This window comes from Osmerus mordax, chromosome 18 (genome assembly GCF_038355195.1).
Source record: "Osmerus mordax isolate fOsmMor3 chromosome 18, fOsmMor3.pri, whole genome shotgun sequence".
NCBI lineage: Eukaryota > Metazoa > Chordata > Actinopteri > Osmeriformes > Osmeridae > Osmerus > Osmerus mordax.
The window spans coordinates 7,453,046-7,578,966 of NC_090067.1; the positions used below are offsets into that span (position 1 = coordinate 7,453,046).

At 47.2% G+C, this 125,921-nt stretch overlaps 7 protein-coding genes across 16 annotated transcripts; 5 read left to right on the forward strand and 2 right to left on the reverse strand.

Moving 5' to 3' along the window:
- Positions 1-16,172: 16,172 nt before the first annotated feature.
- pou2f2a (POU class 2 homeobox 2a) lies at positions 16,173-47,907 on the forward strand. Its single transcript, XM_067255888.1, has 16 exons — positions 16,173-16,272; positions 38,560-38,625; positions 38,992-39,026; positions 39,297-39,347; positions 40,185-40,304; positions 40,712-40,954; positions 41,277-41,382; positions 41,512-41,603; positions 41,954-42,139; positions 42,223-42,364; positions 42,474-42,622; positions 42,894-43,085; positions 43,516-43,564; positions 43,724-43,871; positions 44,368-44,441; positions 45,094-47,907. The coding sequence occupies exons 1-16, from the start codon at positions 16,173-16,175 to the stop codon at positions 45,411-45,413; spliced, it is 2,073 nt and encodes a 690-aa protein (XP_067111989.1). The 3' UTR covers positions 45,414-47,907.
- An 8,721-nt stretch (positions 47,908-56,628) lies between these two features.
- erf (Ets2 repressor factor) lies at positions 56,629-72,057 on the forward strand. The gene is made up of 5 exons (XM_067256542.1): positions 56,629-57,241; positions 63,583-63,817; positions 65,155-65,267; positions 67,240-68,144; positions 68,376-72,057. The coding sequence occupies exons 1-5, from the start codon at positions 57,220-57,222 to the stop codon at positions 68,916-68,918; spliced, it is 1,818 nt and encodes a 605-aa protein (XP_067112643.1). The 5' UTR covers positions 56,629-57,219; the 3' UTR covers positions 68,919-72,057.
- A 3,298-nt stretch (positions 72,058-75,355) lies between these two features.
- On the forward strand, positions 75,356-93,139 carry cica (capicua transcriptional repressor a). Of its 8 annotated transcripts, none has more exons than XM_067256534.1 (20): positions 75,356-75,502; positions 78,257-82,024; positions 83,271-83,402; positions 83,552-83,705; positions 83,995-84,091; positions 84,241-84,423; positions 84,576-84,708; positions 84,838-85,016; positions 85,221-85,359; positions 85,531-85,598; positions 85,779-86,658; positions 87,093-87,232; positions 87,377-87,534; positions 87,762-88,297; positions 88,519-88,754; positions 88,882-89,042; positions 89,283-89,434; positions 89,524-89,661; positions 89,810-89,935; positions 90,155-93,139. In XM_067256534.1, the coding sequence occupies exons 2-20, from the start codon at positions 78,415-78,417 to the stop codon at positions 90,427-90,429; spliced, it is 7,497 nt and encodes a 2,498-aa protein (XP_067112635.1). In that variant the 5' UTR covers positions 75,356-75,502; positions 78,257-78,414; the 3' UTR covers positions 90,430-93,139. The 8 variants fall into 8 exon arrangements, with proteins under 8 accessions (XP_067112635.1, XP_067112636.1, XP_067112639.1 ...); XM_067256535.1 differs by having other exon boundaries at positions 88,522-88,754; XM_067256538.1 differs by having other exon boundaries at positions 85,779-86,220.
- Positions 93,140-93,687: 548 nt separating this feature from the next.
- Positions 93,688-101,000, forward strand: gsk3aa (glycogen synthase kinase 3 alpha a). The gene is made up of 10 exons (XM_067255952.1): positions 93,688-94,014; positions 95,689-95,876; positions 95,951-96,034; positions 96,133-96,243; positions 96,374-96,504; positions 96,748-96,952; positions 97,061-97,156; positions 97,395-97,581; positions 97,704-97,781; positions 98,638-101,000. The coding sequence occupies exons 1-10, from the start codon at positions 93,840-93,842 to the stop codon at positions 98,700-98,702; spliced, it is 1,320 nt and encodes a 439-aa protein (XP_067112053.1). The 5' UTR covers positions 93,688-93,839; the 3' UTR covers positions 98,703-101,000.
- Positions 101,001-105,086: 4,086 nt separating this feature from the next.
- LOC136961972 (ladderlectin-like) lies at positions 105,087-106,799 on the reverse strand. Its single transcript, XM_067255502.1, has 7 exons — positions 106,764-106,799; positions 106,579-106,654; positions 106,413-106,460; positions 106,054-106,256; positions 105,735-105,869; positions 105,520-105,631; positions 105,087-105,436 (listed from the first exon to the last, which is right to left on the reverse strand). The coding sequence occupies exons 2-7, from the start codon at positions 106,637-106,639 to the stop codon at positions 105,375-105,377; spliced, it is 621 nt and encodes a 206-aa protein (XP_067111603.1). The 5' UTR covers positions 106,640-106,654; positions 106,764-106,799; the 3' UTR covers positions 105,087-105,374.
- A 3,722-nt stretch (positions 106,800-110,521) lies between these two features.
- On the reverse strand, positions 110,522-112,169 carry LOC136961971 (natterin-3-like). Of its 2 annotated transcripts, none has more exons than XM_067255501.1 (3): positions 111,977-112,050; positions 111,811-111,858; positions 110,522-111,683 (listed from the first exon to the last, which is right to left on the reverse strand). In XM_067255501.1, exons 1-3 carry the CDS (start codon positions 112,035-112,037, stop codon positions 110,578-110,580), a joined length of 1,215 nt encoding a protein of 404 aa, XP_067111602.1. In that variant the 5' UTR covers positions 112,038-112,050; the 3' UTR covers positions 110,522-110,577. The 2 variants fall into 2 exon arrangements, 1 of the variants encoding a protein (XP_067111602.1); XR_010878881.1 differs by lacking the exon at positions 110,522-111,683 and adding an exon at positions 112,152-112,169 and having other exon boundaries at positions 111,796-111,858; positions 111,977-112,052.
- Positions 112,170-115,734: 3,565 nt separating this feature from the next.
- LOC136962000 (ladderlectin-like) lies at positions 115,735-119,671 on the forward strand. Of its 2 annotated transcripts, none has more exons than XM_067255549.1 (7): positions 115,735-115,787; positions 115,897-115,972; positions 116,091-116,138; positions 116,295-116,497; positions 116,682-116,816; positions 119,266-119,380; positions 119,445-119,671. In XM_067255549.1, the coding sequence occupies exons 2-7, from the start codon at positions 115,912-115,914 to the stop codon at positions 119,513-119,515; spliced, it is 633 nt and encodes a 210-aa protein (XP_067111650.1). In that variant the 5' UTR covers positions 115,735-115,787; positions 115,897-115,911; the 3' UTR covers positions 119,516-119,671. The 2 variants fall into 2 exon arrangements, with proteins under 2 accessions (XP_067111650.1, XP_067111649.1); XM_067255548.1 differs by lacking the exons at positions 119,266-119,380; positions 119,445-119,671 and adding exons at positions 116,920-117,031; positions 117,115-117,460 and having other exon boundaries at positions 115,739-115,787.
- The last annotated feature ends 6,250 nt before the right edge of the window (positions 119,672-125,921 follow it).

Sequence of the window (125,921 nt, forward strand, 5' to 3'; positions counted from 1 at the left end):
CCCCTCCTCTCCCCCTCCTCCCCCTCCTCCCCCCTCCCTCCCCCTCCTCCCCCTCTCCCCTTTTCTCTCAATCCTACATCCAGTCATCCATTCCGTCATCACATCCGAGAAAACACTTTTGCATACTCTTTCCCCTCCCCCCCCCTATTCTTCCCTGCCAAACTGCCACGAGGACGAGAGGGACCAATGACAGAGGAGAGGAGAAGACGGACTGTCAGCCAGATATCCGCCAAGCTCCTCCCATTCCCTGTCATCTTTTTTTACCCAAAGACTACAGCTTAATCTGCCAATACTGTGGTGACAATGTCCACGATACTGTTATACTCACTTCATGCCTGTGCTGTTACACAGCTGTGTAACTAAGAAAAATGCCGGAATCTACCAACAACAAGTACCAACTCCTCCTCCTCCTCAACCAACCGAGAGGCAGCTGAGGCTTCAATCTGTTGGCGAACAACATGGCGTCGTTTGTCACTGGTTATGCTCCTCCCCCTTGCTGTCCCCTGCTTCTCTCTCTCTTTCAGTCTCTTTCTTTCTCTCTCTCTCTCTCTCTCTCTCTCTCTCTCTCTCTCTCTCTGTGCTTCTCTCTATCCCTGTCTTCTAGAGCCCAGAGTCCATACTTTCACCATCCAGCTACAATGCTCACTCACTCTCCCTACTGTGGGAGATGAAATGTCACGTCCCAACCTCCTGCTTGTGCCCCTCTCCCCACAGATTAAACTGCCAGTGTTGTTGTTGTTTTATAATAGAAGACTGAGTGTTTTTTTAAACAATTGTTCGAAAAAAAATAAGTTTTTTTTTTGGTTTTATGTTAGGAGTGGGTCTGCGAGCGGCTTGTTTTAATTTGGACATGACTTAAGCCCACCACGCTTCCCTCTCTCACTCTCTCTCCCTCCCTCCTTTCCCCTGCTCTTCGCACCACCCTGCCCTCCAGCCTCTTTTCTCCCCTGTCTGTCCCTGTCTGTCTGTCTGTCTGTTTGTGAGCACCGTGCAACCCACCTTGTAGAACCCCCACCCTCCCTTTCTGCCTTCCTTGCCATTCTCCCCCCCCCCCCCCTCCTTCCCTCCATCCTTCCATTCCTCCCACGCAACCGCTCCCCTGTTGGAAAAAAATACAATCTTTCTGTGTCCTAGGAAAAAGAGATTTCTCTACAATTTCAATATATAAATAAGTGGAATGCAAAAATAGGTATGAAGGCACTGTATATCTGACTGTACCCTAACATGCGACAGCAGAAGCAGACAAAAACACACAAATGAAATAAAAAATAAGGATCTCTCTTTTTTCAGTCTGGCCTCTGGATTTTGTCTTTGTGTGTGTATCGCATGAGTGTCGGAACAGAATGAATGAACCGGGAGTAGCTTTCTGGAATAACATGAGCTGTTCTACTTTAGGTGAAGGGAGGAGGGGTGAGAGGAAAGATGGAAGGAGTAAGGAGGAAGTGCAGAGGGGTGGGAGGAGGGAATAGGGAGAAAAGAAGACAGGGTGAGGGTGACTGCTGTCAAGTGTGTGCAGGAAACACAGGATAGAATGACTTGGGCACCCCAGCCTATATCACAGCATGGACTGGATTGAACTGGACTAGACTGGATTAGACTACACTGGACTGGACTGGACTAGTGATTCACATCTTATTCAAACAAGGATTAATAATAGAGGAACCATCGATCATAAAAGCTCATATATCAGTGAGAGTACTAATATTAATGTTAACTTGAAACTGTTCTGTCCACTGTCCTGCTTCAGGCTAGTGGATGAGATGGATGTCTGCATTTGTAAGTGGGGCTTTGAGTGTGTGTGTGGGGGGGGGTTCGGGGGGTGAGAACTGGTGGCCATATTTTTCATGAATACTATTACAAGGCTGAGGGAGCCAACGAATGCTTGCCCATTTGGTGCATGAACACACACACACACACACACACACACACACACACACACACACACACACACACACACACACACATGCATACACCCTGTCCTGGGGATATAGGTCACCCTGTTTGTAGTCCAGGCAGTGTTGTTCCAGAGGCTCCTTATCGTCCGTCCACTAGCAGAAGCCCTCCCTGTCATGAAGCTCCACAACCCTGCCTAGCTCCAGCAGTCACTGGACACTAGCCTGCTAGACACGAGCCTTCTAGACACTAGCCTGCCACATCTGGGCTTCTGCTGGGCCTCTCAAAAGCTGCACACACGTTTGATTGGTGTTTTCTTCTCTAAAGCAAGGCCCACCTTGAAAGTGAAATAGGACTGAGAAACACACACCAAGCCACATGCCTTAGAGCAGCTCCTGTCTGTTGTAGCACAAATGTGGTCTCTCATTATCATGCGTGCACACTCACACACACACACACACACACACACACCAAAAAACAACACACATAAAGCACTCACACCCAATCCAACCTTCACACACACACACACACACACACACACACACACACACACACACACACACACACACACACACACACACATATGCACACACAGCCTCTCTTTGTCAGTTTCCCCCTCCTCCCCTCTCCCCCTCTCTCCACCCAGTAATCTCCCAGCAGTGTGGCCCCCCTCTCTTGCGCTCCACTGTTCTGTGTGATAGAATATCGATCGCTTGCTTCCACACCCCATTCAGAGGGGAGAGGGGAGGCTATGGTCAGACATGCTCCAAGGTCGTTTCCCTGGCAACGGAAGGATGGGTCAGAGGGTTGCCATGGCGCCTAGGTTGCGGGGGTCAGGTGGTGGGGGAGGGGTCAGTGGGTCTGACGAGTGTGTTTGGGTGTCGCTTAATGGATAAGGGGGGCAGGGGGGGGGGGGGGGGCGTGATAGGACAAGCAATATTGGGAGTGTAAATAATGAATGTGTTGAGTGTGTCTGTGTTGCAATATGTGTGTGTGTGTCAACACACACACAAGCACACAGAAAGAGAGAGAGAGAGAAACCGACAGACAGATCGGTAGATAATGCACTCAAATGCACTGTACTCATACACTACTGTAATATCTGCCCAAAATACTTCTTCACACAATCTATTGCTTCTGTCTCTCAACAAAACGTTTAATACGTTATGCATTAAGGCAGATCTATGTGTAATAATCTCTTGACGTGCCCTGTTAGTGATACAAATACTGGTGCAGCTAAGACTGAACCACTGACAATGATTTTCACACTCAAGGTTGGGAAAGCTCATGTATGCAATTTTTCAAGATTTGTTGTCGCAAACCCAATATGTTACCACTAGATGGCGCACGTTCCCTTGGCCCGCAACAGCTTGCAGACACTGCTCCCGGCACAGCAGAGAGAAGAGTGACCGATGTTTTGGAGAAGCAGAACTGTGCAGACATTTTCAATTAACATCGCGGGGTTTGCGATGTTAGATTGATTAAACATATTTAGTATTTTTTATTTGTGTTTTATCATTGTTGAGGATATTGGTTAAGGGTATTTGAAGGAGATTGAGGAAATCAGCTGCAGAATAGCACACATTAGCTGATGTCCACCATGATGCACCTGCTGTCCCAAAAACCTTTGATCTCACTTGGTCCGCATTCACACACGCACACACACACACATAGGCACACACACACGTTTCCCCTTTTCTGCTGCAGCTTCAACTCAGTCGTCATGGAAACAGCGAAGATGCCGAGTAGCAGAGAAGGAGGGCTAGGAGAGGGAGAAGAAGGGTGAGATGGAGGAGAGGTGTAGAACATTTATCTGAAGGGCATGTACAGATTAAAGGTGAATGTTTTTGAGGCCTGTTGGATACATGACTGTTCCCTTTTTAACCCAAAATGCACAGGCTCACTGTGGCTACTGCAAAATTAAACGGCACACACACCTGCACTTTATCCATAGTTGCTCTCTCTCTCTCTCTCTCTCTCTCTCTCTCTCTCTCTCTCTCTCTCTCTCTTTGTCCCTCTTCCTGTCTGTTGCTCTCTCTCTCTCTTTCTCTCTCTCTCTCCCACCTGCCCCCTCTCTTGTTCCATATTGCTTCCCTCTCTCTCACCTGCCCTATTCCTGTCTCCCTATTTGCTGCCCGGACTCTGCCTCCATTGCTCTGCCTCTCTTTCTTTGCCCCTGTGTATAATCCAGATGGAGCTCTTTCATTCAGGGGGCCTCCTGCACGTGCTTCAGACAGAGAGCCTTGGAGCTCTTAATTCACGAGACAGCCATACCCTCCTTTCAAAAGAGGCCCTGACAATTCTCCCTCGCTCTTTCTTTCCATCTCTCTCTCTCTGGCGCATGCACACTCTTTTCCTTCTCATTCTCATTCACTTCACTCTCTTTATTCCCCCCTCTGTCCCTTTCTCTACGCCCTCTACTTATCACTGATTCTTCATCCTGACTTTGCAGAGGAAGTCAGCGAGCCATGTCCTCCCTCAACAGCTAAATTGAGGTGTACTCGTCCAAACTTAAAGTTACAGTTTAATTATTTCTGCTGCTACATTGTTTCAGCGATCTTCCACCAGTGAGTCAGCACACCGAACTGTCTTTACAGTCAGCATGCCATTCGAACCTCTTCTGGAAGTATTTCATTTTTTTTTTAAGTCTTAAAAATACAGGACCAAGAATACAGCCAATTATAGGTTTGGGTTGAGTGTTAAACTAGTCTAAATTGAGCCTAAATTATTGATAGCGGCTAAATATATATTTTTAATGGTAGGGCCTAATAACAGAATAGCCTAACCAAAACCGATCTAAAGGCCGATCAAATGATGACTAAATTTGTTTGGACAAGGCCACAGGTTCTGAGGTTCTGGCTAACGAGAAAGCAAGTGACATCCTTCGGTCTGTAATAGCCTATAAACATAGGCCTATTCGAAAATATTCTAGTAGGCGTCATCGACTATAGGTCTAAACCTTAAATCCCATTGTTGGCCGATGTTATTCTGCCCGCGGAAATTGGATTATTTAGAGCGATTGAGACGTAATTGTTATTGAACGTGGAATATTTATCCCGCGGACACCCCGACGACTTGGGTTGACGTGAAAATAATAAGCCTCCACGAGCGGCCTGTGTTTCAACGGATAGCGAGGCCGATATGCTGTAGTGGGAAAATCAATGAACACACTGAGTTAATTATGAAAAATCAATTAAGAGGTGGGAATTGTCCGTTTAAAATACTTCACTGACATTTAGAAATAGACAGGGAGGAGGGAGAGACGGTGACGACCACTGGAATGTCCTGAACTGCTGGTTCTGTGGTCAGTCTTCTCCACCTTCATACCTTTGCATCCTGGAGGTCTGGATGTTGTTTTGGGGTCTTTCTTTTAACATACGCTACTTACATTCGCTGTTGAGGAACTTAGTATTGTTTGTTTTTCTGCCTGTCTGACACACACACTCGCACACACACACACACGAAACCTGAAGGTTTAACCCAGTGTCAACTAGATCCTATACCCAGAAGTTTACAGAAGCTTTACGGATGTAATAGGCTATAGCCGACGTTCTGACTACACATTATTCATGTCAGTGCAACCCTGACCGATGGCATGCCATTGGTCAGGGTCGGTGAACTTTCACCCAAGTTTAGATTTTGGGTAGCCTTGCCCACATTGTTTGGGTAAACACACACACACACACACTGCACTTTGTTACCTCTGTGCATATTTTTGGTTGAGATACATTTAGGATTTGACCTCAACGTTTGTTTTTATAATTTTAATGGTAGCTACTCTATCACAACTTCTTCTATCGTGGGTAAATTGCTGAAGAAATTACCGACGTGAAGAAAGCTTTCGTTTTAACAGCGGGTTAAGGAACTGAATAATACAAAATTGTTTAGCATTAATTGGCTTCGACTAGCTTCTGCAAGTTAGAAAACTACCTGGAAGCATTCTGGAAACAAACATAGGTTAATGCATGCAAACTAGTCTACACTATAGGCTACATTAATACAATGTATTTAAAATCATGCACGTTTTTACTACAAAATAGTAATACAAAAATGTTTTTTGACAGTTTGTATATTTTATTAGTCATTCAGATTTTAGGCCAACAAGGAAAGCTAGCTAAACATAAGCTACATTAAGGAATAGGCTACTGGATCTATTCTGGTTATTCAGGCATTATTTAAGTAGGCTATACCGAACCTTATCCATGTGCTTAGATCAGTGTTTTGATCAATCCATGACCTTCGTTTGGCTGTGAATGAACTTGACTTGCACTTGACACAAGTGGCTCACAGCGCGTCTAAGTTCACCTTAAAACAGGTTGAAACGGCAAGAATTATATTCACCAAAGCTAACCTATATTTCAATTTTTGAAATATAGAATGTAAAAGAGTAACGTATATCATCGAAATAAATATTTTGGGAAGCATGTGTTTGAGATAGGCTATACCTGCTCGTATGGAAGGGTATTGGCTTTCACAGCTGAAATATTTGCATGTTAGTTATTTGCATTTCGAAATGTATTATTATTTTCACTTAATTATTCATAGTTTCGATATATTGTTGTAAAAGTTCTGAGCATTTTAGACGGTAATAAAATACAAATCATAGGCTATCTAATGCAAATAGATTTAAATATGTTAAATAAAACACGGTTTTCAAAAGCCGTAGAAATTAACAATGAACTACAACAATCTCAATAGCAGTGTTAAAAACGAAATTAAAAAATTTAATGAATTACATGCAGCAATAATGGTATTTTACTACCTTGAAGTCAGTTGAATATGGAATGATTTTCATTTCAGATCAATGTCGACTTGGGATCCCTTCAAAATGTTAGCTATTGTTTAAATTGTTTCAAGCCATCAGGCGTTTTTCCTGTGGCCAACAGTAACCAATATCGTCTTCCTGAAATAACTAAATACAACAACGGTAAAATAATCCTACAATAATGAACTCGCACCATTATATTCAAACTTCTAAGAGTCAGAACAACAAACAAACAAAAACAACGTTGACCAAACATCATAGTCTACAAAACAATCCTATTGTCTATGGATAGGCTATTGTGTCAAACGCTGTCATAGTTATTGTTACGGAAAAGGGCCTGATTTTATGAGTTTTGCCTGTTTTATCAATGTGTAGGAGAGCGTCTGTCACACGCAGCCTCCGGACCTAAAGCCCATTAAGGAGAGCACGTGTCAAAGGGCAGGTGGTCACTCGCGACTGACAGACCGCAACTGCGCATTGCATCCGCTCCTCTTTGTGCTCCAACAGTGAAGAATTGGAGAAGCATTTTAGGTCCGTAACCTTTGTTGAGAAAAGGGGTCATCTGCTTTTTCTGTGAATAACAAACTAGGAATTTTTTTTCAATTACAAAATGTTTGTGAAAATAGCTGATTCGAAACAAATAATAATTAAAAAGCAAGCACAATAATTGTATTTTTTTGTGCTTTCTGCATAAACGTTTTACTGGAAGCTGACATCAGACTTTTATACTATTTTAGACGTTTGTCTGCCTTCAATATTTCAAATCACTTGCAAAAGCCTGTACATTTAGTCTTCTGTTATTTCTTTCCCTGCCAGGAAAAGGTTGATATTTATTTTGTTAGTAGTGAGATGTAATGAGTGCGTGTGTATTTTAACCACAGTAGGCTAATAACACAAAACCATGTTGCTTGAGTCAACCTCTCTTTTCTGTCTATGGACTTCATATCGGCTAATCAATAGTCCTATAGATTTCACTAATGATCATCATTGAATTGTCGTAACCTGATGAAGAGGAAGGTCAGAGAAACGTTAACCTGATCGATTGATTTTTCAATGTTTTAGCAGCAAATGTTGTCAGACTTGACACACTGCTATGTCAATATTAGAACGTAATCATTGATGTGAATTTGTTCAATTTTGTATCAGAGTAACAGACATAGAGGGTGCCATGGCAACAATAATGATTCTCTATGTCTTATCGTCAAGGAAACGTCTGTAACATGATCATGTGTTGCTAGGGGAAAATTTGATTTGATTTTTCTACATTGATTACCAGATTTGCAAATCTGAGAATTAATCATGCCAACACATACATACACACATACACACACAAACACACACAAACACACACACACACACTGGCTGTTCATTGTCCAGGTGGTTAGGATGCAAGGCGAGCTGGCGATCAAGCCCAGGGGTCAGAGTTCAACTTCATCCCAGACGGATGACCTCTCATCTGACTGATGCTGATCCCTGTGGTCAAGCTGCTGGTGGGGGTTGGAGGAGCAATCGGGGGGTGGGTTATGGGGGTGGAGCGGTCCATCTATATCTCCTCGGACTGCCCTTCTTCACCGATCTTGCACCCCTCCTTCAGTTGTCTGCATCCTCTCTCTGTCTATGTCTCTCTCTGTCTCTCTCTGTCTCTCTCTGTCTCTCTCTGCCTCTCTCTCTCTCTGTCTCTCTCTGTCTCTCTGTCTGTCTTTTTCTCTTTTTCTGTCCATCTCTCTGTCTCCATCACCCTTTTTTCTCTGTGTGGTGAATTAACATCTGACCTTAACTAGTGACCCTTGATCTGTAAACCCTTGACCCCAGCCATGACACATACAGACACACACACGCGTGCACACACACTCACTGCAACTGACAAACCCCTGTTGCCTTATCTCTTTACATTTTTATATTTGTGACACAAACATAACATAAACATTAATCGCACACACACACACACACACACACACACACACTGCACAGTTTCTGTGTTCTGCTACAGCTGGTGGCTAGAGGTGTGAGGTGAAGATGAGTGACCATCATCAATGGGGGGCGACAGAGAGCAGCCGCCCCCTCTCCACTCTGCACAGGTTCAGGTTCAAAGAGAAACATGTGTGTGTGTGTGTGTGTGTGTCAGGTTTGTTCAGGACAAGGATGAAAGGGTGGGAAATACGCCTCGCCAAGCACTTGTGTCTTGACCCCTCCTTCATGCTTCCCCCCAACCCCCATCCCCAAAACCCCCATCTCCTCTGGCCCCCCCTCTAATCCCTGGATACTCTGCTGCATATGTTCCCTAATCCCAGGCTGGGGGGGCTCCTGCTCTTCTCTTTGTGGCTGTAATGCTGTAACCTCCCCTGATTCCTCCCTCACTCTCTCCTGGCTCGCTCTCTTATCACCGGACAACACTCCCTGCATGCCCTCTACTGTCTCTACACACACAAACACACACACACACACACATACACACATACACACACACAAAGACAAACACACCGCTGCTTCTCTGTCTCTCTCCTACCTCTGCCTCTCTTTCTCTTCTTCTCAGACTCTGCTTTTCTTTGTGTTCTTATTATTTCTCATGTCCTCATAATACCTCTCTCTCTCTCTCTTTCTCTCTCTCACCTTCACTAGCACCTCTCCCTCCTATCCTTCTTTTTCTCTTTCTTTCTTTCTCTCTCTCTCTCTCCACTCTCTTGCACACCTTTCCCCCGTTTTTTCACACTTTCTCACTCTCGCTGTCACACTCGTTCTGTCTGGCAGTGTCATTCTCCTTGTGTTTTTTTTACTGTTCTCAGTCCCACTGGCTCATACATGCACACAAACTCGTCGACGAACACAGACAGAAACAAAAACACATGCACATACACACACTTTTTTAAGGTTTGTCCTTTGCCCAACAGAAGTACTTCAAGGTGTTTCAAACTCCCAAATCACTTGTTCATTTGAAATTCCCCATATTACTGTACTCCTTTCATGTCTCCTGATCCAGAACATGTTAGATGCCGTGGTTTTTCTCGTCTAACTAATCACACTTGTCATTTGAAGTAGCTGTGCACACTGCATGCTGTGTGTTGTGGAGGTCTGTGTGTGTTCTGCAGCCAGACACACACTGTGATCAACTGCTCATTGAAGGATGCCCGCTTACTGATCACCGTATTTTGAGTCTACTAGCTACTTCCAGCATTTAACTGAGATATCTAGGAAATGTGTTGTACACAATATAGACAAACTATATATTTAACTGATTTTAAATTGACATTTAAAGCAAAATGTGGATATTTTTTTTTTATCTCATCAAAAAGCCAATGTTACAATTATTTAACATATAGACAAACATTCCACGTGAATATAAAAGATATGTAAATATATTAAATGGATTGTAAGCTTATTTATAAATACATGCAGCATTTATAGACTGCATATTTTATATGTGTAAATGTAGATATATGTAGATATACTGTATGTAGAGATCTAGAATCCCTGGGGCGGGATGTTGATGGTATAATTGCTCTGTATTTGTTTACTGTAAGGTTGGTTGTTATGGTTTTGAGTGGGTTGGTCTGACTATACGCAGAAAAACGCAGGGAGCTATGTGTGTGTGTGTGTGTGTGTATGTGTGGGTATGAAAGTATGTGTGTGGTAGAGTAAGTGTGTGTGCATGTGTCTTGGTGTTTGGGCACGTGTATGTGGGTGCAAGTGTCATATCGATAGGTTAATAGCCCCAGTGCCAGATTCACTAACTCCCTGATTAGTTGTCAGTCCACTAATCCACACACAAGTGCCCAGTTATAGGCCTCCTCTATTGATTTTTCGTACCGCAAGCCATGCCAGGAGAAACTAGGGGTCGGTAAGAGGGAGGGGGTGGGGTTGGGGGGGCAGGTATTGATCGACCCCAAATCAACCCTGCATGTTCCCTGCACTCGTGTCCAGTCTTGTGCTCTGTGATTGGAGGGCCTCCCTGTGAATCAGCGCTGGATTGGTCGTAGCCATGCTTTGATTATGTCATCATTTAGGTATCTGAGCAATAAGTCAAAGCCTGATATAGAGGTCTGGGAAGGGCCAGTTTGACTGACAGGTAGAAGAACGTGAATGAGAGACTTTGCGAGTGACTGTCGGATGGTGCCTCCTGACTATTGGCCACCTGACCCCAGAGTCCCTGATTGGTCAGAGGGGCAGTGATCTCACCTCGGAGCGTCCACCATTTCATCCTCCATGTTACCCTGTTACTCAGGAAATAAGGACATGTTCCTTTGGTTAGGAATCATGCATGTGGTGAAATGTATTGACAAATCCTGTCTATATGCTGTCCCTCATGGATGGCTCTTTATCGCTTTCTTTTCATTATGCTCTCTCTCTCTTTCTCTTTGTTTCCTCCACTCTTTAATCAGTATGTCCTTCCTTTTCCTCTCTATTCTCTTCCTCTGATCATCATTCCACACAGATCAGGCCCATCTTCTTTCTTCTCCTTGCTCCCCGTCTCTCTCGCCTCTGTGCAAGCAAGAAAAAGAGAGAAAGAGGTTGTTAAACATTATTCTTCCCTCTTAATTGTTTTGACTTGTGCCATTGGCATCCCGATTAGGGGCCATTGATTTCCCAGTGCTAAGTGCATTGATTTCTACATTTCCTATTGATCGCTGGTCTAAATCTACCCACACAGTCTATGTGCATCGGGCCACTGAGTGAGAGAAAGAGAGAGAGAGATAGAGAGAGAGAGACGGAGAGAGAGAGAGAGAGACGGAGAGAGAGGGAGAAGAGGGAGAGAGGGAGAAAGGGAGAAGAGGGAAGACCAAGAGTTGAACAGGTGTACAAGAGACAAACAAAAGACACTGAAGCTATTAATTCAACAGAAATATATTTTGAAGTATGTGTTTATACAAGGTAAAGGCTTCATATGAGAGACATTTTGCAGTGTGTGTCTGTGTGTAGGGGTGGGTGGTTGTGTGTTTGAGTGAATAAAAGCCCTTGAAAGACTTGATTGCCTCTCAGTCAAGCTTTGTGTGATTTGAAGGTTTTTTTCAAATTTGTGTGTAATTTAGTCATTTAGCAGACGTATGTGTGTGTTTCATTAGAGATAGTATTCTATGACCTTCAGCCATTTGCAATTATCATTTCATATGATTAACACACACTCATGGTAGCTCATGCTCCGCATTTATAATTACAGATTGTAAAGGATGTGTGGATATATGTGTGTGACATTGCTTACAGGACAAGCCTGCTTGAAATGGAACAAATAGCTCCACTCTATGTCACAGCATTACAGTAAAGGGAGTAGGGATGCGTTGTTTGGGCTAAGCTGCCCCCCCCCCAACCATCTAAGACCAGGGTCCAGGCCCAGCCTCCAGCATGCCCCCACCCCTCTCAACTCACAAAACCCCTTCATCAGGTTCCCAAGCCTTTAAGGGTAAAAAGGATGGAGAACATGTATGAAATGTATGTCTGTGTTTGATTTGATTCATGTCAAAGCTCAGTTCAAATACAGATGTGGTGTGTGTGTGTGTGTGCATGTGTGTGTGTGTGTGTCGATATAGGCTACTGAAGTCTGTTGGTGAGAATATGTATCAAATAAAGCCTGACTGGGGATAAGAATATGTGTGAAATTAACAGTGCGACACAGCCCGTATTTGTATTCTCCCCCTGCAATGGATAAGCTGGTAACTGGTAAGTAATAGGCACAACATGCTTACGGTTGTGATCACGTTAGTGTACGGTATTGGCAGATTATGTTTTACGGCTTCTCCGTCTGGCCTCTGCAGCGGTGCGATGGTAACGGTAGAAACGTGGGGGTTTATTGGCAGGCTGATGCGGGGATATTGACAACATGTCATCATTGATCACTTAGTCAAGCTGCAAAAGAGAGTAGAGACAGAGAGAAGAGCACGAGATGAAATGTTCAAAGGACTGATGATAATAAAATGACAGGAACGCAAGATTGATTATTTGTTCTATATAAAGTGAAATGTCGGCGTGTCTGCAGGTGCGTGTGAGACAAAGAGATACACACGTGTGAAAGAAATACAGATGAAAAGGAAAACGGTACTTGAGTCTTTACTTTGTGTGTCTGATAGAGAGATCGCGTGTGTGTGTATGTTCGCGCGTGTGTGTCTCTGAATCGGTAGTAAACAGTGTTGAGGCAGGCAGCAGAGAGAGAATGAGGTGGCGATATAATTGTAAGCTGGTATTGATTGGGGCGCCTTGTTATTGATGAGGGAGAATTTAATTCAACCAACTCGTTTGTCAACATGACATTGCCATTTAACAATGAACTCTCTGTCTCTCTCACTCACACACATACACACACGGGAACACACAGGCATGTACGCACACACATGCACACAAAGGCACAAAAAGCGCACAGTTGCTTACTGCAAACGTGTGTCTCAATTTGTGTGAAACACTTCTTTCTCTGAAATAAAATCCTTAGGCCTATTGTTGTTTCAAACTCTTGTAGTAATGAGCCCTGATACAAAAAGAGATATATAGCTACACTAATTTAATTCACTTGTAAGCTAATTACAAGATGCACAGGTATTGCTAAAAACAGGTATTTTTCTCTCCCCTTGGTGATATAGGATAAGATCAAGGGAATTTCAGTGAGTTATAACCGCCGCGGCTTTACTGCTCTAAACGAAGGAGAGGGAGAGAGAGAGAGCGAGAGAGCTGCGGGCGCTATAGCCTAGGCCTATCCACGAGGGTTTCACCTCGACTTTTGTTCCTCTGATGTTGACCGACTGTCTGTGAACCTGATGCGCACGCGTGCCAAAAACGTGTGAGTGTATGTGTGTGTCCTCTTGGGGCCTCATTGATGTATATTTTCCGTGTGTGTGTGATAAGTGGCTATAGGCTAATGTGTCATTTTTGCACGCACACCTTTTATGGAGCTTGTAGATTATGATCATGGGTAAGAAGACCGTTACAATGTCAGTGACGAATCCGTTCTTTAAAAAAAGAATACTAAGCCGGTACTGATGGGCCCTTACGCCATCTTCCTTTTTCCTACTGCACTTTCCTTCTATACCCCTCTCTTCCATATAGACGCGCAAAACACACTATATTCTACAAGAAATAATTGCTTTTGTCTGGAAGGAGTTTGAAATCAGGGGGTGCTCAGCGCGTGGCCTATCTGGCAAGGGGGGTTCGTGAAGGACAACGTCGCTTCATTTCTCTCTCTCTCTCTTCTCTCTCTCTCTCTCTCTCTCTCTCTCTCTCTCTCTCTCTCTCTCTCTCTCTCTCTCTCTCTCTCTCTCTCTCTCCCGCCCTCTCATACTCTCCTGTCCTCTCTCGCTCGTTGGACATGCGGATGTCATCTGTCAAACGGAGAGAGGGGCAGAGAGTGGTAAAGGGGACAATGAAGACACAGCACTGTTGTGGTGCCTATTCAAAGAGAAAACACCAACCACAGAAATAGAACAATAATGCTCGATTATTAGAGAGCAAGGTTAATAACGATATGTTTAACAATACTGGTGATGTTTTATCCATATGAGATGATTTATATTTTATGCCTCCTTCTGTCAGCGTCTTGGATATTAACATCGGCAATGCCCGGGGCATTGTATATAGGCCCATAATTGATCGATAACTCATTAACGGCCGTCCCAACTAGGAGTGTAAGGAACCAGGGGCAGAAAAAGAAAGAATGTGAGAGAGATAGAGAAAGAGAGAGAGGGAGAGAAAGAGAGGGAGAGAGAGAGATCAGGCTCGGCGCTTTCGATTTTCCCGTATTGACTGCGATGTTTAGCGTATAGATTTTTCTATTTAAAAAATCTATGTCGGCAATAATCTTGAGTGTAAGTGCGTGGCACAGATTGTGGCTTTCTAACTGACAGAATAGCAGGGAAGGATGAGCGGGATATAGACGGGGGAGGTGGGGAGGTAGGATATGTGGGAATGGAAGGTCTGACAATGCGCACAATGTAGGCAAACTGAAGACACTAAGGCGCTGCCCATCTTACCAAAACAAACACTTGAATACAATTAGCCTAATTCGTTTTTAAGCACACGACCCCCGCGACTCACCCGTGCCAAGGGGTTGACTCCAATTTAGTAGCACCCCTACCTTTACTCTATACACGTGATTCACAACCAAAAAAAAAAACTTCCCTGTGTAGATGTGTATACCTATGTATGAGGCAGAAAGGTGCAAAAACATCTACCTGCTGAAAACACATAAAATGCGTCTGTGAACACACTAGCCTGCGTGTCTACTGCGTAAACCTATCGATTAGGAGGACACCACAATTATTGGTGTCATTATATTGAAGCATAATCAGAAGATCAATAGGGAAGATAGTTAATCTTATATGGGATTAGTAATGGAAAAGAAGAGAGCCGAACCTAGCAGGGGAGAAGGAAGCGGGGGGTGGAAAAGAGAGAGGGGGAGAGAGAAAGGGGGTGGGGGAGTGGAGCGACGGTCGCTCTCGCCTCAATGTTGCGAGCAACGCTGTCAGAGCGTTTTCAGGCTGGAGGGAGTCGGACCGAACGAGCTACCGGGGTTCCCAAATAACGGGAACATAAAGACAGACACACAGGCGGATGGCGGGACAGAGCCAAAGAAAAGATACCGCATAACGGGTACCGTGTTCCTTCTTTTCGTTCAGCTGTTTGTTTTGAATGAAGCAGGCTCTATTTATTTATTTATCTATCTATCTATTGATTGCGTTTTAATTACCGGCCTATGACATATAACTGGGGGGGGGGGGGGGAGCAAAAGCCAGACAGGGGACCTTTCATAGTCTTACATATTATTTGATTATTTAAATGTATGAAATAATTGAGTTTATTTCATCATACACAAATGCTGCTTTGTGTGCGTTAGTTCATCAGCTGACCAGTAATAAGACAGCTAATAACCAAATACAAGAACCAAAAAGAGAACTTCAGAACAGTTGTTCCGTTTTTCTGTGTTGAAGATAAACATAAAAACAGCAGACAACAAAGAAAAAAAATACTTTTTGAGCAAGAGAATAAAAGAGGAAGATATTTATGTTTAAGACAAACCAAAGCAAACTCGTAAGAGGCAGAGGAGGCCACTGTGAAGCCTGCCTGCACACCTGTCTTCAATCAACATACAAAAACAAAACAATTAACAATAACGATCATAAGATACCGCATGTACAGTTATTGCTAGATGCCTATGCCAAACTTTGACACATAGCAGATACCAGCGTTAGAGTCAGGGTGCTAACGACCGATGAGCAGGAGTTAGGCTGTTCTGTTAGGAGCTGCCGACGAAGTAGCCTACCCGTCTATCCGTCTGTGTGTTGTCTAGAAAAAAAATTTATCTTTGAGAAACACGATCAAGGGACGTCCACAGCGGTTTGAAACTGAGGCACAAACCAAAAACGTGAATGTAGCGACAAGCTAGAACTACCAACCATTACTTAAAGTCTCAAACCAAATATTATTCTATACCAAACGTTTCACGCCGTCTACCTGGAAAGCATACGAAGAAAAACAACGACGAAGGAGAGGACAAGCTTTTAGAGAAGAAGCTGAAAGATAAACTCCCAGCCGACTGCGGATCATGTTTGTTCCCTTGCCGGTGCCGTTCGTCTTTCAGAGAACTGCTTCCGACTTCAACGCCTGGCGTCTCAAGTCCCCGCTGGCTCTACGCTCCAGCTCTGGTAAGATCTAGTGCCTCTCTCTGTTGTTCTGTATGATTCCACAAACTCCTTTATATTTCACACGAATGGCAAAATCAACAGGAAGAGCTAAACACCTTGACACAGCATGTCCCACATAGACATCATTTTCATCAACCCCACAATTGGCTATTTCGCATGAAATGTTACAGAAACTGAAAAAATCTCCCTGAAAATAAGTTCGGTAGAACCAAACAAACAGAAACGCAGCATAACTGCATTAAATAGAAATATGTAAAATTAATCAACATTAAGAAATGTACTTCATTTGCATCCTTAAAAAATAAGTCAGTAGCGGCCCCCCTTTCTCCCGTCCTCCCCATCTGTCTCCTGGTCCCTGCTCCATCTGCCTCTGTCTGCCCACCCGGCTCCGCCGCTCCGTTCCACTGACGGTTACGGGAATATTCATGGTAATTTATTGATCCTACCGAGATCGATCCCGAGTCCGCGGGAAAAGAATGATAAACTTTTGGGACAGACATAGCTCCAACCAAGAATGACTGGAGAATATTTTTAGGCACAGGCCACTTCCATTCTAGTTTGTAATCGGTGATGCTGCACCACAAAGCCAGTAGCCTAGTAAAAAGTGATAGGGCAGCAAACTTTACATTTCATGTCAATTTGTTTTTATTTCAACAACTTGTGGAGCGCAAGATTTGAAGTCAGGGCTTACGACTCTTTGTCACTTTTTTGGTGGCTGTTAACCAGCAACGACAGAGAGGGGGGCGGGAAGGTGCTGCTTCTCCCCTCTCGCCTCCACCGAAGCGGAAACTTGAGATGACAGATGGGATGAATATATGCAGTTCTCCCGGCCCCCGATAATGCAGCCTATCTCCTTAACTACATGTCACCAGGAGAAAAACGGTTGAAATTTTTAATGACTGTTGCTGGTAGGGCTTGACATGCCACGTATGTCTAAGAAGTTGGCTGTGGGCCACAGCAAGTAGACTACAGGGAAGAAACGGGACAGAGGACCACCTTCCAACCAGACAAACAATTATTTAAGACGGTTAATGGTGTGAAAAGTATAGAGTAGAGTAAGTCTACCATTTTATATTTATATGACCTAATGATCACTGTTGCTGAATGAACTCGTAGGTTATTTTGATGTATGTTGTGAGTTCTCAAACTGAAATGATGGATAGACAGACCAGTGAGGTACTTTCATCCTGACTGTACTCGACATTCATGATCCGTAGTCAACACACATCTGAAATATAAACAGCCAATTGAAAAGGCTGAAATCCCCTCCCCCTCTCCTCTAGTCCTTCTCTCCCCTTTCATCCCTTCATCTCCCTGGAGAAAACGGGTAAAAAAACAACAACATAAGAGATAGCCGGTCAGTAAAGAGGAATGTGAGCCCCCCGTCTCTCCCCTCTCCCCCATCCTGCCCCATGATCTTCATGGTTTCTATTGGATTTGCCTGCTGGTTTGTTTTGGCCTGTAAGCCAGTTTGACTAAGTCTGTTACCCATCATGCCTCTCTCTTCTCTGGGGACCAGGTGATGAAGAAGCAAGGGATTCTGGGGGTTCAATCTCACAATGTTCAGGGAGAGAGAGAGAGAGAGAGAGTAGGGTAGGGTAGCAGGATAGAAAGTCAGCAAGAGCTACAGAGAGGGGGAGGGGCAGAGGGGGTGAGGGTGGGAAGGAGTGAGAGAGAGTGAGGGGAAAAAAAGGTACAAACCGCATACGTTTGCAAAGACACGCTGACAAGTGGATCTGAGCTGGAAGAGATTACGGTGTTTGTTACTGACCCTCCCAGCACAGCACAGAGATTTCCACACACACACACACACACGCACACACACACACACACACACACACACACACACACGCACACACACACACACACACACACACACACACACACCCACACACACACACACACACACACACACACAGTCGACATATCTGTTAGTTGGCCCAAAGATTTTGTGCGTGTTCTGTCTGTAGAGGAACAGTACTGATTGACAGTAGTACGGTAGCACTAATTTCAGGATCAGTTTATTTTCCATTGTATATTCTATGTCAGTACTAGGCTCCTGTAGAGTATCAAACAGCAGAGTATTTTCTCCTTTGGTTCTGTACTGGTCACAGTGGTTCAATGCTTTTCAGCCAGTCCTTGCAGTTTGTCTACTCGACGACCATGTCTATGTTTCCTCCATGCTGCTAGTGAGCTACCTCCAGCACCTCCAGTTCTCCTCTGTTTTCTGTCCGACTGGAGGCTGCCGTCCTGGGCTTAGCCCTGGAGTGAGAAGGGGCTGGAGGCTCATAGACATCGTTTAATTGGGTTGTGTGTGTTTTTGTGACAGAGCTGTGGAGAGGGCGGACAGGTGGTTTACTCAATAATTGCGCGTTGAGGTCAGCTATAGATCGGGGTGTGTGTGTTTTATCTCCAACGGTGTGAATTCACAGGTATATATTGTGTGAGTGGTTTTAACCTTGCGCTGTTATTGATTAGGCAGCATTGACTACTCTCCGCCCGTGTGTGCAGTGTGTGTGTGTGCAGTGTGTGTGTGTATGGATGTAAGGGAGAGCGGCCAGTCTCTGTGCTAACCTGATTGCGAATGACAAAATGTCCAACAGGGTTTGTTAGGGACATAATGTGGAATCAATAGACACAACAGAGATGTCAATACAACATGCTTTATTGCATTAAGCTACCTCTCTCCATCCCAGCCCCTACCACCAACACACTCTGTCTATCTGTCTCCATCTCCCTCTCTCTCCTTTTCACACACACACACACACACACACACACACACACACATTGATAATAGAACCATTGCTGACCGCTGATGCTGCCTGCTGTGATGATGTGAAACATAAATGGACCCCATGTTAAAATCAAAATATGGACACACACACATGTACATGCACACACAAACACACATATTGGCCTTCCTGCCTGCCCCCCTTGGCTCACACTGGCTATGTTACCATGGAGACATTCATAGGCCATTAAACACATATAGTAATAAAGGCAACAAGGTAAACACCCCCTCTACCTTTCCTTCTGTCTCTTTCTCCCTGACCGCTCTCTCTCTCTCTTCTCCCCTCTCCCTCACTGTGTTTCGCTCATTCTCCCATTCTCTCTCTCTCCCTTGTACCCCTCTCTTTAGACAAACCTTGCCTTTGTAGTTTTGATGATCACAAAGGCCATTAGAATCTAAATGGACCATATTCAGCCCATAGTGCTTATTGGACGGGCCTGACTGCGTCTATCTCTGTGGAATCTTGGATCTATTACCGTTGTTTGTGTGTTGGAGTGTGTGTCCATGTGTGTGTGTGTGTGTGTGTGTGTGAGAACATTTGCAATTACACTTCATGAGTATGTGTGTGCCAGCGTCCAATATACCCAGGCCACAGCTGATGGCTTTAGACACAGCAGGTCTCCCCCATCTCTCAGTGCTGCATGAACAGTGTTTGTTTGGTCTTGGCGACAGCCGGTCAGGGCTCTGCTTCAGCCTCTCCCTGCACACCCCTCACTCTGGCCTGGGTCCCCGCAGCCCGACACAAGCCCCCGGCACCAGGCCTGGTTCTACCCCATCACACCACGGGCTCCTCAACCATGCTGATGAGTATCTTGTCTGGGGTCAGGGTCCCACCTCTTGATTAAACCAAATGATTGTAGGTCACACTGTACAGAAACATGGTTTCACGTAGCACCAGTGTCTACACAATATGTATGTGTGTGTGTGTGCTTTCTCTAGACTGTTAACCTTTTGTGCAACCAGTAAGCATTTCGCAATGAGTGAATGTGAGTGTCTATGTTTTTGATTTGGCCTTTGTATGTGTGGGACAATGTGTGTGTGTTTGTCCCTGTTAATATAATCCTGCATTTGCCACAACACAACAACGAGCGTTCCACATAGTACTTAGTTTCCCCGGGTGTGTGTACTTGGCAAGTGTAGTCGAGCATCCACTAAAGCACACTGTACATTTGGATAATAAAACGGAGTGATATAAAAGCCTGTTTGATTGAATTCCTTCCCTCCTGCTCCACACAGTCCCAGTTTGGGCTGATATTTGCCCCCCCCCCCCCTCTCCCCCCAATTTAATTTAGCAGACAGGAGTTATGATAATGAACGGTCCGGAGAGTGGGGTTGCGATGGGGGTGGGGGGTCCTTATTTTGCCCAGGGGACACTCTGTCCTTCGTCCCAGCATCCTTTGTGGGAAAGCACAGGGGTGAAAGCCATGGGTTTAATATCATGCACACGCAAAATGTATGTATGCGTAGACGGACTCGAACGTGACAACAATGGTGCAGGGAGGTGGTGGTGGTGGGGGGGGGTCCATGGGGTTCGGGGGGGCTTTTAATAAAAGTGAGTGCTCTGGCGCTTCAATCTCTTCTCCCCTGGCTTTCAAGTCCCCCCACCCAGCACTCACTCCTCCACCCTCACCCCCAACTCACCCTCTACTCACCCCCACAATAGCCCCCCTATATACCCCTCCTTCCTGAAACACATGCATGCACTTACACACAATCACACATTTGCACTCAGATGGGCTGTATAAACACATATGCACACAGCAACGCACGCACACACACACACACACACACGCACACAGACACACACACACACACACACACACACACACACACACACACACACACACACACACACACACACACACACACACACACACACACACACACACACACAGGAAGGCGGTCAAATCTGTTTGTGTCCCTGCTGCCTCTGTTGTGACTAGAGCAAGAGACTGAGAAGCAGTGAGGCTCCACACTGCTGTGCACACAGACTGGCCATGCTGGGTTTAAACACATGACCATCCACACACACACACTCTCTCACACACACACCGCCTCAATAGCAAGGTTAGCAGTCCCAATCTTTCCAACACGTACACACACATTTACCCTAACAGATACGAGAGCAGAAAAAAACCTCCCTTTCTTATCCCGTGTCTGTCTGTCCTCTTTCATCCTCCCTTCTCTTGCTTTGGGAGAGTAGTGCTCCGTCCTGAAATGAAATTAATCTGTTGTACTACACCCCTCCCTCCTCACCCACTCCTTACCCTTCTCTCTCCCCCCCCACTCCTCCTTCCCTCCCTCCTTTCCTCAGCTCAATCTCATTCTCTCCTAGCACTATAGGGAGGGTTGAATTTGTCACTTTAACCTCTCAGTAAGGGATATGAATCTGTTAGGCTACCTCCTCCTCTCTCTCAGTAGCACAGCGCGCCTTAATCCTTACACACACACATTCACATACACACCGACACACACGCATGCACCCACACACACATAGAAATACTCTCTAAAGAAACACACACATACAAATCCTGTCTCTCATGTACACACATACACACTCTCACACCCACACTAACTCACACATGCACACGTGATTGATATCCTGACGAACCGTCCTCTACCGCTTTCTCCATGGGGCTTCAATCAAACACATTGATATGATCTGGTCTTCTTTGACTGTGCAGCTCTCCTTTAAAACCTTCATCTCTCAGTAATCCTCTGGTGAGAACACAAGCATTTAGTCTCTCCCTCTTCTTCTCTATTTTGTTCTCTCTCTCTCTCTCTCTCTCTCTCTCTCTCTCTCTCTCTCTCTCTCTCTCTCTCTCTCTCTCTCTCTCTCTCTCTCTCTCTCTCTCTCTCTCAGTCTCCCTGTCTCAGTGCCTCTATTCCTTTCTCTTTTCATCTTCACATGCTGCATACTGTATTTTGTCTGTGGCCTAGGTTAGGCCAGGATCTTAATAGGGACTCTGCTGAGGGAGAGGAGAGTGTCTCCTAGGCAGCGGCTAATGGCGCCCTTCAGGGACTAGCTGAGTCGTACACCAAGTTGCTATGGAGAGGCGAAGTAGGACAGGTGAAACATGGTCTTCCATCCTTCCCTTCTTCCCCTCCTCTCCCCCTTCCTCCTATGTATGAATATGGTAAATGTGGAGCTGCCCTGTAAAATTATTCTCTGTTGGAAGAAAGGGTCTCCTAAAGCTCGAGGGGATCTCTGAGATTCAACATTTAGGGGAGAAGAGGAGCTCCTCTCCTCCCCTCACTCCTCCTTTCCCTCCTCTCCTCCTCTTCTACCCTCACTCCTCCTTTCCCTCCTCTCTTCCTCTTCTACCCTCACTCCTCCTTTCCCTCCTCTCCTCCCCTCCTACCCTCGCTCCTCCTTTCCCTCCTCTCCTCCTCTTCTACCCTCACTCCTCCTTTCCCTCCTCTCCTCCCCTCCTACCCTCGCTCCTCCTTTCCCTCCTCTCCTCCTCTTCTACCCTCACTCCTCCTTTCCCTCCTCTCCTCCCCTCCTACCCTCGCTCCTCCTTTCCCTCCTCTCCTGCTCTTCTACCCTCACTCCTCCTTTCCCTCCTCTCCTCCCCTCCTACCCTCGCTCCTCCTTTCCCTCCTCTCCTCCTCTTCTACCCTCACTCCTCCTTTCCCTCCTCTCCTCACCTCCTCCCCTCACTCCTCCTTTCCCTCATCTCCTCCTCTTCTACCCTCACCCCTCCTTTCCCTCCTCTCCTCCTCTCCTACCCTCACTCCTCCTTTCCCTCCTCTCCTCCCCTCCTAACCTCGCTCCTCCTTTCCCTCATCTCCTCCCCTCCTCCCCTCGCTCCTCCTTTCCCTCCTCTCCTCTCGTTCAGCCCCAGGCTGTAAGTGATCTGTGATGAACCTGACCCGGTTTATGATCTGGCCTTGTAATGGCCCACAACTGTGGCCAGTTCTTATGGCTTCCTTACACTGTTTTTCTAATTAGACCAGACATCGGTTCATTTACACACAAAGTCTACGAATATTTTATTTATTGGTTTGGGTGAGGTGTTGTACAAAATATTGCAGGCCGAAAAAGCAGATGTTATTTATTTTGAGTGTCCACTGGATTTACAATGTAAAGTGGTGGCCATTTCAGAGTGTTAAAAATGCACTAAAGTTAGCATATGAATTTAGCTGTGTTGAAATATTAATGCAAATGTGCTCAAATGTGCTCACTGATGTGAACTAAGGTGTGTGTATTTAGATGGAATGGGCTAAGTGTTTTTGGGTGTGTTTATGCGCTCTTAGTATGTGTGCTAAGTATGTTTACAGTGTACGCTCATGTTTAGAAAACAAAGCTACATCCAAATGTGTGTGTATGTGTGTGTGCTCATTCTCCCTTCCCCCCTCCCACTTTGCCTTTGTCCCTCCACCAGGCGGTGTGTGTGTATAGAGGGGTAGAGGGGTGAGGGGTGTTGACCTATGACCTCACCCCCTCCGCTGTCTCCCCCCTTGTGCCCCACCCTATTCATATGCAAGCGACCCGTCAACCCCTATTCTTCAGACTCATCTGGCCACGGCTGGCCACTGCCTCCTTCAGTCTCAAGTTCAAGGCTGGTTTGGTGTTGGGCTAACAGGCTGGTTTCTGGCCTGGGTCCTAGCTTATATGGGATAAATCAAGGATTTCTTACCTGTTTCTGTTAATCACAATCTGTACAGCAATAATTTGCCTTATTATTTCTCAATGTATCCACATTTATTATTCATTGCTGTATATGTGTTCCTGCTGTAACTTATTTTGTGCTCTAATGACATGTCATGCATTCATTATAATTTCTTCCACACTTACCAGCAGGTTACTAGTAACTGATCTGAAGGACTGAATTAAAATATTTTAGAAGCAACAGTTAGACATTACCAGAACACTCAGGATATATACAGTACATCTTGTATTTACAGGATAAAAACAGGAGGTATACTATAGGTTTTCTTAAAGAGCGTATGCATTTGTCTGGTCAGCTGCTGATTGTGATAATTGATTGATGATTGCAGGCTTGGTAGCTTAGTAGTCTACACCTGGTGCAGTATATCCAACAGGATATGAGGTGAGGTGTTTCCTAAGCCAGGTTCCCTTACAACATGACTTGTTTCAAAGAACAATAGTCTAATGGTCGTAGTATGACTTTGCTCGTTTTGCAAATGGCCTGTAATGAACAGTGAACAGACTAAAATAACTATTTTTTGAGATTTGTTTTTCGTTATCAATGTTGTGTTCTTTTAGAGAAGCATTGTCAAGGGAACTCCAAATGCAGTATGTATCTGCAGTCGTACAGAATATGAATACATGATGGATAGGCTATAGTATAAACCCACCCCCACCTACCTCCATGTAAATAATGGATTAGTTTGTGTGTCCTTTGAGATTTGACATACTGAAGGATGCTCTCATTGCTTTCTAAATATTATACACGCTTCCATGTATGTGCATACACAAATCCTTCCTTACCACTTAAGTCACACACACACACACACACACATACACGTACTCTCTCTTTTAGAATTTCTGCATTCCTTTCAACATACACAAAAAAAAAAAAAAAAAAAAAATGGAATAACAGACATAGTCATTTGTAAAATCCCAAGGATAATGTCTGAATGCATCACTGCAGGGAACATTCCGACCTCGGGACTCCTCAGTAGATGAGAAAGGGTTCTCATGATTCCACAGCACAATAGCAGATCTTGGGCTGCCAGGTTTGGAAAAAGCGGCACCAACTGTAGAATAATTGTGCTAACCTCTGGATAAGGGTTGTGCCAGGACCTTTTCCTAGAAGAGATCGTTTGTGTGTTTGTATGTGTCCAGTCTATAGATACAGTAAACCAAACACTGCTGTGTGTGTGTGTGTGTGTGCATGTTTAAGTGGAGGAAGACCCCCCACACCTCGGCGCTCTCTCAGGAAGGGTGCAGAGGTGTTGATTTGTGTGTGAGGCACACAGAAACAGTCGAAAGCGTACAAGGTTATATTTCAGCAAGAGATTGAGAAGTGACACTGCTCTCCGCAAGCGCTGAATAGAAGCTAGACGAAAAGCGCTACCTTTCAGAGCGCTGACAACTTCCTCTCCCAGATGACGGGTCCAGGTAAACCAGCCCTCTCACACAGAGAACACTTAAGCTTGCGCAATTGGCTCCCATTCATCCAATGATGGCAATCACCTTTTCACTTGAATTCACTGGTATTTGCTTTTGCGAGACATAGCTAACCATCATACTGGAATTCCTGCCCACTGAGTAAGTACCCTGGGTTAAACTATGCTTCAGATACATTTTGTAAAAAGATACCCTGTCTAAAAACGGTCAATGGTAAACACAACTATTATTTTTTCTTTTTTTTCTTCATCGCTCTCTTTCCAACTAACTATGCTTACTCCATGTACGTGAGGTTATTTATGCCCTCTTAGTGAGCGTAAACATAGTGGTAAATGAAACGTTTAGGGTACATCATCACACCCACTTTCCACTTCTCTTCCCATATACTCTCTCTTTCTTTCTGTTGCAATAAATGCTAGTTAAGAGGGGGGCTGACCAGGCTTGGAAATGACCCAACCCCAAACCATCAACCCCTGCTCCCCCCTTTATTCTCCCCGCAGCAAAGAATGAGAGAAGGGATGGGTCAGAAAGGAGAGAAAGGGAGAGGGAGAGGGGGGAGGTGGGACAGACAGAAGCATTAAAATTCATGGCCTTTTTTATTTTCTGTGCTGAAAATCAATAGTGTCTAGTATGGATGAGGTGAGCAGTGGACAACAGTGGTGGGGAGATGGAGAGGGAGGGAGAGAGAGGTGAGGATGGGGGAGGGTAAGGAAGGATGAGGAGGGGTGGTGGGGGGTGTAGATATTACCAGTGACATAGCCACTGCAGGCAAAGGTAAAAATAGGTTGGGAGAGGGGAACATGGGGGGCGGGGGGAGAAGGGAGAGGTTCATTAGGTCTGACCACCAGTGTTGTTGCTCTCTTATGGGGGGGTTCATTGTCCAGCAGTATTGAGAGGCGCCAATTGAGAATACAATCTATATAGACTTGAAACACCAAACACACACCCATACACACACACACACACACATTGCACACCTTATCTTGCACTCCTCCCAGAGATATATGGAGGGTGAGAAAGCAAGGGAAAAAAAGAGAGAAGTGAGAGAATTATACATGTGCATACCTCTACGTCAGTAGAGGTAGATCCCTTCACACAGAGATCTCCTCTCCCCTCCTCTTCCTCTCCTCTCCTCTCCTCTCTCCCTTCCTCTTCCTCTTCCTCTTTCTCTCCTCTCTCCCATCTACAGGTCGTGATGAGGATGGTCTGGGTGGTTACTATGGGAATAGGTGTGTGAGGAGGGCTGGTTTGGAGGCGTAAAGCATCATAAATAATGGAGCTTCAGGTCTGCATTGAAATGCAAAGCCTCCACCTCTGGCATCTGGGTAATATTGGCTTTTTGAAATGTATTTTTCAAGGAGCACCCTCCCGCCCCCCCCCCCCCCCCCCCCACACACACACACATCAAACCTTGTGTGTGAGTTTAAGGCTAGCAGACATTTGCATTTTAAATTTTCTCAACAAGCCAACCTATGTAAACATACATTACAGAATCCAATTCTCCCAACGCCACAGAAATATAGATGCATTTCTTTCTCAGGTTCCTATCTCACAAGATTTAGGGGAAAAACTGAATTATTGGCATTTCTGCCTATGTGTGTGTCTATGTGTTTTCTAGCAGTGTCATGCCAGCATCAGTTAAAGAGACAGACAGATATTACCAAGAATGTGGATGAACATTTTTACCGGGTATGACTGTGAAAAGAGAGAGGGAGAGAAAAGAGAAAGAGAGATATTCCCAGTATATCAATATTGTACATGAGGGACAAACACATGCAGCCAGGAGAGGAATGGAGCTGTGTGAATAGGAAGAGACAGATAGTTGATGTGTGTATTTATGTGTGTGGGGGAAAGAGAGAGAAAGGGTGTGTGTGTACATTTTTGGCAGTTGTCCAGAGCATCAATAAAGTCAACGTGAGTTTGAGAACCAGGCAGAGCCATTTAAGGTCCATTTGTCTGTGACCCTCTACACGACCTGCCACAACATCCTGGACAATTAGACATCCTCGAGCACTACCTAGAGAGAGAGAGACAAAGAAAGAGTAAGAGAGAGGGAGATGAAGAGGGAGGGAGAGGGAGGTAAAGAGGGAGAGGTGGGGACAGGGATAACAATTCATGTTATGCTCAAAAAGTTTGAAACAAAAGAACGTCAGTGCAGTATGTCTAAAATTACACAAGTATTTCATTTCTATACTATCAAGGAAACCATTAAATCCTACGGAGGACATAATTATCTCAATCATCTTGTTTCTTTCTCTCTCTCTCTCTCTCTCTCTCTCTCTCTCTCTCTCTCTCTCTCTCTCTCTCTCTCTCTCTTTCTCTCTCTCTCTCTACTACCTACCTACTTTCATCCCTCATCCCCATCTCTAACTTCCTCTTTCCATCTCTCCATCCCTATCTCCCTCCATCCCTCCATCCCCCCATCCTTACCTAACTTTCTATCCCTATCCACTGGTCTCTCTATATTTGCTCAATCTTCCTTCCTTCCCTCCCTCCCTGTAACCACCTGCAGTGGTAGATACTGTAGATACAGTAGATATCTCTACCGTATCAACTTCCACTGCTCAAGCTCGGCCTAACTTTTCTCCCCTGCACCTATATCTCTGTCTCTCTCTTTCTCTCTCTGTCTCTATCTCTCTTTCTCCCTCTCCCTCTTCTACTCTATCTTTCTCCTTTCTCTCTGTACCTCTCTCTCTCTCTCTCTCTCTCTCTCTCTCTCTATTGATCTAGTCATAGTTTTCCGTCTTCGCTGTGCTGGCTGGCTGGCTTTAATCAATACAGATAATTGTCCGCTTTCTCCCGATGCCAAACAGGCTGTGTTTTTTCTCAATGAATCCAGGTCTTTCCCTTCCGCACCCCTCCCCCCACCTCACCCGGGAATCCCCCCATTAATGACAGGAGATAACCTGCTTTCCTTACCGATTTTTCTCCCCCCCTCCCTTCCTCGCTCCCCTACTCCCTCGCTCATTGATCGCCGTGAGATATCGCCCCATGTGCCCCCTTCACCAACGTAAACATCACCCACACGTGGCGTCTGTGAGTACAAACCCACATACAGTATGTAGAAACTAAACACGCAAATGCCCACACACATAACTCCCATACGGAGACATAGAAACTCTCATAAAACCGTACACACACAAACACATAACCATGAGGAGAGAACACACTCACATACACACACACACTTATAGGCATGGATAAGCACGTAAAGACAGACACACACACCAAGCTCCAGCATGCAAACACACAGGCTATACAGACACAGTATATGCTGCACCTGGGCCTTGGTGCTTTCTTAATCAAGCAACCACATCAAACAAGGTCATGGGTAAGATGGACAGAATAATAGGTTAGACATACGCACATTATGTGTTTGCACAAACAGATGTGCAAGTCCATGAAGGCACGTAGTATACACTTGACATGTTGTAAACACGAACATCCCGGGCATACTGTTCCTTGTTCAAGGCCAGTACATTGGAGCTTGACTGTGTATGGAATCCTTTACACCTGCAAATGTTTTGTGACTATTCAAATAACCATGTGACTATTCACATACCCCCCCCCCCCCCCTCCCCGCCCCACCACCTCATCCCTTTCCTGCAGCTAGCCCCGGGTCTTTGGAAAGACATCGACTTGTCGGCCATTTTGTATCTACTCCTGTGGGTGTCTCGTGAAGGGACCTGGTCAGTGGTGTGAAATGGTCGCCAGGCCAGGCTTAGGCTGGGGGGGGAGGGGGGGTTGCGGGGGGGGGGGGTTGCTGGGGGGGTTCATTCTGGACCCTTCGCATTAGCTGGCTTGCTACAAAACTGATCTCCGGTGTCGCTGTAGATGACCGTTACACTGTGGGAGGGCGAGCAAGCACCAACATGTCGTAGACCTGCAGACAAAGGCCTACATACTCACACACATACACACTCCCCTTCCTGGTGTATATTTTCATCAGGCTCATTTTCCCATGGTGTCCCCCCCCCCCCCCCCCCCCCCCCCCCCCCCCCGTTGTTTCTGAGCAAGTGCAAACACGCTCTCCATCCCTCTGTCTGTGCAGCAGCCCTCCTCTGGCTACGGTGTCATTATCACCTGCCCTCCCTCCTGGAGGGGGTGTCTATACACACACACACACACACTTATCTCACACACACACACTTATCTCACACACACACACTTAACTCACACACGCATACACTCACACGCAGACACAAAAACATTCATATTACACTTGTTGGTAGTGTGGCTGTCATAGTTATGCGTCGATGACCTTTCTGTGTCTCTTTAATATGTACTCTGTAGTAACAGTGTATGAGCACTGTGTGTGTGTGTGCGTTTGATAGACAAAGATGAAAGAACCTAATTTCAGGTTATTACTGTAATAGCGGCTCCTCTGTGTTAATATCATACACTTCTTATTTACAAGCTTTTCATTTTACACCAGACAGACATGGCTCCATATTATATGAAATAGCACAAATCAAGATGATTTAACTGCTTTTACATAAAGATAGAGGGATCATACAGAAGGTTGCAATTTTAAAATAAGGGTCTAACAGTTTGAAAAGGATCCCTGTCTATCATTAGATATTGTTTAAAAAAGGATATTGGTACATTATTTAAATATTTGAGGATTTGTTATCTTGTTTTGAATGTTTCTATTTAAAAGATGGAAGCTGTGTTTCTGTATATTGACTGAACTGTACACAGTGTTCTTCAGCCACGTGAAGAAAGACTTCACTCTGCAGTTCAGTTTGTTCATTTCTTTTTTTAACTGATGGACACACACACAGGTGCGTTTTTTTGTCCTTTCTGAAATTGTCATACTTGACGACCATATGACGTGACTAGGCAACGCCACAACTCGTGCTTGTATGTGTGTGTTTTAGGGTTTGTTGGTGGGGGGGGCTATGTGTGTCATTTGGTGAGTGAACATAAGTGGCTGGGAGGCGGTCAGAGAAATCTGCCGGATGGAGAGAGTGTAAAAATAGAGAGATAAGAGCCACTTTGGAGCGAGGGAGGGTGGGGTGGGGTGGGGTTGGGTGGGGGGGCGGCTGCAGAGGAAGTATGGCCCTGAGCCTCTCTGTCCTCCCTTTCCCCCTCCTACCTCTCCATCCCTTCACCCTTTGTTTCCCATCCCTCTATCCTTGTGCCGATTTGTTCAACTCACCTCCAAAAATACAGTTGGTTAATGAGAGAGACAGTGGCAAGATCTGGTCTGAGCAGGGACACCAGCACTTTCTATCACACAAGCACAAACACACACACACACACACACCCACACACACACAGGCTCTGTGTGCACTAGGCAGAGGACGCAGCACCTGCCTCAGGGGACTATGGGTGAGGGACCTGGCTGAAAGGGTGACGAGGACAGGGGGGACATAGTTACCCCCTCTCCTCAGGGCGATCACACCAGCGCCCTTAACCTTACATTTAGAATGTGTGTGTGTGTGTGTGTGTGTGTCCCCTTGCCACGCACACACACACACCGGCCTTTACCTTGGTGGAACAGAAAATGGTCACACTCTAGATTCGAAGCTTTTTACTGCATCTCCGATCAGTCGCTAGAGCCACCCTAACTCGATGTGTTGGTTAGTGTGTGTGTGTATGACTGTTTCCTCCATGGCCATAGGTTATATCTCATACAACAACAAAAAAATCGACGTTTCATCATGTGTATTTCCTTCCTTCGTCATTTGAGTTGGTCTGGGGTGATGGAGAGTGGTCGAGCGGTCCCATTTGGAGGGAGAGAGAGGGTGGGGGAAGAGAGAGGTAGAAAAACAAAGTACATAGAAGGAAAGTGACTTATGTTCATGTTTTTATTCACACTTTAATCTTTTCTTTGATGTGTGTGTGCGTGTGTGTTTGTCCGTTCAGAGTGTAGTTAGGTAAATAAAAAGCTCTGCTCTCTACCTCTTAACCTCTCTAAAGGGAGCCTAGAATCTGATTCCCTCGTCGAGGCAGGCCCGAAGAGCGGGAGAGAGGGGCGAGGGGAAGAAAGGAAAGATTGCAAGAGAGGAGGGAGGGAGGGGTGTAAGGAGTGTGTGTGTGTGGGGGTGGTGGTGGTGGGGGGGCTTCAGAGCAGAGGCAGCGGTGGACGTTGAGAAAGGGCTTCCAGTGTGCGTGGGTCTCTGCACCCCCTCAGAGGGGCCCCGATCGATACAAACTCAGAGCAATAAAGCTTTCTCCCTGTCATCTCCCCGGAATACAAAACAGAAAAGGGAGGGGAGAGAGGGAGGGAGGGGGAGGAGAGGCGAGGCGAGGTAGGGTAGGGTGGGGGGGTGGGAGGTGGAGTGGGTGAGAGGGGTGAAAAGCTGTTCCGCTAGCCAGACCAATTTCCTAACCCCCTCCTCTTTCCCTCTCCCCTTCTCTCCTTCAGCCTCAACCAAACCTCCACCTTCTCTTTTTCTGTTTCACAACCCTTTTCTTCTCTTCCTCTCCCCTGTTCTGTTCCTCTGTCAGAGGCACCTTTGGATGGGAGAAGACAGACACCCAGTATTATATAATTAATGGTGAATAAATAGAGTCAATAATTCAATGGGGCTTTCAGAGAGAGGGATGGAGAATTCTGGACCTCTCTCTATCTGCCTGTCGGGTGAAAAGTAAAAAAGAGGAGAGAGAGAGACAGAGAGAGAGAGAGAAAGAGAGAGAGGTGAGAGGGAGAGAGAGAGATACAGAGAGAGAGAGAGAAAGAGAAAGAGGTGAGAGGGAGAGAGAGGGAGAGGGAGAGGGAGAGGGAGAGGGAGAGAGAGAGGTGCGAGGGAGAGAGCAGGGGTTTATTGGGGGTTTGAGGAGGAAAATGAAGGTACTGGATGACGGCCCTACTGGATGGGGGGAAGGGATGAAAAGAGGTATTACACAGAGAGAGAGATGGATGGGTTGATGGAGGAAGGGAGAGATGGAAGGAGGAGGGGGTAAAGGGGGGATATCTAACAGGACAGGATTGTAGAGACAGCAGGGTAAGCAGGTCAAATAAGCCTTCTCTTTAATTGAGAGCCAATTTAAGTCAAGTCCAATCGATAGACCTATAAAGTAAGCAATCTAACGCACACCAGAACACATAGATCACACTGTTACACTGGCTGCAGGATGCTGCCACATAGACTGGATGAGCAGCCTGCCTGCCTGCCTGCCTGCCTGCCTGCCTGCCTGCCTGCCTGCCTGCCTGCCTGTCTGTCTGTCTGCCTGTCTGTCTGTCTGCCTGTCTTCTGTCTCTATGTCTCTCTCTTTCTACCTCTGTTTGTATTTATCTCTACTAATCTGTCAGTTTGTCTGTCTTTCCGTTTGTTGTGCCTGTCAAACTTTACTGTTGTGTTTCTAATGAAACCTGATGTTTTTATTTAGGGTCAGTCATTTCTGTTATTTGTGTACATATTTCAGCTTTTCGTTTCTACGCAATTCGTCTCTCCAATCTATTTTATCCTTTCAATTCCACTTCTAAACTCGAGGATGCCGTCTTTGTTGCCGTCCTTGTCTCTTCTACTCATCCCTTTATCCCTCCACACAGACAAACCCTGTCTCATTCTTCTTCTTTCTTTCTTTCTTTCTTTCTTTCTTTCCATCCATGAGTGGAACATCACTCCTAACTCTGCACCTTGTCCTTCTTTTCTCCTTCTCATTACCTGACTTTGTACCCCAGTCCCAACACTCCCCTTCTCCTTCCCTCCTACTTCCTCCATCTTGGCTAAGGGATAAAGGAAGTAAAGAACAAGCAGTGGCCATTACCCCCATTCTCCTCTTTCCCTCTCTCTTCCTCTGCTCTCCCGGTTTCTCTGCATCCCTCCTTCCGGATCCCCAGGGAATTTCTGTAATAATGGTTGGGACGGGGTGAGGGAGGGAGGTGCGATTATTGTCTTGTCGGGAGTCAGAGAAATCGATCGTCCCAGAAATATGTGGTTGGAGAACGAGGTACTGTATCGGATATAATAAACACTCAGGAGACACGTGCACACAAACACACTCACAAAAACACCGTCCACACACCAGTCTCTGCACATTTAATAATTGCCTACAAGCTCATTCACTCTTGAGATGTACTTATGTAACTGAATAGCAACACAACAACACTGTATATTGGTGCAAGACATAACGAAACAAAAACACACTTTTGTTCCCGGGAAGCAGTTGCAGCCATATCTGAAGGGCTTTTCATCCCTGCTCAGGTGTGTCCAGAAACCTAGCCCTGCGCCTGGAAGTCTGACCAGAAACCTAGAGCCGTGTGTTTGCCTCCCACGTAAGCTTTTCACTGAGTTAGGGGAGAGGGTGCAAAAACATATTTCTACTTAATGATTAGCACTCATGGACACACTCACACACACACACAGGTACACACGGACACACACATAAAGGCGCATGAACGCTGATCTTTCAGTGCTGTTGCCTGGCAACGTGGTTGTGTGTCCTATCGGAGAGCAGCTCTGTCCATTGATGTCACGACCGGTGCTGCTGGCCGGCCCTGCTACACTGTACTGTCCTCAGCAAGCAGGGGAGGAGAGGGAGCGATGGAGACTCATAGAAAGAGCGTAGGACCGTCAGAGCTTAAGAGAAAGAGAGCGAAGGGTGGAGAGAGGGAGAGATAATCACGGAGAGAGTGTGGTGGAAAAGAGAGTGTGTGTGTGGGGGGGGGGGGGGGGGGGGGGTTGTGCAGATTGAGAGAAAGAGGTGGAGTGATAGATGAGAAGCTGTCAATGTTTCTTTACAAGGCAGCCTCATTGGATTAACCTTATCAAGTCTATAAACTAGTCCTGGTACACAACGCTGCATACCTCCCATACATGCAGTCATGAACTCGTGAGTAAGCTAAAGTACAGTGGTGGAGTTCATACAGAATCTGAACCAGAACCGCCCACAGCTTCCAGAGACAGAATTTTCAGGTGCCACTTGCAATGTGTGTGTGTGTGTGTGTGTGTGTGAGAGTGTTCAAAAAGGTGTGACTTCAACCCTGTGGCTTCCCTGGGTGCAGCCAACCATTGTGCCATTGTCTGTAAATCAGGTCAAACTGCAGGACAGCCACATAATGGTGCACCTCTCATGGCTTTGGGGACCTCTTAAAACCCTGTTCTGAGTTACTGGAGTCATTAGAGAGAGATGGGCAGGGACGAAGAGAGAGAGAGAGAGGGAGGGAGGGAGGGAGAAAGAGAGATGGACAGGGATGGAGGGAAAGAGAGAGGTAGAGAGACGGACAAGGGTGGGAAGAGGAAAATATGGGGTGAGAGATCGGCAGGAAGGGAGAAAAAGAGTAGGAGAAACGGGGGCTAGGACCGTGTCTGAAGGAAAGAAAGACAAATATACAGTATATATGTGTATATACAGAGAGGGAGAGGAGAGAGTACATGTGTATGTGTGTGTACGTGGGATCTCTCCCTCTTGTCTCTCCTCAGTGGGTTTCCACCATCCCATGTGTTCCTGTGGTCCACATGCTGACATCATGCTGTCATTTTTCGGCGGCCCAAGACAGACCAATAGTCCAAATACAAGAGCTACACAACCAGAGGACACTGCAGTGACAGAGCAGGGTCTGAACCCTGCTGGACAATAGGGATCTTCTCAGGGGTCCCCAGAGGACTCCCTCGCTGTGTGTGTGTGTCCATCTGTATGCATATGTTTAATGTGTTTGTGTGCTTTAGGGGGGGGGGGGGGATGGGTCAGTGCAGCAGGCGGTGTGTGTGTGCTGTGGGGGGGGGGGGTGCCAGCTGACTGTGAGGCGTGAGGGGGCCATGTGCTGACCTCTGACCTCCACACGTCGCTCCCCCCTTGTTTTCTGCGACCCCCTCTGTCCCTCACACACACACAGACACACACACAGACACACACACAGACACACACAGGATCCACACGCCGTCTGTCACCGGCCCCCGACAGGCGTGACCGAGACAGGGAGAGGGGAAGGGGGGCCGGACCCATGCAGCCACCCCTCCTCCTCCCTAAGTCCCTGACAGTGACCCTGGGCTCCCCCCTCTGTCCCCCTCCCTCCTCCCATCCTGGTCCTCCTCAGCCACACATCGTCTCTAAGACAGATACATCATCTGCCAAGAGGCCCACTCCCATTAACACTGATAGACGGGGCCCCAACCAGGCTGGTCGACTGGGGGGTGGAGTGGTGGGGGGGGCTGGGGCTGGGGCCATGGCCAGAGGGGTTGGGTCCGGGGTTATTGCGGACTGTGTTTAGTGGAGCAGTTACATCATTCATAGTTTTGTTATGGTTTTGTCTTTATGTGGAGATCTGTGACTGTGGCATGGCATGGTGGTGGAGGTGTGTGTGAGGGGGTGAGTGCATTTGTGTGGAGTGTGTGTGTATGTATTTGTGTGGTGTGGTGTGTGTGAACTTGGCCTTCAGAAGGGTCAACTTCAAGTGAAGGTGGAGGGTTTTTTGGTTCTAATTTTCCTGCGATCATGATTGGTCTGATTTCAAATACTACACTTCCTGCTACATTGAAAATGGTTCATAACTAGTGTTATTAACATCTATAGAAATAGTAGTGTGTGTGTGTGTGTTTGTGTGTTAGGGTGCTCTAACTGCTGTTCAATCCTTTGTGGTCAGTGTGGAGTTCTCAACAGTGGCTGCAGGTTAGTGCTGTCACCATGTGGTGGTACATGGCTACTGCATTCTGTTCCAAAAGACCTGTATGTTAGTCTTCGCCCTCAAAAAATCAAATCAATCAAATAGAATCGATCAAATATAAAACAGCTGATAGGGAAACATCTGTTTATAATTATCAATAAATTAAGAGAATATACAGCAGATACACAATATATATATATATATACAGTAAGTATTGAAGAAATTAACTAAAATAAAAATCATTACTCCAAAATTGAAGTAGTGGAAAACGTTAAATCAAAAGACGGAAAAGAAAAAAAAAGAAAGACTAATTAGAGAGTGATAACTCATTCAAACCATTTATATAATACCTATCCTTTACACGTCTAAAATTAAGAGTGGCAAACTGTAAATGGAATCAAACCGACACATGGAAGGTGAAGGTGAGAGTAACGTGCTACACTGAGAACATGAACAACCCTTTCCAGCCACCCCAGCCCTTTTCCTTTTCTAACTCTGATTCTCGTTATTTTCTTTCTTCTTTGTAGGCAGTCTGTCTTCCGCCTGCCTCACACTTTCTTATTTTTGTTCGTTTTGGTGTTCAGAAACTACCCCTCCTTCTGTCCCGACACACACTGACTAAAACACACACACCTCAAACACCACAAACACTTTCTAGAATGTGTTTCCTCTCCTTCATTTCACTGACATGTTCCATTTCATACAGGATGTGTGTGTCCACACACCTGCACGTGGGAGGGTTCAAGGTGGAGGCTGTCTTACATTTAGCAGAAAGTGTCTGCTAAATGACTAAATGTAATGTCCTTCATTAGCTTGGGAAAGCTCCACAGGATAGACATACCTCATGTAATTCTCCCACTCTGTAATTCTGCTGGGTTCCTGACCAGCAATCAAACTTCCTTTTACAATGAATGAGAGGTCATTTGAGACAATTGGGAGGCACTGATAGACGCAAGAAAGAGAGAGACAGAGTCGAAATGAGAGAGAAGAATATTATTGGATTGGCACAGTGAAAAGCTGTTTATATTTTTCTTCCTAAGATGGCGGCTGTTGTGTACAATAATGCGGTTTTCAGGTGAGTCTCTCTCTTTCTCTCTATTTTACTCTCGCTCTCTCTTTCTCTTCCTCTTCTTCTTGTACCAATTAGGCCTTCTGGTATGCCTCCAGAGACAGAGGCTTCTATGGGGTTAATTAGAACTGTGGACTTTAACAAGGCCTGCTAATTGGCTAACATCAAAACCAGCTTTGCTTGGTCATACCAGTAATGAAATGTCAGGTCATCTTTTCCTGAGGGGAGAAGAAAAGCGAGAGAGATGGAGAGAGAGAATGTGTGTAAGAGAGAGAGAGAGAGAGAGAGAGAGAGAGAGCGCGAGAGAGAGAGAGAGAGAGAGAGAGAGAGAGAGAGAGAGAGAGAGAGAGAGAGAGAGAGAGAGAGAGAGAGAGAGAGAGAGAGAGAGAGAGAGAGAGAGAGAGAGAGAAGAGAGAGGTGTGCTTGTGTGTGTCTGTAAGAAAGAGAGAGAGAGAGATACAAGAGTATTGCATCTATTTTTCGACCATTTATATCCTTTCAAATGTGGTACGAGACGTGCTTTACATTTCTCTTTAACTATCGTCGAGGTCACAATATTTACAAATAGGTTTATTAAGAATTGGTTTTCAATCTTAAACTGCCATGAAATGATGGCCCTTTCACATGAAACATGTTACCTCCGTAGCGCGACCATAGATTGTAATGCTGAGTGAGTCACTGAGTATTGAAGTGCTAATAAATAGGTCCATATGTATTTCAGTTTGGTATAATAGGCTACTAATTCGTGATCGATGCTCACTGAACTATTTTAATACAATGTTTTGCATTACTAGTGTAGGATCTAAACACTAAATTGGTTAGCCTACTTCTTAAGTAACGCTTTTGATAGAAATATCGAAATTTACAATTTTATGATGCATAATTCCAGTGAATCTGTTGAATTTAAAAAGCCTATGCCAATTATATCGAGTTCACCTTTTTAGTTCATTAAGTTAGATCGCATTAATCATAGGCTAGATTCTAATTATTACAACTAGGCTACTTATATGCAAATTATGTGATTTGCATTTGAATGCTTTTTGATCTTTACCCAATTGTTTGTAATTTTTGTTTTTGCTTGTCCAGTTCGTAGCATAAACGAACTTTCTTTTAACCTTTTATTTTATTGTGCAAAATGATGACGAATTTATGACGTTTAAACCTATATTGCATATTAATTTATCGAAAAATAAATCTGAAAACAGGTTCAGAATTCTTTTTTACATAAAAAAAAACAAAGTAAGGCCAAACGTTGTTTTATTTCAGCAAATTACACGTGATTCATTTGTATTATTATAATAACTATACATATGAGTTTGAATTGATCAAACATGAGCTGTGTTTACATTTATAATTGTGCTGTTACATTATAATTGTTTATGTGGGTGTGTGTGTGTGTGTGTGTGTGTGTGTGTGTGTGTGTGTGAGAGTGTGGGTGTGTGTGAGAGAGATAAAGAGACAGAGAGAGAGAGATGAAGAGAGAGAGTGAAGGAGTGAGAGAGAGAGAAAGAGAGAGAGAGAGAGATGTCTTGGTCTCCTGTGGGGCTTAAGGAGGATGAATCAAGAGCTTCTCTGTAACATGTTTCTGTTTCCCTGCCAGTCAAGCAAGAAGGGATGAAAGGATGGAGGGAAGGATGGAGGGATGAAACAAAGGAGGGAGTAAGAACAGGGATTTCACTCTGAATGACTCCTTGTAGCGGATGTATGGAAGTGGTAAATGGGATACATCTAACCCCTCCCCCCCCCCCCCTCTCTCTCTCTCTCTTCTGCAGATATCAGGATGTCCAAAGCAGCAGAAGATGAGAAGCCTGGAGTAGAGCTTCCAGGGGAGAGCACAGGTACTTAGCACACCCTTTGCACGTATCATTCTTCACATTTCTCAAATGTTCTAAAAAGCGGCAGTGTATATGATTTGTCATGTTGTTTGTGTAACCTGTCACTAGACTTTAGGTCAATGCACAGCTAAGTTATTCACATGTAAGGTGTGTTCTGGTGTTCTCTACCCAAAGCAGAGACATCTGTTTTTCAGATCTGGAATTTTAACTTTTTTAAGTACCAGTAAAGATTTGCCTGGCTGTAGGGTTCAAGACAGTATCTAGTCTTCTGCTCTGTCATTCTGTCTTTTTCTCTGTTTCTCTGTATCCCGCCCCCGTTTTGATGTTTTCTGTCCTATCATCCTTTTTCTCATTTTCCTAACTCTGCAGACTCTGAGAGGAACACACCAGACATCAGTGATCAGGTTGGTCATCTCTGCTCTTTACTGACAAACAAATGGTAGACTTGTTTATCAGCCTGTTAGCTAAAGACTACAATTATATGATACATGAAAGCACATTTATTTAATAATCACACCTAATTTGGTTGGGATTTGTACCAGGATCTTCACATAATGGCTCTTCACTAACTCAATGAGGCAATTCTGTAATTGGTCAAGCAGCTGTGTTTCTGTCTCAAAGGTGAATGCTGTCTGGACGACTTGTTACTAAGTTGTCTGTCTCCTCTTTTACAGCCTTTAAAAACAAGTCATTTCAATCTGTCCCCCACGCTGGCCAGCTCCAAAGTAAGTTTATTTTGTTTTTGTGTGTGTGTTATCTAAAGCATCAACACTGACGCCCTGAAGGAAGCCAAGACCAGGTGCACTTATATGCAAATCAGACACACCCACCATGTGAGAACGGCCGGGGGGGGGGGAGCACTGTGTGTGTTTGAGACTTAGAAAAAGAGACAACGGCAGAGAGAAGAGCAGTTTGCCTTAAATCACAGAGGCAGAGAACTTGAGAGCGATTTTGACATCGAAATTGAGGGAGAAGGGGAGACAGACAGACAGACAGACAGACAGACAGACAGACAGACAGACAGTGACAGACTGATGGATGTGTGATGACAGGGGGGCTTCAGGTCAGACTAGATTGGCAGGTTTGAAACGCTCTGAAATTGTGTACAGAACGTTTTTCAACTTTTGCGAACGTAGTGAGCCAAGGTAAGACCTGCAACCTGGAGAGGAGGAGAAAGAGACTGAGGGAAAGAGAGAGAGAGAATACACTTTGCCTTTACAAAGTATATTTTTGGGGCAGTTTCTACCTCATTTATAGTGACAGGGAGAGAGAGGAGATGTAGGAAATGGCCCTGGCTGGAATCCAATCTGGTCTGCTGTGGTAAGGCCTCAGCCTGCAGCGGGTGGTTCTTACTCTACCCAGTGAGCCACCAGCACATACTGCCTTCTCCAGAAGCTGAACAGCATTTTTTGTTTTATTCTCTTTTGTTTCTTTAATCATTTTTATTACTCCTTTATTTTTATCGCCTTTACTAGAAAGAAATGGGAACATTTAACAAATGTATGTTGATCATCTGTGAAAAACTCTGATATTGATGTACCCCCCTGGCCATTGTCTTGCAGGGTAAGACTGAGGAAGATCCTGAGATGACCACCAGCCATGTCCAGCCCCCTGCTCCACCCCAGCAGCACGCCCCACACCCTCACACACAACTGATGCTGGCTGGCAGTCAACTGGCAGGGGTGAGTGTAGCAGCGCTGGCTCGAAGTGTGTGTGTGTGTGTGTTCATCATTGTCATTGTTTGTGTGTGCAAACTAAGAGTTCAGTACATGCAGCTCTGATGTAAGAAACGGGGGCCTGTTTTGCTTTCCTTGCTCACGCTCTTCCCTCACAGCCTTACTGACTCATTGGGGTAACACTGGGTCTTACTGTGCCACTGTGCTGTCTCTTCACCTCTGATTAACCCTCCTCTCCTCCTTTCCTCCTCTTCACCTCTGTCCAACCCTCCTCTCATTTGGTGAACGCTTCACTTCTTTCCACTTCCGTCTCTTGCTCTTTTTTTGCTCCTCCTCCTCTCCTTTTCCTCTTCCCCCTCCTCTTTTTCCTCCTTCACTCCCTATTCCTTCTCCTTCCCGCTCTTCTTCCTCAGTTGGCAGCCCTCCTACCTGCCCAGCAGCAACTCCTCCTCCAGCAGGCTCAAGCTCAGCTATTGGCTGCTGCCGTGCAACAGTCTAACGCTGCACACGCCCACGCCGCTGCCCATGCCGCTGCAGCAGCCAATCAGGCACAGGCACAGGCTCAGCAACAGCATCAGGCTGCCAAACAGGAGCAGAGCACTGTCCATGCTCCGCCCCAGCTGTCCCTCTCTCAGCCAATTCAGCTAACCGCCCAGGTGAGAGAAGCCAATCACCCGTCACTTTTAAGAGACGCTGTTAAGTTGTGTCTGTACTTGGATCTGTACTTGGTTGAGGGCCTTGCAGTTTATAACGCTTGCTATCTCTCTTCTGCCTTGCTGTATTGACAATCCACACATAGGACATTATCTCACATTTATTGGCATAAGATGTTCAGTGACTTGAGATATGTGCTGTTGACCTTGACAGGATCGGCTGTACATTTAACTCTTTGATTCCCCGCCCCTCCCCCGCCCCTCCCCTGCACGTCCCCCCCTCCCTCGCCCCTCCCCTGCCCCTCCTCCTCCGCCCCTCCTGCAGGATATCCAGCAGCTGTTGCAGCTGCAGCAGTTGGTTCTGATGCCGGGTCACCACCTCCAGAACCCAGGCCAGTTCCTGCTTCCCCAGGCCCAGCAGCCCCAGCAGGGTATGATGCCACCCTTCCCCACCCTCCCCCACCTCCATCCACCTCTCTATCTATCTCTCTTCCTCCTCCTCACACAGGAGTGTTCTAAAGGATGGTGTGATTATAACCATTGCCCCTCTTCCCCTTCAGGTTTGCTATCGACACCAAATCTGATTTCTCTACCTCCGCAGAACCAGGGGGGGCTCCTTACCTCCCCTCCCCGAATGGGACTGCAAGCACAGGTACAGGTGTGACGGAGTGAGGGTGGGTGGGTGGAGGAGTGGAGGTTGATGTGTGGGTGTCAGTGTGTGTGCCCTCTGGTACACGGGGGATCTGCCTCCAACAGTGGAAATCAAACGTCTTTGTGTTAATATAAGCCGGAACATTGATTCTTTAACACCATAGGCTCCTCACCCCCACCCCCGCCACACACACACACACACTCATGTCATGCAAAGGACTGAACAAGCTATATGGACCTCTCCTCAATACTATATATATATAAGAGCGCATGTCAATACTTCGGTGTGGTCACCTCTCCACCACTCCCACGAAGGATAACCCTGTAACTCCCTTCTCTCATTTGCCGTAGCGTCGACATGGCGACAGTCACTTGTCACTCCAGAGGGAGAAGAGCGATGGGGGGGTGTCTTCAGGAGGGGGCGGGGCCTCTGTCACCTCCGTGACCTCCCATGGGGAGGAGCCTAGCGACCTGGAAGAACTGGAGCAGTTCGCCCGAACCTTCAAACAGAGACGCATCAAACTGGGATTCACACAGGTGAGCGCTGTGTGTGTGTGTGCTTGTGTGTGTGTGTGTGCGTGTCTGTGTGTAACTCATCTGTATCTATCTCTCTCCTCCAGGGTGATGTGGGTATGGCCATGGGGAAGCTGTATGGTAATGACTTCAGCCAGACCACCATCTCCCGCTTCGAGGCCCTCAACCTAAGCTTCAAGAACATGTGCAAGCTCAAGCCTCTCCTAGAGAAGTGGCTCAGTGATGCAGGTGAGTGACGGCTCATAGACAGAAGTTGCATTTTGCAAAAACTTAAACTGCTAAAACCCCCTATAATCTTTGTCCTTGTCTCTTTCTCTCTCCCCCCCCCCCCTACCAGAAACCATGGCAATAGACAGTATGCTGCCCAGCCCCAGCTCTCTCTCCTCCCCTATGATGGGCTTTGATGGGTTGCCAGGGCGACGCAGAAAGAAACGCACCAGCATCGAGACCAATGTCCGAGTGGCCTTGGAGCGCAACTTCATCTCGGTGAGTCAGACTGTGGTTTGACCTCTGACCTGACGGTTTATGTCACCTTATGTCAAGCGTCTAGTGCTAGTTCCTTCAATGTTGTTTGAGCGTTGATGTTTGTGTTGTTCACCTCTCTAAATGCCGATGTAGGATGCATTAAAGTCACTGGAATATTGCTGGAACACTGTTTTCACATTCTGTTAGAACCAAAAGCCTACCTCAGTGAAGATCCTTATTGTAACATTACTGAAGATTGTTTTGACGTTGTTCTGACGTGGTGTTCTTCCAGAACCAGAAGCCTACCTCGGAGGAGATCTTGCTGATGGCGGAGCAGCTGAACATGGAGAAGGAGGTGATCCGCGTCTGGTTCTGCAACCGACGGCAGAAAGAGAAACGCATCAACCCTTCCAGCGCCACCCCCCCCCTGCCCAGCCAGCCCCCCCCTGTGACGCACAAACCCCCCTGCTACAGCCCGCACATGGTACGACCCCTGCACCCAACCCCACCCCCTCCTCTCCTACACCACCTTCACCCTCACCTTTTGTTTGGTCCCCACCCTGTGCCCAGCTTGCCCAGATCCCTAAGATCCCTTTCCTCAACAACCTCCCACCCCCAGCCCAGGTTGTTGTCGTAGCCCCCTGTGAATGACCCCTGTATGTCCTCTACCCATCCTGCATTGCTCCCTCAGCTTCCTGCATACAGTTCTCTGTCATGGTGATGTCACTACCACAATTTTTGACTCCCATCACTGGCTAATTCTAACCTTAACACTACAAGAGATCTGTACATCTACCTGTCTCTCTCCTACTTAAATCTTTAATCTCTGGCTGGCTTTCACCTACTTGCTTCCTCTCTCTATCTCTCCTTACTTGTTCCTCTCCCTCTCTCTCCCTCTCTCTGTCTCGCTCCAGATGTCCAGTCAGGGACTGTCCCAGGTCGTCACCACTCTCAGCACAACAGGTGACAAGCCACTAAATGCATTGGCATTTGTTTCGCGTTTGTTAAAAACACTGTCATTGCCAAAATGTTGCTTTAGTTTAAATCATTTTGATTGAAACAGTAGTTTATCTGTAATAGAATTAGATTTTCATTCATGACATCCCACTCTTGATCTCCTAGCTACCAGTCCGTCGCCATCGGTCACCTGCCCTCTGACCCCAAGTGGCTCTGCCGGCGGCAGCTCAGGCCCCTCCTCTGTGACCCCGCCTCCACACAGCACTGCTAGCCCCGCCCCTCCCGGCCTCAGCACCCAGGGCATGAACACTGGGTGAGTCTCTCCTTATTCTCTATATTTCATTTTCCCTCTCTCTCTCTCTCTCTCTCTCTCTCTCTCTCTCTCTCTCTCTCTCTCTCGCTCTCTCTCTCTCTCTCTCTCTCGCTCTCTCTCTCTCTCTCTCTCTCTCCCTCCCTCTTTCACTCTCTCTCACACTCAGTGACAGTTAATCTGGGGTACGTCTGATGAACCAACCTATACCAGTTGAGCAGCAAATCTGACCTTTTCAATTTTCGCACTTACACGCACACACTCACACACACCCACACACACAGTAATTTAGAATGCACTTATACCTGTAGAGACATGCATACATTTTTCAACAGACAATCCTCCAAACTGAATTTCTGTTGGCACGTATAATGTGGTGTTTGTTATTCATCTGCTTTTGCTGAAACTTCTAACCTCCCTTTGTTTTTCTTCATGTGGGAATCTCTGTATGTGTGTGTGTTTGTTTGTGTGTGTGAATATGTATCCATACACACCACAGGAACACAATGATGGGAGTAAGCACAGTCATGAGCCAAGCTCTTCTCGGAAGCAGTCCCCTGGCCACAATGCAAGGTGTGTCTGCGTACACATGTGTGTGTATGCATGCGTGTGTGTGTACATATGTAACTGATGTCCTCCAGCATCAGAGATTGATTTGGGAACCATGTAGACAGAACAGACAAACTGTCTGCTTGACTGTAGAGATGTTCCAGTGCCAGCTCTATTTCCAACACGCTACACGATTAAGAAAGAATGTGCAAACATTTTCTTTGAAATTGACTATCACCTCAAGCAGGGATTGAAACATTGGCTGCCTTGGGTCATGTTTGAGTTGGAAATAGCAAATCAGAAAGGCAGACCGAAGCATTGTGAATCAGAGAGAGAGAGAGAGAGAGAGAGAGAGAGAGAGAGAGAGAGAGAGAGAGACAGAGACAGAGACAGAGACAGAGAGAGAGACAGAGAGAGAGAGAGAGAGAGAGAGAGAGAGAGAGAGAGAGAGAGAGAGAGAGAGAGAGAGAGAGAGAGAGAGAGAGAGAGAGAGAGAGAGAGAGAGAAAGAGAGTGTGTGAATGTGTTTCTAACCCCTTCATTTTGTCCTCAACCTTCATCTCGGTTGCATCAGCTTTACCTTATCATAATGACTTGTCTAATACTTCTAATGCACCTCTTCTCTCCTTTCCTCTTCTTTGGTCTCCTCTCATCTATTCTTCTCTTCTGTACTCCAGCCCTAGCTGCCAGTGGTGGTCAACTGTCCATTTCCAGTCTTGATACGAGTGGCCAGATGATTCTGGGCGCGGCCCCTGGGGGTCCTGGCGGTGGCAGCCTCCGTCCTTCCCTCTTCCTCAACCGCCCCACCCTGCTGCCCATGACAGCGGGTGCCGCAGGCATGGGATTGGTCAGCGGCCTCAGAGAGTCCCCACCCCCTGGTGCCAGCGGAATGAGCCTTGGTGAATCCCTCTCCCCCTCTCCATGCTCTAGCCCCGCCTCCTTCTGCTCCTTTAGTGAAGCCTCCCCCCCGCCTCTGGACGAGGCCATGGCCGAGTGACGGAACCCAAAAGAACCTATCAGAGGAGGGAGGAGGAGTTTCAGGCGGAGTGCTTTACAGAAAACAAACCTCGCCTTTCAACCAAAGCCATCTCTCTCTCCCTCCGTTTTTTTCTCCCTTGCGCTCTCTCACCCCGAGTCTTTTGAAGCCAAAAAAATACACAGATAGAAAGGGGAAGGAGAGAGCAAGCAAGGGATGATGGAGAGAACAGGAAAACGGGGGAGATTTAAACCAAAAAATAAGATCTTATCGATACAGTTGGAGGGGTGTCATGATGGGACGTTTTGTCAAAAGTTTTTAAAAAGAACTGTTGCTCCTTTCTGTGGAAGAGTGAGAGGAAAAAAATTGATGGAAACTAGAGCAGGGAGGAAACACATAACGACTGTGTGAGAGATGGGTGGCATGGCAAGGTCATGAGATGAAAAGACAAACATGGATGAAGAGCTGAAAAACCAAAATGTAAAAACAAGTAAACTAGAAAGGAAGATACACAAAGATAAAAATGACAAACATGCCAAAATCTCCAAAAACCAAAATACCAAAAACTGAAACCAAAAAAATTGACATTAAACAGAAGAACTAACGGAAAGAAAAGCTTTACTTAAAGACTTCTGACATTGAACTGTCCAGGATCGACCAACACTCTGTTACACCAAACACACCAAAACTACATTTCACACCATATCTCCATATTGTTTTACAATTATTTTGTATTTTTGTATCGATTGTGGTTTGATTTTAAGTGGGGGAGATTGTATTTCATGCCAAATAATAATACTAGTTTGATAAATATATATATCCATGTTTCCAAAAAGTGTGTCCACAGTCCACAGTACCTACCTCTCTTGAATACTAGCTTTATCCTTGAATTCTATAAAATGTCAATGCTGTGGTGGATTTAGCAGCTATATTTCTTAATTACAGTTATACACTTAACAACGTATCAGTGGTTCAAATCATTATCTGTAGATTCTTTTTACATTGATCATTGTCATCATCATCATGACAACATTGATCTGTTGTTAACATTTCAAAAAGAGACTTGGATTTACAATGGCAGAAAAACAAAATATAATACCAACACCTACACACACACACAGTCAAACTTATTGAAACCAAAAGAATCCCCATTTCTCTGCTCTTGTTTACGTTTTTCATGCCAGCTCATCTCATTATTATGGACAGACAGTCATTCTTGGATACCAAAGCCTTGGGAGAGACGCATGTGTTCACAAGAGACCACAGCTGTGTCACACACACATACACACACCCTGAAGACCGGAGAGGACGACTCAAATCCCAATAATATTATTTGGGAAACGAGAGAAGACAAAGCAGTATTCTAATGTGTGCGTTCCTCCAGAAACGCTGTGCCTCAGAACCCTGCCCCACACCCTTCCTTCACCTTGGAAGAAAGGACCACAAAGAAAAGAGAGAAGATGGAGGGAGGAGAAGGAAGGAGTGGAAAGATCCAGACAGGTGCCAGGTGAGCAGGACCTGGATCAACCAGCAGGGGGTGGAAGGGGGGTGGAGAGTCATAGCAACAAGGGACCAAAACCAAAAATAAACAAGCAAACCAAAACCTAGGGGTGACTGAACCGAACAGAACACAAACCAAACCAAATACAGCGCCAGACCAGAGAGGAGGAGAAGAAGAGAAGGTCAAAGAGGGGAGAGAGGGATTGCCAGGCCTCCTTTTGTCTGCTGTGGTCCATGCCACAGACACAAGGCCCTACCTCTCTCCACCACCCATATTCCCTCCCTTCCTCCCTCCTTCTCTCGATGGTGTCTTCAGTTTGTTCGTTTTTGCATCCTGGACAGAGGAGCTCAATTAACCTCAATGAACTGAATATCAGAATTATGGGGGGGTTGTTTTTGATTTCAATGGTCTGTTTGTCTATAATGTATGACTTTGTCTCTTGCTTTTTTATTCTAATGGGGATGATATAGGGGTGGCCAGCTGTATGAACTATTTTCATAGCTTGTTATTATTTTGTTTATTTCTCTTTTATTTCTCACGTGATTGAAATGTAACTGTGATAAAGCAGATTCTTTATTTGATTGAGAATGTTGTGAAAAAAAGCCAAAACAAAATAACCAAAAGCAAAACTGTACTGACACAAACCAAATAACAAACCAAACCAATGCACAACAGTTTGAGAGGGTCCATTGAGCGTCCAAACGAGGACCAGGGCTGATGGGGGCAGGTGGGTGGTGTCAACTGACATACCAGCTGACCTTCTGTTTTAGAAGGAAGGTACCTGTTAGTGCTTCTTTAGTTTATTTTTAGGAAAACAGATCTATGTTTTAATGCTTACATATTCATGCTCCTGTACAGAAAGGCTGTGAAATGATCCTTCTTGATAAAAAATGTTTGATGATAATGATGATTTGATTTTAGAACCAAAAGCTTTAGACTGTATGATCTTTGAAGATTTCGTATTTATTGTGTGAGGGGGTGTGTGTGTTTTTTATTGCAGAAATTATTTGTATTTTATGAACTCTCACTCATTTATTTATGGCTTGATTAATTTATGTATTTATTGATGTTCCTTCTATTTAATGATTATTCTAAGGGTTTTAATAGTGTGGGGACTGCGAGGTTGTGTGGGGGGATAAGCTGTGGCCAAACTTTAATACTGAAAGACTAAAACCAAAATGAAAAGGTTCTTGCTTCTCTCACAGACTGGGTATCTGCTGTGAGAGTCTGTATCTTTGCTGTAATGACCAGAGAGAGAGAGAGAGAGAGAGAGAGAGAGAGAGGGAGAGAGAGAGAGACAAGAAGACGGGAAAAGATAGAGAGGATGACAGAGGGAGAGAGACAGACTAAAAGGAGGACGGATGTCCATGAAAGTTCACTGTACAGTGATGCAGGCTTCTGACGCATCTCCCTCCTCTCTTCTCCCTCTTCCAATAATGAGGGAGTAGCATCTCCAGATTCACCACTTGACTGTCTAGACTCACGGTCTTTCTTTCCTCTCTCCCTCTAGGATCTCTCTCTCTTTCACAATTTTCCTTTTGTTGTTCCAAGGTGAGGGCTTCGCCTAAATACCTCATATACTCTGATGAAAACCAAATAGACTGGAAGCTTTAATGGACGACGTAGGCGTGTCCTCAGGAGGGGGTCATAACTAGAAACTGTTGGAGAGAGACTAGAGAAGGACTAGCGACGGACGAGAAAGCTGTGGGATGACTCGCTCAGGGGGGAGAGCTCCTCCTGTTCTGAGTACGTGTGGCACGCTATGCCATGACATGTTGTGCTCTGTCTCTCTTTTTTTCTCTCTCTCTGTGTCTTTGGTTTCTGTTGGTTACGAGGTGACTGGGGGAGGTGTGAGGGCTGTGAGATGTTTCCAGAAGGCGTCTGTGTGTGGGGTAACCAGGATGAGGCTGTACAGACTGCGTGCCTGTGGAGGTCTCGCCAGCAGTGGGCCTAGAATGATACCAAAGTTAAACCACTATGGCGGGACCCTACACACACACACACATACACACACAAACACACACACACACACACACTGTTGGTCCATGTGTATATAATCATTCAGGAGTCTTCACAAGGACTGTAAATGCTACATAAAGGTGTTCACCACCCGTCCATGACATCATAAGACTGTCATCAAGAGCAGCCGCTGCATCGCAGCAGGACGTCTTGACCCAAGACAGTTTTCTACCAGACTTCAATGTGGCTGTTGATGTTCCTTATGTTGGTTATGTGCTTATGACCGTATCTCAAGCCTGTATGTCTTCAACTCTCTATGTAACAGAGGAGATGTTTTTGGCCTTGAGAACACATGTGTATCTGAGTGTCACATGAAATTCGCAACCCATGAGAGGGAGAGGGAGGGAGGTAGAGAGAGAGAACGCAGTTAGTCAGTTAGGCCCTTTTGCTTTCTTTATTCTTTTTGAAAACATTTTCTCTCTATTTTTTCTACAATGCAGCTTAAATCCAAAGGTTAATAATGAGGATGGCAAAGACAGATTTTACTAATGAAAAACCTCAATAGTGAAAACCAAAGAACTCTTTCCTGTTTTTCCCCCATTTTCTTTACCGCATTTTGCGATTCGTGATTTTGTTTAGTTTTATTTCTATGGTTAAGAACTCTGCAAGTTCTCTTTGCTACAGTGATGTTTGATATTAATGATACTTATGATGATGACGATGACTAAAATGTTAAAACACTGCTCTGTGACACGTGTAACTGTCACAGCCCATTCCTTTCTGTTTGTGAGTGACCGGTTTTTTTTCTCTCGAGGCTCGTTCTGAGCGTTCTATTATACCTGTCCCAGACTCATCGCTATCTGTGTGCCTGGTGTTTGGGGAAGGGAAGGGGGACAAACAAAACAGTAATTGGTAGGAATAAAGTGCGAATTTAGATCAATCGGTCCTTGTGTCTTTCTTCCACAAATAGTCTTGCTTAGATGACTTGCTTATTTGACTTGTAACAAGTTGATGCGAATGGCTGTCATTGCATATTTACATCACCCACTCACACACAACACAATGATGTCAAACATTAGCTCATCTTTTGTACATCCCATCCATTCAGACTGTGGGTATGGCTGTGGCTGAAAGGGTTTGGGCTGCTCCTCAGAAGAGATTGATGAGAGCACACACACAGCTGTACATTGTTAGCATGTCAGCCCAACCCAACTGACACCAGCCACTCTCGTCATCTCGTAACCAGACACAGGGCTCACTGTGGAACCACTTTGACTAGAAACAACTTCATAACAGAGTAGAGACAGACGAACGCTCCATTAAAACCCAGGCCCACCCAAGCCCCCCTCCTCCCTCAACCAGACTGCTCTGTCCTTTGGCGTAGTGTCTGGGGTTACCATGGGTTACCATCTTACAGGAACCATTTACCACAAGCTTTCATTCAAAGCGACCTACCGTGCGAGTGCATACATTGTCAGTCTGGGTGGGCCTCAGTGTGCCCTGGGCCCCTGGTTCACTGCACCATGCTGGGCCAGCAGGGGAACTGGATCTGGACCTGCAGTGGTGGTGCTCTGGGTGGCCCGCAGCGTGGAGGAGGAGGAGGTGGGGGGGGGGGGGGGGGTTTAGGGAGGGAAGGAGGGAGAGGAGGAATATTTCCAGTCAGTCCTGGCACAGTTCTATCTTTCCTTCTTTCTGGGAACTCTTGTTTATTCTTCATTTGTCAAAGCGGAGATATAGCAGGGACTTGAGAGGGAGACCGAGAGAAAGTGTGTGAATGAGTGTGTGCGTGATAGGGAGAGAAAGAGTAGAACGTGAGTGAATAGATAAAGCAAGAGAGACAGATGACAGGGTGTAGGCATTTGTGACACACAGATTCCACTGCGAAGGTGAGGAAAAGCCATGTCCACACAAACGTACACACACTTGCACACTCACACACCTACACCGTCACACAAGCGTACTCAAATGCCCACACTGACTCGCATAAACTAGCACACACATGTACACACAACCACAGGCCCAAATCCATCTTCACCCTCTCATGTCCACAGACCATGAATACCTTTCTTTGTTCATACCTTGGGCACCAGACTGGACTCACAGAAGGGCAATGTTTAGAACTATATTTGGAAAATTTGAAAGGGCATAAAGTCATTCATTCCGGCAACATTATGTACTGCTGGTTGAGTCACTGTAGTGTATACTTATTTAAAGCACATTGAGTGTGTCTTATTGTCTATCATTTAAGTAACCAATAGTTTATAACTCTTTTAAATTGTATTTTTAAAGGTTGTTCCAGCCTGTTCCCTCCACATGTTAGATGATGGATCAGGGCTAAAGCTGGGTCTAATCCGATGTAGTTGGATTGTTCGGGGCAAGTTAATCAGAGAAAATCGACAGTAACGGGTTTGTATGATACGCAGTACCCCAAAGCCACCACTAGAGGGACACCTACACTACACAAGAGACGCTCACAGCTCCAGAGGAGAGTGGGGTCTTCACCTACACAGCCTTTGTGTTGATCAAGTTTTACTAAACAACATGGTTATATGGCCGCTGTCATTCTGCGCTCATCCTTTGTTAGAAAGCAGCCTTAGGAGAACATTTTTAAGTAAGGGGAAGTGTATAATTGAAAGGTATACACCATATTTTCAATTGAACAAAGATGTTAAAGCCTCAGAATGATTCAGATGGCAACTGTTTGAGTTTAAAACGGTCCGCAGAGGTTGTGCCAGTTAGAGCTGGTTTGAAAAGTTATTTGAATTTTGGGTAAACACCCTCCGCTTTCACACAAGTGAGGAACAGCAGGCAGATTCAGTTAGGGTGATAGTTGGTTTGGATATGTTCCTAGCCAGACCTGGAGACCATGTGTACATCTACAGCTGGAACACCCAGGTGTATGGGAACTAAATTACCCAAAAATTACTGGAGACAAGTTCCAGTGTTTTCAGCGGTTCTCAATTAAATAACATATGTTCTACATTGAACACTGATTCAGGTTTGATTTGGTTATTGCCATCCCAGCAAGTGTTTTAGAAGATCAGCTGTGAGTCCACCTTGAGGAAAGTTAGAAGAGTAGAAGAGAGGAAGAGAGCCGTGGCGAACAGTCCGTTGCGATGTCTTCTTCTGGTCTGCTGTTCTCCTTAGACTCCTCGCCATGGTGACGTGCCTGCTCATGGCGCCTCCACCTCGTGGTTGGCGGTTCTGGGATGCCTCAACCCCAGATCTTGCCCCATCCCCAGTCACCAACCTAAGTTTGAGGCCAGGGTGGACCCAGCCACCAGCCCTAGTTTGGGACCAGGGCAGACCCAGCCACCAGCAATATTCCCAGGGCAAAGCAGCCAGTCCCATGGCCCGGGCTAGGGCCGACCCACAAGTTTTTGCTCCCTCTCCAGGTTTCCCCTGCTGTGTAAATAATGAGTATGTTGGATCTGAGTTAGGTTTCAGACTTGGTTTACAGTGGGAGAGACAGAGTGTGTAAAAGAGAGAGACAGAGGAAAAAGAGAGAGAGCGGGAGTACGTAATCTGCGAGGAGTGGAAGGAGAGAGAATGTGAGGGAGAGAGGGAGTGTGTAAGGGAGCTTGAGGGGAACGATATACAGTGGGGGGTTGACGGGAAGTGTTGCATAGTGCCAATAGGGATAGGAAGAGAGTTCCCTGGTGAGAGTCTGGAGGTCCTGTCAACACATACAGACTGTGCTAAATATAGACCTGCACCGTTCCACACATACCTCCCAACTCTATCCTCCCCCTTCCCCCCATCTCTCTCTCTCCCCCTTCCTTGCTCTGTCCGGCCCTCCCCAATTCTCCTTCTCTCTCCCCAAATCTCTCCTTTCTACTGCTCTCTTTTCTTCTCCCTTACTCATGTTTTCCTAGTTTGCTGTTTCTCTCTGTCTCTCTCCGACCCTCTCCCACCATTCTCTTCCTCCCTCCCTTCCTACTTTGCCAAATGTTTCCTCGTTGCTCATGTTTTCATCGTATGCTCCCTCTATTTCCTCCCTCTCTCTTTCTCTCTCTTTCTCTAACTGTGTACATTACAGATTTGGCATGAGGCCTGAAGTAGGTCAAATATAACTCTCACATTCCTCTCTGCAGCCTCCTTTCCCCAAGGATCCAGTGTGGCTTCTCTACAACACCTTTGTCACTCCCTCCAATTATGACCATTCTCTCTATCTTTTCTTAAGGATACAGAATAAGACTACCTTTACTTTTAATAGAGTGCTATTATGGCAGTTTGTACTAAGTTTCATTCTCACTGAAGCTTGTTTTTCCTTGCAGTTTGTGCCATTTGGGGCAAATCTATGTAAACCTTTTATCAGCTGATTGTTTTATTTTCACATTTTCAAAACACAGAAGACAAAGCTTCTAGTGTCCTCAATGATCTCCATTCATTGTAATAAGGTACTAATTGAAGCCCCTCTCTGGCCTCTCTCTCTCTTTCTCTACCTTTGTTCTCCTCTTCATCGGCCCCTCTCTCCCCCTTCTCAACCCCACCTTCCCCCGTTTCATCCCCTCCTCTATGTGAGTCTTCTCTGCCACAGCACAGGAGCGGAGTAATCCTATTACACATGCGAATGCCAGCTGGGAGGGGGGGGGGGGGGGGGGGGGGGTGGACCAAGTGTGCTTATGTGCATGAGTGTGTGAGAGAAAGAGAGAGCCTGCGGGGTGTGTGTACGTGTGTGTGTGTGTCTCTCTCCGTGCGTAGATTTGCTCTGGTATGAGTGTCTGCACACTTTTGGCGGTGTGTTCACCAGTGCTGGGACTATGTGCCACAGAAGCATGGCCAAGACACTAAAGTTAGGCGATAGAGGAGGCAATGAAGGGAGGAAGCTAGGAAGCTAGACAGCGCAGACAGACCCTATGTGTTTCCTCAAGAGTTCAAGCGCCAAGAAAATAAACAAGCCTTTTGATCACAAAGAAGCCATTCACTTCTCTCCCTCTTCCTCCCCCAGCCCCCCTTCTCTCTCTCCCCCCCCCCTCTCTCTTTCTCCCCCTCCCCCGCCACTTACCCTGCCCACTCTCAACATCAAATCTTTCTTCCTTGACCCCTCATTCTTAATCCCTCTCCTCCCCTACAATCCCCCTCCCTCTCCCCCTTCTACCTCCATTTTCAGCCCTGAGATCCTCAGAGGATGGTCTCAGCTGTGTCTCTTCTCTTGGGGCCTGTGTGTCTAGGGTTTGTGTAGGTTAGGGTGTGTGTGTGTGGGGGGGGGGGGGGCTAGAGGAGACCATGACATTGAAAATGTCTTCATCATTACATCACTGTGTCACACACACATACATACACACACACACACTGTGAGAATAACAAAGGCCACTCACTTAAAACTTTCCCCTCTTTCTTCAACACCTCCTTAGTGTGTGTATGTGTGTGTGTGTTTTCTTTAAGCAGATGTGTTGGTGTGAATTGGCCTCCCCCATTATCCGTGTGTGTGTGTGTTCTGTTTGAGTAAGTGGGTGTGAACCTGGGTGTGGCTTGTTGCTATTCCACCCAATAGAAGACGGATTTCAACAACTCTACGATTACAGCCCAAACTGTTTTAATATGTTTTAATGTGCCCTTTAAAATAGATAATAAAAAAACGTTTAGCTTATTAACTTACTGCCAGTAAACATATACTTGATATAGTTACATTTACATTTACATTTACATTTAGTCATTTAGCAGACGCTCTTATCCAGAGCGACTTACAGTAAGTACAGGGACATTCCCCCGAGGCAAGTAGGGTGAAGTGCCTTGCCCAAGGACACACCGTCAGTTGGCATGACCGGGAATCGAACTGGCAACCTTCGGATTACTAGCCCGATTCCCTCACCGCTCAGCCAACTGACTCCACAAGACTCCACTAGTTTAACCATGTCTATGCTTACCTATTAATCATTGATGATAGATCACTACCTTAATGAGTTGTATTGATCAGGGCACTGTAAGGAACTATTCGTCTCAAAATGAATGAGTCTTGATCCCCCTTCTTGTACACGCCTACACCACAGGGTTTCCAAGCCTCAGCTTTTGTTCCCACACTAGTGTCATTCAATCAGCCTCACCTCTGAGGCTGTCTCCATCTCAGTCCAGGACTGCATGGAAACATAAACCAAATACATTACTGTGGTTAGACAGGCAGGCAGACAAGCAGACAGGCAGGCAGACAGATAGATAGATTGTATTATCGACTATGAGGAGTGTCTGTCCCTCTCTTTAGCTGCCTGTCTCTCTCAACCCCTCTCTCTCTCTCTTTATTGCGTCGCTCACACAGTGCTGATAACGGCTTCAACACACTGTAGAGCTCCCAGCCTGTCACAGAAGAAGACGAGTCCAGGCTTGCCTTATTGATGCCTCAGGACCAATGAGATTTGAGAGGAAGATCGCTTTGCAGCTGTAAACTGGCCACACCTCTGTCTGGGACTGCCTCTGTAAGTCAGCCAGGGCCCCAAGGAACCTGAGAAAGAGTGAGGGGATGATTACTGGCTGTCAATAAACATGGAATCAACTGTAAATTTATCGGCCAGGTGGGATAGTGTTCACGTTAAGGCAAAGGAAGGTAGGGAAGAGGGAAAAGCGCAGGAACAGGAGTGGAGGAGTGGAGGAGAGGCGGAGGAGAGAAGGAAGAGAGGTGGAGGCGGGAAGGAGGAGAGGTGGAGGAGAGAAGGAGAGGTGGAGGCGGGAAGGAGGAGAGAAGGAGGAGAGGTGGAGGAGAAAAGGAAGAGAGGTGGAGGCGGGAAGGAGGAGAGAAGGAGGGGGGATGGAGGAGAGAAGGAAGAGAGGTGGAGGCGGGAAGGAGGAGAGGTGGAGGAGAGAAGGAGAGGTGGAGGCGGGAAGGAGGAGAGAAGGAGGAGAGGTGGAGGAGAATAGGAAGAGAGGTGGAGGCGGGAAGGAGGAGAGAAGGAGGGGGGATGGAGGAGAGAAGGAAGAGAAGTGGAGGCGGGAAGGAGGAGAGAAGGAGGGGGGATGGAGGAGAGGTGGAGGAGAGAAGGAAGAGAGGTGGAGTAGAGAAGGAAGAGAGGTGGAGAGAAGGAGAGGAGGAGAGGTGGAAGCGGAAAGAAGGAGAGGCGGAGAGATGAATCCTGGAATGACAAGAGGAGGAAGGCAAAAGTGGAGGCGGTGTGGTGTTTCTGGGGGAGTGTTTTGTGCGGTGTTAACACTGCTGTGTCAATGTTACGCACGTGTGTGACAGTACATGAAATGTCATCTACTGCCCTTCAGATTACACACACAAGTACTCGGGGGAAACATGAGCGGAGGAGGGAGCGAGGGAGTGGGAAGCAGCAAGAGGGAGTGAGCTGAGAGTATGCTTGATGAAAAGAAAGAAAAGTCCACCTACATCCATGGTTCTCCACTTCAGCGACTTCCATTTGTTCTTCAACTTATCCTCCTTTTATCTGCACTATTCATCCATCTCCCATCTTCTCCATCTGTAGGCCACCAGGCCACCATTCTCCCAAAATGTGATATTTTACAATGGTCCTGATCATAGTGAGTCCAACAGGTGTGCTATATATTACTCTCTTTATCTCACTATGAGATTGGATTATGATCTATAAATTAATACAGCAGGTGATTGCTGTTTACAGTTTTGCAGCAAACAGGATACATCATATTACCGTTGGCATTAACGGGTCTCCACAGCAACGCAGTGCGCTGCAGTGACGCCAACCGAGTGAGTGGGAAGTGGGCGTAACCACCTCCCTCCCAGGTCCGCCAGCGTGGGCGGCCCCGTGTGGTAGGGAGAGAGAAACACGACACCCCGACAGAGGAAGGGGGGCCAGTGGTGTGCGCGGGGCTAAGAGAACGGAGTATGGAAAAGGAAAAGTCTGTTGCTAGTGAGAGAAAGGAGAAAAAACTGGCCTCATTTTCTGGGTGAAAACTTTTTTCTTTGTGATCATGTTTTGACTGCTGTCTGGAAGGACGATGAGGAAGAATCTACCATGCAACATTGTAACACGGATCAGCTTGCAATTTAAGATCGCAGTTCTAACACTATCCTTAAGACAACCCCAAGTCTATCGGCACGACGCTCTCAAACTTCTGGCAACGCCATTCAGACTTAAGTAGTGCATTTCCCCGAGGCCAGGGCAACTTTTGGCTTTATTACCTCGTCGTCTATAACACATGAAAAAAGAAACGTAGAGTTCAAAAGTATCTAAAAGGCAACAGAAGTTGTGGAATTTGGGGGATTTTTTGTTAAAAGTTTGCATACGACTTTAGGAAGTGCGAACTTAATTATCTTCATCCCAAGAAAGAACAACGAAGTGGGTGTCAGCGAGCTAGCCAACTAGCCACCAACTAGCTAACACAGGCTAGTAAGCTAGCCATCTGAAGAGCCGCACAACGGGAAAGTGTCCAGACTGCCCACTGAACAGAATCACCATGAAGACCTCGGGGGACACGGGTAAGAGAGACTAGTTACTCGTTTAATCTACGACAGCAGTAGTTTGTTAGCAAACTGGTCGTCTATTGTTAAAACTAGTTGCGAGCTAGTCTACCTATACTAACGTTATGTGCCTGTTGATCATCATGCTGCTGCTGTGCTGGCTGGCTGGAAAGAGTGAAACTATGGCGCTCGACTAGCCAGTAAGCTACTGTAGCTTGTCAAAATGCACTAAGGCTAGGTAGTTATTCTATCTAAGTAGCGAACACGAACTAAGATAGCTAATCAAGTTACACTTGTCGACAAATCATCAAACTATGGGGTGTGCAAAGTTAGCGATCTCTTCTGTTTCAAGTTTTCTAAAGTTGGACCGCGTTTATCTAGCCTAACTGTATAACTTGCTAACTGAGTCGCTAGCGCAAGCTAGCTAATTAGCAGAGTCAGTGTAATTGTTGGAACAGCGAACATTTCGTGGAACGTAGTGCTAATAAGCATGGAGCTTTGGTTCCAAGTAAAACCTGCCTATGTCTCGTTCTGCCTCAATTGTTCCTCTTCAACTTTGTACCATATAATTCCATGTCACCTGTGACAAATCAAGCGTTGATTTAATGTTATTATTGCATGTTTGTTTATCACTGTTACGGTCAAACTGCGGTAAACTTAAGTGGTCTGAAATAATGGAAACCTAGCTATTCACGTTGATAGTCGTTCGCACTTGAAACAACTTTTTGGTGGATCTATTTAAAGTGATGTATGATGTCCTAGGGCAGAAGCATCCTGTATCTTTCTACCGCGGTATACGTATTTACCTATGTACTACCTATATCCAGTTAATAGTACGAAGTTAACATCCACGAATTATAAACATGGATTATTTTATGTTTTTTTTGCGATCAGCAAATACTGTTTTTTTAATCGGTATTTGTTCAGCCGGACATTGATCGTTATTTGTCAAGACTGGCGACCTTCTTGATTTGCACGTCGCCCGTGAGTAGTTTGCCAAGATTGTGTCCTTATCTGTATTGATTAGCGAGTAGATCATAGCCAAATGAGTTGGCAGTAAAGTCATGTTCTTTTAATTATTAGATGATCGTTACCTCTCACTCCACCTACTCGACCACAAACGTTGTGGGTTGACTTCAGGCATGGAAAACCTTCCACCTTTGTCTTTAAAATTGGATTGTTACCTTTCATAAAGTTTCTAACTAAATTCTGCATGTACATATGGGTGATGGAAGGGATTTTTTAACCTATTGTTATTATTATGTTATGGATGAAGATGTCAAAATGGAGCTCCTTTGTTTGGTTGAGTTGTGTGTTTCACTAGTGTATGTACGAGCATAGCTATGCCCCCTGGGCCTTCTGGAACTCCACCCTAACATGCTGGAATCCACCCCTCTTACTTCCATTGTGGAAAAACAAACCTGGAGAGGAAGTGATGTGTGTTGTGTAAGAATTGATATTCTATTCCTAAGTAGACAGTTGTCAGTGTAAAAGTTAGAACTAGAAATGTTATCTAGATTGTTGTCCACACAGACGGCATGTGGGTTAGTTTAGGACACGTACACACAGAAACACACCCACACACACGCACTGCCCCAGCCAGGTGACAGAGCTCATAGGTGTGTATGTGCCCTGCTCCACGGGTCACCTTCCATGTGCATCCCAGCAGGAAGAGAGCAGTCTGGCCCGCTAGCTCCAATTTTCCACTTGTGTTACTCATTGTATCAACAAGCCGCCACACGTAGACGTCACAGCTGTGGCCAGGCACGTTCTCCTGTAGAGTGTGTGTGTGTGTGTGGAGGGGTAATAAGGGGGTGGGGAAGTTATAGAGTGAGAGTGTTTGTGTGTGACTGAACACAGGTTGTCTGATGGTTGGGACTGTGGGAGTGCATGGGGCAGGCAGCCAGTCAGAAACACTTCCAGCACTGGTTTGTGTGTGTGTGTCACCCTGGCTTCATGATCTGGTTCCTCTGCAGTTCAGAGCAAGTCAAGTGGAACCAAAGTAGTTGGCTCAGTGACCAGATAAGGCTGTCAGGACCCCTATCTCTGTAGCACACTGACAGGATACAGGCGTTCCAGCTGACACACACACACACTTTTAAGAGTTCTCTTTAAATAGAATGATTCTAAACACCCCCTTTGTTGTGTTGCATTTTTAAGAGTTAACATTCTGACAGTTAGGCCAGACACCAAAATCAACATGTCATGTAAAGCCTAGTCAGGCCACAAGGACATTTCTGTTCCCCGATGTCTAGCCAAGGTGTGTGTGTGTGCGCGCGTGCATGCGTGTGTGAGAGGAGCAGGTTTGTTGTGTCCTTTGGCTGTAATGGTTTATGGCTGTGTGTGCGTGTGTGTGTGTGTGTGGCCTGGCTAGTGGGAACCCCAGAGGTTTAGTCTGGCCCATGTCTGTCACAACTTGCTCTGTATCTCCTGTGGCTTTTGGCTTTCTACTTGAATTAGTGTTTGTGAGGGAGAGAATATGTGTGTGAGTAAGAGGGAAAATAGTGTTAGCGAGTCAAGTGTGTGTGCGGTAGAGAGGGAGGGGAACTGTTTGAGCGAGAGTATCCTAAGCGTGTGGGTGAATGAACGAGTGTGTGTGGGTGTGTGAGTATTTGACCTCAAACTAATGTTTGTGTTGGTGGTGTACTGGGAGGCAGATTGAGGAGCAGACGTCTCTAACCTGGGTCCTGTAAAGGCTGTGCACCAAAGAGGGAACTGGAAGGCAGAACTGCTGGTTTCTCATGCCACTTCACACCAACCTGGCAACCCACACCACTAACCTGGCAACCAGGCTCAATCAAAGCGGGCTAGGTGTGAAGGGGAAGGGAGGTGTATGGGAACTTCAGCCTTGGAACTTTTTATTTTTTTTAGAAATGGTGACCAAATGGGTCCATCGTCCCCACCCACTGTGCCCCTTCTCTCCCCCTTCTCTCCCCCGCTCCCCCAGTCTCCACCCTGGTCTTTACAGTTCCAGACTAGACCACAGAAGAGCTGAGGTAATTAACCAGCGACACTGTTTTCCCTGACTAGGCACAGCAAACCCGTACACACACGTTTGTGTGTGAGAGAGGGAGTGTGTGTGCACGCCACCCTATAGATCAGATGTGTTGATGGAATCTACAGACAGACAGCTACCTACAGTAAGCTTTAGGTACAGTCACTCAGATCGTTTTACTGAGGACTGTTCTTTCATTTTCCCCCTCTGTCTCGCTCTCCCTCCGTCTTTCATTTTCTTACACACTCAGTTTATTAGGGCTCCCGGACCCCCCACATACCACATAATGGCTGATGTCTGTGTTGCATTACCCCCCTCCACACACACACACACATACACACTCTACTAATTCTGCCATGTCTGTGGTGACGCCTCTGGGACTCCTCTGATTTCATTGGTGTGCCTGGTCTTGATGAGGAGCCAGGATTAGTGCAGTTAGACATCGAGACTAGGACCTGTCTGTCTGCTTGTCTGCTATTTATCCACTAGTCTGTCTGCCTGCCTTTGTATCTGCCTGTCTGTCTGAGAGGGACCAGTGCCCAAATTGACTGGGAGTTAATCCCACAACTGTAGTCACCAAGTTGTCGCTGACTGATTGGTGTGTGTGTGTGTGTGTGTGTGTGGGTTTGAAGGAAAATAGAAGTCGTCTGGAGCCCTAACCACAACACACACTGTAGATTTGGATTTGGAGAAATGTATCTCTTTGACTCACATTCTCTCTCTCACACACGCCTTCCGCGGCAGTCACATAACAGCAGTATTAGCAAAAACTCCCCGTCTTACCATGTAGGGCTGATGTGAATCCCACAGCACACACACTCAGAGGGGTCTGGACTGTGTCAGGAGGCTGTGTGCGCTCACACAGCCTGGAGATTCCGTCACGTCTTCATCACACAAATGTCCATTCAGGATTCCACTCTGGTCACACACACACACACACACAGACGTCACAGAGCCAAATGACTACACACAGCGGTGGGTAGGTGCCGTTTCTCTCTGTCCTGGGTAGAGTGAGGGGCGAATGGTCTCGCTTTGTACCTGATGCTGGCTTCCCACCACCCTTCTCTCCTCCTCTTCTCGTCCTGTCCTTCCCCTCCTCTCCAGAGCCATCCCTCGCTCCTCACCCATCCCTCGCTCCTCACCCATCCCTCGCTTCTCACCCATCCCTCACCCCTCGCTCCTCACCCATCCCTCGCTTCTCACCCATCCCTCGCTCCTCACCCATCCCTCGCTCCTCACCCATCCCTCGCTCCTCACCCATCCCTCGCTCCTCACCCATCCCTCGCTCCTCACCCATCCCTCGCTCCTCACCCATCCCTCGCTCCTCACCCATCCCTCGCTCCTCACCCATGCCTGGCTCCCTCACTCCCCCCTTCTGTGTCCTCCCTTCAGCTCATCGTGCTGTCGCGGGCTTGTCTGTCTTCTCGGTTCTGCTCGAACAAGGAGTGTGTGTGTGTGTGTGTGTCTGTATGCAACAGCCCCCCACCCCTGTGTGACCAGCCAGACAGAGGCAGGAAGACCTTTTCCTCCTTCTAAATATAAAGGCGCAAAGAATAGGAGGAAGGGAGGAGGAGGAGAGAAAAAGGGATTAATAGAGGGGAGCGGGACAGAAGGAGAGAAGGAGAGTGTTTAGTCTCAGGCCAGTAGGAGAGCAGGACAATGCCAGTACGATGCCTATCTGGTGGTCCAGAGGGCACTGACGTCAGAGGGGTCTGTAACAGCCTGACCGACTGCAGACAGACAATAGCTGCTTCCTGACCCCCCCCCCCCTTCAAGGAACCCTGGGACGGTGGTCCTGGAGTTCTGGGTCTGGACCCCCTGCCATGGAGCTGAGTTAGCTGTGGAGTTTCTGAGAGAGAGAGAGAGAGAGAGAGAGAGAGAGGGAGAGAGAGGGAGAGAGAGAGGCCCCCGAGGCTGCAGTCACTCGTTCTGATCTCAGCCTGGTGGTTCAGCTGCCTGCCTGAGAGAGAGAGATATTAGTGTTTATGCTTTCTAACCTAGCTACAGCCTTGGGGGCTAATGTGTGGTCCCACCTGAACCCAAGGTAGATCATGCACACACACACACAGGATGCAATATCTGATGCCACAGATGAGGTAGTATGTAGCAATATAAAACATGTATTTTTGCATGCATGCTTGTGTCTATAGGGTGAACAGTGCGTGCTTCTGCTAAAGCAACAGTCAAGTTCATGGAGCAAAGTCTGATGAAACGTAGCGCGTGCGCACACACACTCACAGACCCCTTTGTCCTTCTACACAGTTTCGCTGCCTTATCCTGTCAGAAGGATCATTTGAGGAACCTTTTCATTAAATGCGTCGGTTTCTGTTGTCCTGTTTCTACTGTTTATTTATAGAGCGAACAGGCCCAGTCGCTAGGCGACCATGTCTGAGAGGGAGCGAGGGAGGCGGAGGGAGAAAGAGAAAGAAAGGGATGGTAAGGCGGGGGGGGGGGGTGGACTCTTATGTGAAAGCTGAATGACAAACAAGAGCAGGCCATGAGTCAGCACTGACGCACACGTGCGCACACACACACACGGCTGGTGTGTGTGTGTGTCAGTGCCCATTGTGCACCCACGCATGTACCCACTTATATAGATATGTTTGTTAATTGGCTCTACCGGGATATGTGTTATCTGGTGTGTGCGTGCCGGGCACCATGTGAAGCACACTGCTCCATGACAGGAAGGAGCAAAGGGCCCCAGCTCCTCCGGACACACACATTGGCCCCAACATGTTGGCCCCAAATGTAAAAAAAACGCCAAAACAAAAAAATGTGTGCTGGTATTGTAATATCTAAATATTTCAACTGTTCCTACACCGTCTTGTTTGATTGCGCTCTGGTGGATCTGGGAGACTTCTCCGGCCTCGCTTTGTTATGGGAAACTAGCTCTAACCTCTGATATTTAGGCTACGCCATATTCTGCTTTTATCATGTCTGTGTGCGTGAAGGCCTTATAGAGGTATGTTGTGGTGTCTGCTGTTAAGACCGGCCTTGTGTTCAAGTGGTGTTGAGACTTTTCGCGAAACCCACGTTGGTGGAACATAAACGCGCGCACACACACACACACACAGCGGTCTCCATCATGAGCTGGCGTGTGAAGCTTGTCAGAGCGCGCCTGTCCTCCAGACCTAAGGCCGGTGACTACGTTTACATGCATAAAATATTTTCGAGTTTTTTGCCTTTATTCCGAGAATAGACCATCCCTCCTGAACATAGCAGATGAAAACAAGGATTCCATAGACATTCTTCCAGTTGACATGCAGCCATGCACACTGTTGATTAACCACTTGGATAGGCCGGCCACACTTCCATCTCTAACCCCCCCCCCCCCCCCCCCCCTCTCCGTGTCTGTCCTCCCCAGGGTTCGCCTTCCCTGACTGGGCCTACAAGCCCGAGTCGAGCCCCGGCTCCCGGCAGATCCAGCTGTGGCACTTCATCCTGGAGCTGCTGAGGAAGGAGGAGTACCACGACGTCATCGCCTGGCAGGGCGACTATGGAGAGTTTGTCATCAAGGACCCCGACGAGGTGGCCCGTCTGTGGGGGGCACGCAAGTGCAAGCCCCAGATGAACTACGACAAGCTGAGCCGGGCTCTGAGGTAGAGGGGGGGGCGTCCGTCTGTCTGTCTCTCTGTCTGTCTCTCTGTGTCTGTCTGTCTGTCTCTCTGTGTCTGTCTGTCTGTCTCTCTGTGTCTGTCTGTCTCTCTGTGTCTGTCTGTCTCTCTGTGTCTGTCTGTCTGTCTCTCTGTGTCTGTCTGTCTCTCTGTGTCTGTCTGTCTGTCTCTGTTTCATTTTCACCTCTACACCACGGCACAGAGGGAGATGCTTTATTTTCTTATTCATTTTAAAGAGGAGGCCAGAGAGACAGAACAGAGGGATGTTGTTAATCACGACTCATCTCAGATGTAACCGTGGCTCCTCCTACTGTCACACGCACACACTCACACACGTGCACACACGTGCACACACACACACACACACTCGCACGCATACACACTTTTTCCCTGTGTGGAGCACATGTGGGATGTGCTGAACTTTTATTTAGCTCTCAGTCTGTTCTCACCCTCTGACACACAGCATGCCTGCACACACACACACACACACACACACACACACACACACACACACACACACACACACACACACACAGCGGAAGACAGTAAGTCATCAGTGTCACCTCCGTGTCGTAGGTTGGTGTGGGTGAGTTGGTGATGATTTCTCGTTCTCCTCCTCCCTTTCTCTGTCATCAGTCTCCCTCCTGTCTGTCTCCCTCTCTCGTCTTCTCTCTACTCCTGTGTGTGTGTGTGTGTGTGTGTGTGTGTGTGTGTGTGTGTGTGTGCGTGCTTGGGTCTCCTGGGTATCTGGTCTGGGTGAGTCTCTCTCCCTCTGTAGTCCCTCTTCTAAACTTGCTCAGACTGTATTGATACCTCCCCTGTGAACTCAGTAATAGATGCCCAGTCTATAGCGTGTGTGTGTGTTTCCTGTGTACTGTAAGTCTATAGCGTGTGTGTGTGTTTCCTGTGTACTGTAAGTGTCTGCATGCAGAAGGGTTAGTTTGGGGCTTCGTTTGATGTGAGTTCAAATGCCCTTCAGAGCACTCAAGAACAAGCTCAAGCGTGTGTGTGTGTAGTATGTAGCTGGTTGTTTCTGTTCATTCACCCTACCACCATCTCCCTTGTGTGTGCGTGTTGAAGGGCTCTCAATCCATCTGTGAACATTATGTCCCAACCTCCTGTGTCCACTTCACCCAACAGCTATATCAAAGCAACACCCGCAGTGTGTGTGTGTGTGTGTGTGTGTGTGTGTGTGTCACATCTTGGAGGAGGCCACGTACTCATTGATAGACTGCAGGTGGAGGCTAAGGAATGACACACAGGCTCTGTGTGTGTGTGTGTGTGTGTGTGTGTGTGTCTAACCAGTCTTCTGCCTCCTACAGATACTATTACAACAAGAGGATTCTCCATAAGACTAAGGGGAAAAGGTTCACCTACAAGTTCAACTTCAACAAGCTGGTCCTGGTCAACTATCCCTTTATAGACATGGGCTCTGGTAGGTCCCGTACACACACACACACGCACACACACACACACACACATTATTAGCAGCGTTTGGCTCAGCCATAGACAGTAAAACAGCCTCCCAGTAATGTTGGGTATGGGACAGAACGTTAGACTGTATGATGTGGTGTGGAGTATGACATGTTTTCATAGCATGGTTACACACATGCGCGCACACTCAAAACCATGTGCACACACGTTTGAGAAAATCACACACTCTCTCTCTCTCTCACACACATGCACAGAATAATCTGTGCATACACACACATACAAATCAAACACAGACACTTTCTCTGTCTCTTTCTCACACACACACACACACACACACACACGTAGTGGTTTTGGGGAAAACAGAGTTAGCCGACCCGTGTTTGTGATGGCAGAAGGAGCAACTTTCCACAGTTTCATTCTGGCACGTGGCAGCATGCCAGGGGGTTTATAGTGCCACACAGCCCAGCAACCACACAGCCCAGCAACCACACAGCCCAGCAGCCACACAGCCCAGCAGCCACACGGCCCAGCAGCCACACGGCCCAGCAGCCACACGGCCCAGCAGCCACACGGCCCAGCAGCCACACAGCCCAGCAGCCACACAGCCCAGCAGCCACACGGCCCAGCAGCCACACGGCCCAGCAGCCACACAGCCCAGCAGCCACACAGCCCAGCAGCCACACAGCCCAGCAGCCACACAGCCCAGCAGCCACACAGCCCAGCAGCCACACAGCCCAGCAGCCACACAGCCACACAGCCCAGCAGCCACACAGCCCAGCAGCCACACAGCCCAGCAGCCACACAGCCACACAGCCCAGCAGCCACACAGCCCAGCAGCCACACAGCCCAGCAGCCACACAGCCACACAGCCCAGCAGCCACACAGCCACGCAGCCACACAGCCCAGCAGCCACACAGCCACACAGCCACACAGCCCAGCAGCCACACAGCCCAGCAGCCACACGGCCCAGCAGCCACACGGCCCAGCAGCCACACAGCCCAGCAGCCACACAGCCCAGCAGCCACACAGCCCAGCAGCCACACAGCCCAGCAGCCACACAGCCCAGCAGCCACACAGCCCAGCAGCCACACAGCCACACAGCCCAGCAGCCACACAGCCCAGCAGCCACACAGCCCAGCAGCCACACAGCCACACAGCCCAGCAGCCACACAGCCCAGCAGCCACACAGCCCAGCAGCCACACAGCCCAGCAGCCACACAGCCACACAGCCCAGCAGCCACACAGCCACGCAGCCACACAGCCCAGCAGCCACACAGCCACACAGCCACACAGCCCAGCAGCCACACAGCCCAGCAGCCACACAGCCACACAGCCACACAGCCACACAGCCCAGCAGCCACACAGCCCAGCAGCCACACAGCCACACAGCCACACAGCCCAGCAGCCACACAGCCCAGCAGCCACACAGCCCAGCAGCCACACAGCCACACAGCCACACAGCCCAGCAGCCACACAGCCACACGGCCCAGCAGCCACACAGCCCAGCAGCCACACAGCCACACAGCCACACAGCCCAGCAGCCACACAGCCACACAGCCACACGGCCCAGCAGCCACACAGCCACACAGCCACACGGCCCAGCAGCCACACAGCCACACAGCCACACGGCCCAGCAGCCACACAGCCACACAGCCACACGGCCCAGCAGCCACACAGCCACACAGCCCAGCAGCCACACAGCCACACAGCCACACGGCCCAGCAGCCACACAGCCACACGGCCCAGCAGCCTGGCAGGGCCGTGGAAAGTAGGACGGGGAACGTGGCCCGCCATGTTTTCTTACCCGTCTGTTTTGTAGGTCTCTCTGTCTCTGTCTGTCTCTCTCTCTGTCTGTCTCTGTCTGTCTCTCTCTCTGTCTCTCTCTCTGTCTAATTCTCCTTGTAGTATTCTCTACTTCACCCTGCAATGCTCCTCTCTCTAATGCTTCTCTCTCTCTGTCTCTCTCCGTGCAGGTCGGGGGGTCCCCCAGAGCGCCCCCCCCGTGCCGACAGGCAGCAGCCACTTCCGCTTCCCCCCATCCACGCCGTCCGAGGTGCTGTCCCCCAGCGAGGATCTGCGCAGCCCGGGCGTGTTCAGCAGCGTGGCGCGCCGCATGGCCCGGGGCTCCGTGTCCGACTGCTCCGACGGCACCTCCACCAACTCGGAGCTGGAGGAGGGGCTGGGCGGGGGAGAGGAGCGCCCCGGGGGGGCCGAGAGGGCCTACAGGAACCTCCTCCACCCCCGCCTCCCTCACGACTCCCTCTTCAGGGTGTACGGGGGGAACCCCGGGGTACTGGGCCGCCACCCGCCCTCCCACCGGATGCACCCGGACTCCCTCTCCCCGTTCCCCGTCTCCCCCCTGCCCGGCCCCGGGGGGCTCCTGGCCCCGCCCCTCTCCCCGGCCCTGTCCATGACCCCTACCTCCCACCTCCCCTACTCCCCCTCCCCCTCCCTGTCCCCCATGCTGGGCTCCCACTTCTCCTTCAACCCCGAGGACATGAAGCGCTACCTGCAGGCCCACACCCAGAGCGTGTACAACTATCACCTCAGCCCCCGCGCCTTCCTGCACTACCCCAACATCGTCATCCCCCAGCCCCACCGCCCCTCTGTGGGCCCCGACAGCAAGGCCAGCCTCAGCCTCGCCCACCACGCCCACCAAGGCCCGGCCCACTCCCATTCGCTGCACCAGCCTGCGGCGGGGGAGGAGCTACAGCACCCGTCTCCCTTCAAATTCAAGCTGCAGCCGCCGCCCCCTGGGCGCAAGCAGCGAGACGGCTCCGCCCACTCGGACGGGGGCTCCACCTCCAGCTTAGGCTCCTCCTACCCCGGCTGTGGGATGCTCTCTGGCTCCTCCTCTGCGGGGCTTCCTAAGATCAAGGTGAGTCCGGTGTAATCCTGGCAAATTACAAAATACCATGTTTCTGGAGGTAGATACAGACAGTCAATCTGTTTTAGGTAGTATTTTAGCTTTGTGCATGTTTTAACATAAGAATAACCCAGTTTGACCTGTCTAGTACTATTAGATAGGGATGTGACTTAGGAGTGTAACTGTCACGGAAGAACTTTCTAGAAGGTGGTGCTGTGTGTCTGATCTGGTTGCGTGTTCAAGGTGGAGCCCATATCCGATGAGTCCGAGGAAGAGGAGGTGGAGGTGACCGACATCAGTGAGGAAGAGGATGACGACGAAGGGGACGTCTTCACCACCCTGCTGCCGCATGCCAACGGGACCGCCCCCCACATCGCCAATGGCAACCCCGAGGAGGAACTAGACGAGGACGTGTTCAAGACCCCTGCTGCCCCCCTGCTGGTGGGAGGTCCCATCCCCAGTCCAGGCCCCCTGGTTGGGCTGAAGAGTGAGCCGGTCCAGGGGCCTCCAGCCAGCCCCAGCGGGGCGCTCTGCATCCCCCTCAAGCAGCGCTTCAAACGCCGCTGGAGCGAGGACCAGAAGATGGAGGCCGACGGAGAGAGAGAGGAGGCGGAGGACAAGAAAGTACGGGCGGAGAGAGAGGAGGTGGCGGGCCGGGCGGAGAACGGGAGAAGGGAGACTCCTCCCCTGAGTCTCGGAGCCCCGCCCCCGCCGGCCCAGCGCCGAGCCAGCTCCGAGCTGCAGAGAGCCACAGCACAGCTGTCTCTGGAGAACTCTGGCTGCTGAGGCCTGGGGGAGACACACACACTCAAAGACACTGACACACACACCTTTTGAGACAAACACAAGTTTTGTATGCACACATACACACACACACACACATAGCCTTAGACTGTGTTGAAACACACACACAAATCATGCCTTTGTCAGTACTGAGCACAGGATGCAGCATTTTGCTGTGAACACAACACTAAGGATGTGCAGATGTATGGACTGACATCCACTCTTCAGGAGAGGCCCAGAACCCCCCCTCCCAACACACACACCATCTCATATCTAACCCTGAGACCCACAAACACTCATTACCCCCCCCCCCAATCCATCATCCCACCACACTGTCACAAGGTGCCTTTCTCCCTGTGCCAGTCTTGAGTCAATACGGGATCTCTGCCTCTACCCCCCGCCCCACACACACAGGCATACAAACAAATACATACACACACCTGCGAGGTGCCAGGTGTTACTGACAAATGCAAAAGAGATTGCAGAAGAAGTGTGTGGGATGTGTCCACAGTTCCGGACACCCCCCTCACATGGAGCCGTGGAGCGGCTGGGCTCAGACCCTGCCTGCCCACCGGGGAGCACCTCCTCCTCTCTCAGACCCTGCCTGCCCGCCGGGGAGCACCTCCTCCTCTCTCAGACCCTGCCTGCCCGCCGGGGAGCACCTCCTCCTCTCTCAGACCCTGCCTGCCCGCCGGGGAGCACCTCCTCCTCTCTCAGACCCTGCCTGCCCGCCGGGGAGCACCTCCTCCTCTCTCAGACCCTGCCTGCCCGCCGGGGAGCACCTCCTCCTCTCTCAGAACCTGCCTGCCCGCCGGGGAGCACCTCCTCCTCTCTCAGACCCTGCCTGCCCGCCGGGGAGCACCTCCTCCTCTCTCAGACCCTGCCTGCCCGCCGGGGAGCACCTCCTCCTCTCTCAGAACCTGCCTGCCAACTCAAGAGGAAGAGGACAGCAGTACCCGACTCCCGAACCCTTACCTTCCACAGGCCAGCCCGAGCTGAGCTGCCTCATGAGACAGACAGTATATAGTACTGTACACACTTGTGCAGTACAGCCCCCCTCTCACTAGTGATGCTGTAATCCCTCACTAGGGCTGTTGCATAGAGAGAGGAGGGTGGGGGGGCTGGCGGTCTGTCCTCAATCTGATGGATGGACAGACTTTAAAGGTTGTTTTTTCAGCTCTCCACGCCCCTATTTTTCACTTTGCTCTCAATCTTTTCTCCCAAGAGAGTGCCTTGGAAAATGGGACAGTATTTCCAGAGGATGCTATGGGCATTTTGTGGTGGAAAGAGGCTGAGCTCTGGTACAGAAGATGTTGGAACTGAGACTAGTTGAGCTGAAACACTGACACGAGTTAAATGTATGACCCAGGGTGACCTCCAGCCCAGCTAACAAAGCCTTCAGAAGCCTTTCTGTGTTTGAAATGATTTTCCATTTCTTCTGTGTTTTGGAGAATTTTGGAGCCCGAAATGAACAAAGAGGATGGAATGAGATTGTGCCTTTGTTTTGGACATGTGACATGAACCCCCTACACACACACACACACACACACACACATAATTGTGGTGGGCCCAGTACCTCATACACTGCCATCTTGCCTTCTTTTTACAGAACAAGAAAAAAATATGAAACAGAATCAACACATACATAGGCTACATATAAATATATATATATTTTATTTGAATATATATTCAATACAAATCTTATATTTCACAAAGCTATTGTTTGATATGAAATGAGGAGAACTATTTTTAATGATAGATTTATGAAGTTCTTATGACAGCCTGGTCTACTCTCCTTACCTTCATTTGTGAAGGTGGACACAGAAAAATATCCCTGTTTTTAGGTCAACTGAATCAGAAAACTTCTATTTTATTGTAAGAACAAATATTTGTGTTCAGGGCAGGGATGGATAGATAGATGGATGGAAGGGGTGGAAGGGGTGGAAGTTAAAGCATGTTAACAAAACCTTATGGGAGCAAGTTGAATCATGAACCATGTGGTCCTGAGATGTGGGTCCAAACTTGCAGGCTGGGAGGGTCTTTTTGACCACAATGTTCTGGTCGTTGAGAAACATGAACATGAACCCCACATCCTGGCCCTGCAGTGGTGGACCTGGACCATGCTTCTTCGCACACCAAGATCTTCATCCGCACTCCAGCACCCCAGCATCTCCTGGCTGTACGTGTGTGTGTGTGTGTGTGTGTGTGTTTGACTGTCTGTCTGTAATGGGCCTGGCACACCAAGTGGGGCTCCTGTTTGTTCTGGAGAGTATGGAACGTGACGTCACGCCTGACGTCACCCCACGCCAGCCGCCTCTCTGGCGTAGGAATGTGTCACTGTAGAAACCACCTGTTGCCCACGCAGGATGTGACATCACAAAAACCCTGCGCGGAAAGGGACTTCCCACGACGGGGAGGAAATTTGTCTGTGTGTGTAAACCACCAGCCTGATCAAACACACTCATGTTCTACAGTCTGCTGGGAGGGTTGGTGCTTATGATATGGTCCGGCCAGCTTGTATTGTAACAGTCTCCCTCAATATTTCTATTGTTCTAATATTCTTTTTATTTTTCAGATTTATTACCGTTGTTACAATTAATATTATGATTATCATTAACATAACTTTTCATATTTGATTGTTTGTACCCCTTCCCTCAGGCCTCTCCCTTATTCCATTGCCTTATTGAATTTGGTGCATCTTGAAGTAATTGTTTGACGCGCTCTTCTTCAGACTTATCGTCCATCTTAACCATTAGCTGTCTAGTCATCCTCATCGGCGCGGGTTGGTATGTGTAGTTATGGAAATGTGGAAATAAGGAAGGGTCATATTATTATTATTGTTATTATATCACATTACCATCATATTTTAAATATTCCCGTTTTTGATATTGTGTATATATCTTTTTTTCCATTTCCGGGGGACTTACTCATTAAAAAAAAGACTTGTATTTTGTTGGACCGGTGTATTATTTGAACATTGTTTTCCACCTCGCTACCGTTTCCCCCGTCATCCCAGCGGTTACTTAACACTGTTTAGAGAAATGAGATGACATCACGAGGACACATTCATGCTTTTTGTTTCTCTTGTATTTCTTCTATTATTTGTAATTAAATTGTAATCAGGGTTAATTAAAACAGGTTAAATGGACGTGTGTCTTTGTGTCCTTCATAATTAATTTAGGTGGAAATGAGGATTCAGTGGACATTAATAAGTCCGTCCAAACCTCTGGTGTGGTACTATAAACTTCAGTCCAGTGGTTGTTTTACAAAGTTTACCTATGATTGGACCTGTTTTTACAATCCACCAAACTGGAGGTTTCTACACTGTGCAGTCCTCACATTGTTTACACTTGTCATGTGGGTGCTACTCTTCAGACGAGAGAGCAGTTGAGTTTTCAGTGCATTCCGGCTTGAACTGCTTGTACTTGTGAAAGTCTAATGTGGTTTTAGAGACTGCTGCCATCTGCTGGACATTTGCGGTACAGTCGTCTCAAGACGCTTGACAATCTGTTCTATCCTCTCTTAGTTCCTTGATCATATCACTGATCTATCAAGATTTGTTCAAATCTAACTACACTGCTTGTCCGTCAAATAACCACTTTTGATCTGTGCTAACATTAGGAAACTTATTTTAGAAGAATGACAGTTATTCATGGCCTACTCATCCCTGTCTCCACCCCCCCCCCCTCCACAGCTGCAACAGTCCCTCCTTTTTCAAGAGCCTTTCCAGAAACCAGCCTGTGGGCTGCCTTCTTATTGTTCTCTATCTGTGTTTTCTATCACTTTGTCTCACTGTCACCTCTCATTGGCCCCACTATCACCTGATCTCCCTCTGCTCCACGCTCTCCTATCTGCTCTCAGCCAATTGTATACAACCGAGCTCACCGGGAGGTGCGTTCCACAATGGTTGATTGACAGATGATTGTGGGTCCCTGCTGGGAGGTATTGTGGATGCGGGCAGGCCTTGATGGAGGTGCAGGGTTCTTCAGAGGAGTCGGGGGCTGACCCGAGGAGAGTGAGATGACAAAGGTGGCTAATCGTGGCCCATTGTTGAGAAAGACCTGGGTGAGAACAAGCCGCCTGACAGCCAGCTCCTGCCCACTCTGGCCTTTCAGGACACACACACACTGCCTGAGCAGGAGAACACTCTGGAACTGAGAGGAAGCCCCTTCAGACCATCTACAGATGCATAAAACTTGAATGAACTGGCATCAACTGCCACTCTTGTTGCTACGCAACGACTGCAATTGTGGTTGCTAGTTGAGGGTCTGCAGACCAGGCTGGGTGTACTTGTGATACTGCTGCAGAGACAGGCTCTGGACTTTTTCAGGCAGAGACGGAAGTTTTAGGGTTGGATTTGTTTTCCTGTTTTCTTCTATACAGGCGCTGACCGCAAAAAGGTTGCCACTGAGGTGTAGCTACTAGATCTCTGTGACCTTTCTCGAGGTGTCAAAAGCCTTTAAGCCACTTTGTGTGTGTGTCAATGTGACATGTGGATCTCTGACAGATACCGTCTGTGCGTATGTACAGTCATGCAATGTTCTTCCAGTGTGCAAGGGTTGCTAAGTCTGACCAAGCAACAGTGTGTGTGTGTGTGTGTGTATTTGGGGAGAGAGATTGACCTGGTGTACATGTGTGCGAGCCCTATACCAGTAATTGGGATTCATTACTGTGTGTCATGTGAAGAGTGGACACTGAGCTGTTTCTCACAGTTACCATTGGATCTCTAGACTGCATGTCTGTACATGTTCACTCTGAGGATGTGCCACGTGGATAGACATTTCACACACACACACACACACACACAGACGTATCGTTTATGCACTCGAATCATTCATATTCATATTTCTCTCACACACAGACACAAACATCCAAGGTTGTGGGATCACTGAGCGATGGAAGTTGCGGCAAGCTGAATGCGTTTGTGTAATGTTTTTGTCCTACAGTGTGTGTAGTCGCTGGACTGTGCGCTCAGTCTCATAGTGCTTCAGCTCTCTAGCTGTGTGTGTGTGAGTACAGATGATGAAATCTCTCCTCAACACTGCGCCTCTCCTCATCAGTTGTCCTGCATTTGTTTGATTTGCTAGACACGGCGCACGAATGAGGAGGGCTCTCGGAGACTGCAGTACGCTACTCTCAGGGCGTGGAGCTGGCGGGGTGGGCGTGTGCCACGAAAAAAAAATGTAGATGCCTGTTACAAACAGTTTACATTTGTGTGTGTGAGGAGCGCCGAGCCTGAAACGATACATCAAGTGGGTGGCTGCCTCTCCGCCTGGGAGAATGTGTGTACACTAGGGCACCCAGTAGTGTGTGTGTGTGGAATTACACGTACATGTTGCGTAACGCCGTAGCATGTTCAAACTCTGGTGGCTGCGTGAAAAGCCTGCAGTGCTGCAGCAGCGAAACCCAGATCACTCGCCATCTGTGTACAGACTGGGAACATCTGTGAGCCTGTGCAAATGAATGTATGTCGCACTGCAACAAAAACATCTTCACACTCTCATAGAGCCATATGAAATTGACTACCTATCTGAGTTACAAACAGTAGAGGAATGTATAAGTGGGTCAGTCCCTCAGGAACAGTAATCCGAGGTTAAGACTCTCGACCCTTCCTGTTTGGCTCAGCTGATGGCAACAAGCACGATGACCTCATCGCACTACTTGGTCATTGGCCTAGAGACCCTCTATCACTTGGCCAATCACGAGATGATTTGGTGACGTTAGCTTAAAAGTCTGCTCAGGTTGGAACGGGGAGGCGGGCTCTAGCCTGCGCTTACGTCAAGCACAACTCGAGGACTTCTGTGGATTGCCTGATTTAATGTACATAAAAAAATAATATGAAGACAGTTAACATAGGCAAAGATACATTTCACACGAGAATAACAGACACGCGTTTTAGACCTGTCAATACCAAACTCAACTGTCATATTTAGTTAAAACATGTTCATCCCCTCCCCTTTTCACCTGCTGATTTATGAATCGTCTTTGTGCTAGCTCTGATGTAAGCTACAGGTTTACAGTTGTTCTCGCCAAAGGTATCCCTACGTTACAACAACCGCTAACCCAAGAGTTGACAAGACGGCATCTCCCAAATCACCCGTCTGAAAGCACCTGTTTACATATCTGTCACTATCTCTGCGAGTTTGTAGATGGGAAACAAGCAGATCCATTTTTCTTTCATTTCCCCGCCTACCTCTTGTTGCAGACACTTCTATTGGATACTGCAGAGCAGCTCCTAAACAGCTGTTCCATGTTTTCCCACAGTATGATTTGACTGCATGCGGTGTCCATCAAATTTACTTTGGCGTGTAGCTCCTCCCGTAGAGTTTGTCTCAGGGATATTATTGGCTACTGTACCAATTCGTGTTCTCTGATTGGCTACTCGGACTAGTTGTCAAGGCTCTGTGCTTCATTCACCATTTTGAGACTGTAGTGTAGAATGAAAAAGCAGTAGTTTTCCTCCTTTTAAGTTGCTTTGCCGAGGGAAATGACAGCACGTTAATCGTCAACCGCGGACTACAACCTATTCTGTACGATTTCCTACTGACTCAATTGATGTCTGACCTACATATAAAATAACTGTTCGGGTGAGTAGCCTGCATCCTATAAACATTTCTTCTGCAGTAGCCTACTGCAGTAGACGTTTCTGCTTTGTTGAGCATGCTACGTTGTTAGACGTTTGCCTCACAGGTCAGCTATAAATAATCGTTATTATAATGTTATTCACTAGTTCATAGTATTCTGCAAAGAGAATTAAAGGAACGATTGGACACGGTGGTTCATTGAAAAGGGAGCGGTACGAGTGGTTATGTGGACTAGTAAGCTTACAAACTTTTTCCCTTGAAAATATTCATCGCCATAACCATTAGACTTCCTAGAACTGTTTTCGCTCGTTGCGTTAGGAAGCTTTAGGCCAACGGCTTTTCACACCTTACTCCTACGTCCAGTTGTCATTTCTATTCGATTCTTCTCGTGATTCAAATGTAGGTTGCCGAATCTATCATTCCCATGCCTTGCGGGCCTTGTTTTGATGGTACAATTCTTACTTTTGTAACTTAATGTAAAATGTAACAAATTTACACGCGCCAGGAGAATTTGTATAAAGTTGCGCCTAGTCTCGAGCTCCACGTTAAGAGGACTGTCACTTTAGATTTTCCAACTATTTACTTTGTTCTCAGTCTACAGTCGGATTGTTCAAGTTGCCTTAGCTGTTGCCTATTAATGATCGTACTTTTAGTGAAAATGAACTACGTGTCAGCGCAAGATGTGCTCATACAGGCCTATCGTACCGTAAACTTGTCTAGAAAGGCATGATTTCTCCGATAATGTTTATTGACTAAATATTTTACAAGCGGCCTTGGAGTAGTTAGGCCTGCGTCACGGACCGGAGGGCCCTGTTCTGTAGTAAGCAGATTGTAATCTCCAAAACACTACGACCAATACGGGAGGTTGACACATACGGTACTATGCAGCTCAACTCAGACAGTCGGCTTTCTTGACATCGTTGTTGTAGCCTATTACTATATAACTGTTATATAACCTAGTTTTAAGGTATTGTAAACCCTGATATTTCATGGGATAGGTTGTTTGCGTTTGTTCAAAAGCCGGTTCACGTTGTCAGCGATGCACTTTGTGCTGTACGAACTATAAAGTAGTTGTTAGCATAGGCCTACAACATCATTCAATACTACAGTAGGCTACTCGTTAGCATTATGTACACATCGGGATCAGCGCGTAGACACAGGCCAGAAATGTACTTTAGTGACCATGTTATAACACACTCACTCAGACCAGCTCTAGAATACGCAACAAGGCTAAAAAACAAATTATTTTTCTGAACTATATCTCATTAAGTTTATGTAAGAACAGCTGCATTGTATTTAACGTTATCGTATTCTTTCACAATGACTGAGGAACACAATGCACTTATAAGACAACAATGGGGATCCTTTTAGCTTGAGAAAGTGTGTCAGTTCATTTCTTTATGATAGCTGTTCTGTGAATACAATCTCATCATACCTCCTAAATAACATTTACATGTAGGCCTACAGGAATAGGCTGCATACTGATACCGACTAGGCGTATAGCCTTCCTTATCAAGCAAGGTTGTGAATATGTGTGGGTGTGGTGAAGAGTAGTTACGGAGATGCCTAGTCAGACAGATATGAAAAAGAATGCCATACATTCAATAGTGATGTGACTAGCATTTGAAGGCTGCCACTTTCAGTAAACACTGACTTGCATGAACAGGCAAACTCACACATTTTGATAAGATATTCAGCTCAGTGAAGAATGTATTCAGTTTCTTTGATCGAGAGCACATTACTTTGTGCTATTTCAAGTTCTTTCTTGAACCTATGTGGTCATGTGTGTGCTTTGTTCGATTTCGAGAATGTGGATACCTTATTTGCTGACAAGTCATGTTGTAGTGTCATGAATCATGATGTGGTGTTGTGGCATCTTACTGAAACTCCAAGCAGGATGGAAACTCAGTATTAGAGTAAATGAGCCATCTTATCCACTCAGTAAACTAGACCTACCCTTACTACTACCTACTAATAAGAAAACAAACAAAGTGGTTTGCTTTGGCTGGCTTGTTCTTTGCGCAAGTCAGCAACATCTTCATCCTCTTTCATGAGGAAGGCTAGCAGTGGCTTCCTAGCGACATAAGGAAATCACAGACTGGAGAGAAAGAGAGAGGATGAGAAGCGAGACATGGAGAAGCAGGAAGTTAGCTAATAGCGCATAACAGGAAATAGCCGTGCTGATTGTAGGGGCGGATTGGCTGAGCTATAAAACAGATAAAGGTCACTACGGGTGGGGGTGTGGTAGTGGGAGGGGAAGAGAGATCGAAGGAGAGTGAGTGAGAAAAGCGCGAGAGAGAGAGAGAGAGAGTGCTCTAGAAATGCCAGTGAACTAGGAATTCCCCCACCTCCTCCTCCTAGCGCGTGTGTGTGTGGATAAGTGCTTAGACTAGTCTGGGCAAGTGTCCCGAAGTGTGTACACTGCTATTCTAGACGTTATGTTTTCCAGTGTTACCATGTTCTACTATCCAGCTGGAGGTTTTTACACTGATATATTGGGAACGTGTTATTTTTACGTATCATATTAAATGGACTGGACTGTCATACTGTGAAATGTTTAGTTACTACTGAGGTGTAATAATTTTGTAAGGGATAAAGTCCATTACTTTAACTCTGAAATTGTGAAATTTGTAAGCAAACAAATTACTGAGCAAATCTTTCAGTTTGAACATATATTCAGATTTTGGGGTTTATGTTAACTTTGGGATTTATGTTGTTTTGAAGAAGTTAATCCTTTTCATTGTCATCTTCTATCAGGGTGTGTATGGGAAAGGAGAGAGCGAAGATAACTGAATAAGAATAAAGTACGGGATGAGACAGAAGAGAGGGGCAAGGAGAGAAGAAAAGTAAAGAAAGAGACACCGTCAGTGTCCCGGTAAACAACCAACCACCGGGCTGACCAATCAGATGACAACATGAAGCCCATCAAGAGTCAAGGCAGGCGCTCCCCGCCCTCCACCAGGGCCAAGGGGGGGAAGAGGAGAGGGGTGGGGGGCGACAGCCTGGACGGGGGCGAGAAGAGAGACTCGGACGAAAACAGAGACCATGCACCCTCCCCCAGGGGCCACACCTCCCCAGATTCCTCTCAGGAGGAGCCTATTTTGTCGCAGTCCATGGGCCATGCCCACCGAGAGGAGTGTGGGAATGTGTCCGAGGAGCATCCAAGGACCCTGGGAACACACAACGACAGCAGCAGTGGCGGTAGCAGCACGGCTAGCGCCAACAACAGCCCTAACCCCGCCTCCAGCCGCAAGACCGCCACCTTCAAGGCCCGCGTTCCCAAGAAGAAGTACACGTCGGAGCACTGTGCCATCGCCGTCGGCAACCCCAGCACGCCACCCCTGCAGCAGAACAGCACCGGCAGCACTGTGGGTGGAGTCCACGGCAGTATGGTGGGCCGACAGTCTTCATCATCCTCGTCGTCATCCTCCTCCTCAGGTTCGGCTTCGATGACAGGAGAGAGTGGGGTACAGTGCAGAGACAGCAGGGGGGCAGGAGAGGAATACCCCATCCTCAGCAGAGTCCCTCAGGGCATTGCCTCTGACCTCCCAGCCCTGGAGAGGGGGAGAGGGGCAGACAGGGAGCGAGAGGCGCCCCCCCCCAGCCCTGTGGTGCGATGCTCCTCCACGGACACGGCCAGCGAGCACTCTGCCGACCTGGAGGTCAGTGACCCGCGGCCCCACCCCGCCGACATACGCCCCCAACACACACCCCCAGGGCCCGCCCCCGGGGCTCACACACTCATGCATGCCCCCCGGAGCCTGCCAGAGGCCCTGGCCGAGACCCTGGCCAAGGGGCTGAAGAACCAACGCGTCTTGGCTCGGCAGGCGTGCGCGAAGGCAGGGGAGACGGGCGATGAGGTGGAGCGGCGGAGGGGGGAGGGCGAGGCCGCCATGGACTTCGTGTTCCGAGCGGGCGTCGTGCGGAGGGTGAGCGGCGAGCATGGCAGCCTGGAGGTTCAGCTGAATGGCGAGAAGGGCCTGTGCCGCTACCCGTTCTGCGAGGGCCCGCGAGAGGAGCCTGTAGACATCGTCCTGGATGCCCCGCCCCCAGGCTCCCAGCCCGTAGCCATCGGCACTGGCGTGTGCGTTCCATTCGGAAGCGGGGCCGCTGAGGACCTCGGCGAGCCGCAGAGGCAGTGGTACCGGGAGGGTGTGATCACCCAGGTGGACAGCCACCCCGCCGTGGCATACCCCTACCGCGTGCTGCTGTGCGAGGACAGGAGAGCGCCCTCCGGTGGCGAGGACGGGGTCAGTAGGGCCGCCGCGGGCACCACGCAGGCCGTGTGGGTCTCCCGACAGAGCCTGCGTCTGCTGGTGCCCCCCTGGGACCTGGACCTGCCCGGGGGCGGGGAAACAGGGCCGGAGGGCGACGGAGAGAGGGGGATGGAGAGGGAGGACAGGGAGGAGATGGACGTGGAGCAGGAGCTGTGTCGTCTGAGTCGAGGGATGGCGCCGGGCATGGGGTCTGTGTTGGGGCGTGGCGGGCTTTCCTACCCTGCCACAGCTCCGCCTTCCTCCTCCTCCTCCACCGTCAGCTCCCCTGTGACCCCCGCCTCTGTGCTCAGCCTGGGGCCCGCCAGAGACTGGGACAGGGACCTGGAGAGAGAGAGGGACATCCAGAGGAAACAGGAGAGAGAGAGGGAGCGAGAGAGGCCCAAACACCATCCCTTCCTTCCTCTCACCCCCGAAGAAGACATGGAGGTGTCCCACTTCAGCATGGTGCCAATTGGGGCAACCATACCAAGCGCCAAGGTCATGGGGGTGTCCCAGCACCGACCCATCCTCTCCAAGCCCCCCCCAGGCTACCTCAGCCCCCACCTCTCTGTGGTGCGAGGCATCGGGACTCCCCTGGGCCCCCACCTGGCCCTCAACCCGCACCCCCCTCCCTCCCCAGTGCTTCTAGGCCTGGATTCTGCCACGGTGGGAATGGGGGTCATCTCTACCCCCCAGCTCCCCCCTCTCCCCCCTATTTCCTCCTCCTCCTCCTCCTCCTCCTCCAGACCCTCCCAGGAGAAGACTCCCTCGGCCTCCGGCGGGGGGGCGGGGTCGGGGTCGTCTTCGCGCTCCCGGACACCTCTGACGGCCGCCCAGCAGAAGTACAAGAAGGGCGACGTTGTGTGCACGCCCACGGGCATCCGCAAGAAGTTCAACGGCAAACAGTGGAGGCGCCTGTGCTCCCGCGAGGGCTGCTCCAAGGAGTCCCAGCGCCGGGGCTACTGCTCCAGACACCTCTCCATGAGGACCAAGGAGATGGAGGCCAGCGGAGGGGGGGTCCGCGACCGCGGCGGGGCCAGCAGCACCGGCACCCTCACCCCCTCAGACCTGCGGCTCGGAGGGGGCAGGACCAGCTCCGAGTTTGACTGGGACGAGACGTCGAGGGACAGCAGCGAGGCCAGCAGCAGGGGTGGAGACTCCAGGCCCCGCCTCGTCCTCCCCTCCCTCCTGCCCCAGGACCTGTCTCGCTTCGACTTTGACGAGTGCGAGGCGGCGACCATGTTGGTTTCCCTGGGAAGCTCTCGCTCCGGGACCCCCTTCTCCCCCATATCCAACCAGTCGCCATTCTCCCCCACCCCCTCGCCCTCCCCTTCCCCTCTCTTTGGCTTCCGCCCTGCCACCTTCAGCCCCATCGCTGCTCCGCCCTCCCTTACCCCGAGGCGTCACCGCCACCTCAGCGGCACCAAGATGGGCACCCCCGGCTCGGACCGCGAGCGTCACCTGTCGGGCATCGTGCCCACCTTCCAGACCAACCTTACCTTCACAGTGCCCATGAGCCCCAGCAAGCGCAAGCTGGACGCTCCCCCTCCGCCCCTGCCCGTGTCCCAGGACTACGCCAAGCCAGACCAGCTGGGGGCGCTGGTGGGCAGCGAGGCCTTCCACGTCCTCTCCCCCCAGAGCCAGCCCACCACCCCTTCCTCCCTCTCCTTCCCCCGTCCCCGCAGTGCCACCAGCCGCCCCCCCTCCTCCGCCGCCTCCACCCCCCCTCCCATGCTGGTGTCCCCCACTCCGCCCTCGCCCCTCCCACAGGAGCCCAGCCCCCGTCGCCTCGTGCCCCTCCGGGACTCCCCCGTCATCGTCAGGAACCCGGACGTCCCCCTGGCTAAGTTCTCCGACGGCCCCCTGGCGAGGAGGGAGCGACGGAGCCGCGAGCTGAGCCAGCCCCCCCACCTGTCCTCCGGCCTTCAGGCGCCCGTCCCCATCAACGGCGCCGCCACCAACGGCGCCGTGCTCCTCCGAAACCCCACCTCCACGCTGGTCCTCGTCACCTCCTCCCAGTCACTCACGCCTGCGACCTCCCACTCCAGCCCCGCCTCCAGCGGCTCCATGGCAGGCTCCGCCCTCTCCGGCACCGGGGGCAGGGAGAGAGACAGGAAGTCAGGGGGGCACCAAGATGGCATTGGGGGGGTGCTTCCCCAGCCGGTGGCATGCCACCCCTCCCCCACGGCTCTGCTGCCCCTCATCCTGCCCGCTGAGTCACCTCATCCCGCCCCTCGCAAGGACATCATCATGGGACGCCCGGGCACAGGTGAGAGGAGATACATGGAGGGTTAAATGAATGGACCAATTTATTCATTCATTTATATAGTCATTGATAATTAAAACATAGATGGCTGATAGATTGGTTTCATGTTTGCCGGATGGAAAGAAGACTCCAGACCTAACCCTCTGACAAGCACGCTCTTTAGTGAAGCGTTAATGTTGCTGCTTCGCTTTTTCTGAGCCGGAAGCTGCCCATGTGTGGGCTGCTACAAAAAAAGTACCTAAAGATCTTGATTTGATTTGATTTAGAGGAGATAGAATAAACTGGAGCTTAAGGTGTGATGTTGCTGTGTGTAAGTGTGTGTGTGTGTGTCTGTTGGGTAGGGTTATAGAGTGCAAGTTCTTGGTCATTGTGCTCGCTAGAGTTTCACTGAAACTTTAAAGGGAGTATATATAGACATGTCTAGACATGTAAGACTCGAGGAGGACAATAATAAGTAGACGAACACACACAGAAACGCCATGTCACGTGTTTGTTTTTCATCCTAATCAACTGAAAAGGAGTCCTGGTTTTGCAGTGTTGTCATAGATACTCCATCTGGCTGGGAGTGCAGTAAAGCGTGAAGTTATGCTAAATCTAACGCTGATATATCATACTTGTCTCCAACACCTCTCACTTCAGGCAAACTCCTTTGAAGGGTGAAAATAGCTCATGCATATTCATACCCGTTAACGACCGCAAATGACAGAGGACGGAATGCCTCCAGTTTGCTCTTCGATGCTTGATAGGGTGTGATGCTGTGGAGAGGGCAGAGGAAGAGGGCTAGAAAGAAAGGGATGGAGACAGAAGAGATACAGAGAGGTCGTGGGTTCATGGCCTCGTGTCTGTCTAGACGTGCGGTCTAGTCTGGTGTGTGTATGGAATAACAAACTCCCGCATGATCACATGATGGCCAGGGAGGGGTGGATGGGTCGGCCTGGGGACTTCACGCAGACCTCAAACGCACACTTCTGAGAACCAGCCTGTCAGATCAGCCTGTAAACACACACTCGCTTGGGTCCTCCAACAAGGAAACAGGCTTCCTACTATGCTTTTCTGATTGTATCAGCCATCCAGCCTAAGACCCAGACTGCTGAGAACCAGCCTGACAGCTCTTCTCCTCCAACTGCTCAGCCAATGGAGAAGTTTATATTCTTGTGTAACTGGACCCGAAACAAATCAATGTCCTTTATCTATTCCACATTGACAGGATTCTTCCCCCTTTCTCCCTCCTTTTCTACTCCTCCCACAGTTTGGACCAATGTGGAGCCCCGGTCAGTCCCTGTGTTCCCCTGGCATTCATTGGTTCCTTTCCTGGAGCCCAGCCAATCGGCTGCTTCTGCCCACCCTGCTGATAGCCAAGAGCTTGTCAATCAAAGCAAAGGTGAGTCTCGCCCCTTGTTCACTACATTTTTCCTCTCAAGTTGAATAGTATTGCTAGTTAACAGTTTTACCTATTGTATTCCTAGTTGACTATGTGGCATTTACTTTGTACTGCAAACCAGCTGAGATGTCTGGGTTTTGTCTTTCCAGAGCCTCGTTGTGCCGTGGCCCTGGTGGGTGATGGGCAGGCGGCTCCACCAGACACAGAGCGGGGATCTCCCTCATGCCCGCCTCCCGCAAGCGACAGCCAACCAGCAGAGAGGGGCATAGCTGACAGCGAGACAGAGAGTGACGCAGATGACCCGTGAGTAAAGATGATGACAGCGATTATCTGTCTGCCTACTTTCTAGACACCCAAGGACAACGTACCCAAAATGCAGTAGAAAGTACAAAATCTAAGGTTTTATGGTTTTGAATAGAATAATTCTTGTCTTCTTGCCAGACAATGAACACAGTAAGTCTTATAGTCCATAGATGCTGCAGAAAATCTGTACAGTCACGGATGTTTACTTTCTAATCTTGCATTTCAATAATTTTTTAAACAATCTGACCCAACTGGGACATGATTTATGAGAGGAAAACTGACCCTGCAGGTTCTTCCCAAGTGTGTCAGAACCTCCGTCCTCTACTGGTCCTATGAAGCGCAGAACACAGTCCTTGAGTGCGCTGCCCAAAGACGGAGACAGGAAGGTCAGTCCTCCCCGAGAGAGACATCACTCCATCCTACATCCGACTTTCCATCCCTCTGTCTTTTCCGCGTGTCCTTTATTCTAATGCAGGCCTGCCTTTTTTCTGCCCCTCTCTCTCCCCCTCTCTCTGTCTCTCTCTCCACCCCTCAGAGGGAAAAGGACCACATTCGGCGGCCAATGAACGCGTTCATGATCTTCAGCAAGCGCCACCGCGCTCTGGTCCACCAGCGGCACCCCAACCAGGACAACCGCACGGTCAGCAAGATCCTGGGGGAGTGGTGGTACGCCCTGGGGCCCAACGAGAAGCAGAAGTACCACGACCTGGCCTTCCAGGTAGGACACGCCCCTCTAGCCGAATGCACATGGGATGTCCAGTAGATGTGTGCTTGAATATGTACCCTCTCTGTCTCGCCCTCTCTCTCTTATCACTCTCTGTTGCTCTCTCTCTCTGTCTTTCTCTGTATTTATCTCTGTCGCTCTCTCAGGTGAAGGAGGCCCATTTCAGGGCTCACCCAGACTGGAAGTGGTGTAACAAGGACAGGAGGAAGTCTCTGTCTGAGGGGCGGGGCACCCCGGGGGCCAAGGAGGCCCGCGAGAGGAGCATGTCTGAAAGCACAGGTGTGTGTTTGTGTTTCGTCACAACTTCTCTGTGTACACACAATGTTTGGAAAGACTGTAGTAGGATTCATGTTTCACCTCTTCCATGTACCCCCTTTCTCCTCCTCCTCCTCTCCTCCTCCTCCCCAGAGCCCCCTCCTGTATCCCAGGCGTCAGAGGGAAAGGCCGTGGCCTCAGGCTGGGCCGGTGGTGGGGCTGAGCGGCGAGTGGGCGGCCTCTACGGAGGCCAGGTGCCACGCCCCCGAGCTTTCTCCCAGAGCGCAGTTCACAACCTGGAGAGACAGGAGCCAGAGACAGGCCTGGAGAAGGTAGACTCAGACGCTGCTGTCGTCTCTCTTTAGTTTACGTAGAGGATTTACATTATTCCTGTCCAGACGCTTTTCTTTTTCATTCATTTTTGTTGGAGGATATTTAAAGGGTTTTAGAACATTAAGTGATCTTCCCTTTCTCCACCCGCCTTTTCTCTCTCAATCTCTCTCTCATACACACACACCCTCTCCCTCCTCTCTCAGTTGTGTCAGGAAGGGACAGGGTCATTCCATAGCCGTCTCCCTCCCCTCTCTCTGTTGCAGCGCAGGACTAGCGAGGACGTAACCAGCGACGAGGAGCGCATGGTCATCTGTGAAGAAGAAGGGGATGATGATGTCATGGGTGAGGTCACTTCCTGTGTCTAATAGGTCATTTGTGGTCCCAAGGTGTCACACTGCCATTGGGACCGTGACCATAGGACCTGGCTGTTCTCATACTATCCCCCCTCCCCCTGCTCTAATGTCCTACCCCTGACCTGGCTGTTCTGTCTGTGTCCTCCACCCTCCCCTCCAGAGGATTCCATAGACCTGAAGTGCAAGGAGAGAGTGACTGACAGTGAGGAGGATGAGCCTGATGGACAGGTACAGCGCTGTGTTCTGCTTCACTTCACTTCCTTTTTTTCGAGTTTCAGTTCTCTCTCTCTGTGACAGAACTGAACAAATATCCCCACATTTCCTGTGTGTGTGTGTCTGCGCACGCCCGGTAAAGGGCACACTAGGACGTTCAGTTAAATCTTGTCTTTGATCCCCCATCCCCTCCAGGGTGGCAGCCAGACAGGGGTCCACTCCTCCCTCCCCTTCTCCGCCTCCACCCAGGAGAGCGCTGCGGGGGGCAGCACAGACAGCTCTGAGAAGAAGAGGAAGAAAGGGATGGAGGGAGGGGAGGAAGGGAGGGGAGGATCTAAAAGAGGAGTCGAGCCGGCGGGAGGAGGAGGAAAAGTAGGAGGGGGGCAGACTGACTCCTCCTCTGGGTCAGTCCTGAACACGCTGCCCCCCCCTCCTCTGGGACATGGTATCAACCAGGTGCTGGGTGCTGTCTCCATGGCCCCCACCATTGTGACCAATGTGGTACGACCCATAACCAGCACGCCCATCCCAATCGTCAGCAAGCCAATGGAAGGACCCGTGGCTCTCAGCGCACTCCCCCAAGAGAAAGCCACACTTCTTATTGGAGGAGCAGGAGGCGGGACAATCACAGCAGGGGGTGGGTACCTGTCCTCATCCTCCCCCAATTCGGTCAGTGTAGGCGGGGTTGGGCCCGGGGGATTGGTCACCAGCCTTGTACTGGGAGGATCTTTCCCTGCCCAGCCAGCCATTCAGCTGATAACCCCTCCCCACCCGCTCTCCTGCACTGCTCCTAGCCTCTCCCACTCCACCTTGCCCCTCCCCCTGCTACAGCCACAGTTCCTCCCCGCCTCCTCGCTCACGCCCCCCGGCGCCAAACAGCCAGTCACACAGCTCCAGTACATCTTGCCCACCCTCTCCGCCAGCAGCAACCCCAAGAGCCCCTCCCCCCAGCTACCCCAGCAGCCAACCAGCATCCTCGCCTTGCCCTTCTCCCCGCCCACCCATGTGTCCCTGGCCAATGGAGTGCACTCGGGGGCAGTGGCAGCAGTGGGAGGGGTCAGCCCCGCAGCAAGAGGTGAGATAGAAAGTAGGGGCCGGCTGACGGGGCTGATGTTGATGATGGAGGCACGTAGGATGTTTTTAAACATGGTGGATGATAGGGACGCTCATCTCTGTTCTGATCGCCGGTCTCTTTGTTCTTATCTGTCAGGTTGGTAGCAGATGTGTATGTATACGTAGGCAGATATGAATATATACTTTGTGCACTGTTTAATAGACTGGCATACTTTACTATGGAACAGTTGTATGTATGTGAGTATCGTAGTGTCATTGGTCAATGAAAGCTTTAAACGTCTCCATCTCTTTCTCCCTTACCCTCTCTCCATCCATCCCTCCCTCCTTTCGCTCTCTCTCTCTCTCTCTCTCTCTCTCTCTCTCTCTCTCTCTCTCTCTCTCTCTCTCTCTCTCTCTCACTCTCTGTCTCTCTCTCTCTCTTTCACCCTTTCCCAGTCCAAGCACAGTCTCCAGTCTTGCAGAGCAAGATGCTGGTTCCCATGGCAACAGTGAGAACAGGTTCTACTCCTCCTCAACCTATTTCCCTGGTGGCCCCGCCCCTTCCTGTGCAGAATGGCATCCAGACAGGAAACAAGGTTTAGACAACTATCAGTCACATACAAACAACATAGAACCATAGGAGGTTCTGTTTATGATATCCCATGTGATTTAACAATTACATTTTCCTTGGCTAAACTTTAGTAAATATATCTGTGTGTGTGTGTGCCCACTTTGAGCAGATAATCCAGATAGCTCCCATGCCAGTGGTCCAGACCAACGTCCATCCCACTGGAGCAGTGCACACTGGGAACCCATTCCCTGTTTCCATGGCAACGGCGCTGATGGCGCCGGGCTCCGCCCCGCCTCAGACAGTGCTGCTGAGCTCGCCCGCGACGAGGTACGAGGAGGGCACCCCCTCCCCTACTGACACGCTCACTGTGACCTCAGACAGTGGACTGCTTGAAGCATATGTACGACTGGTTGAACATGAGAGAATCTGTATCTCCACTTCCATGTTTGGTGTTTCGGATGTCAGGACATGTGCGTGGTCCGTTATTGACTGGCAGGACTGTCCCATTGTATGAATCAGCTGACCCTTTCCTCCTCCTCCTCCTCCTCCTGTAGGATCACCTATGTTCAGTCCCCCCCTGGGGTGGTCTCCACGGCAACCGTCCAAGCCCCCCCTCCAGAGCCCGCCTACCTGCCATCTCCCCTGGCAACGCTGGGCTTCACTGCCATCGCCCCAGCAGGCCATACACTGGTTCAGCCAATCGTAGCAGGCCAGCCTCCCATGCTAGCCCCAGCCCCTCCCCGGTCAGCCAACGGCAGCTGTCCGTCACAACCTCCCGGCTCCGCCTCCATGGGTCCAGGAGCCAATCACCAGTTTCTCACTGCCATTTACCCCTCCCCGAACGTCACTCTGGCGACTGGAGTAGTTTCTATGGCGACGGCGCCGGTGGTAGCCACAGCCGCCGCTCTGGCTGGTGTGCCGGGGGCGCTGGCACAGCCCGCTAGCGTGTGTCTGCAAGGGCTGATGCCACACACACTCCTGGGGGAAGCAGAGCCTGGGCAGGACGACACAGGAGAGAGGCAGAGAGGGAAGGAGAGGGAGATAAAGAGGGAGAACCTGGCCGACTGTACCACTGACGTGGAGGCGACAGGTATGTAACACCTTGGCGTCTGACTGGCCGTCCGTGTCCATTTCCTGGTCCTTGTCCCACAGTTTCCCATCAGTCAGTAATGTCACTTGTTTTCCTCCCGTGCTGGCAGCATGTCTCCTGATATAGAACAGGGTGTTAGTAATTGTGTTTGTTCAAACTGTATCCACTCTGGGTTGTTAATCAGTCTCTGTGTGTGCGTGTGTCTGTGTGTGCTCCACCAGCAGGTGTAAAGGAGGAGAGAGGAGCCCCTCGACGCATCAAAGAGGAGAACACCAGCGAGGACTACGACTCCCCCCGCGAGAAGCAGCAGACCAGGGGCGACTGGGAGAGAGAGGGCGGCTGGGAGAGGGAGGTGAAGAAGGAGAGTGAAGAGGGCAGCTGGGAGGCCGGGAGGCCCAGGGAGAGGGACGAGCGCAGCACACCGGACGGGGACAGCAGAGGAGGCAACAGCAAGGAGGTACGACGCACGCACACGGACGCCGCACGTGCACACACGAGCCTTCGCACGCACCGCACGCAGACATGCAACGCTCTCGCACTCTTATCTTTCTTCTCACACCTTCTATCTCTCTCTCTCTGCTCAGACTGGACCCAGGGACTCCCTCCCTCGCTCCCCTCTGCCCCCTCCCTCAGGATTGGACACTCCTCTGCCGCCACCTCCCTGTGACCGAGACCCTGCCCCCTCTGCCAAGAGGATCAAGTTCCGCCCACCGCCACTCAAGAGGACCCCTGACTCAGTTGACAAGTGAGTGACAGGATGAGGGAGCCAATAGGAGCAGAGAGAAACAGGAAGCATTCATTATGACCACGATTCATGACGAGCTGTGTTCTTGATACCATAAATGACTAATGAAAGAGGCAGCTATCTAGCTGAGAGTAGAAAAAGTCATTGTCCAACTGCATCCACAAACTGAACAGGTTGTCCTGGTGTGTGGTGCTTTGTTCCGACCGTCTCTCTCCCTCCCCTCGTTGCCGCGGCGCCCAGGGTGCTCTCGGGGTCCTACTTTGAGGAGCGCTTTGCCGAGCTGCCCGAGTTCAAGCCCGAGGAGGTGCTGCCCTCCCCCACGCTGCAGAGCCTGGCCACCTCACCCCGCGTCATCCTGGGCAGCTACCGCCGCAAGAGGAAGAACTCCACCGGTGAGAGGGGAGGATAGGAAGCGAGGAATGGTGGAAGAGAGGGAGAGATAGGTGGAGATCTGTACTGGCAACCCTTTCCCTTTTCCCAGACCTGGACTCGTCAGCAGAGGACCCAGGCTCCCCCCGGAGGAAGACACGCCGTCTGTCCAGCTGCAGCTCCGAGCCCAGCACTCCCAAAAGCGCCACCACCAAGTGTGAGGGGGAGATCTTCACCTTCGACAGAGCCGGTGTGTAGGAAACGCCGTGACCCCTGAAAGAGTGTTCAGTTGACGTGAACCTTTTTCTGTCCTTCCCGTCACTCCTCCCGTTTTCTTTTGTTCTCACGTGACCCCTCTTTCCTTCCTTCCTCCCTTCTTCTTCTCCTCCTCCACCCAGGAGCAGAAACCGAGGACGTTCTGGGGGAGTTGGACCGGGTCCCCTTCTCTTCCCTGAGGAGAACCCTGGACCAGCGCCGCGCTCTGGTCATGCAGCTGTTCCACGAGCACGGCTTCTTCCCCTCAGGTAACACCGCCCGCCCCACATGCCCCCCGCTCCCTTTGCCTCATACGGTTCACTGTGTTTTCACACAACCTGTGATCTTCAACCTGAGACCTTCCATCGATCTGTCAGTGATGGTTGGTTTGTTTTCATTCGCTTCTGCGCTTTTAAACCTGTCCGTTCCAGCTTTCAAACAGGTCAGTCACATGGTCATTAAGTTGTTGTTGACCCCTCCCACCCCAGCTCAGGCCACAGCAGCCTTCCAGGCCCGCTACTCAGACACCTTCCCCACCAAGGTGTGTCTGCAGCTCAAGATCCGCGAGGTCCGGCAGAAAATAATGCAGACGGCCACACCCGGGACCGCCGACCTCGGGGGACCCACCGGGGTTGCAGCAACCGGCAACGACCCTGCCTCCGCTGGTGCACTGGGCTCAGCCAATCCTCAGGCCCGAGAGGACATCGGGGCGGAGCCAGGGGAGAGACGTCGGAGCCCCGAGGAACCCAGGAGCGAGGCGTAGGGGTCCCGCCAGACGGGAGAAGGTGGAGGAGCGGAGAGAAAAGAGAGAGACTGTGTAAAAAGTGAGGAATGAGTGTTGACCCCGAGCATGTCCTTGTACGCGTGGTAACAGGACTCCCTGTGGCGTCAGCGCTACATTGGCACTACACTCAGCACATTTGTAGTTTGTATTTTAACACAGAGGCTTCTTCTCTCTCTCTCTCTCAAACACACACCATATATTCACACAAATATTGATATACACATGCTCACACAGCTTGGTGCAATCTCTGGCGTGTACAAGGCTCAGCCGCACACACACACACACCTCCCACCAAGTAAATCAGACTGTTACTACGGGATGGCATGCCCAAGAGCTGTCACCAGAACCACACACACGGCACTTTGTCACTGGTGCAGAGGCAGGATGCAGGATGCCAGCTCTCTGATGCCATTGATTTGACCCCCACCCCCCACCCCCCCATTCAGCCCTGTGGGGGGAGGGGCAGGATTTAATAACCTCTGACCTCCAATGATAATTCCACAACCCCTCTATGCTGCAAAACAAGACAGCACTGAACTGGACACACACACCTCTCTCTGCACACACTTCACACACACACAGTCAGTAAACCCAATCTCATCTGACCAAGCCACTGCAATGGCCTGCACAGTTATATGGACTGTATAAAAATGTTAAAGAGACTTGAACATGGATCGACCTCCTCCATTTCCTCCTCCGCAGAGATTAAATGTAACTCAGTGTGACTGACCAATCAATTACCTTGTTCATTGCCATGACAACTGACATGGTGAGCTCCCCGTGGCTGGAGGTGATGCAGTGTGTTGGAGTTTCAACCTCATGGCCACCGATCCTGTCTAAAGAAGCAGAGCAACGAAACCAATCACCAGTTGACTCCCCCTAGCAGAGCACAGGGAAGACCAGACAAGGAGGTTTGTCCAACGTGATTGGCCGGCCCAGATTGATTCGCGCCACTGGCAACCACAGACTCGGCCAGCCCTCAGAGAATAAACTGGCATACAACAAAACAAAGCGAGATAGCTAGATTTTTAAAACAACCTTCCTTCATCATTCACCCAGTGGATATGTTGCTTTCTCTCGTGGTTCTGCCGTGAAAATAACATGTTTCATGTGGCCTGTTGCTCTTGTGGCTCTAAATGGTGTTTCTCCAGCATAAACTGTTTAGAAGGGGGACCGAGAGCGCCTTTGGTCCCGCTCATGAGGAGTTTATTTTTGGCCGTTCCACCCCCTCTCCTCCCATGACTTGTCACTAGGCTCACCAAGGAGGGTGCAGGGAGTGCTTGTTTTTAAACGTCAAAATCAGGTGTTTGCACAACATGTGGTCTCTGACTGCAATTAAAAATCAGGAAAGTATTGTTTTTAGAGATTGTTTTTAGTACAATTATAACCTTGTTCTGTCGTGTTAACAATCTCCCTCATTCTTCCACTCGGAGACCCTTTCCCCACCTCCTTTTCCTCATCCTCTTTCTCTTCCATATCCACCTCTTCTTCCTCCTCCTCTTCTTTGTCTTCTCCCTCCTTTTGCAACTCGTCCGGCTTGCTTGTCGTCCTCGTGTTGTCCTTCCCTTTTTCCTCTCCCTCTTCCTCCTTTTCTCCCTCATCCTCCTTCCCCTCTTCATCTTCTTCCTCTTCTACCCCCCTGTTCCTCCTCCTCGTGTCCTCTCTCTCTCTTGCTTTTTGTTTCTCCAATGTGGTTAGAAAGTGCCCTTCAACCCTGGTTCCAGGGTGAGCATGGTTCTTTAGCTCAGGATGGCTCTGGTTAGGGTTCCATCAGGGACAACACATCCTAGACCAGCAAAGGGGGGTGTTCTCTAAAGCCCCCTTTTCCTCCTCCAACTCCATTTTCCTCCTCTCCCACTCCTTCCTGCTTCCTCCCTTAGTCACTTTATTTCTCTCCCAGTAATGGTGCAATAGGACTTTCTGAATGGGTGATAAGTTATTTGGGTCTGTGCCATAGATATTGACAGTACAGTGGACCCACTATAGAAACGCTGGTGTATAGAAAAGGAAACCTCAGAAATAATCTACTATTGAAGAGATTATAGAAGGCGAGTATGTAACTTACTAAAAGTCAAAGAAAATTCAAATAGCACTTTTGCCTCTTCACGCATTTGGCGAAGAATGGGGGTAATTATTATATGGGTATATCTTTATTTCTCTGTGTAAACAGTTGGATGTGTGTGTGAAAAATATATATTTCCATAATATGTGCATATAGAGGGTGTGTGTGTTTGTGTGTGTGTTTGGGCTCATGCATTCACAGTATGGACGTTGACTGACCCCTTCTGGTTCTCTCACACAGCGTACAATAATACATTATCAACCTTATTACATATAGTTTCTATGGTCACACGAAGACTATTGAATGCTCTCTTGACTGTTATAGTGTCAGGTAATTCAGGATTAAACACAATTTATCAGTTATTCAAATGCCAACAGGTGAAAGTCTACTTGACATGCGTTATACATGCATGTGCACACTCACACACACACGCACAGACATAAATACACACACATGTATGCGTGTCCACCGTATGATTGTGCTTAAAAAACTATCCTTACTTTGGAGAAGGAATTTTAGAATGAGAGAGATGGGTGTAAGCTCATAAACAGGCATGTTGACCATGTGCAATATTTCTAAACAAAAAAAACAACAAAATATTGAAAACATTAAAGACCTAACACAATATTCTTTGTTGCTTGTGCTTTATTCTGAACGTCATGGTGATCTGGTGTTTGTCTTACAGTTTGTTGTTAGGAAGCTAAAAGAGAGAAGAAGAAAAAAAAACGGTAGGACACATGTAGCAGAGGCTACAGACATCCAGTGACTCATTTGCTTCTGGGTGTAAGCAGTCAAGTCTTTAACTACACTATTGTCAAGACATGGGTGGGTTACCAAATTACCTTGAAATGTAGGCTACAGCTGACGTACTATATCAACGAAACGGGTCAAACTGTATGGGGTAGGCCCATATTATGTACCTAGTTACCATCTCTAACCTAATCTACTGTAGGCTACATTTCTCTGCACCCCTTTGTGAGGAATTCTATTTATAACATGGTAGAAATAACAGGAGAGAGAGCGCCATCTCCGGTGTAATTTAAAAGTGACATTCTAACCGTGTAGTTGTTTTCTTTCTTAGAAGACAAGACGTCCAGACCTAGGCAGCAGCTACCGTCAACTTCATATCCCAGGAGGCAATGCGATCTGTCAGTTCCTAAGGTCTACAAGCCCAGACAACCTGCGAAAGGGAGGACTCGTCGGTGCGGCGACAATTCTCTCGGTCTTTCAACGATTATTGTTGTTAAAATAGAGGCATACATTAAAATTCAATTGGGTAGAAATAGAGCATTCCAAGCCTCCCGCCCCGCTACCCCTGCACAGAGATATGAGCGGCAGCGGGCGGCCCAGAACTAGCTCGTTTGCTGAGCCACAAGGTGTATCAGGAGCCGCCGCAGCATCCGCTGGATCAGCCGCTGCCGTGGGGAGCAGCACAGGAAAGTCCGGGGTCCCGCAGGCCTCGGGGAGCAGCTCGTCGGGATGCTCGAATTTAAAGCTGACCAGTACGTTTATTTGATTTATTTTGTAGTCGATAAGTAGCTTTTTCACATTTAAACCTCAAATGTTATGTATGTATTAATATTCGATTTAAAATCCTGTTTGAAGGCAAGGCTAGCCAAGAAGCTAGCTGTTACCTAGCTAGGCTAACGTCAACTACAGTAACTAACGTTACAGCTAACGTTTGCAGGGTTTATAGCAAGAGTTATGTCTTGTAAGGTCTAAACCAGTTGTTTTGTGTGGTAGCTAAATTATTTTAGATACATATTATTTTATTTAGTAGCAAAGTTGCCTGACTTTGCGCGCTTGGTTTGCTACACCAAGCAAGAAGAAAGGTTAGCTAGCTGGCTACTCGGCTGGTATCCATTCAGATAGATGGCTAGGTAACTACAGTAAAAAGGGTGTGTGGAAAGAGGTGATATAGCTAGCCAGCTACAAGTGAACCACTGTCTGCCAGTAACGTATGCTGTACTGACCAAATTGGTATCTAGCTAACTACACATAGTAATGTGTAATGTAACTCTATTCGTTGGTTGTATATGTACGAAGGTTAACGATGACTGATGACAAGGTTACATACAGCTAAGCTATGACTCAAAGTTCTAATTGCATGATAAGGCGCAATGCTAACGTCTGGAGGTAGATACTCGATAAAAAAATTCATTTGAATGCCTTCTTGATAGGACATTGATTGTTGGTATTTTGATAGGTTAAAACAAGACATCTACAGTGTTTATCTCAGAGGTTTGATTGGGTGTTTTTTTCGCATGGTAGAAAAAGGTGTGTGAGGGAGCGAGCGATATGAGTCCACATGGGGTCATTCTCAGTGCTTTGGGTATCTCTACCAGTTTACAATTGAGTTCTACTCCACACCTTATGTCCCTGTCCAGACAACACACACACACACAACTCAGTGACCTAGGTCACCATGCAGTGGGTAGTGTGTGAGTAGGGTTCAGGTGTAACGGATATGACCAACAGGCCTATTGGATGTCTATTATCCTACAGGCCAACTATCGTTCACCGAAATTGATATCATTCGAGTAAAACACACGGGTGGTGCCGGCCCTGTGGGCTTGTTGACTTTTTTCCATAAAGCAAAGCCCTTAGCCCTGGTGTTATCTCTGAGTATTGATGTTAACATGGGCCCGTTATGACTTCACTGGTAACCTCTGTCAGACAGGCAGGTTCAGTGGTTATACAGGCCTAGTCTAGGTGGTAGGCCTAAGCCTACTTCTAGTCTGGAGGACAACATGACCCTGCTAGTCTCTGTTTTGGTCCCATGATGAGTTATAGTTGACCCTTCAACCTGTAAGACAGAAGCCCCTGAGGACAGAAAAGGTTAGGACAAGTCAGGTGGGTTATCATTATGACCTGGATACAGGTGCACCAAAGTTCAAAGCTCTCATACACAAATTAAATATATTACATTTTCAAAGCATAGCTTTGAGCATCCTTTGCTTGTCATCTAGGCTACTTTCTGTTGGGTTGATATAAACCACAACTAGTGGTTTACCTGATTTATGTGAGGTTTCTGGGCTGCTTTTCACAAATAATTGGAGTATTGATCTTAAATTAGTTTTGGGGATGAGTCAACAATCCTAGATCACTGACACTCATTTGATTTCCACTAATGATGTCACTTCCCTCCCCTCTTTTCCCTTTCTCTTGTTTCCCAGGAGACAGCGGAAAGGTGACGACAGTGGTCGCCACGCCCGGCCAGGGCCCAGACCGCCCCCAGGAGGTGTCGTACACAGACATCAAGGTGATCGGTAACGGTTCGTTTGGTGTGGTTTACCAGGCACGACTCATTGACAGCCAGGAGATGGTGGCCATTAAGAAGGTCCTGCAGGACAAGAGGTTCAAGGTAGGGGTCGTGTCCTACAGGGTAGAGTTCTTCTTCTTCCACAAGTTAGACTGATGGATTATTCTCCCCTGCAGAACCGAGAACTCCAGATCATGAGGAAGCTAGATCACTGCAACATCGTCAGGCTACGCTACTTCTTCTATTCCAGTGGTGAAAAGGTACGTCTCTCGTTTTCACCACAGCGCCCCAAGCCTTTCTCAGAAGCCTCACTAGTCTTCACCATGGTCCTTCACTGCTGCCCCTCTCTCCTCCATAGAAGGATGAGGTATACCTTAACCTGGTGCTGGACTTCGTCCCAGAGACTGTGTACAGAGTGGCCCGCCACTTCAACAAGGCCAAGAGCATCATTCCTATTATTTACGTCAAGGTAAGACTCACATGCATATCGTTTTTTTACCTCCCTGCCCCACCTTTCTGTGGACCTTCCTATCTCTTCATTCACTTTCAGAGAATACATCTCTGATCTATAGGACTTATCTCTCCCCTCTCCCCCCCAGGTGTACATGTACCAGCTCTTCCGTAGCCTGGCCTACATCCACTCCCAGGGCGTGTGTCACCGAGATATCAAGCCCCAGAACCTGCTAGTGGATCCAGAGACAGCCATTCTCAAGCTCTGTGACTTTGGCAGGTACAGACACAGACCCCCTTTGACAGTACAGCCTTTCTCAGGCTTAACAGGACTGGAAGCATCCACATCTCAAATATACACTGAAATGGTTGTGAGTGGAATTCCAGAGATGTAGGTGACAGCTAGCGGGGACATGAATAACTGAGATGGGTGATTTCATGTGAGAGTATATCAGTAAGAGGCAGGGGGTTTTCAGCTCCACCTCCATGACCCTCCCCCCCCATTTTTTTTTTTTACCCACAGTGCCAAGCAGCTGATCCGTGGGGAGCCTAATGTGTCATACATCTGCTCGCGGTACTACCGCGCCCCGGAGCTCATCTTCGGGGCCACTGACTACACGGCCAACATAGACATCTGGTCGGCAGGCTGCGTGCTGGCAGAGCTGCTGCTGGGACAGCCCATCTTCCCCGGAGACAGCGGTGTGGACCAGCTAGTGGAGATCATCAAGGTAGGTGGCAGAGCGATTAGATGTGTGTATATGGAGGGGGGTTAGCGATATGTGTGTTTGTCTATTGGGCTCCACCCACACACCAGCCTGCCTCCTCCCGTCCCTCAGGTTCTGGGGACCCCGACCAGAGAGCAGATCCGAGAGATGAACCCCAACTACACAGAGTTCAAGTTCCCCCAGATCAAGGCCCACCCCTGGACCAAGGTACCTGGCCTCTCCCCCAGGAGACAAGGCAGCATCTCCTCTCTGCTGCCGTCAGCCTAGACAGATTTGGGATTAGGAATGTAAACTTGCCAAGACTGTTGTTTCAGTGTGTAATCACTTAAAAAAAAAAAGAAAACTCGCCCATATCCGTTTTTCCTCCATATCTTCCTCCTTCTAATCCTTGCTTTAATTTGTACCCACGATGCCCTCTCTCATTCGTTCACTGCCTCCACCCCAGGTGTTTAAGCCTCGCACCCCTCCCGAGGCCATCGCCCTGTGCTCCCGCCTGCTGGAGTACACCCCCGCCACGCGCTTCTCCCCCCTCGAAGCCTGCGCGCACACCTTCTTTGATGAACTCCGCCAGCCCAACGCCCGTCTGCCCAGCGGGCGAGACCTGCCCCTGCTCTTCAACTTCAGCACCACCGGTATGTCCTCCTGAGGTCGTTACCTCACACACACACACACGCACGTTTACACACGCACACACACACACACTGTCACGATGGTGCTTTAACCGCTCTTTGTGTTTCTGTCCGTCTCCTTCCAGAGCTGTCCATCCAGCCCCAGCTCAACTCCACCCTCATCCCTCCTCACGTCCGCGTTCAGACCTCCTCCTCCTCTCACGGTAGGATGGCACGCTCCACAGCACCATCACAGTAGTCCTGCTTTCCCCAAAGAAAAGGAAATGCCGCTAAGTCGTATTGCCGCTAGACACGATTAAAAACACTCCAACAATGTGCCACCATACTTGATTTAGGGTTAATTAAGTGCACAAGATTTGATGATGATAATTAGTGCTGTCAGTTAAACGCGTTATTAATTTTTTTATCGCAAGATTAACTTTCTTTTTGGCCTATCAAACTTTGTAGTTTTTTTCACATGCTGTTGCAACGACTACTGACGTTAGAAAAACTACAACACCAAACCGGATCTAGCTAGACTGGAAACAAAACAGGCACGCCACACACACTCTTTAGCCGGCTTGCGAGCCGGCTAAAGAGCCTCGTCAAAGCCAGGCAATGTTGCAATGTTGTTTTCAATTTAAAAAAAAACATTTTCACTAACTAAGCAATCGAATCCACTTTTCAATGTTGAAAAAATAATGGGACAAAAAGAAATCAAGGGACATTTAAAATAGATAAAAATTTGCGATTAATCGTTTGACAGCACTAATGATAATTAAAAAGGCATTTAAAAAAAAGAAGTATGCATCCTACAGTTTCAAAGTCCCCCAGCAGGGGGTGGTGTTGGAACCACCACCACAGTAGCTCAGTCCCAGATTGGCATGGCTGTCGTAGTTACAATGGTAACACATGGTGGAAATTGCATGTACAGTATCAAAATGATTACTAGTATATCTCAAGTAGGATAAATAGTTATTTTTAAACAAGTAGAGGATTCAATGGTATTTATGTACTCTGTTTTTATGACCATCTGGTTTCTTCTCCCTCCCCTCTCTCTCCCTTGTGTCTCCTCCATAGATGGGATTGGTTCTGATGGCTCGTCTCAACATAGCTCTGTACCCGGCTCCCTCAACAGCACCTGAACCATCCTCAACCTCAGCTCACCTGCCAGCCCCCAACCCTGCGTGCACACACACTCACACACACACACACACACACTCACACACACTCACACACATACTACATCCTGGACAGCTTTCTCCATGCTGCTTGTTATCTCCCATTGGTTAGAGCCATTCCTTTTTGTACTGTACATATACACACCTGGGAACTTTTGTTAACGTTCAACTCAAACAAAACTAGTGCTCTGAGAGACATGGAGACACCCTCACAGTGTTATTTCATGCCCTATTTTGACCCATTAGCTCAGTTCTGTGTGTGTGGTTAGAACCCTGATGCTGCTGCTGATTGGTTAAAGGTCCTGTTGGAGGGGCAGGTCCTCTGGATAGTAACTTTTTTTTTTTTTTCAACAATACTTTTTTGTTGAATTTGTTTTCTTTTAACTGGAGTTTATTTATTGGAGACAGATGACCACATGAGCAGCTCATGGCCCCTATACCACATAATGTCAGAGAGAAAAGCTCTCTCACCTCCAGGGCTCTCACTTAGAGTATTTTCAACACATACCTCCCTTCAACCATACCTGGGGTTGACCTCCATTCTGATACGACAGGACTGGTGGAAGGCAGCAGAATTGTGTCGGGGTGTGACATTTCCCTTATCGGGTCAGAGGTCAACTCCCAATGAGAGGAGGGAGGTTTTGTGATTTCAGACGAGGCTGTAGTGTTTTTTCTTCTTCTGGCTAGTCAGAAACCATGAATGGCCCCACCTTGACAGGGCATTTTAGAAGCTAATTGTTTAGTTGTGGAAACACATACTCGGGCCTGGGCGCTATATGGACGTGGAGAGAAACGGTAGTGTTTTTTATACGTTTTATTAAATTACCATGAAAACTGATGACAACAGCTGCTTTTTTTCCTCCTTTTTTTGCATACTTAATGTAAATGTATTTATTATTTTAAATAGGTTTTCAGAGTGCCACTATTCACTCTGAAAAGGTTGGGGAGGGAGGTGGAAGTGATCGATTTACTAGCTATATTTGTTAACCATTTTCCATCGGTGGGAGATGTCTCTAAGGAAGTCTTAATATTGGTTGCAAGAAGGATTTCCATAGAATTAAGACACACAAACACACACACGCACCCATGTGCTGGATTGAGACAGCAGCTGTAAAGGATTTATCAACTGTGGTACAGCCGTCTATATAAAGAAAGTATCTATATAGGCTTTCAGCAGCCATTTTGACTAGAGTATTAACTATGGAATAACTGACTCCTGCTTGAACAGGACACATCTCTGTGCCCTTCAGTTCTGTGAAATAGGGTTTGTAAGTGTGTGTGTGTGAATGTGAGTTTGTAACCATGTCTACTCTTGTTGCCAGTGTCGTAGGGAGGATTCAGAGTTTCTTTAATCCTGACATCGTGTAGCTACTTCACGTGAGACGATGTGGGAAGGTTGAGGGGTAAAGCATGGCTGGGGTTTGGTGTCCGACAATAGTGTGTGTGATGTCCTTGTAAGCTGTACCCTTCAATCCAGACCGCACAGTTTAAAAGCCAGTGTTGTAGATTTAGATCAGTTGTCAGTACTGACCACTTGAAAGCTTCTAGTGCAAGCCTTTTCTATTGTGAAACCCTGCCCTCTCGTCTTACAATGTGATCAACAACTCTGTATAATAACTTTGTTTTACAGAACACTGTACTGTAGGTATGTTTTATTAAGCTTCCCTGGTGTCCCCTGTAAGGTGGGGTTTGGGCATTAGCACCAGTTATAAACCTGAAAAGATTTAACTCTTGCCCATGTGGCACCTCGGGAAAGAAAATACATTTAGCATACCTTATGTTGACATCCTTTGATTTCAGAAGCCATTAGTTGTTTTCCCCTAATGTATCGTACTCTTGTTGCACATGTGTAAATATCTCACATTTGTGTTTATTTTTGATTCCAATGTTTGTTGGATTGACCCCTCATGGGATGTGAGCTGGTCACCACGGCCCAGGTTCATTTTCCATTCCTCTGTTTGTAAATACTCGATTTTTTTCTTTCATGTCCTGATCCAAGATGTACAGAAATTAAATTGATGCTTTTCACCTCAACCTGACCCTTCCCCTCCTCCCTGGTCATGTTCTCCCAATGTGCTGGATCTCTCTCCTCTGCCGCTTGTTCTAGATCCCCAGACTGTGGTAGTGGGCATTTGTCTGTCAGACAAGTTGGGAGAGCTGAAATAGTGCAGATAAGTTAAATAAACCAGGAGGAGGGAGAGACAGAACACCCATCTGTCTGTGTGTATGATATGGGCTCATTTAATAAAGTGATGAAACAGATGGTTTGAGGATTTTACTGACGTCAGGATGAGTGGGCATACTAGTCAATTATTCACAGGGAGAAGGTCAGCCAATTCAACTGTTACACACTGAAGTATTGGTCAAAACACAAACTTTATTGAATGAGAAACATCACAAAATCCCAACAATAATTCAGAGTTGCAAAAAATGTACAAGATTAATGGCATGTAGGGAGTCTTAAAGAGCATATGAATTCGGCTCGCAGATCACACTGAGCACCAAGCCAACCATGATCACCTGAGGAGTAACAGAACAGTCAGATAATAACAATGAATGAAGCAGATCTAAGTCAATGTATATCCTACCTCCAAAGTTCATCATTAAACACGATTTGCTGTCATCCAAAGCGTGCAAGTGAATGTAGTCAAACTTGGACCCATCGCTCCAGAACCACGAATCGCTCTGAAGAAAATAAAGCATGGATGCAAGCACTGATGCCTATAGACTAATACATCCACCCTTGCTTACATCATAAACATTGGTCCCGCCAATCCAAGTCCAGGTGAAAGCTCCAGTCTTTCTCTTGACCATTTCCTGGAGGATGTTGTTCTGCTTCAAGGAGTGCACAGAGGCAAGGTTTGCACCCAAGCGCAAGCAGTACAACTGTAGAAATAAATTATTCATTTTCTCAAAGAGCAAAATTCTACCCAACTGAACAAAGTGTGCCACAAGCTTCCAACAGGCAAATTGAATATGACCCATAATTAGTATCAATGTGTACAATTATGCACAAATACCAACTGCCCCTCTGCTCAGTTACCTCAGCATCAACCCAGTTACTTGGATAGGACAGATACAGGTAGCAGCTTTTCCCACATTTGGACCATCCTGGAGGACATCTACTCACTGCTTCTCTTCTGGGGAGTGCGTGTTGTTTTTTGTCCTTACCCACATGTCCTTGAAAATATGGAGGATGGGAAGAGAGCAAGATCAGTGGTAAGGGTAGTTTTTTTATATCTAGTTTAAATTTCACATATATATTCACTTACATTCATCAAGCCGTTTGCCACCCAGCAATGAAAAAAATATTTTTTAAACCAAAAGTATTAGGCCTAATCATCATTTAGCTTGACATGCACCCAGCGTTTAAACCACCCAGCAGAGAAATTGTCATTGACAATGTGATTATTTCAAATCAGAAAGCAACCTGATCTAATAAAAAAGGTATTCTGGATTTAAATTTATAGTCGGGCATTATCCCTTACTTACATTTACATTTATTCATTTAGCAGACGCTTTTATCCAAAGCGACTTCCAAGAGAGAGCTTTACAAAGTGCATAGGTCACTGCTCATAACAACAAGATAGTCAAAAAACATCGCGAGTAGCCAAAACATGAAGCACACATTGTGAACAACCAAAGTAAGTGCCAAAGGGAAGAACCATAAGAGCATGTAGTTAAACAAGTCACAACCAAACAACATGAACAGCTATAAGTGCAAGTGTACCTGTGGAAAAAAGCAAGCAACAGTAATAAAACAATATATCACAGCGAGAACCAAAAATTTAAATCAGTTACCATTAACCACAAGAGCAACTCTCTAAGCAAGAGTCATTGTGATCCTTGAGGAAACTAACATCGGATCAAGCGAACCGTTCCTAAGTACCGTTGTACTCCCATACTTAAGAGACACATCGTTCTAGTCTAGTTGCTACAGAAGTATATTTTGATTCAGGTGAAGAAAATGTTTTCACATTTTGTGTTGTGCATCTCACCTGTTGCCACAGTCACGGAAAAAGCGGCACAGAGAAGCAAAGGAATGGTCCACATCGCTAAGTTGTTGGAATCCAATAGGTATAAAAACGATTCTTTCTAAGTCTGTCAGAACTCTTGCAAACAAAACCTATTTTAACTGTCAAACCATCGCAGTTTAAGAGATAGGGTCTATGCGCACTAATGTGCACTAATGGATACCAGCTGATGGTCATGGCTGCATTACAGAGAGCGCCAATTACACTCAGAACAAACACTGCTGATGCAGACACTAGTGAGCCTTGTGTTGAAAAACGTTCTCACAAAGTAACATACATTTTCCAATTTGATTAACTGAAGTTCGGGAGGAAGATATAGCGCACCAAGACTCCTCCTTTACTCCAATCAACTCATACGCATCAGCCCAGTTAAAGCACAGAGGAATGCGACCGAACTCCCCGTTTTCAATTACGAGTTCTTTATAAAGTGTCTTCCATTCCTCTGGTCCTTGTGCTAGCATGTTATTGACACCCTCCCACCCTTCCATTTCTTCTCTGCTTCTCCCTGTCGTCTATCCCGGCTTCCCGGGGGATCTGCTTGAGCTGCTGCTTGGCCGTGACCCACGAGGACTCTCTGCCACACCCCTGCTTCATGCATCATTTATTCAATCGCTGGTGTGTTACTGAACTCGTGAACTCAGCGTTAGATGTTATTTCTCATACTTACTTTACCAGTTTCCCAAGGTGTGAGAGGAGGGCTTTTTGCTGGACAAGGCAATAAGAGGATTAGATAAGAATCCCACCCTCCAAGTAAAACACAAAGGCTACGATCACTATTGTCAGGTTTGAAGCATTATCTCTGTGAGAAGAAAGATAACAGTACATGTTACTCTGAGTGTGGAACCTTTTGTTACCAGCTATCATGGACTTTCCCGATGGTCTCCTATCCAGTGGTCACACCCATTTTTAACATTGTTACACGGGGTTCTATTTAGAATGCATCTGTTTATAATTCTAGAAATCTGAGAGTTTCACCGACATCTCACTCACTGACGGCATTACGAGCACTGTGCACTAGTCTCTAATAATTACAGAAAAAACAAATCTACCATAAAAAACAAGGCCCAACCAGAAAACAAACATGTATGTGATCAAATGCATTCAGGTATGTGACCATAGACGGTCACAATAACTGAACAACCAAAATGTGTTTGGTTCTGTAAAGGAGTTTCGTTGTGGGGGAAGACATCGGCTCCTTTCCCAGTTACCAATGGGGTTAAACAAGGTGGAATATTGTCGCCTGTTCTTTTTAATTTGTATATGGATGATCTTTGTAGGACATTAGAAGTGTGTAAGACTGGCTGTATGGTGGGTATAGGTGTATTAATCATCTGATGTATGCAGCTGATTTAGTTGTTATGTCTCCATATAGTGCTGGCCTACAGCAACTGCTTAGAGTCTGCTCAAACTATGGACTACAGTATGACATCAAATTCAATGTAAAAACGAGTGTTGTAATGATTGCCAGAAATAAGGAAGACAGGAAGCTATGCTTTCCCTCTTTTTACTTGTCAGGGCAAGAGCTAAATGTAGTTGCTAAAGCAAAATACCTGGGCCACATCATTATGGATGATTTTTGTGAAGACAATGACATACAGCGCCAGTGCTGTAAATTATATGGACAAGCAAATATGATGACATGCAAATTTCATGTGTACTGAAGAAGTTAAAACATCTATTTTTAGAGCATACTGTACTCCACTGTATGCAGCTCACCTATGGTGCAGCTACAGCAAAGCAAAGATACATTAGATAAAAGTGGCATACAATGATGCAGTTAGAATCCTGCTACAGTGTCCAAGATGGACCAGTGCTAGCCATTTGTCTGTGACGAGTAATGTTCCCACCTTCCATGCTGTGCTGAGGAATTTTAAGTACAGATTCATGTGCCGATTAACAGAGTTAAAGAATACAATTTTAACTGCCTTAACCAACCCTGCACTTAGTGATACCAGATATACCTCCCAACCCTGGAAACACTGGAACACACATCTGTACCTGTTTTAATTATTGTGCATAGCTATATGTATGTTTGTATGTATGCATGTATGTAAGTATGTATGTATGTTTTGTACATTCCCTTTATGTAATATGTGGTAGTCAGTATGTCTCTATGTATTTATGTTTGTGTGTACTCCTCTTGTAATATGTTATGTGTACTTTTCTATCTGGACCTTGAGTCAAATAAAAGTGCAAATAAAGTTATATATGTATATATATATATATATATTATAAATATGGACGTGAGCAAACAGGTGGAAGTTATCAGTGTGGTGGTAGCGCTCTGAACACAAAATAAGCTCTGACTGAATCATCTGTTGGTTTCAACACTTTATTGAATGAGAAACAATTTTAAACAATACAAAATAAAAGAATCACCTACCAATCAATCTTCTAATCAATCAACATTTTAAGAAAAGGTCCACAGAAAAAACAGGTTTTTGCTCATTTATATTCTAATGAGTACAATGAATTACACAACTATAGTATCCACTCTATGGTTATAACAAACATGATTTAGAATTGATTAATAATTGAGGATGATTAAAGAAAAATATATCAGGCTCCATATAGTGCTGCAGCTTTGCAAGCTGGTCTACCTTCATTTGGCGCAGATAAAGCCAAGCTTTTTCTCGCAATATAGATCATTCCATTTCTTTGTACCTGAGAAAAAATATAACCAGTAATCATTGTATATGTGTCTGTCTTTGGGAGAATTGTGTGATTTGTGTGACAATGTTATTTACCGCTATAGTTGATATGGATACATGGCTCCCGTCGACCGTGATTGTTGGGCTCCCTAGTGGCCCAGTATTGGAAGTTAAACATGGATCCATCGCTCCACAACCACAGTCGGTTCTTTGGGAGATTAACAGACATTTGAATGTCAAGAACAGGCTGTCGGAATCAAACATGAACATTGTGATGCCTGTGACCCATCCTTACATCCTATCCTTCTTACCCTAACAGCATCTGTCCCCCCAATCCAAGTCCACGGGTAGCTACGAGTCCTGCTTAGGACCAATCTCTGGAGGAATCTTTGTTCCCCCAAGCTGTGCACGGAGGCAAGATTCCCTTTTAACTGCAAACAGTACCGCTACAGGAGAAAGACAATGTTCTTAGAACTTTCATACGTTTTCTATTAAAACATTCTATCCTACTGAACTGTGCTACAGGAAAACAGGAAATTCCAATAATATTTATAATTATCTGGGATTATTCAGAATGTAATATTGTTAATTGTTGTTGTTTTTTTGTTACTGTTCTAGCAGCATAGTTACCTCTGCATCAACCCATTGTTTTGGTCGGGACACATACAGGTAATTGCGTCTCCCGTATCTGGCCCATCCTGAGGGTAGCTTTTTAGGACATCTTTGCGCCTCGGCCATTTCCTCTTCCTCCCCGGGCCCTTCCAACTCGTCACTCATCAGCTCCTCCTCTGTATCGAGGAGAGACGGTGGGTTTCCATCCTCATCCATTTGTCCTGGAAAGGTAGTGTTACACAGCACAGTTTTTCATGGAGTTTATTCAAACAAGGAGATTGAGAGCTGCACAAGGGCAGCCACACATCTCACGTGGCCTAAACTGTAACCTTGGCTGTTACACCCATGAAGGACACATCCCAGGTTCATCATCTTACCCAGAGGAAGGTCCTGCTGCTGCACTTCAGCAGACTCCAGTGTGGGCTCTGTTGAGGGGACAGGTGTGTCATGAGCAGGGACATCAGGTTAAAACTAGGATTGTTGCTCCTGTGCATATTCAGAATGTGTTTTGATGTGTGTATGTCTGTTTGGAGTGTATCTCACCTATTGCACCACTCAAGACGAAGGCAGCACATAGAAGAAAAGGAATGGTCAACTTCGCCATGGTGATGATGGAATCCTGTAAAGAGACAGACAGCACAAAAGATTCATTCTAGGGTCATTGCTATCAGAATTCAATCCAACCAAATTCAACATGTTGATCCAGCTGAGAGTGGTAGCCTCAGTACCTGTTGAAGTGGGAATTGGATGTGTCAACAAGCTTCTGTTCCAATACAGAGAGAGTTCCCAATATATACTTTCATGACAAGGAAATACATTAACAAGGAATTCTTTTGTGCAAATGGTAGATTAAAAAGTAGATAGTAGATTGCTTTGTGAAATCCAACACCCGGAACATTGAAGAATGATTTCCTTGATTGACCTGCTGTCCCAGGTATCTTTGTGTCTCAGTAGTGTCACTTCTTCCCTGTCTTTATCTCTGGGTTGATCAAGGGACAGTTTGACATGCAAAAAGAAATGCTCCTTGAATGTGGCTGAATGATCCACCGGGTATCTTCTCATCGCTCATCAACATCACTTCCTCCTCTTTCTGGGGTTTGATCTAGGGTCCTTTTGCACCACACACACAACTGACTACCGTTCTAATGATTGGTGAATAATAATGAGCATTGCTTTATCTGCTGAATGCAAAGGCACAGGTGATTTAGTGTGGAGATAATTGAATAAATTCAACTGGCTTACACAGAGAAGTATTGATTAGGCAGAAAGTAATTTCAATAACAGACCTCATGATTTAAATATAATAGATAACAAGTTTACTATTATCTGTGCATTTCATACTGAAGCATATAAATATCAATTATGGACTAGATTTTGATCATGAACACATACATGTTAATTAGTTGCAAGATTATTTTATAGGCTGCTCAAGGAATCATTGGAGGAGAGGTTCCAGAACCATTTAAATGTCAGGTATAATATTTTTACAAGGTTAGATGTCCTCCTTTGTCAGAGAGACATGGATAAACAGTCAATGGTTAGTTTCTATATTCAAGAAATAGGACAAAGCATAACAAAAACAGATTTAATATGTGGTTAATTGTCAAGAATGCAAGTGCGGACCCAAATGCAGACTCATCTGATGCTCAACATATGCGTCTTTCCTTCTTTTATTGTAAGTAGAAAATATTAGGGATGGGACGTCTGGCACTGACGCATCGATGCTTGTGTCGCAAAACCAATACGCACAGTTTCGAAAAAGTGGTTTGGAGCTTGTGTCAAATTACGATGCCACGTGATTGATGACGTTCAATGCTTCAGACGTCACAAACTGGTTCAAAGTTGGTATGATCTACCCAAATCAATTGTAGATATCTAGGCGATTTCTTTAAGATTGCAAGGGAAGCATAGCTTCCCCTAAAATGTCAAAACATTTATGGTCAAATATTTACTATTGCAGGGCCGGCCCAAGGCATAAGTGAACTAATCGGCTGCTTAGGGCCCCCGTGGCCACCAGAGGGCCCCCAAGAGCACATGAAATTACTTCAGAGATCAATTCTGCTTAAGGCCCCATAAAGGCTTGGGCCGGCCCTGTCACAAACTACCATAGCCATACGGTTAACGTGGCTATGGTGTGTATCAAATCATTGTTCATCATTGTTTAATGCATTAGGCTAAATGTTGTAGCCTATGTAGGCTATTTAAGTAGATTTTCTATAAATGTAGCCTACATATTGAACTGATGAGAATAAGAAAATGAGAATGTCCGTTGTAAATCATAGTTTTCCCGTCGGGTCAGTGTTACAGGAACGTCTGGTTAAGCAACAACTCGGTCTAAGCCTGAGAATTATCCTGCCCCGGACCAGGCTAGTTTCGAAGCAGAAGTTACCATAGTAACTCAGTTCGAACTTCGTTGAGCTAGCTTTATGGAACCGAATGAACTAGAAATGAGTCTGACTAACTGACATAAGTCTGGCTTATTCGGTAAACTCGCTTTATGGAACAGTTCTCTGGTCTAGAACCTCCCCTAGCTGCATTGCAAATTAAGACAAGAGCCTTTTCAGAAAGTAGACCTACTTGATTGGAAATAATAGCTGTGTACACATTTATATTAAAATTATAAACAAAACAACAAGAGAAATTGAATGTGGACAAAGCTGCCCTCCTAAATGCATTCACTCTTATCTCAAACTAGCATAACCACATATGTGTCCTACACATACATATATAATTTTAAGTAAATTGGAGTCGTGGTTCATAAGAGATATTTGTTGTTGTTTTTGTAAATGTTCACCGTACATAACGGACTGTATGGGTTACCAATGGCTGTTCTGTTCTTCAGAAATAAGGCATGTATAGCAAGTTTTAGACATTTTAGACTGATGGGGTGGAAATGCCATCACTTTGAAAATTGACAATTGGAGCATGGCCTGTAGCGCCACCTATTGTCTCACGTAGTCCATGTTTGGTATGGTAGTTACTAATGGTCTGCAGTTTCAAAATGCCAAATTTCACAACTTTTTACAGTACTGGTCTAGGCGCTGCCATTGACTCCCATTGCACTAGAATAATACCACCAATAACAACCGACCGGAGGAACCCTAAATACCTTCAAAAACAATAGGTTTCCTCCTACCGGAGGAACCCTAATAATAATAATACTAACAATAACAATAGGTTCCCTCCTGACGGAGGAACCCTTATAACAATAGGGTCCTCCTACCGGAAGGTAAAGTAAACATGTCCAGAAAGGAGCCAAATGTTGCACCAAGAACATATTTATTATTTGGAAAGTAGACACTGGTTACATAATGTCAGCACTGAGTTACAACATGTGTCACATTGTTTCTGTGAAATGAACAGAACTGAAAGGGGTCATTCCCTCTGAGGGGATGTATGCTGGCAAAATACAATTCAGAATTGAATTGTATTTAAACCACCCCCTGAAGCCTAATTGCCCCCCATAAACAGCTGAGAAATATGTCTACATCCATTTCTTCCCTATTCATCCCCTTTGATATCAAAAAAATAATTGTTGTGTGTATTCATTGTGTGTGTAGCATGTCCTTAACAACTCAAAAACAAACGTACAAGGAATTGTATGATTTCACACACATTTGAGTGTCCTGAATGGGGAAGCCATTACATTTAGTCATTTAGCAGACACTCTTATCCAGAGCGACACATAGCAGAGCAGTACATAAGTGTTTGCTTTCTAATGTTAATGTATTAATGCTGATGCTGCTCTCTCTGTTATCTTTCTGTGATAAAAAACAGTAAAGAAGAACACTATGACACTATGCCCTGCTCTTGTTATCAGGAGTGTGTCCTTATTGTTGACCCACAATCACTAGACATTGACTAGTATTAAAGCTTCAACAATAGTGAGATAACATGATAGGTCTTATCGAGATCGAAGATGTTCTGGACAGATACAGCAATTCATTATAAGGCCATGAGTTTACAAGGCCAACTTGGAGCGTCCTTGAGACAGGTGAGATAGCTATTACCCAATGAGTTTAATTATGAAAGACATCTTTGCTGTGTGCTGTCCTGTATTCAATGGGATGATTTTGGAAGTTACCGTCTGGCACGTACCACTAGCCACTGTCACGTACCAGTGGAGGCGCTTCTACGGCTTTACTTGCCATTTTGTTTCCCGAGCCTTCTGCTTGAGTGATTTTCAGTTGTCATTAATAAACTTTCCGTTCTGCACTCCGCATTTCGGTCCTCCTTGTAGCTAGGCATGATTAAGATGTATATCTGAATTCCTTATCTTGGATGTAAACTGTAGAGTACATTTTCAGTGTTGTACAACATTCAGGTGTTCAGAGTACATGGTTTATTGTTTAGGAGCTTTAGAAAAGAAGACTAGGGAATACATTTGTACTCTGAATACATTTATTTCAATAACACACCATTATCTTTTAGTTAACTTCCATTAGTCAAACTTAGCTGTCTTTATTACACATGAGGAATTATAGGATCAGCCTAAGGATGCAGGACATGAAAGGGATCTGATCAGTGGGATTTTACAGGTGGTTAAAACATCAGAGTCTCGCAGGGGCAGGCCTTGGCATGTGGCACCGGCTTGCAGCGGTCAATGACTGCTCGGACCTCGCTCGTCTGCGCGCCGTCGTACTTGCCAGAGATGTACGTCTTACGGGTCCCTCCATTCCTGTAGGTGCGGCTGAGAAGGGCTGTGTAGGGGACGTTGGCGGTCATCTTGTGACCTTCCATGCGGACCATGCAGAAGTGGTTGGGGGGGACCTTCAGCTCCACGGACACGGTGTGTTTCTGCTCGTTCATTATGGTGGTGCCCTTGGAGGACTGGAAGGTCTTCTCTCTGCTGAGCTCCAAGCCGACCCCAATGTTGATGATGGGGATCTTGGTGGTGAAGCTCGTTTTGATGCCCACCTTGGTGGAGCGGCCGATGTTCCAGGATTCCTCCACCTTCGTGGTCTTTGAGATGGTTACCTTCTTGACCACAGTCTGGCACCCGTTGTTGGTTACCCGGGACCTGCGCATGGTTTCAGGTGGTTGTTTGAACATCTTTGCCTTGATGATGGCGTACACCACGTTGGAGATGGACTGGGTGTAGTAGTCTTTGTTGATGGCCAGGACCTCGTAGCTCTTGTACCAGTACTCACGTCCCTCCCAGGGCAGGAAGAAGGCCTGGTGCTTTGGTTCCACCTTACCCAGGCCGTACTTGTTCTTACCCACGTAGGTGCTCACCCAGGAGCAGGTCCTAACAGCATTTTTGGGCACGGAACCATAAGAGCCTCGTTTCCACTCCAGGAACTCAAAGTTGTCTTTGTTGACCAGCAGTTCAAAGTTACTGATCTTGTACTCTTTATCGCCATAGGGGTAGTGGCAGTAGGGGCCTTTACTAGGGGTGTAAAACCCAGACACACAGCCGTATTTGCAAACGTAGTCGATTCGTCTAACGTAGCTGTTGACGATACTCACAGCTCCGTTGGGGAGCCGGCCGTTCCATTTCAGCCACTGCAGGTTGACGTTGTCCCCGAACGAGGACAACATCTCGAGCTGTTGGTTGTCAAAGTCGGCAGGTGTCAGAGGGCCTTGGACAGGACCCTGACTTAGAGGAGGGGGGACACTGCCTTCCAGCTGTGGGTTCAACATCGGCACTGCAGACAGGGGTGGAACGGCAGAATACTTGTGAGGTGTCAGACACTGCTGTGGTCGCCAGTAGAAAACCAATTCACTATACAGAGATGGGTCGATTATTGTTTTCAAAACACTTAATCATCTTACCCAGAGGAAGGTCCTGCTGCTGCACTTCAGCAGACTCCAGTGTGGGCTCTGTTGAGGAGACATGTGTGTCATGAGTAGGGACATCAGGTTAAAACTAGGATTGTTGCTCCTGTGCATATTCAGAATGTGTTTTGATGTGTGTATGTGTGTTTGTATTGTATCTCACCTATTGCACCACTCAAGACGAAGGCAGCACATAGAAGAAAAAGAATGGTCAACTTCGCCATGGTGATGATGGAATCCTGTAAAGAGACAGACAGCACAAAAGATTCATTCTAGGGTCATTGCTATCAGAATTGAATCCAACATGTTGATCCAGTTGAGAGTCACAGCCTCAGTACATGTTGAAGTGGGAATTGGATGTGTCAACAAGGTTCTGTTCCAATACAGAGAGAGTTCCCAATATATACTTTCATGACAAGGAAATACATTAACAAGGAATTTTTTCGTGCAAAGGGTAATTTAAAAAGTAGATTGCTTTGTGAAATCCAACACCCGGAACGTTGAAGAATGATTTCCTTGATTGACCTGCTGTCCCAGGTATCTTTGTGTCTCAGTAGTGTCACTTCTTCCCTGTCTTTATCTCTGGGTTGATCAAGGGACAGTTTGACATGCAAAATAGAAATGCTCCTTGAAGTAATTTCAATAACAGACCTCATGATTTAAATATAATAGATAACAAGTTTACTATTATCTGTGCATTTCATACTGAAGCATATAAATATCAATTATGGACTAGATTTTGATCATAAACACATACATGTTAATTAGTTGCAAGATTATTTTATAGGCTGCTCAATGAATCATTGGAGGAGAGGTTCCAGAACCATTTAAATGTCAGGTATAATATTTTTACAAGGTTTAATGTCCTCCTTTGTCAGAGAGACATGGATAAACACTCAATGGTTAGTTTCTATATGCAAGAAATAGGACAAAGCATAAAAAACTGATTTAATACGTGGTTAATTGTCAGGAATGCAAGTGCGGACCCAAACGCCGACTCCTCCGATGCTCAAAATATGCGTCTTTCCGTCTTTTATTGGAAGTAGAAAAACTACAAAAAGCAGACCGTCAAAAGCATAACCAATGAACTCTAATGGACACTGTGGCATGTGAGAAAAACTAAGCACAGAACTAAGAATCCAAGCCACATAAAAAGCACAGAACAAACAAGGCACAGGTGAAAACAATATGTCCTAATGAGAATAGATTAACAGAACCAAAACCAAGAAAACACAGCGAGGGCCTCTGGTGGCCAACAAAGAGTCACAACCCTGACAGTTAATGGTACATATTTAATTGAGAGCTATCCAATTCATGGCTGTAAAATGAGCCTGTGGAAACTGTTCCTTGTATTGTTTTTGGAGATACTTCCTTGATATTAAGAAAAACATAAGAAAGGTGTGGTGTGTGAACGTGTGTGTTTGGAATGCATCTCACAAGTTGCACCACGCAGGACGAAGGCAGCCTAGTAATCAAGAGATGGTTGAACTAAAAACCTAAAGTTTTATTAAACCTTTAAAATAATAAAGTTTTACCATATCCATTTAAAATAATTACTTTTGAGTGGGTTTTCAGGGTTTTGAACCCAAAACCAATGTAGAGCCGAAACCAACAAAAGTTGTGTCACCCAGGAGCGTTGTTATACTTGGTGTGTGTATGGTATGATCTACCCATATCAATTGTAGATATCCTTTTCATCATAAACACAAATGGGAATTTGTTTTATTTTGAATCATCCGAAGAGGACTGCTAGAACCATTTTAATGTCAGAACATTTATACATGGCTCCATGTCCAACCAATTCACTTCATGGCTGTAAATGGAGACTGAAAATTGTCAAGACACTTCTTTGATTAACTAATATAAAGATCTAATCAAAACCTGAATCTTTAGTTCTGCCATGTGGCAGTCTTTTAGTTTGACGTTGTTGCTGTAGGAGGAATTCTGACAATATGTAGCCATAGAGTTCCCAATCAACAGAACCAGCAGAGATTATGATCGTGAGTTTCCTAGGGACGATTATGAATGTGTATAGTATCTGAGTGAACAAGGGGAAAGTTCTCAGTGTGGAGGTAGTTCCCTGTAGCCATCAAAACCTTTGTTGGTTTTGGCTCTTCATTGGTTTTGGGTTCAAAAATAATTATTTTAAATGGATATGGTAAAACTGTATTATTTTAAAGGTTTAATAAAACTTTAGGTTTTTAGTTCAACCATCTCTTGATTACTAGGCTGCCTTCGTCCTGCGTGGTGCAACTTGTGAGATGCATTCCAAACACACACGTTCACACACCACATCTTTTTTATGTTTTTCTTAATATCAAGGAAGTATCTCCCAAAACAATACAAGGATCAGTTTCCACGGGCTCATTTTACAGCCATGAATTGGATAGCTCTCAATTATATATGTACCCATTTCTACATACCATTATATTAACATTTACATTTAGTCATTTGGCAGACGCTTTTATCCAAAGCGACTTACAAGAAAGAGCTTTACAAAAAGTGCATAGGTCAATGATCATGAACAACCAAAACATTGCGGGTAGCCAAAACATGAAGCATACATTGTGAAAAGCATGTGGCAGTGGGTGGAACCAGAAGAGTATGTAGTTAAACAAATTACAAGTAAACAACGTGATCGTCGAAAGTGCTAGAGTGTAGCTGGAGGAAAGCAAACAACAATGATATAATTCACAACGAGTACAAGTAGTTAAATTAGTTACAACTAACCAACAAGTTCAACAAGTCCCTCAATAAGTGTCATTGTGTACCTGGAGGAAATAACCTAACATCGGATCCAACAAATCTTTCCTTAGTACCGTTGTACCATTGAACAAGTGCGTCATTAACCTTTTCTTGAAGGTGGGGAGACAGTCAGTATCTCTGATGGAAGTGGGGAGATGATTCCACCATTGGGGGGCCAGACAGGAGAAGAGCTTGGGTTGGGAGGGGGCGCTCTTGAGAGGTGGGGCCACCAGACGGTTGTCAGAAGAAGACCGTAGGTGGCGGGTGGGGGTGTAAGGCTGGACGAGAGACTGGATGTAGTCAGGTTCAGTCCCGTTGACCCCTCGGAAGGTCAGTACCAGTGTCTTGGTATGGCAATACCATTAAAATATATTATTATATAAATTTGTTTTTTTATGCTTTGTCCTATTTCTTGCATGTAGAAACTAACCATTGAGTGTTTATCCATGTCTCTCTGATAAAGGAGGACATCTAACCTTGTAAAAATATATCTAACTTTTAAATGGTTCTGGAGACCCCCTCCTCCAATGATTCCTTGAGCAGCCTATAAAATAACCTTGCAACTAATTAACATGCATGTGTTCATGATCAATCTAGTCCATAATTGATATTTATATGATTCAGTATGAAATGCACAGATAATAGGAAATGTGTTATCTATCATATTTAAATCATGAGGTCTGTTATTGAAATTACTTTCTGCCTAATCAATAGTTCTCTGTGTAAGCCAGTTGAATCTATTCAATTATCTAAATCACCTGTGCCTTTGCATTCAGCAGATAAAGCAATGCTCATTATTATTCACCAATCATTAGAACGGTAGTCAGTTGTGTGTGTGGTGCAAAAGGACCCTAGATCAAACCCCAGAAAGAGGAGGAAGTGATGTTGATGAGCGATGAGAAGATACCCGGTGGATCATTCAGCCACATTCAAGGAGCATTTCTTTTTGCATGTCAAACTGTCCCTTGATCAACCCAGAGATAAAGACAGGGAAGAAGTGACACTACTGAGACACAAAGATACCTGGGACAGCAGGTCAATCAAGGAAATCATTCTTCAATGTTCCGGGTGTTGGATTTCACAAAGCAATCTACTATCTACTTTTTAATCTACCATTTGCACAAAATAATTCCTTGTTAATGTATTTCCTTGTCATGAAAGTATATATTGGGAACTCTCTCTGTATTGGAACAGAAGCTTGTTGACACATCCAATTCCCACTTCAACAGGTACTGAGGCTACCACTCTCAGCTGGATCAACATGTTGAATTTGGTTGGATTGAATTCTGATAGCAATGACCCTAGAATGAATCTTTTGTGCTGTCTGTCTCTTTACAGGATTCCATCATCACCATGGCGAAGTTGACCATTCCTTTTCTTCTATGTGCTGCCTTCGTCTTGAGTGGTGCAATAGGTGAGATACACTCCAAACAGACATACACACATCAAAACACATTCTGAATATGCACAGGAGCAACAATCCTAGTTTTAACCTGATGTCCCTGCTCATGACACACCTGTCCCCTCAACAGAGCCCACACTGGAGTCTGCTGAAGTGCAGCAGCAGGACCTTCCTCTGGGTAAGATGATGAACCTGGGATGTGTCCTTCATGGGTGTAACAGCCAAGGTTAAAGTTTAGGCCACGTGAGATGTGTGGCTGCCCTTGTGCAGCTCTCAATCTCCTTGTTTGAATAAACTCCATGAAAAACTGTGCTGTGTAACACTACCTTTCCAGGACAAATGGATGAGGATGGAAACCCACCGTCTCTCCTCGATACAGAGGAGGAGCTGATGAGTGACGAGTTGGAAGGGCCCGGGGAGGAAGAGGAAATGGCCGAGGCGCAAAGATGTCCTAAAAAGCTACCCTCAGGATGGGCCAGATACGGGAGACGCAATTACCTGTATGTGTCCCGACCAAAACAATGGGTTGATGCAGAGGTAACTATGCTGCTAGAACAGTAACAAAAAAACAACAACAATTAACAATATTACATTCTGAATAATCCCAGATAATTATAAATATTATTGGAATTTCCTGTTTTCCTGTAGCACAGTTCAGTAGGATAGAATGTTTTGATAGAAAACGTATGAAAGTTCTAAGAACATTGTCTTTCTCCTGTAGCGGTACTGTTTGCAGTTAAAAGGGAATCTTGCCTCCGTGCACACCTTGGGGGAACAAAGATTCCTCCAGAGATTGGTCCTAAGCAGGACTCGTAGCTACCCGTGGACTTGGATTGGGGGGACAGATGCTGTTAGGGTAAGAAGGATAGGATGTAAGGATGGGTCACAGGCATCACAATGTTCATGTTTGATTCCGACAGCCTGTTCTTGACATTCAAATGTCTGTTAATCTCCCAAAGAACCGACTGTGGTTGTGGAGCGATGGATCCAGGTTTAACTTCCAATACTGGGCCACTAGGGAGCCCAACAATCACGGTCGACGGGAGCCATGTATCCATATCAACTATAGCGGTAAATAACATTGTCACACAAATCACACAATTCTCCCAAAGACAGACACATATACAATGATTACTGGTTATATTTTTTCTCAGGTACAAAGAAATGGAATGATCTATATTGCGAGAAAAAGCTTGGCTTTATCTGCGCCAAATGAAGGTAGACCAGCTTGCAAAGCTGCAGCACTATATGGAGCCTGATATATTTTTCTTTAATCATCCTCAATTATTAATCAATTCTAAATCATGTTTGTTATAACCATAGAGTGGATACTATAGTTGTGTAATTCATTGTACTCATTAGAATATAAATGAGCAAAAACCTGTTTTTTCTGTGGACCTTTTCTTAAAATGTTGATTGATTAGAAGATTGATTGGTAGGTGATTATTTTATTTTGTATTGTTTAAAATTGTTTCTCATTCAATAAAGTGTTGAAACCAACAGATGATTCAGTCAGAGCTTATTTTGTGTTCAGAGCGCTACCACCACACTGATAACTTCCACCTGTTTGCTCACGTCCATATTTATAATAGCCCATAAAGAAACTCCTTTACAGAACCAAACACATATTTGGTAGTTCAGTTATTGAGACTGTCTATGGTCATATATCTCAATGCATTTGATCACATACATGTTTGTCTTCTGGTTTGGCCTTGTTTTTTTATGGTAGATTTGTATTTTCTGTAATTATTAGAGTCTAGTGCACAGTGCCGTGATGCAGTCAGTGATTAAGATGTTGGTGAGGCACACACACATATTACAGGAACTATAGATGGGAAACAGTGCCCGTAATGCCGTCAGTGAGTGAGATGTCGTTGAAACACACAGATTTCTGGAATTATAAACAGATAGTGCGCCCTAAATAATATCCACAGACAACTGACACTAGGACATCGTTGATGCAGATACAGAACAGAAATGAAGGGGTGCATTGCATTTACATCGAATGGAAAACAAGACCTGCCCTGAAATGCACCCCCCCATGTTTTTCTGTTCTGTAAATCCCAGCATCATTATGTACAGTCTATGGGCTCAACACCGGGACACAGGCATTTTTTTGAATGTAGCGCCCCCATCTGGTTCTAAGTCTGATGGGCCTTAGGCCCACCTGTAATTTAACAATTACCATCAACTGCTACCAGCTGTTGCTCATGACGTTAGTTGACTTCAAAAGTCGTCCGATTGTTTGTGTTTCGCATGTTTCCTGTATCTCTCTTTGGTGAAAGATAACTTTGTAAACACACAGCAAACTTTCAACAGGTAATGTCTTTCTCATTTTTAGCTGGCTCGCTTGTTGATTTGACTTTGGTTGGATTGTCTGAGTTCAGAGAAATGATGACGGCTAGTACGAAATGCTATGACCTTAAAACAAATCTGTCCTTTCAGGATAGGCTAAAAAATCCCTTAAAAGATCATGTGGACCATTCTTCTGTTTCTCTGTGCTGTATTTGTCCAGAGTGGTGCAAGAGGTGAGAGGCCAGTTAAGTTTAAAACAAACTAGTAGCCTACTGAAAGCTACAATAGCATCCTTTTTATGTAGGCCTAATGATTTTGGCACAATGACATACATTCATTAAACCGCACAAAGCAATTTTCCACACATGGGTGTAAAGATGTATGTCTTGTGACAATGTTAATTAATAAAATCCACACCCGACAAGAAGGCTAACCTACTAAATTGATAGTACTTCCATATCACATAACTGGTACCCTGTCCGGTGCTCGATCTCCTTATTCGGAGACCTCCAGTTGACCTATTTAAATGATTTTTTTCAGGAGAAAAAGATGACCGAAACAAACGGTCTGGTCCCAATTGTCCCTCAGAGTGGACCAAAAATGGACAAAGCTGTCACCTTTATGTGTCTCATCCAAATAATTGGGTTGGTGCAGAGGTAACTATAGGCTACCAAGTACACAAGGCAGTTTGTGCGTTCTTGCATCAAATACCAGATTAGAGTCTGGTATAATTTTCCTGTCAAGGCTCCAATGCTCCAATATGTTTTTTCTTAACACTACAGCAGTATTGTTTGGGATCGGGAGCTAACCTAGCCTCTGTGCACAGCTTTAGCGAGTACACGTTCCTCCAGCAATTGGTCGCCAGCAGCATTGAAGGTCTCCCCGTGACATGGATTGGAGGTACTGATGCTTTTCAGGTGAGCGTTGGATTCATGGATGTGCCATAGGCTGTGGGATGCGTAGCATACTGATGCCTGGTTTCTTGACATTTAAATTGTTTTCTCTCTCAGAACCGGGTGTGGTTCTGGAGCGATGGGTCCTTGTTTGACTACGCTGCCTGGGCCGCTGGGGAGCCCAACAACTATGGTGGCGGCAGGGAACCATGTATAGTGATGAACTGGGGAGGTAAGGTATATTGACTTGGATCTGTTTCAGTCCCTGTCCTTGTCTGATTACTGCCATTCTTCAGATGATTACAGATGGAACGATTCTCCATGTGACCAGAAACTCGGCTTCATCTGCTCCTTCCAACTCTGTTAACTCTTGACACTGATGAAAAATTGTGCAATTGTTCTTTCAAATTGAGACCAACAAAAGATGAGAAGCCTCCTTACCTTGTGTACTGTGACTTATCCTATATGTAATGTCTTTCAGAACAAATGCCATGTGGGTTAACTTAATAAAGTGCTGAAACGAGTTCTATTGCCTTGTAGTCCTGTTCACACTAGAGGGAGACATTGTGTCTTGCATGTTTTACTGTGGAGTATTGACGTGGATGGTTTGGCAACATGACAGGCAGGCGCAACTCCGTTTATGACCTAGCTGTGTGAGTTGTCTGCCTTTCACCATGTAGATGTGTTGCCTAGATACATCCTATGCTGTTTGACTGCCAATGTTTGCCATAATTTCTTTTAATCAGCCAGAAAAGATCTGATCTGGCCTGGTATACTGGAGAGACTTGCTGCCAAAGCTTTTACAGGATTAAAAAAAAGTCTCCTTGGAGTTTTTTTTGCTGTTTGCACATTCTGCCCCTCAAAGACCTTCTGGGTCACCTGGCATGGCTAGGTTGCGCTCTGCTTAGTTGTTACACTACCCTCCCATCAACTCAATTCTCCCAAGGAAGTATTTAATTGTAAACGATGTCGGGTGTGAGCCATGTCCTTGTTGATGGGTAGTAGGACTTGGATTTACCTATTGACTCATAACAGCAGAACGAACATCTGTAACTCCTTGGTTAAACCACACATCCGCAGTTCCCGCCTTATGTCAAGTTTAGTCATTCTAACACAGCATATACCACTTGGTGCAGGGTGTCAAGTGTAATCCATTTTGAGATGCTGTTTTGTCTGCGGATTGTGTGTGTGAGCGTCCTTTGCCAACAGTGAACGTGCCATCTGTTTTAGCCTTAGAAATACCACACTCGGGCACATAATCTGATGAGTGTGAATGAGAGACAGAGGACGAGCGCAGAGCTGCACAGTGGGAGCCACGGAGAGAGAGCAATTCACACTGACTGTTTCACACCCAAGTACCCCCCTAGGGGCTGGCTAATGTGCTGTGAGCTCCAGTCTGTCAGCCTACCAGCTTCATCCATCACCGGCCATTCAATGGGAGAGGGAGGATGAGCTGAGCTGCATGTGTGCCAGACTGTCAGGCAGTCATGATGTACTGGGTTTAAATGAGTGACTTCAACCTAGTACAGAGGATATATTGTTATTTAAATGCTTATACTATTCTACAATCTACTCATCTAAATAATCTTGAAGCATTATTCACAAATAAATGATCCTTAAATGCATTACACGTCATTAAGAACAGCTGTGGTATTTAATTTTACAAGCTGTGCTGTGACAGATATCCATCAGCAGTAGAGACACTATCTAGTATGCCAGTTTTCTGGCATCTGATTGGCTGCTAGTACATTTTGAGTTACATTGAACATTCTCACGCATCAAAATCTGACCACATACGCAGCAAAATAACTCCAGTGAATGGGCAACACTGCAAGTGTTTAAGGAGACATCAATGACACGTTGGTCTAGTCATATAGATGACACCTCAACGGATGGACGCTCCCATAGTGGAAACAGCCTCTCTGTACAGGAGCCTGGGCTTAAAGGTAGGGCCAGTGTTGTGACATGCCCAAGACTGTCTTTCATTCCACTGTCATTCATGACTGGTTGGTTCAGTAGGTTGAAGGGTCCTCTTTATGGTGCTCATAAACACAGGCAGTCCAGCACAGCTACCCTAGCAGAAACACACAACACTACACACCCTCCCTCCATGCTGCTGATTTACTGGCATGTGACTGTGGGCTCTACTGTAGTAATGACACTGAGATACGATTCATTAACTTTCATGAAAGGCGCTCTCTGATTGCATTGGCATCAGCCAGTAGGACAGTTTAACACACACACAGCTGGGTCGTTGTGTTTATTTGTGTGTCAGAACTGTTTTAGAGGTGCTGGTCTAAGACAGTGACCTAATGAACCAGGCTTTAAATACACCCTGTTAGCTAAGTAAGCCGTTAGTGTAGAACGTGTGTGTGTTTGGGGGGACTGTTAACATTGTCATGCTGGTGGGTGTAAATAATTATTCATCACAGTCTATGCCACCATCTGCATGTGTGAAAAACAACACACACTCAAGTATTGTGTATGTGCTTTTTGTGTGTACGTGTGTGTGTGTGTGAGAGTGTGAGAGCGAGAATCAGAGAGACTCCGTCTGTGTTACTACCATTGGCAGCATGCCTGTGCTCCTGCATATGCACCCATCCATACACCAACCTATAGCCATATGGACCACTCAACAAGGAGTCTGATCTCTGCTCCCCATCTCTCTCTCTCTCTCTCTCTCTCTCTCTCTCTCTCTCTCTCTCTCTCTCTCTCTCTCTCTCTCTCTCTCTCTCTCTCTCTCTCTCTCTCTCTCTCTCTCTCTCTCTCTCTCTCTCTCTCTCTCTCTCTCTCTCTTTCTCTCTGCCCCCCCCCTTCCCTCCCTTTATCTCCCTCCCCGATCTATCTAAGGTCACCAAGCATAGCTTCCTAATTACAGTAATGAAGTCAGATGCAGAACCAGACTCTGAAAGAAGGAGGGACAGCACAGCGGGGGATCAGGGAGAAGGGGGGGGAGGGGGGGGCAGCGAATGAGGAAAGGAGAAGCGAGGGAGCAAGGGAAGAGGAGGGAAGGACTAAATGAATGTAATGGATCCGTGGGATGATGAATGAAGGACACAGCAGCCCCGTCCGAACCACTTACCTAAGACAGAGGCTTGGAAACAGTATCAAACACGCGTTTGTCAAATTCTGTTTGATGTACAAGGCTCTCAAAAGATCTTTTGTATTTCGAGAAATGTGGAAGGGGGGAATTCTCCCTTTCTACTTTATTTAACGTGCCTTTTACAGACAGAGTCTGCTGTAATCTGTCTCCCTCCCACGATTCAATGGCTTTTATTGGCAAGACAATAAACTCAGGCCAATCGCTTAAGTACTTGCCTTGACGTAATTTGTCTGTAAATCTATATGGTTTTACACACTATGTTAACGGTCAACAAAGAGGCGTCTTTCCCCCTGGTGGAGTGATAGTTAGGAACGTGATGAAGGCTGTGTGAATCATCCCAGCCTAGCTACCAGAGCTCAAGAGACACTGAGAGAAGAGGCTTCAAAATACTGTAAGAAAGTCCTCCTTCCCTCCCTCCCGCTTTCCCTCCACTGCTCATTCCTTTCATCCTTTACTCTGACCGCAGCAGAGGACAGGAGGGTGAGATGTATGATGGAAAAGAGAAAGGAGGAAGCAGCTGTGAGGAATGGAGAGAGAGAAAAAGAGATGGAAAGATGCAGGGATGGAGGCATAGACAGAAGGATGGTAGCGGCTGTTGGCAGCTGAGTGTGGACTGCAGCCAGGGCCTAATGGTGTGGTCAGTGCCAGTCAGACCTGACCCCTGACCCCTGGAGCCAGGCTCATGAGACAGAAATGGATCCAGGGTCTGATCTTAGCTTGGGGCTTTAATGTGGATGTCTGCGGTTCTCTGTCATTTATTTTAATAGATACAGACTCTCTCTCTTTCTTTCTCAGAAGGGTGGTGCCCCTTCCATCTACTTGGACTTCAGCTTGGATACAACATTCCAGAATCAGATCAGAATCAGAATCAGAATCAGAATGGGATTTATTCCCCATGAAAGTTTGCACAGACAAGGAATTTGCTTTGGCAGGAAGGTGCATACAATAAACATATAGGAACCTAAAATTTAAATATGTGGACTATCTATACAAAGGGTACATAAACTAGCAGTACTAAGTGGAATTAGAATTAATGAAATATACAATAAGATAAAATATAAGTTGCCGTAATTTACAATATAAAAATACAAAAATACAAATATTACAAAAAATACAAATGTACAAGATACAATTTTGTAATGCAGTGCAAAAAGCAGTGTGTTTTAAGCAGGAAGTCATTAGAGTCAGTGTGGACCCTTGGCCTTGTTGAAGAGGCCAACAGCGGAAGGGAAGAAACTGTTTTTGTGGCGTGAGGTATTGGTCCTGATGGACCGCAGCCTTCTGCTGGAGGGGAGTGACTGAAACAGGGAGTGTCCAGGGTGGGAGGAGTCAGGCCACAATCTTCCTCGCTCGCCTCAGGGTCCTCGAGGTGTGCAGGTCCTCGAGGGTAGGCAGATTGCAGACAATCACCTTCTCAGCAGTGCGGATGATATGCTGCAGCCTGCTCTTGTCCTTGGCAGTGGCAGCAGCGTACAAGATGGTGATGGAGGAGGTGAGGATGTACTCAATGATGGCTGTGTAGAAGTGCACCGTCATTGTCTTTGGCAGGTTGAATTTCTTCAGCTGCCGAAGGAAGTACATCCTCTGTTGTGCTTTCTTGATGAGGGAGCCGATGTTCAGTTCCCACTTGAGGTCCTTTGAGAGGATAGTGCCCAGGAAGCGGAAGGACTCCACAGTGTTGACTGGGGAGTCTCACAGGGTGATGGGGGTGAGTGGGTCTGTGTTCTTCCTGAAGTCCACAACCATCTCCACTGTCTTAAGAGCATTGAGCTCTAAGTTGTTCTGGCTGCACCAGGTCACCAGGTTGGCCGCTTCCCACCTATAATCAGACTCGTCTCCACCAGAGATGAGCCCAATAAGGGTGGTGTCGTCCGCAAACTTCAGGAGTTTGACGGATGGATGACTGGAGGTGCAGCTGTTGGTGTACAGGGAGAACATCCAACAACATCCACATCCAGTAATAGTAGGTCTTTGACAGGTGGAATTTGGAGCCAGACCGTCTCAAGTCTGGCATACTCCCTCGATTCCAGAGGAGAAATGGAGAAAGAGAGAGGGGGAGAGTCATGGAGGGAGACAGTTTGAGTAGAGGAAAGGGAAAGGGAGACAGAATGAAAGAAGGCGCAAGAGATGGCCAAGGCAGGGAGAAAGGACAGAGGGGGAGGAGACAGAGCATGTGCCCGGGTGTGTGTGACATTTGACGTGGTGGTGTGGCGCCGTGCAGCATGTCACCCTACCTTCCTGCCCCCGTGTCAACACCTCGTACTGCGACAGTGTCGAGCTGTCTGCCTCGGCCTCCAGCAGGAGTTCATCTGGCGGAATCATCCCTCTGCCTGGTCGTTCATCACCATCACTTAGCTGGGACACCACTGCTCACGTTAGCATTTCAGAACATGAGGAAGACTGTTCCTGTTCTTAGAGTTTTAGCACAGTTCCCTCGCCTACTCAGTTTCCTACCCAGATCATGTTTCTCAATTTAGGAGACCCAGGATTATGCAAATGACCCGACATTTGGACTATCCTTTTAGCTGCTTGACTAGAGCAGAGCACGTGTGTTTATGTGGGGAAAGTGGGTGTGAGAGAGAGGAAAACAGTGAGTGTGTGTGTCTGTGTGTGTCCATGCAAACTAGCCTGTGGGTATAACCTGGTGCCTTTCCCACGGTCCATGCATGTGTGCTCACAAACGCTTGGGCCTGTGTGTGAGCACACACTTGCATGTGTGCGTGTGAGTGCGCTCATGTGTGCAACCATAAATCTTTCTTCGTCATACTCAGAGCTGCATCCCCCCTTCCCCACCTCTACATCACTGCCCTTCGTTGCATTCCCTCCTCCCTCTCTGTCTCTCTCTCCCTCTCTCCCTTTCTCCTCCCTCTCCATCCTCTTCCACTCCACCCTCCTTGTTATTCACCTTGTTTCTCCCCGTACGTAGTTTTCTCTCCCTCTTCACCCCTCCTTCTCCTCCCTCCCTCCCTCATTGATGGTGGAGGCTATGTGAGTGGAATGTTGAGCTGCTGATCACTATTCCAATGGCGACGGATGGTAACAGGCTTGAATGTCAATTCTCTGCCTTGCCAACACAACCCTCTCCCTCCCTCTCTTTCGCTGTCTCTCTTTCGCTGTCTCTCTCTCTCTGTGTCTCTCTCTCTCCTCGCTCTCTGCCTGCGCTGGCTCTTTGCTCTCTCCTCCCATGTGCTTCTCTCTCTCTGCATTCTCCCTCTTCCTCTGTCCGTACCTCTCTCCCCTGGCCTGGTCCTCCCAGCCTGGCATGAACAGAAGGACCACACAGACGCCTCCTGAAAGGGAGGACAGGGAGGGAGGAGGAGGGAGGGATGATAAAACACTGCAGTTTTACATGCAGATAAAGGAGGAGAGAACACACCGCCCTCCGGCAGGGGACACACACGTCAACTGTGTGTGCATGTGTGAGTCTCTGTCTGTGTGTGTGTGTGTGTGTGTAAGCAGAGTTGTGCGCATGAGTTTATGTTTGAGCAGTGTGAGAGCATGTGTGTGTGTTTGAATGTGTTTGTGTGTTATGCTGTGTACAGGTCTCCATCCTGTCCTTGGAGTGTGTTTAATTGGTTAGCAAACAGCTTCTATCATGCTGTATCTCAACATGAATGCGAAGCTGGATTGTATGTTGCATGTTGGAACACTCCAGAATCATACCCACTAC

Coding starts and splice junctions, on each gene's coding strand:
- erf (XM_067256542.1), top strand. CDS start 57,220: ATGAAGACCTCGGGGGACACGG. Junction 57,242..63,582: donor GAAGACCTCGGGGGACACGG/GTAAGAGAGACT, acceptor TGTCCTCCCCAG/GGTTCGCCTTCCCTGACTGG. Junction 68,145..68,375: donor CGGGGCTTCCTAAGATCAAG/GTGAGTCCGGTG, acceptor TGCGTGTTCAAG/GTGGAGCCCATATCCGATGA.
- LOC136961971 (XM_067255501.1), bottom strand. CDS start 112,037: ATGGCGAAGTTGACCATTCTTTTTCTTCTATGTGCTGCCTTCGTCTTG. Junction 111,859..111,976: donor CGTCTTGAGTGGTGCAATAG/GTGAGATACAAT, acceptor TCTCCTCAACAG/AGCCCACACTGGAGTCTGCT. Junction 111,684..111,810: donor GCAGCAGGACCTTCCTCTGG/GTAAGATGATTA, acceptor CCCTGTCTGCAG/TGCCGATGTTGAACCCACAG.
- LOC136962000 (XM_067255549.1), top strand. CDS start 115,912: ATGGCGAAGTTGACCATTCCTTTTCTTCTATGTGCTGCCTTCGTCTTG. Junction 115,973..116,090: donor CGTCTTGAGTGGTGCAATAG/GTGAGATACACT, acceptor TCCCCTCAACAG/AGCCCACACTGGAGTCTGCT. Junction 119,381..119,444: donor TATAGTGATGAACTGGGGAG/GTAAGGTATATT, acceptor GCCATTCTTCAG/ATGATTACAGATGGAACGAT.
- LOC136961972 (XM_067255502.1), bottom strand. CDS start 106,639: ATGGCGAAGTTGACCATTCCTTTTCTTCTATGTGCTGCCTTCGTCTTG. Junction 106,461..106,578: donor CGTCTTGAGTGGTGCAATAG/GTGAGATACACT, acceptor TCCCCTCAACAG/AGCCCACACTGGAGTCTGCT. Junction 105,870..106,053: donor AACAATGGGTTGATGCAGAG/GTAACTATGCTG, acceptor TTTCTCCTGTAG/CGGTACTGTTTGCAGTTAAA.
- pou2f2a (XM_067255888.1), top strand. CDS start 16,173: ATGTTTGTTCCCTTGCCGGTGCCGTTCGTCTTTCAGAGAACTGCTTCC. Junction 40,305..40,711: donor CTGGCAGTCAACTGGCAGGG/GTGAGTGTAGCA, acceptor CTTCTTCCTCAG/TTGGCAGCCCTCCTACCTGC. Junction 43,086..43,515: donor CCTGCTACAGCCCGCACATG/GTACGACCCCTG, acceptor GTCTCGCTCCAG/ATGTCCAGTCAGGGACTGTC.
- gsk3aa (XM_067255952.1), top strand. CDS start 93,840: ATGAGCGGCAGCGGGCGGCCCAGAACTAGCTCGTTTGCTGAGCCACAA. Junction 94,015..95,688: donor CTCGAATTTAAAGCTGACCA/GTACGTTTATTT, acceptor CTTGTTTCCCAG/GAGACAGCGGAAAGGTGACG. Junction 96,035..96,132: donor TCTATTCCAGTGGTGAAAAG/GTACGTCTCTCG, acceptor TCTCCTCCATAG/AAGGATGAGGTATACCTTAA.
- cica (XM_067256534.1), top strand. CDS start 78,415: ATGAAGCCCATCAAGAGTCAAGGCAGGCGCTCCCCGCCCTCCACCAGG. Junction 88,298..88,518: donor CACTGACGTGGAGGCGACAG/GTATGTAACACC, acceptor GTGCTCCACCAG/CAGGTGTAAAGGAGGAGAGA. Junction 89,435..89,523: donor CAAGAGGAAGAACTCCACCG/GTGAGAGGGGAG, acceptor CCCTTTTCCCAG/ACCTGGACTCGTCAGCAGAG.